This window comes from Drosophila grimshawi, unplaced genomic scaffold, assembly GCF_018153295.1.
Source record: "Drosophila grimshawi isolate 15287-2541.00 unplaced genomic scaffold, ASM1815329v1 contig_311, whole genome shotgun sequence".
Classification (NCBI taxonomy): Eukaryota; Metazoa; Arthropoda; class Insecta; order Diptera; family Drosophilidae; genus Drosophila; species Drosophila grimshawi.
This window is the reverse complement of record NW_025063098.1, coordinates 30,612,270-30,756,448: the sequence shown is the minus strand read 5'-3', so window position 1 is coordinate 30,756,448 and position 144,179 is coordinate 30,612,270. Positions and strand designations below refer to the sequence as shown.

The 144,179-nt window shown below is 34.8% G+C and overlaps 3 protein-coding genes across 3 annotated transcripts; 2 read left to right on the top strand and 1 right to left on the bottom strand.

Moving 5' to 3' along the window:
- The first annotated feature begins 46,329 nt into the window (after positions 1 to 46,329).
- LOC6569699 lies at positions 46,330 to 121,495 on the top strand. The gene is made up of 19 exons (XM_001995814.3): positions 46,330 to 46,943; positions 81,968 to 82,090; positions 92,750 to 92,920; positions 93,016 to 93,163; positions 94,598 to 94,725; positions 96,479 to 97,103; positions 98,236 to 98,342; positions 105,083 to 105,409; positions 107,968 to 108,023; positions 108,944 to 109,128; positions 109,208 to 109,423; positions 112,878 to 113,083; positions 113,183 to 113,409; positions 113,900 to 114,308; positions 117,793 to 117,857; positions 119,307 to 119,529; positions 120,407 to 120,534; positions 120,839 to 120,949; positions 121,049 to 121,495. Exons 1-19 carry the CDS (start codon positions 46,694 to 46,696, stop codon positions 121,313 to 121,315), a joined length of 3,972 nt encoding a protein of 1,323 aa, XP_001995850.3. The 5' UTR covers positions 46,330 to 46,693; the 3' UTR covers positions 121,316 to 121,495.
- LOC6569570 (eukaryotic translation initiation factor 3 subunit G-2) lies at positions 84,943 to 85,918 on the bottom strand. Its single transcript, XM_001995810.2, has 2 exons — positions 85,841 to 85,918; positions 84,943 to 85,781 (listed from the first exon to the last, which is right to left on the bottom strand). Exon 2 carries the CDS (start codon positions 85,772 to 85,774, stop codon positions 84,992 to 84,994), a length of 783 nt encoding a protein of 260 aa, XP_001995846.1. The 5' UTR covers positions 85,775 to 85,781; positions 85,841 to 85,918; the 3' UTR covers positions 84,943 to 84,991.
- Positions 86,846 to 88,423, top strand: LOC6569571 (trimethyllysine dioxygenase, mitochondrial). The gene is made up of 2 exons (XM_001995811.2): positions 86,846 to 87,082; positions 87,144 to 88,423. Exons 1-2 carry the CDS (start codon positions 86,890 to 86,892, stop codon positions 88,055 to 88,057), a joined length of 1,107 nt encoding a protein of 368 aa, XP_001995847.1. The 5' UTR covers positions 86,846 to 86,889; the 3' UTR covers positions 88,058 to 88,423.
- Positions 121,496 to 144,179: the final 22,684 nt, after the last annotated feature.

The following is a 144,179-nucleotide window of genomic DNA, read 5'->3' as shown; positions in this document are numbered from 1 at the left end:
AAAGATCAAACGACATCAGAGGACGATGTCGACGAGAATGAGGATAAGGACGAGGTTGAGGACATTGTCCTGCCCTGCGACAACTTTTGGCCTGCGACTGTGACAAAATGTCAAAAAGGCTGTCATATACATACATATACATATAACCTCTGCTGGGTACGGCCTAACAGAGCGTTGCAAAACGACGGAAAATCAACAAAAATATACGGAAACCAAGAAAAAATGGTTAACTAAGCAACGCCGCAGATTGTATACCCTTGAAGAATGATTGATCATTTTTTGTCCAGATTTTACTAGCAGAATAACACGTATAGTTGATGAGATTGATTAGGATAACTGGTTAAACAAATAGATTTTATTTAAAAAATGTATCTTTCCGATTGCTAAAATGAGAATTATATACATGACAGGTATTTAATATAGTGATCCGATAATTGCTCCAAAAGGATAGATATTTGGCAACTTTCATCAATATAGCTTCAACAATGAGGGACTAGTTTGCATAGTAATATGTGGCTATATAGACTCGACTACATATGCTGATCAGAAATATATTTCATTAAGTTACAAACTTCTCAACACAATTTTAATACCCTTCTGCAAGGGAATAATGATGGGAAATAGAAGTTAAATAAAATGTGGTGTGACAACATTGCGACGCATCAAGATGGATATGACAAGGCCAACAGCGCGAAAATCGCGCGAACACACACACACACATACACACAGGCAAAACACCCACACACATAGGCAGCTGCCCTTATATGCTTTTGATAATAAAGTCAAATTGAGGGCGTCTGTGAATTGTTTTTGCTGCCATTTGCTGTTTTTGCTGTTGTTGCTGCTGCTGCCGTTGCCACTGTTGACGTTTTAATCGAATCAACACAGCAAAGGACCGTGCCAAAAAGCACAAAAAAATACAACAAAAAAGTATATATATGCAGAAACAAGTTGTAAAGTTCCTGACAGTTGTTCAGCAAGGGGCAAGGGGCAAGGGGCGGTTTATCATACGCCCTGTTGTTTATGGGCTGCTATTTGAGTAACCGACACACACACACCCACACGCACTTGTATTTGGCCAGAATATGACATTCTGCTTGGCTCCAGTTTTGTAGGGTAATTTTCGCCACAATGCTCATACAAGTTGCTGGCCTATGTTTATACTTTAATACCCATTTAAATTGGCAGCAACGGTACATACTGTACATTATTTACTTATTGAATATAGGAGACTTTAAATCATTTAATACAATTTTGCATGACATTCTTTTACACCATTATTCATATTTCTTTAAAACACTGCAAAGCGCTCTAAAAAATATCCTAATTATATCTTAGAGATGGAATAAATCTTATAAATATTTATAATTTGCTTAGTTTAAATTTAAAAACAAAATTTCATTTTTCATTTGATTTTATTTATTTTCTACTTTTTGTATTTTTTTGAGTGGACTTAAATAAATAAATAAATAAAAATTTAGATGTTGAATATGAACCAGTTACATTTTGCAACGACTATCAAAAAAATGCAGGAAACTTAAATTATCTTTGAACTTTAGATTTATTTACAGGGTGTACCATTATTTGGCAAGTGCACATTCCTAATTCAGTTTTACTTCGCTTTATCCTTATTTTGATTTTTAATTTTGAGGCATGTGAAAATGGCAGACAATCGATTTGTCTATTTTGGAAACAACAGATAGTTCTACTTTGCATATCAATACTAAGCCCAAATGAGCTTGGCGCATTAAAGAGTTTCGTTTAAATATCAGTTACAAGTTTTAATTAAAACAATTTTTTTTTTGTGGTACATCAAAATTTGTACAGATTTTATAACCAGATATTTAATGAGAACACTTTTCGAATTCATTTGAATAAAAGATCATATATCAAATGTATCTTTGCTCACAATCTAATAAGCTTTGATGCAATTACGCAAACCAAATAAATATAACATGCTCTGAGCATGTGTGAATATACATTTATGTGCGCAACATAGTGCACTTTTAACGGCGTACCTTGCCCATTCGGCAAGGTGAACGAGCTGCAGACTTAATCCAATTAAAGTTGAATTTAAATGCTTGACTTGGTTTGCCAGCTGTGCTCCTCATCACAGTTACACAAAATGTGATAGCACACTGACAGCCCAGACAGCGAGTTGAGCAGACGAGGCACCAATTCATGAATACTCTCAGTTGCACGTAGCACAACAATAACAGCAACAACTATAACTTCAACGACATTCAGAGAAAAGTATCCCTAAATTTTAGTAAATAACCCAAAAATTGAAATACTTTTTTTTACTTTTTAGAAATAATTCCAAATATTATGAAAAAAAATTCGAAAATTTGGAAAGGCTTGCCCTAAATCGACAATCGTAAACATATAGCGATTTTTTCTATTTTCTTTCAAAAATTAATTTCTAAAATGTAGAAACCCTTACATTTAGAACAAATCCTTTCTACAGTTCAAAAACAACAAATTAAATTGAGTGGCTCAGCTTTTATATAAAATTTTAGCTGATGTCTGATCCTGAATAAAAAGGGACCAAAAGTGTGGCGATTTTTTTTCTGAGTGCAATAGCAATAACTATAAATACAACTACAGTAACAACTACAGCAACAACTACAGCTACAACTACAACCACTTCAACTACAGCATCCAACTATCTACCCCAGGGTGGTTTTGTGGGCAAAGAAGTTTTTCTGAGGCAGGGATAGTTTTCTGCTGACGGCTTTTGCATTTTGTGGGCGTGAATACCGCACGTATCGGCTGGGCATCATAGGACGTAATGCGTACGGCGTTCAACTTTAATACTGCCCCGCTGCTACATTCAAAATTGCCATACGGAGGCGTATTTGTGGCTGGCTAGAATGGCATTGGCGACGTGAGTGTTCCTCTGATGGTTGTGATGGACAACTTGGTTTCATACACTCAGAAAAAAATCTACCTGTATTTTAGAAAAAACCTAAACGAAAATAATCTGAAATCTAAATAGTTTTTACTTGTTTTTATAACTAATTCCCAGATATTAGAAAAAAACTTTCTACAAATTAGAAAAGCTTGCACTAAATCAACAGTCCCAAAAATATAGTGATCTTATTTATTTCTTTATTAAATATTTTCTATTATTAAGAAATGCATTTCTAAAAAGTAGAAGGGATCTCATCTTGGATAAAATCCTCTACAAAATGTAGATAATAGCAACATTCAGGTAATAGTAGTCTCGGGTTCACTTTCCAATGTAAATTATTTGATTTATATCCTATTCAATATTCGTTTATAATAATATAAGAATCAAAATAACTGTAATAAGAATTCTTTTTCTTTGAACAGAGATCGAGAATAATTGGAAATTGGACATAATTTTTTCTACATTTTAGACAAATCCACCCAGAAATTTTTTTTAGAAATATTCTTTCTGCATAATAATGTGAGTTACACTTGACGCTAAAACTATGACGAATTTATAAAATTCAGGACGATTTTTTTCTGAGTGTTTGTGGAGAACTTGGCTTGATATTGTCGCTGGCTTTGACCGGTACAATGGCATGGTCCGATTGCAGCTGATGAGCATGTGCCAATGGTTTTCGTATTGGAACCGCAAATTGGACCGAAATAATTAGTTGCCGATGTAGAGAAATACTCACTGTCGAGAATTTCTATGATGCGTTCACCATTTCTATGAATTGAAACAGTCAACTGCTAGCCATAATTCAATTAAAACGTTAGCTAACATGGCTTATGCATTAGTCAGTATTTACAAATAAATGGATTTAGACAGTCACATAAATGCATTTCGGTTGAATTGCATAGGTACATACATACACACACGCGTTCACGTCTACTCACAAAGATTCTACTCACATTGATACTCATGCATTCATGCAAGGACAATTTGAAATCAATTTGCGCTCATTTGAATTCGGCAAAAACCAAAGTGCAAACCGAGCGTTATAATTGAATAAGGTCGAGCGCACAACACACAAAAAGCACACACACTCACAAATGGTGTTGTTTGTGTGTGTAACGGTGTGTAACAAAGTTTACGTGTCTCTCAATGCAGCGTCCATTCGCAGCTTAAATACATTTTATTCCTTTTGTTGCAATTTAGTAGTTAGCTTTAAGCTGTATATTTATCTATTTACAATTTAGTAATTATTATGATAAAGTATTTTCGAAATGGCTTGCTGGAAGGTATTTAATATTTACATATTTACACGTGTAAATGTTGCCTTAGTGTTAGTGGAGTTTTGATTTTATGACCTACGATTGGAATTTATTTATTTATTTAAAGAAGATTAAGGTTAATATAAGTCGACACATCAAAAAGAAGAAGAAGATAAATTAAGCGAAATTAAAAATGAAATTTAATATTTAAATTTAAAAAAAAAACTAAGAAATATTTATATGATATCTAGAAGTATTTAAGTTCACAATGGTCAAAAAATTAATCAGACCAAATAAAAAATAGTTTTGAAGAATTAGTTGAGATGTCAAGATTTCGGCATTTAGTAATTTATCTACCAACATAACACCTAGCATAACACGTCGATTAGTTCAGGAGAAGGTCAAGGGAGGAATATGTATATATATACATACATATATAATAAATACAATATTTATTATTACACCTTGAACTTATTGGAAAGTAATATAATCTCAATAAATTCTTTATCGTCATTAGAAGCAGAGTCGATCTAGCCAAGTCCCTTTGTATAAACTAGCCGATCTCTGATTTATTTATGTTTGTGCTTGTCATTTATTTCTGGGTTTGACTGTCGACTGTCCCATCAGATAGCAGCTGTAGTTTCTGATGCCCTGCGGATCTACGGATTAAGTGCCAATTTATAAGACGCCAGTGTTGGACTTAATAACTTGAAATGTTGGCATAACATATCATCTGCTGGTTTCTTCTCTTTGCCGAGCTGTCCATCAACAATAAGTTGAGTTGAACGGGGGTAAATGTGGGAGTAAAATGGGGGTGAGTTAAGTTCTGTTAAGTTATGTTGAGCTGGTTGTAAATGTGCTAAAGAGGAAGATAAATTGAGTGCTATTATAACCTCAACCTCATTGGGTGTGGACAGAATCACGTCAAGTTGTGCTAACTAATGTACCCAGCAATGTGGAAATTCCCACGAAATTAAAGGCGGTCAGTTTTAAAGAGGAGAGGATTAAAAAAAAACAAATAATTTCTATATTTCAATTTGTAATTTGACCGGTACAATGGCATGGTAATGAAGACATGAATAGAACGACTGTTGATTCTTAGCAAGGATATACTTTGGAATATTACTTCATTAAATGGGTTGAGGAGTATATGAAAAACATTCTACTTTGATGGCTATTTGTGTTGAATCTAAGAAAGAATGTTTTTAAAGGCAATGATTTGCAAATATTCTTTTTGCTTAAAATTGAGAATATTTCTGAAATATATAAACCTAAAGTCAATTTAAGGTATGCGTTTCTAATTCGAATTACTTTTAGGAAGTGTGACGTTTTAAATTTTGATTTTTTACTGTGACTTTTATGTTGGCAGCATTTCGAATTTTTGATCTCTTTTCCGCTTAATGTGTGCATTAATTACCATTAGCGAGGGTAATAGGATTTCAAGAATTTTAATCAATATCTGAGCTCATTAATTTTCCCATTTTATAAATATCTCGTTGTGAATTTATTATGTAAACGGTAATTAACAAGTAAGAATTATGTAGTCACCTATTAAATACTCTGAAATGTATTAAATACATCTTAAATTTTATTTCGTCAAATTTTTCCCTAAAATGTAAAGTGTTCCTGAAGGGTAGAATATAAAATTATCGAAGTTCATGTTTTATATATTTTGGGACACATCTGGGGTGTTTCTTAATTGATATATGAGAAAGTTTTTACAGTATGGTAAGGTATATTAATTGGAAGTCTATTACTTGAAGATTGTAATTTTATTGTTGATTAAAATAATATTGATTACATATATCAAAAATACGGTAACTGCGGTAATTAAAGTGGAAGTTTATAACTTTAAAAGTGTGAATTTTATTGCTATCGGAAATTAATTTATATCCATTGTAATGGATTCAAAACAGAAAAAATAGAGTAGTATAAATGTTATCTTTTTATTTTATTAATGCATAAAGTATTTAAATTAAATTGTTTTCATTATTTTACCATCCTATTTTCAAGTTAGTATCGAAATGCATAGTGTATTTAATTATCAGACGTCATAATTTAAACCCAATCATTAATTATTCATATAGTTATTTACGGGCTGAAGAGCATTTAGCTTGATATGTGTATATATATATATGTATCCTGGCTTAACTGGTTTGCATTTGTCTGCTAAAAATGCGCATAATTTCTGTGCATTTGTCACAAAAGTCAAACATTTGTTTGGCTCTACGACCAAATGGATTGATATTGGCCCAAAAATACAAAAAAGAAACATTCAGTTTATTTTGCATAGTTTTCATTCGATTGCGTAAAATGTAAATTATAAATTGTAATTATTTGCATCTTTTTATTAAGGGTCAGTTCTCAGCTATGGGTTGGGGTGGGGGATGCGAATTGTAATTTTTAAAAAAAGTTAATTTATCTAGAGTATGGGTCTATGTAAATAGATTTTAATTATTGTTAAAGAATATTTAATTAAACTCTTATTATTTTTCTATTTTTAGGTGAAGTCTGCTGTGGAAGATTTCTGAATTGTATTCGTTGAACAACTGATGACAACATGCTGAAACCGTTAGCCCTGATTATTGGAATTTTTTATTTAGGTGAGTCGTTGTCGTGTTTGGTGTATTTTTTCGCCACAATCAAATCGAGAAGCATTATTAATGACACTTCTTTAATTGAAATGCGGCATGCGAAAAATGTCCAAAAAGAGCGACCAATGAATTAATCACATTCGCCATTAAGCAAAGTTTTTTTTTACTAATTGAATAAAACGGAATCTGTGACAAATACATATTTAATTGTATTTGTGTCGATGACTTCTTTTTTTAATTTTTTTTAATTGTCATTTGTAAATTGAGCATGAAATTCAATTAACCCTTCAGATATTAAAGTCACAATAACCGCCGAGCTGAGTGCAAAGTTAGACACCACCCCAGAGCTTTACTCTATGAAGCAACCCTAAAGGGTTTCACTTTTCAGCCACAACCTGTTTTTTATTGTAAGAACTGACCGACGAGAAATTACTTGACGAACCAAAAAAGTGCGGCCAATTCAAATGATTCAAAGCACAATAGCTCTCGAACTGCGGGTCTAGTTAGACAACAACCCCAAAATACTATTCAGATGTTTTAGTCAATGAAACAACCCTTAAGGATTTCACTTTTCAGGCGGCGCAACTGAACGAAAATGTCCCAGTGTGTCATGGCTAGGCACTGATTGAAATACGTTCCACACTTAACAAATTGTAACTTCTTAACGAAAGGAATTAACTCAACGAATTCCGAACTCACCGAAAGCTCTTTGGTTAAAATAGCTAAACATTTAACGATGAGCAATTATTTGACGAAGTTGACCAATTTTCAAATTTCCCATCGTCTTGTGTCCTGGCTACGCAAGAAAGACAATTTGATTCAATCCTAACCAATACGCAAACCCACTTTGATAAATTTCGATAAGCATTCGATACTCATCGATTAAAGCTAACAATCGAAATTTGAATTGAATTTTAATTTTTGTTTCACATTTGCGAAGAATAAAATGGGAGAATAAAATGAAAATAGAAATATCTGATGACATAACTACATATGTATGCATATTAATTTAATTTGTTGTAAGCCCATAACTAATATCTCTTTTTTACTAAGCATAACTTGAGCAATGCCGCCATTAAAAATTAGAATTGGAAAAATAGCAACAAAAAACAACAAGCGGGAAAAGAAAAAAAAAACGGCAAACGGCGAACTATAATTATGTTTATCTTAATTATATTGCGTGACGTAAGTTTCTTATTAGGCAGCTAAGGCAACAGCAACAAAAGCAACAAAGTCAACTGCCACAACAATCAGCCAGCGAGCAGCCCTTACGAAATTATTATTACATGGGAAACAAGAGTGCGGAGAGAGGCAGTCTGAGTCGCGTGAGGAACCCTGAGGCACCACACAGTGGTCAAGTGGCGCTTTCACCCATAGCTTTATTTGCATTTAGAGCGTGTGTCGGCACCAAAAGTGAGTTTGTTTTTGATTTCTTGCTGCCCCAAAAAGTAAGCTACAAGAAATTAAGCACACAAACCATTTGCGTGCAATGCAAGGTGTATACATATACATATATATATATATATATATATATATATATATATATATATAGGTGTGTGTGTATGTGCATAACCCTTGTGACACACGCAAATCAAAGTGCAAGTTATTACCTTGATTCACTGGGAGCAGTTTTCGTAGTTCTCCCTCTGCCTTGTTGCCGTAACATAAATGGAGTAAAGTAAAGAGTCGCGATTTGATTTGACAAATGGATTGTCAACGCTTATCGAATGCAAATAGAATCCAAGTACAGTTGGAGAAGAAGGCAATCTCTCTTGAGGCTTGATCGATCCAATTCATTTGGGCTAATCAAAAGCTGAGCACAAATCAATTTCTCAGCAGCAGCAGGAGGTCAATTTTCTGGCTATGATAAATCAAAACAATTAAGCCGCTTTAAATTGAGACGGAATCATAGAGAAGCCGCTCTCCATAAAGTTGAGTGGCATTAACGAAAGATTCAAGTGGAGGAGGCTAATAAGCTTGAGACAGCGCTAATTTTACCCTCATTAAACAAACTGACATCGCAGACAAGAGTTGAGGCTGACAGCGAGGCAAACCAGGCAAGAGTTGCTTAACTGCCAAAATGGTAACTGGTAACGGGTAACTGGTAATGTTTTAGAGGCCAAATAAACCCAAAGAGTGGCCGAGAGACTCAACTACCCTCAAACACAAAGGCTGCCAGACTGCCAGGCTGGAAAGCAAGCGTTGCCATTGCCATTTTGGCAGTCATTAACGGCAAACTGCTTCATCATTTAATAACCCAAAAGTGAGCTGGTTAAATGCCGACGCTGTTCCTCGCCCCCAAAAACAGGCACTGCCTTTACCCAAACGCACACACACACGCACACACACATACCCAAACAGAGCCACAACAGCTTGGGCAAGACACAAAAAAAAAAAAACAACCAGTAAAAATGTTGGTGTGGCGTGAAATCGACTACGAAATACCCTGCACACGCTAATTGCAAGATTTCCCCTCAAGAGTTTTGTGTGGCGAGTGCTCGGCAAAATAATAACTGAGGAGTAAAAATCTCAGCAGCACATAAAAGGCAAATAGAAAATTCATCATCAAAAAATGTACTTAAGTTAAACTAGTTTGAAATTTAAAAACGAAAATGATCTATTCTTTGGAATGTCAAGAAAGTGTTTTGAGAACCGTTGTTTATGATTTTACAATTCCATTTGAAAAGTTATTGCTCAATACTTAAGGTTCTATTATTTATATTACAGGAAATGCTTGCGCTTGCAGATAGTGTAATGAGATCTATATGAGAATACATTTTCGATCATGACTTTTATAGCCTCTGACATCAACTCGTTTCTTGCTGCTGATCGGGAATATATATGCCATATAGGTTCGTATCTGCTTCCTGCTGCCTGTTACATACATCTGCATATAACTTTTGTAGCCTTTTTCGCCATTTTCAATGGGCTGAGGGTATACAGCAAAAAATGGCGAAGAACATGCCACACTTATTTTTATAGATTTCATTTTAACGCCGAAAAGGCAAACGCATCAGGGCTGTAGTAAGCTCCCCGCTCTGCTCCGCTCTGTTCCCCTTGGCTTCCCACTGTTCCTCCTCAGCTCTCCCTTTACACACCACCTCTCGCTTTATGTTTGCGTTTTTCTTGCTGGGCTACGTTTCCTTGGCAAGCGCATAGCTGGCATGCCTACATCAAATTGGCAAGGCGTCAAGTCAACCAGTCAGCCATCCAGCTATTCAACCAGCCATCCAGTCAACCAGTCAGCCAGCTAGTCAGACCCACAAAAGAGTGGAACAAAAAAAAGAAAAGGGTTCATTATGGCAATTTGCTTAAACTCGTGTGCCCGCCCCCAAAGGGATATGGCAACTTCAAGTTTTGTGTCTCTCTTCTTTTCTTTTCTTTTTTTTTTTTGTTTTTTTTTGTTATTTTATATTGGCATCTTTGGCCTTTAAAGCCTACGCAGTGAAAAGCGCGGCATAATTTGGTGGATCCTTTGGGTTGGCTGTGCTATTTCAAGGACTCGTCCTCCTCCTTCTCATTCTTCTCCTCCTCGTCGTTGCCCATTTGGAACACATTGCGCTGGCAAAGTTCATAAAATGTAATGATAAGCAGCATTTGTTTTGCCTGGCAAAGTTCTTAAAGTGATACGCTTCTTTAAGTTCGGTCTCCCTTCTTGCTGCAGTTCAATGCACCCCCATCAAAACTACCCTTATATGATTTTATTAAAACGTTTCTTATATGGCCACGTTAGGTGGTTGATTTTGCAGTCTGTTTCTATTTCTGTTTACCTATTGATATTTATGACATGATTTCAGCGAGGTGCACTCACATACACACATTTTTAATTGCCCATTTCTTGGGTGCATACTGTACAGTCAAGTACTTTAAAAATGCACTCAAGTGCTTCATGCTTCAGGGCGGCAAGTGCCACACAATTACAGACGGACTTGAATAATACACGAAACACACGCGATTTTCTAAACATCCGCTGCTATATGTCCAAGTCCTCAAAATGCCTTATTACATTTGCTGAAAATTATCAAATTTGTCAAGGTAAAGTATTTAAAGGAAAGAAATGGCTCAACAAAAATTTTCTATGTGTTGCAGATAAGGTGTAAAGTGGGATTAGCTGTGATCAATCTGTTAAATATAAATACCAGCTCAATAAATCAGAAAGCCGATAAATTCAAATCACTTTAATCAGATTATGATCTGCAAATAGGTGGGCATAATTAATTATTTGTGATCAAACTGAAGCTGGCTTAAAGCTTTAATGAGCTTTTCATTTAATGAGCTTTTTCATTTTCAGAGCTTGATATTTTTTATTATCCACAAATCCAATGTATAAGCGCCAAATAACAATACGAGTTAATAACAGAACACTTACTTTAATCTGATAAATATATTTGACCGTAAAGTAGGATTACCAGTAATCAAACTGAAAGTGCTTTAATTACCTTTTTTTTCTTCCTTTTTTTAAACACATTCAAGTAACAATGGCAATCAATAAAACTGAATGCCTAAATACAACCTATAAAAATAATAATCAAATCAGATTTATCGACTCAGAACTTGATCGTTTTTATTATGCATTATTAACCTAATCTATAAGGGTCACTTTCAGCCACTTTCAGGTAATGTCATTCGAGTCAATCAATAAAAGTCGACTCCGCCCAGTTGTCGCCTGCGGTCACCGGAAGTCGGCTGCAAGCACATGGATTGAGATGGCGTGTTGTGCTTTCTGCTTTTCTGATTTTCTATTATTCTTTTTTTTCTGCTGCGTTTTTTTATATTTGTCGTGAGTTTTGGGCAGTGCTTAATTATAATTGCGTGTGCCCGAACAATTCCAGGCTGGCTTGAATATGCATGCGCTTGCGACTTGAAATACGTCTGGAGCTACGCATTTAAAATATTATATTATGACCATCAGGCAGTCAGTCCGTCAGTCCGTCAGTCGTTCAGTCGGGCAGTTTGTCAGACATGGGCATCGCTTTATTTCAATGTCCTTGCGTCATTGTTGACTGTTGTCCTGAACGAGTATTGTCAACGACATGATTTGTCATCCTCAGTCGTGTTTAATGAAGCGGCCGATTTGGTATTCGGCCTCCAGCTCAGTGGCTCTGTGGATTGCGGCTTTGATCGATTGCCCAACACGTTTTCTGACAATGTCAAACAGCTGGAGGTGGAGTGGTGCAAGTGGAGCTGGTGGTGCAGGCAAGTCCAGCTACACTCAGCAAAAAGTTTGCCAATGGTAACTCAACTTATTGTTCAGAAAGTATATTTGTAAAAAAAAAGGATTTTTCTTTTCTTAATTTTTTTTTTCTAAAACTTAAAGGGTATTTTTAAACTCATAAATGAGATTTTTTGTTGCTTATTTTATTTATATAGATTAGTATTTTAAGTATCTTAGTATCTTGGATATTATAGAGGCACACAAAATTAAAATTTAAAGAAACTTCGATCTTTCGGCGATTTGAACTAAATTCTAATATATAAAAAAACGAGCCAGAAAATAGAATTACTTGTTTCTGCATTTTCGAAATTTGGTTTTAAGAATGAGGATTTACATTTTTGAGTTTTCAGAAATGCCTTTCTTAATAACGTAAATTATTTCTTAAAAATAAGAAATGTATACCAAACCTTTCTAATTTTTAGAAACTGATTTGCCTATATTTGGAAAAGATTTCTACAACAACAAGAGTTACTTTCTTATTTTCAGTGCGATTTTGTTCTCTTTTTTCTGGTATCGTTGTTGTTTGGCCATTAATGGGTAATAAGTAAATTGCGTGCTTGTCGCTGGCCGCGTCACATTCGCAGTGATTGCTCACTTTTCGACACTCTCGTCTTTCGACGAGACATTCGACATTTGACGTCTGTCCATTGAGGACACAACCTGGCTGACCTGTCACACTCCCTACTCCCGACTCCCGATGCCCGATTCCCATTTCCAGAAGTGGGTGATCATTAATCAAAGCAGACAGAGAAACAGACGGAGCAGAGCAGCCTGGGCGTGTTTTAGTTTTTCGTGTATTCCGTTTGCATTTTCTATTTTCCATTTTTGTTATAAAGATATTCCGTGTCGATTGCTGCATAGCCGTAGCCAATGTTAAAACACACGGCGTATGCGTAACGCATTGTTTAGTCGACATTTACGTTTTGTGTATGCCAAGTAATTAGTGGCAATGGCAATGAGAATGAGGCATGTGGCAATGGTAGTGGTAGTGGCACGGGTAAGGTTGCAGTCAACGACCAATATGGTAATAATATTTGGTCTGAAATAACTTCCTGCCACACCACAATTCAAGCAGTCCACGAACTACTCAAAAAGTTACGAAACTACACTCAGAAGAAAAAATCTAACTCAATTTTGAGCAAATCAATCTGAAAACTAGAAAGATTTTCTTGTTCTTAGAAATAAATTCAAAATATATGGATTTAAAATTCCAAAAATTAGAAAGCTTACTCTAAATTTTTAAGAAATTATTTATATTATTAAGAAAATTCTTGGATTCTTGGATAAAATACTTTCTGAAATTCATAAAATTGGAATGAAATTTACGAACTCTGCTCTAATATTAGAGTTTAGTTGAGTACCAATCGCTGTAAAATCGTTTTATAAATTATTAAAACTGTACACTGAAATTAAGAAAAGAAAGCACTGATTTTTCCAAATATTCGTTCTGAATAATAAAGTGTGTTTCCCTTGGCGAATTTCTTAAATTCAAGTTGATTCGTTTTCTCAGTGTACGAGTCAACGATTCACTCCCTATTCGCCGATTTAGTTTGGCAGCCGCCTAATCTCTGCGTGTCGAGTATGTTTGGGTATTTATTCAAATTAAGGTCAAAAGCGGCTTAGCCACAGTGAGTGTTGGAATGAGTGTTGGAGTGAGTGTTGAGCCTCGTGCCTCGTCCTTCTGTTAATGTTGTTGTTCTTCAGTGGCAATTTATGTTTTCAGTGGCATTTAATCAGTCGAGAGCCTTGAGAAAATTTGCACATTTATCGCCCCTTTGGCCTCCATTTGGCGAACGCATATCGTATATTGGATATTCCTCGCCATATCCTTTGGCTATATCCAACGCATATCCCTCGAATTGAATCTAAATTGTTTCATGCCTTTTCACCCAGGCATCCCTTGGTAGTCGTTTCTTGTTGTATCTGTCGATTTTGTTGTTGGTGCCGCCAAATATGCTAAACAGATAAAATTCGATTCGATTTCGTTTTTCTTAACATTCACTTTAGAGTTTAGTGCAAGGAGCAGGGTGTTTAATTTATCTACTCCCCATTCCACGGTGAGCATTCTTTAGTTGCAAATATTTTCGTCAATTTTTCACAATTTCTTTCGGCAATAACGCTAAGAACGCTATTTAGTTGCGCTATTATATGCGAGTGAATAAATTTGAACTGAGGTTATCTGAAACTATAGAGGTATTTCTAAGTTATCCACTAATCCTAAGATTTTTGAGAAATTGATAACTTCTCAACTAAAACAACTTTGTAAATCTTTGATTTCAGCCTGAACAAACTTATTGGAATTCAGTTATTTTGTTTTTGAAAAGTATTGTATATGGTCTCCCAATCTGCATAAAATGGAATCTGTACAAAAACAATTTCTGATATTTGCCCCACAGGTTCTTAACTCGAATACTAATATAAAAGCTTACCTTTTTATTAACAAATCTTCCTTCTTTTTCTGTGTTATATTAGAATTAATTAGCAAGTTGGTTCTGCACTTACTTTATTGTTTGGTCTAGAGAACCTCCTAAATGGGAGATTACATTCTTTTTGAATTACAGTCTTTTTGAAAATCTACAGATTTTTTTTTAAAGAATTCCCTAATCAAAAATTATGCAAAATAAAAACAAGTGCCACAATAAATATAAATTGTATGTTAAGTCGATTTGTGCTCTGCAAATAATAAATAATGAATTCTGATTTCTGAACAATTATATATATATAATGTCACAAGCACGCCCTACTCACTCACGCATTGCGCACGCACGCACGCACGCATGACAATCACACATGCGTGTCCTTTAAATACCAGCTACATATCAAATGAGATCAGATTGGAATTCCAAATGGGTTGATTCATGAATATCCGATTTGCTTAACTTAACATTTATGGGTGCTATTAGGGCAGACCAGACAAGTATACAAATATATTTTGTGTTGTTGGAGCCAAAGTGTTAAAACTGTTGTGTTTTCGTGCTCTACCGCATGCCAATGACAGAGTTGCCACCTTTAGTTTGCAGCGCGCCAAGCTGACAACACTAATGAGTCAGTGCCTGCTGCTGTTTGTTGCTGTTGTTCTTGCTGGTTTTGCAACTTTATGGCATTTGTTTTGTGCAGTTTTTACATACACCAAAAAAAATGGACCTGAATTTTCGAAATTTGCCAAGAGTAACTTATCTTATTATTTAGAAAGTAATTTCTAAAACTCACGATTTTTTTCATTTTTGCATTTCTTGTTTTTAGAAATGCATTTCTTAATAATATATAATATTGAAATTTCGGCATTTTTGAAAAATTCAGAACGAGTCTTTTTTTCGGCTTTTCTGAGTGTATCCTTCTGTTTCTACTCATTTTTCGTTTGCCGCAACTTTGACATAATTCTGGACAGGGCTGACAGTTGCTGGCCCAAAGCCAACAAGTAACCAAAAAAATACTATGTATACATAAATATATATATAGCTCTATATATGTATGTATAGAGAGAGAAGGGAAAGTTTTTGGTGTTGCAACTGGTTTTTCATTTTTATTTCATATTTTTGCTTTGCAACGGGATTTTTGTTTTTGCTGTTGTTGCTTTTGCACACAACCAGCAAAAGTTGATAACGAGCAGGTGTTAAAATGTGACCAAGCGTAGGCTGCTGCTGCTCCTGCTGCTGCTTTCCCCTTACCCCATTTCCCTGTCTTACCTATGTCCCTCTCCACCCTGGTGATTACAAGTTGTTGACACTTTACAGTTTGTGGCGTCAAACTCAAAGCAAAAACAAAGTTGCCACCCCGCTAAATGCGGCTGCTGCTGCTGCTGGCCATGGGCAACATTTCTCCCTCTACCTCTACCTCTCCCCCTTGCTCCTCTCTATCCTTGCAGCCTTGGCTCGTCTTAAGCGCATTTGAGCTGCCAGCTTTTTTGTGGCTGTGTCACGCAGCGTTGCCAGAGTGCCGGGCCATATGCAGGCATAGCAATGCATATTTGTTGTCACGTCTATCACTCCCCCTTCCCCCGCTTACCAGCTATATGGCATTACAAGTTTAAGAGTCTCAACGCCATACGTTGACTTTTTAATGAGCTTTCGGTGTGGGCAATTTGCCGAAAGGTGAAATTACACTACACATATACATGCACGTATGTGTGTGTGAGTCTGTATGTACACTCATAAAAATAAATATGGTAAGGTACCATATTAATCGCAAATAAATTTCTAAAATGTTTGGTCGTTGCTTTCTAAAAACCAGGATTTGCTTTTCTAATCTTCATACTATTAAAAATTTTCTATGTTAATATTTTAACATATGCACAAACATTTCAAATCATTTAAGTTAATTAATTTGAAAAGGCTTACGATTATCATAAAATAATCATTACTTGTTTCACAATTGCAGACAAGATTTTTCTATACATTTCGGTTTGCATTTCTTCTGTTTAGAAATGATTTTCTTAATAATAAAAAATATTTCTAAGAAATAAAAAATAAACTGCATATACTTGCGATGTCCATTCCAAATTTTAAAAATAATTTTCATAATATTTAGAAATTATATCTAAGAAATAGAAAGCCTTTCTATATTTATTTTCATTTACTACAATGTTGTGCGACATTTCTTCTGAGTGCATATATATGTATGTGTGTGGCCCAAGCCACAATACGAAGGCATTTTTGATGAGTGCCCAAGTCGAATATCATTTCACATATCGTTAAAATTCGTTTAGGCGCAGCATACAAATTGCCACATTTCCGCTAAAAAAAACTTTATCCCCCCGCAGACCGCAACCACTTTAAAAATATCTTGCGTGTGTGTTTCGATGGCATCATCGTCGTTGACTCTAAATTGAATGAAATTGAAAAATTCAACAGCAACAGCAATTCCATTACACATTTTTTTCTCAAGGCTCATTTACACGGCATTTGCCCCCTTACTCTCCTTCCCCTAGTCCCCTCTAGTCGCCCCCTAGTTCCCGCTGCTTGAGTCGAAATTTATTCATTACATGCAATTTTTTTTTCGCTGCTTTCACTTTCGTTTATCTGGTTTCTCGTATTTCCCGAGATGTTCGCTTTCATTGAGCCCACCCCTCCCGTGTTTCTTCGCCTCCCGGTTACTCCTCGTCATCGTCCTTGTCTGGCGCATTAGGCTGGCAATCAGAAATCATGTGTGAAATGAAAAAAAAAATGAAAATCGCGGTGCGAACAAAAAAAAACAACAACACGGCTATTGCCACGACCTGAAGGCAAAACACTGACATTTATCTTCAAGTACTTGTCTACACTCAGAAAAAAATCTAGCTGAATTTTCGAAAATCTCCGTGAAAACCAGAACATTTTTCTAGTTTCAGAAATAGTTTCTAATGATAAGAAAACATTTTTTAAAAACTGTAAAGCCTTGTCCTAAATCGTCAATTAAAAAATGTTGTAATTTATAAAATATTTTTATATTTATTTATATATAAAGGGAACATGATTCATAGAGAAAGCTCCTAATTAAATTAATAAAATAGTAATGATAGTTTTCTCTTGACTTAATCAGAGCTTTGCTGCTATATATTTTCGTTAATATAACTATACATTTTTTTTAAACTCCATGAAATGTCTTGCTAATTTTAAAACTACACCTTTGAAATTTGACGAATTTCTAAAATTCGAGGAGATTTTTTTTTAAAGTGTATCTGTATTTAAGTGGATGCCTCGTGTCTGTGTGCTTTCAATTACATTGGCAATTGCTGCGGTAACAACACCGGAAAAAATCGTTTAGTCCCTGGACGTGGCTAACAATTCGATGCCGATGTCCATTAGGAGGGGCACAACTAATCAATATGCATAAATAAATAAACGCTCACAAATACCCAACAGAAGAAGAAGTTGTCGGGATGGATATACATATGTGTGTGGTTGTTTGTGTGTGGCTGGTTATATGTGGCAACTGCAGAACATTTTATATTTTCAATCTGCATTTTATAAATATTTTTATGCGCAATCAACAATGGCAGCAGTCGGTTAGCTATCCAACTATCCAGCCCCAGCTTCAGACCCAACTTCAACTTCAATCTTACACTCAGAAAAATAAATCGACTTAAATTTTAATTGGGTTGGTCATCATATTACTGATAAAGTAAATAAAAGCCGTGGCTGTCAATTTCATTACTTGCTTCTGAATTTTAGAAAGGATTTTTTATTTATATTATTTTTTTTTTCTGAGTGTAGCCAGAGCTTAAGGTTGGGCTGGCAGTGGTGCATCCGCTCCAGCTGTGCGACATGTTGAGCATTTGAAATGGATATGCGTTGTTGCTGGTAGAATTTCCTTTTAATGTCTAATATAAATGCCCGCTGTCACGCATTGACTTTGAGTTTGTGGGCTGTCCTTCGCTAGGCGTTCGATATTGTGGCAGTCCTGTCACAGGATCTGGCACTGCCTTTGACATGGCCGGTTGCAATTGCCGACTTATGTTTATCGCATAAGCAAATAGAAATAGAAATTACCAACGTCTGTCATCCAACTGTTGCAACTGCAACTGCAGTAGCAGCAACTGTTGCCATATCCTTTGAGCCGCACTGACCACATCCATTATATGTTTGCTGTCAGCATATACTTTTATTGCCTGTGTTTTACATTTCAAATATTGGAAGAAATAAGAATGGTAAACGGAAAAAATAAAAAAATTTCTAAATCTTGGTAAACACTTTTTTTTTGTTTTGTCTCAGCAAGAGAAATCAATTTGTATGCATTGCAGAGAGGTGAAGTTTGAAAGGCACTTATAGTGATGTCTTCGACCCCATACAGTATCTACAAATTCTAGATCCAACCGTCTGTCTACTAGTGGACGTCATCGGGTCACTATATGCTATACCTCCCGTTTACTCAGGAAAAAATCAGCATAAATATCAAACATTTTTAAAGGTATATCATCACATTCAAAAAGTATATTTCCAAAAATCAGGGTTACATTTTCTACAAATTATATATATGTGAATTTCCATGCTGGACTAGGAACAATTGATCGATGTTTGTCTGCCCCTGCAGGTGAGATTAAACATGTTGAAACGATGTTGTGCACTCGACCATTTAAGTTTCAAATTGCAAGTGGTACTCAAATGGAGCATGCCACAATCTGCCGTACATAATAATATAAATAAGAGATAAAAGTACGCTTATGTGTGTACGCATATATGAATATGCGTATGTATACGTGTGTATGCGATTTTAGTTAGTTGATGTCATCCACACACACAAGCATATTAAATAAGCCTCCAGCTCGTAGTCATCTTCGGGGGGCGAAAACTAAGCCGCATGCATTCCACATTTGCAGTCGACAGCCGCCACTCATTTGTTTTCTTTAGCGCCCAAAGGCGATCCAGAACAAGTACACCAAGAAGACGAAGAAGTATTCGATGTCAGAACATGCTCACAAAAACACCCACACCGACATACATGCACTTAGATAATATTCAGAAAGTAAATTTCTAAAAGCGACGGTTGTCTCTTTGTAAAAACCAGGGTTTTTCTCTTTTAATTTAAAAAATATAAAAAAAAAAATTTTTTAAAAATATATTTGATTATATTTATATTTTATCTTATTAAATATAATTTCATTACTATTTTATTAATTTCAGAATTATTTTAGATTTCTTCTAAGAATTAGCGATTTCGTTTCTGAGAACTCGAACACCATTTTTTTGGGATTGTCTATATAGGGGAAGCCTTTCTAATTTTAAGAAATTGTATTTTATACTTACAAATTATTTCTAAATGCAAGAAAAACTTTATAGTTTTCATGGCGAATTTCTAAATTATAGTCTATTTTTTCCGAGTGTGCCCACACCCACACACCTACACACACACACACTCACACATAGAAAAAGAGATAGATAGACAGAGAGAGCGAGAGAGAGAGAAAGAGAGAGAGAGAGAGCGAGAGAGAAAGAGAGAGAGAGAGAGAGAGAGAGGCAGACACACGCAATTACAAGAGCGCACAGAGCATTGTTGCAATTGCACGGGAAATAGACTTTTTGAATGCGAATGCGTTGCACATGTCGTAAGGAATACGTTTAGAAAAAGTTGTGCCACAAATGAAAGCAAAGAAGAAAAAAAGACTCCTGCAGCAATACGTTTTCTTTTTTCTCGTTTTCTTCTCAGCTTGGTGCTGGCTATTTCTTGTTTTTTGTGTTTTTGCCTTTATTCTTGGCTTTTTTTTTTGTTTTTTCTTTCGCCTCGAAAACACGAATCCAGTGGGGCACAGAAGAGAGGCAACCGAGACAAGAACTGCTTGCTATTCTACATGCAACATGCCGCATCCTCCTTCTTTTGCGGTTGCTTCGCTCTTGTTCTGCTGGTTGCATTTATTGTCACCGTTGTTGTTGTTGTTGTTGCACCGTCTTCATGTTGTCAGAGTTGACGTTGTTGTAATTTCTTGTTGTTATTGTGGTTCTTTGCGGGCGCTGATGCTGTCTCTAAATCCGTGCTACTTAAATTGTCCCTAAAATCCTCGTGGCAATTCTTTTGCCATGAAGCACATGCAGCTTTTGTATACTGTATGAGAATTTAATGACATTCTTAAGTTGTCATCAGTGGTTCACTGCCTTCAGTGCCTTCAGTGCCTGCCAGCCAGCTCAGTCGCCACGAGTCATCGTCTCCAGCCGAGCCGAGTCGAGTCGAGTCTGAAAACTGGAACTCAAAATAGTCTCGTGGCATTGCCTCTTGCCACCGCCACACTTAGCAAAAAAATGTCACCCTAAATTTTTAGAAAATTACCTTAGTTTTGGCGATAAGGATTCAACACCTTATTATTCACAAAATAAATATCTAAAATTGAAAGTTGTGGCTTTCTAAAATTTGTTAATTTCAGCGTGCATATTTCGAAATATGTTAATTGTTTCTAAGGTGGTGTTTTCCACACCCAAAAAAACAAATCACCAACGATTTTGTGACTTTCTGAAAAACAGGGCTGTTATTCAAAATTTAGACAAAATATATCTTATTTTCAGAGTGCTGTTTTTTATGTGTGCAGCATAGAAAGTTTAACTCTAGTATAAAAGACGAGCCAGTAAATATCATAATTTTCTTTCAGAATCAGGCTTAGCATTTCTTCTCTTAGATAGATAGAAAATATTTCAAGTAAAAAGCATTTATTTGGAATTGTCGATTTAGAACAAGCTTTTCTAACTTTTTTCCCGAGTGTATCCAGCGAGCTATCTAGCCTCAGACTCAGCCTGTTTGGCTTCTCGACATTGTTATCCTTGTCGCAGTTGTTGTTGCCTTAGCGTTGGGAATATTAAATTGACTGGTAGCAGCAAAATGAGTAGAATCATTAGCGTACACTGCATGCAGCAGCTGCTCTACAAAAGAAGGCAGCCACACACATTGCGCAATCGCTCTTCCTGCTCCACCCGCTCCACTTGCTGCACCTGCTCCACTTGCTGCACCTGCTTCTTCTATTTGTGCACTTTGCACCGCTGGCATGTCGCCTTTTGAAGATGAAGTCATATCAGCATTAGTGTCTTCTGTCTTCTGTCTTCCGTCTGTTGGTCGCTTTCGGCAATGTTGAGCTGTCGGCTTTCTTGTTCTTTTATACCCTGCAATGAATGGCGGAAAAGGGGTAGAATGGTTTTGTGCACAACTTGTAACAGGCAGAAGGAAGCTTCTCCGAAACCATAAAGTATATATAGCAGTCGAGCCCATATAGCCATATCTGTGCAATCTCAGAGCACGCGCAGATTGAGTTTATTTTATTTTAATTGATCGATAACTGCCTTTGTTTAGTAAATATCGGTACCATTTTAATGGTATTATAACTATACACATATTAGTGATCAACTGGATAAATTTATTCAAGATCGGGTAAGAGACACACATCTCATTGTTATCAGCAGGGAAGGGCATTCTCTGTATATACAAGTAAGAAGTGAGAGCACTTGCACACCTGCTTACATTTGAGTGTGCAAAATTCTTAAATTAGCTAGAACACATTTAACAGTTGACTGCAGAGTATATCATAGTCGTGCTCACTCGACCACAGCATGCTTACTAACTTCTTTTTTTTTTGAGCACATTTTATTCTTAGGCAGAAGCTGGGCGACATTTGCATGCACTTGTATTTTGGGGTCAGATCTGCAGATATGAGGCATGTAAGTAGTTGCATATGATCCGGCTCAGCGTTGCACAGCGGAGCGAATTTAATTTCAATTTAGGAGAAAAACATTTGCGCTGCGCGACTGTCAAGCTCCCTTTTAATATATATATTTTTTTGCCATTTTCCATTTGCATTTATTTTTGCTCTGCATGCGAAAATCTTTCGTTATTTGTACAAAAGACAGCCGCAGACGGGCAGAAAAAAGAAGAGAGAAGAAAAAGCCGCGGCGCATTTGAATATGCAATTTGCAATTTGACTTGACGAGGCCAAAAACCGCGCTTCCGAGCCCGAGTTAATCTGCCAGCTTAAGAAATGCCAGTAGTTGCAAGCGCTACAGTTGCATGCCACAGTGCTACAGTTGCCGCCACAGTGCTACATTTTATCACTGTGCCCCGGCTGACATTTCAGGCGTAAGATTTATGCACTGGGTTTGCCGTTGAAGACAGCTGTCGTTTGCTCTGGCGATGTCTGTCTTTTTTCTCCTTTTTTAGTCATTTTTTTGAGTCCTAATAGCTTTTTATCCGCGTGCATGAAATATGCCACAAAATGTGAAATAGAGCCAAGAGAATATGGAATGTGTCAATCCAAGTTTTTGTCAATTGTCAACGGCAACTAAATTGCAATAGACTTAAAGAGTAAAAACCTCCAGGGAGAGAGAGAAAGAGAGGGCTCGGAGACTGTCAGCAGGCAACTGGAAAGCGAAAGCTGCAAGCTTAAATGTTCAACAAAGTACACTCAGAAAAACTAATGAAGGAACAGCAAATCCAATATTAGCTTTTCTGTTGCCTATTATTATTACTAGGGCCCCTCTCTGAGCTTATAGCTCTTCCATCAGCCCCAACTCCCACACGAATACGAGGATCTTTGTTGGGTTGAGGTCTTCTATGTCTTTGCACTTCAAAACATGCGCCCCTAGGAGGCTGCTTCTGTTGCCTATATTATATATAATATAATTTAATTAGAAAAACTAAACTACAATATAAAGCAAGTAAATTTCAGTATCAGTTTGTATATGTTGAAGGATATTTTTCTAAAAACTACGCTTGGCATTTCTACTTGCTAAAAATATAAATTATTTCTAAGAAATAAAACAACTAGATATTCTTGAGATATTTAACTTTTTTTTAAAGTGTTTTCATATATTTAGAAATTATTTCTGTTCTCTAAAAGATCTAGTAACTCGAGAAAAAAGTTGCTTAACTGAATGTGAATTTGACATAAAATCAACTTCTCCTTTAACTTTTTAATTGTTTAAAATTCAGGGCGATTATTTTTTGCTGAGTGTATAAGTACATTTAAGTTTTTTTGACACGCCGCTGACAAAAACATTGCCAACACACTAACACACTGCATGCACACACACACAATTAAGTCATGATAAATTGGTATTGTGTGTGTTTGCAGTCATAAGCGCAGGCGGCAGCCCAAAATGAAACAATAAGCCAAGTCCGTCAAGTCGACTTGAGGCGACAAGAGTCGAGTCGAGTCGAGTCGAGTCAAGTCGAGAGTCGAGTCAAGTTATGAACGGAAGCAGACATACTCTCACACACACACACACACACACACACTCGCACACACGCAGACAAACACTTCGTCACAGTCACAGACAATGCGACTAGACCGAGTGTGTGTATGTGTGTTAGTGTGTGTGTGTGTGTTAGAGTTGGAGTTAGAGTTGCCCTGTCGTGGGGTCTGGGCATATCGTGGCTGGCCTGAAACTGACGGCTTTCGGTGTTGGCGAATGTTTTGAATTCATGCGTTCTGTCAAGTAATTTACTCACACCCACTCGGATGCGATCCACACAGACTCGACTTAAGTGGCTATGGGTGTGTGTGTGAGAGAGAGTGTGTGAAGTGTTGTAAAGGTACAAATGGCTATTTGTGTACCGTTTCTCCAACCACTCTCCAAACAACCAATGACACTGGCATATTAGGCAAAGCGGTAATATCAAATACCCTGCTAGAGTGCCATTTCAAATTTATTTATTTGTTTTCTGTTTCTGAAATTTTAAATTTGAATTTAATTTTAAATCAATTTAATTATTTTTTAAGCTTTAAGCTGAATATTTCACATTTCTGTAATTGTAGAGTAGAAAAAAGTTATTTGATTTATTGAAATAAGCATATAAATTAACATAATTTAGACACTTCAGCTTACAATCTTGCTTAGAGCAGCGGCTAATTTACAAGTTACAAAAAAATACGATAAAAACTGAAATAATATCTGTACAAGAGAAACAGGACGTCTACGACTATTTCGATGGCACAACATAAAACTTATTTTTCGACTGATTAGCAGCTCTATGATATAGTATACCGACATCCTAAGTGACTGAAGCAAAAATACAGATATCTAAAATTAAGAGAGTTACGCTCACAGAAAAAAATAATTATAAATAAAATTAAATAGAAAACTGGAAATGAATAATAGATTTTTAAAAAGAATTCGTAAGTGGTGCTTTTTTTGTTGATTCGTACTAAAACGTTTTTTTTTTTCAACTTTATATAGTATTGGAGATGACATTATCAATGCTTTACACTTCTCGCGATCAAATTATAATCAATTAAAATTATATATTAGAAGGGTATATGCATAAAAACTTGTAAAAATTAAACTGACACGAGGTAGAGAAAAAGTTTTAAAAAGAGCAATACTTTAAGTTACAAGTTTAGCACATATTTTAGAATAGTTTTCTTCAATTAAGCTTGAAGCACTAAAGAATGTTCTCTGTCAAACTTTCACCAATATAATAAAAGTTTAAGCCGTTTTTATGAAAGTTTGCTAATGAAGTTTTGCTTGAGACGTTTATCTCAGCAAGTGTCATTAGTCAGGACACGTTGGCTAATTGCGAACGTGTGTGTTTACACTTCAATAGAGCGCCAGCTCATTAGGATATCAAAATTATTCAACAGCCCTTTTTTGCCCTCAAAGTGAATTGAACCTTTTTTGGGTAACAGATTTTACTATGAAATTGTATATAAATGAATTTTCTATCCGGTACGGTATGCCAGTGACTTTCATTGTATTAACATTGCATATACACAAGGTAGTCCATGCTCGGTGTTACCTATTAAGTGTGCGCCCTTTTTTTGCGCCCAACTAACTTCCATTCTATTATACGTGTCCTTTGACCGTAACCATTCAAAAGAAATTGTCCAATGTTACCTTTAAGCTCCACCTGACTACGACTACAAGAAACAGCAGCGCTCCTGATGAGTTGCCCTTATTGAAAGGTGCTCATTTGACTACCACTTAGACACTCGGAAAAAAATCATCTTAAGATGAAAATCGAAAGAAGTAGCGAAACAAAACTAATCTTATGCAATAATTATAAAAATCGTTTATTTATTTATAATCTTCATAATTATAAGTTCATATTTTCATATTTGAAATGCGTGTTGTTTTAATATTTTTCGATTATTTTGATCCATTTTTTACTTTGAGTGTACATGGGCCAAATGCACACAATTTGCTTTGAATATGGTTTTGATGGGGCCTCGTGTGTGTTTATAGCTGCAAATTAGCATTTTGAGCATGGGCCACACACAATTTGATGCATTACTCGAACGAAAGAGAAGATTGTGCCCGGCTTTTGGGTTTGGCATTGTGCTTTTGGGCATGGGATTGAGTTTGGGCTTGGATTGGATTGGGGAAAGACACTTGAGCAGAGAGTTGGGTACGCATCAATTAGCTAAGGCCCGGATGGCTTAGCAAACTTTAAGTTTTTGCATCACTTGACAAGGCGACTGAGTGCAATTGTCCTGACTGACGCTGACATGGATACGCATTGTTGTCACTGTTTCCTGGTTCTTTTGCTCACCACAGCTCCAAGTGTTCCCAGTTCGTGTTGTTGTTGCTGCCTCTAATTATGCGCCTTCTGCAGGGCAACAAACAGCTCATATCTATTGCCCACACTCAGGAAAAAATCGCCATAAAATGGAAATGTAAATAACAAATTATTTATTTATTTACTTAATGTCAACTATAATCAGTCATCATAGAAAAATAAAAAGTAAAAAATGAATTAAATGAAGTTCAAAATAAAATGTATAATTTAAATTTATTTAAGAAAACAAACATCTAGAAGAGAGCTGGAAAGGCTTTTTGTATTTTTCAGAAATATATTTTTATTAATCTAAAATATTTTTAAACAGATGAAATGCAAAACCTGATTCATAGTAAAAAAAAGAAATGAAATTTGCTGTCTCAACTGCTACACTTTTGTTTACATTATATGAGTTTTTTAAACCATATTAAATGTTCTACTAATGATAATAATTAAAAAAAAAACATAATTAAGAAAAATAATGTGTTTTTTTAGAAATAAACTTTTTGAATAATAGGGGTATTGCGCTTAGGAAGATACAAATTCAGCGTAATTGTTTTTCTGAGTGCAATGGTGCGGGTGGTTGGGGCAAGTGAGGCAAGTGAAGTGCCTTCAACTGTGACAGTCGCATCGTTGAGATTCCAACTCCAAGCTTGAAGACATGCAGCTGCGCCTAATTGTATATATACAATATATATATATATATATTCAGAAAGTATATATATATATATATATATAATATGTAGATATATATGTATATGAGTCTTGCTTGTCTCTGAAATTTTTTAATGCTTTCGCGAAATAAGCAATTCTCACGTATTTATCTTGCGCCTGGCGTCCTGTGGTTTCTGTTTCGTGTTTTATGCCCAGCCCGGCTTCAAATTCAATTCAATTCCAGCACCTGTTTGCCGCGTGTTGCCATAGGGCCTTGGTGGTGCCACCACCACCAGCACCACATAAAACTTACAAAAACGCTTTGTACTTCAAAGCCAGTAACATTTGCAGTTGCTGTTGTTTGTAGTTGTCTTTGTGTAGCTTGTGCGTGTGTGGTTTGTGAGTGTACACTCAGAAAAAAATGGAATTGAATTTTAAAATTCGCCAACAGTAAGTCGTATTATTATTCAGAAAGTATATATATATATATATATATATATATATGTATATATATATATATATTTGTTTATTTGTCCTTAATTTCATGGTATAAGATTATAAAACGATGAAAAATATGTCTGATTTTCAGCGTGTTATTTTTCAATTATTAAATTAGATTTTTGTTCCTTACATTATTAATAAAGATTAGTATTTTAAGATTTCACATATATAAACTTTTTAAATAGTTTATCAATTCGTATGTTTGAATTTGAAAAAACCTTACGATTTTAAGGGTATTCGAACTAAACTCTAAAATAAAAGCTGAGACAGTACAATTCATGATTTGTTTCTCAATTATAGACAGGATTTGTTCTAAAAATTCTAATAGTTTTTCTTTTTAAATTAATATTTTTATAGAAACAATAAACATTTTTCAGTTTTCAGGCCGATTTTCTAAATCTCAGCAGGACTTTTCTTCCGTGTTTTTTTTCTGTGTGTGATTCACTTCTGTCTCATCCATGTGGATGTGTGTTTCAGTTTCAGTTTCTGTTTTGCAATGTGTCTTTGCATTCATGTTGTTCACTTTGTTTAAAACGAAAATTTATTTTATTTTTGCCACACAATCGATTGAAGTTTTTTCGCCTTTGTTTCATATTCTCCCGCTGCTTTTACTACTGTGTATGGGTTTTTGTGAGTGTGTGATTCTTATTTTGTTAGCGTGCCTTTGATGTTGCCTGCCAAATGGAATAGTAATCCGGCAGCAAGAAGTACACAGAAATCTGCTTGTATACCAAACTATATATGTATGTATATATTTTTGAATCAAAAGATATAAAATCTACATTTAATACTTGCAAATGAATACTTGCTTTCAAAATAATACTTACGTGGTTCGCTTTTGCTTAACGCGATGCGATGCGAGCCAAAGAATTTCCTAAATAATATTACAAATCAAAGTATTGCTTGTTACTTTTAATGATCCATCTAAAATTAGTCTAAGAACCCAATAAAAATAAAGAAACAATTTTTGGAAATGAAAATAAATCAAAGCTCACACTCAAAATTATGAATAAAAGAGTATCTCCTAGTTGAATAAAAAACAAAAGTGTTTATTGTATATTTTGTAATTAAGAATTATTATTCATTGTTTATTTGCAGGTAAGTCTTGAAGGCGAACTCTGAGGCGAGTACGCTGTGATGAGTGGAAGTGAGTACAAATAAATTAGCCAAGTTAGTTGGCTCACAAGCTAATTATATCTTTATTATTATTGTATTAAAATAATTGTGGCTGATATTTGTGTGTGGTCAAAATCGTAAATGGCCAAAGCATTCAACAAAAAAATGTACTCTCGTTAATGTTTAAGTCGTTGCCATTTCATAAGGCCTACGGGGGTTGAGGGGGGGTTTAAGTTGGGTTGGGCAACACTTTGATTTCGTGTGATAATTATAACGTGCAGCTATGCGTCATCCAGTGTGTTGAGGGGGTGGTTTGGGTGGATGACTCCTGTTATTGCTGGTCAGTCGTGCGTCCAACGGTCGAGCTTTGGGGATTTATTGCGTTCGCGACGCGTTGACATGCCGCATGCCCCAATTCAAATCCAACTTGTATGTGCCTCAAGCAAAGCAAGCCTTATGTCTTTGCCGGCGCCAATTTCTGGAGGCCGGTTCGACGCCCCTCGGCAATTTCGTGTTCATTGTTTTATAGCTCGTTGTAGTTGTTGCTGCTGCTCATACTTGACTTGCACTCAGCAAAAAAATTCAGCTACATTTTAGCAAATCGTCCCAAAAATATAGAAAGTTTTTCTAGTTCTTCGAAATAATTTCTAGATGTCAGAAAAATGCTTAAGCTTAGAAAGATTTTTTTAAATCTATTTTTCAGGAATATATTTCTTACATTTAAATTTCTCATAGAATTTGTAAAATGGATTGTGTGTGAAATACACAATTTAACTGATGGATAAAGTAGAAATCGAACACTAATGGTCAACAATTTTACAATTCGCCTTGAGATTATAATTTCTCAAAACCAACTATAAGTAGTAAATAAATAAATATCGTCCTGCATTTTCGAAGTAGATCTGAAAACTAGATTGTTTTTCTAGTTTATAAATAATTTCTAAGTGTAAAAAAATTTGATCAATATATTTTCTGAATAATAGTGTACTAAAACTTATACAATACTTTAATAATCCAAATTTTAGAAATTTATTTTCTTATTTACCAATGATGGCAAGAAATTTTTTTTTGAGTGTGTGCACGGGTTGCAGGGGGTTGGTAATCGGAGGCAGTTACAACTCTTCCCAATTACCATAAGGCTCGAGCGCCACAAACACACACAAACATGGAAAAGTCATCGTTTCGGGCGCCCGCGACGAATGCGTAATTTTTATTGGACATCGTCGTCGTCGTCGTCTTTGTTGGCATCGTTGGAGCTTTACTCGCTTTACTCGTACGCAAAGTCGTGTTAAAGTCCTAGGCCAACATGCAAAGCTTTGCTGTTCTGCTTCCACGCTACGAATGCGATATCAAAACAAAACGAATAATTGCAGTGCCGCACGCGTTCTCTCTTTCTCCCGCGCTCTTTCTCCCACACTCTCTCCCACATACACACACTCGCTCTACACCCGCTCTCTCACTCTCCATGCGTTAAACTCGCAGTTCGCTTGCATAATCTCCACTCTTGGCCACCTGTGCTGGGGCAGGTTGGGCAATCACTTGACACACATTTGCTAGTGCAGCGAACGATAATTGTAATTGATGCATCATCAGAAGCTAAGCAAATTAGCGCATTTTTTGCTGCTGCTCACTTGTATTTCTGATATCGCATTCCAGCTCTTAGAAAAAAGAACGCTTGCAAGTATGCTAGACACAATTAAATTTCTAATCCAAAGTGCGCTTGAAATTATGCTAGACAAAATGGTGAGCGAATTAAAAAAAAAATCGCTCGAAAGAATGCTAAATATAATTTTATTCATATGAACCGAACCCGCAGGAAAGTATGCTGCATCTAATTGTAATATCATAATAAAAATACCGCCTGAGAACATGCTAGTTATATTTATAAGCTTCTATAAAAAGTGCCGCCTGAACTTATGCTAAATCAAATTGATATCACATATTTCAATAACACCTGCAAGTATGCTACACCTAATTGACATCACATTGAAAAACAGTCTCAGAAAGTATGCAGATATAATTGTACGCCATGTTTGCCTTTGTACAGTTTGAGAGTCACTCCTCGCGCCCAACTCTACACACAAAACAATTTTGGCGCCAAACAAGCAACGAGCGAAATTCTCTCGCACGAAGCTGACCGAAGTGCCGGAACACGAGCGACACACTGCCGAAGCTGTCACCGAGCCGAGTGACGACGGACGACGACCGACAACAGAGCCGACCGAGCCGAAGGAGGCATAAGGACCAAACAGTTTGCGACCAAGACTCGTGTGGAACGGTCGCTCGCCCGCGCGTGTAGCCAATCGCAAGAAACGCGTGCGAATCGCGCGAATCGAAATTACAAATTGCGAATGTATTCGTTGTTCGTGTTCGAATCAAAAGTGAGTGTATTCAGAGATCATCGCTTTGACTCCGACTCTGATTGGTGTTGATTGTTGGCCAACAACAAGTCCAAGAAATGGACGATCGCAGTGCTGATGTAAAGTGAAAATCAACACGATTAATAACAAAAAAAAAAAAGAAAAGAGAATCACTCAAGTGTGTTTTTCAAATGATTTAAGCCAGAAAGAAAAAAAACCAAGATTTTTGTGCTTGATGCTGATTTTGCCATTTCTGCTGCTTCTGCATATGCCATATAATTTAATTTGGCAAATGCTTTGGAAAATTGTAGAGCAATGTGAAAAGTCTGACACACAGAAAAACTCAGTCAAGCAAAAGAAAATCAAGAAAACCAAGAAAAGCTTTTCGCCACTCCAATTGTTGCCACCACTTACGTACTTAGCTTAAGCCTAATGGGTTAATGCTGCAAACTAAAAATATACACACATATATTATATATATATATATGGGACATATATAGGAGGTGTGCCATACACTCGTTAATTGTATGCATAAAACTTGCCAACATTCGCTGTTTGCCACACTCAGCAAAAAAATATAGAACTGAATTTTACAAATACTTTTGGTGCCAATTCGGCACGTATATTTCTAAAATTATGCTTGTGCATTTCTAAAAAGAAGGGCTTGCATGTCTAAATTTCAGGCTGGGGTCTTTTAGAAAAAATATGCCTTACTTTATATAAGAAAAATCGTTTATTCGGCATATTGTGCCGAGCCAATACATTTTAGACATGGTTTTTTAAAAACAAGTATTTGCATTTCTACTCTTTCTAAGAAATTTTTTTTTTAAGAACGTTTTTTTTTCATACATTTAGAAAATAATTCTTAAAACAATAAAAATATCTAGTTTTCAATACGATTTTCTAAAATTCAGGCCAATTTTTTTTATGAGATATTATTTATACTTATTTTTGCAAAATTGTTATCTCAAGTTGTATTAGAATTTAGGACATTAGTGCTTATTGTACTTTTTAAATGGAAGTCATAAACAGTTACAGTTTCGCTTTATATTTTTATATCTTATATCTTATCTTTAAATACTCCATTTAAATGTGTATTTCACAGACAATCCAGTGGAAAAATTGCATCATATTTAGAGAAAATTGAAATGAGCATATATTTTTGGAATTGTAGACTTAGGGCAAGAATTTCTAAGCTTTAAAAATATTAATTGTTATATTTAGAAATTATTTCTTAAAAAAAAGGAAAAAGTAAAAAATTAAAATTCGTAAACATAAATTTAGCAAATCGTACGATTGTCAATTTGGGGCAAGTCCAAAAATGTTTGAAAAATTTTGAGTGTTTTTATTTAAGTGTACCTGAATTTGTTTTGTATTTTGCGGCACATGCTATGCAACAACTTTTTGGTGGCTGCTTCAATTACTGCCTGGCAACAATAACAACAATAACAACAACAAAAGCAACTATTTCCGCTCTAAAATTTGAGGCAAGTTTTTGAGCCAGCTGTGCTTCGCTTTTGGCCACCTTTTGGCACCTGGTCCGCCTGCCTGCCTGCCCGCCATTTCAGCCTGCCTGTCTTTCCTGCTAGTTCACTTAGTAAATAAATTGGCAATCGCATTTAATGTGAGTTTATGTGCGTCAGCCAGGCAGCTCGCCTGGCTAGAAACTGAAACTGAAACTAAGACTCAGACTCAGAATACACGTTAGTAGTTTTATTCGCATATATTTTTATTTTTACATGGCACTTTCTTTTTTTTTATGCGGTTCCGTCTAGCGCTCTGTCGTGCTCATGTGCAAATCGTAAATTTTCGTTAATGCCGAAAATTCACGTGATAATGACGTGATTACCCCCTCGCATATAAGTTCAAAATAAATACACTCCAAACAAAACTATACTTGAATTTTAGAAATTCGGGCAATTTACCTATTTATTCAGAAAATGTATTGGGTTTTTCGAAAATTTAGAAAAACATGTTTTATGTTTAGTGTGTCTCCAAACTCTAAAATGAACTATTTTGTTGGTTATCAATAACAAATTTTATATTAAGATCTCAGTAATAAAAACTTTTCATATAAATTAATTCATATATATTAATTTGCATTTTTTTTTACTATTTTGCTTAGCCAACTAATTGAGGAAAACAAAATTCTAATATAAAAGTCGAGGCAGAAAATTGGATTACTTGTTTTTGAATTTTAAAAAGGATTCTTTTAAAAAGGATGGTTCGAATTTCCACTTTTTAAAAATGAATCCCATAATAATAGGAATTATTTCTAAAATTATTTTTATTGATTGTCCATTAGCAATAATCCATTCTAATTTTCTAATTGTTTAAAAAACGAAACAAACTCTTTAGTTTGCGGAGTGATTTTTTTCTGAGTGTATACACGTATATAGGGTCGTAATTGTGCTGATTTGGTGGTCGATACATAGGCTGGCAGCTTTTTCTGGTAAATATTTGTGCCACTAAATATGGCTTGCCACATTGCAAATGCCATAAGCCGCCGCCTGTCTCTGTTGCTGCTTAGCCGTTATTGCCGCGATTTGTTGAAATTTGAACAAAAACTACTCCAATATATAATCTAAACAGGACATCAAACGAAATGTGACACACGAAATGAATTTTAAATATATGAAGCGATTCTCATTTGGCCATTTCCCTTTTTTTTGCTTTCGAAAAATTTGTGTAAATTATTTTTAATTTTTCTACTACCTTTTAAGACTGTCTTATTACTTCTTCACCAGTTTCTCCTGGATACTAATAATTATTCCTTACGTTAATCTTGTTGAGCTGTGAATACAATAGTCCTTATCTGATTGAGTTTTATTCTGGGTTTTCACCAATTTATGCAACAATATTCCAGCATTTTGCATTTAAATGCCTCTGGAAAGTCCTGTAATTATTTGTTATGTTTTATAATTAAAATTGTATAAATAATTTAATTGAATGTATTTCTTTCTTTTTGTATTTTTTTGTGTCGACTGATTTTAGTTGACACTAAATAACTAAATAGTAAATAAGAAATGCATTCAACTTTTGCTGCTGTGCAGATCTAGAGAAATCTGTTAAAAAAGTTTGTTTGTTTGCAATCGGGGAAATGTCGCCTCATTCTGCGAACTTTTTAATTACTTTTGAACGACAATTTGAAACTTGCGCCTGTCGCTCTTTTACACTCTAATTACAAGAACATTTTATTTTTTGTATTTAATTTTATTTTATTTTATTTGAGTTTGCCTTGCTTATCAATGAAAACTATTGCTGAGCAAGTGATAGAAAAAGTCTCAATATAGTTGTTGTTGTTTCATTTTTTTTTTATTTAAACGTTCATTCGGCGTTGCCATTTCCGTTTCCGCCTCGACAGCCGCCAGTTTGTTAGTTTTACCTTGACATTTTTTTCCCGGCATTTCTTTAACTGTTCTTCTATTTCTTCTGGCTGTTGTTTTGCAGTTTTTGCTTAGTTACCTGCGCGTTTTTTTCTGTCTCTTTTGTAACATTTACAACACAAGTCTAACAATATTTGTTTTTCTGCTCGGGCACCCCACATCCGTATCCTTCGCAGCTTTTGTTGTTGAGTGCGGCGCACAAAGGTCCTTTCACTTTGCATTCCATCGTCTGGCATACAAATCATGAATCATTTCTGCTGCACCTAGACCAGCTTAACTTGCCACCTTGGAACACCACCCAGCGCCGGGTTGCAGCTAAGCAGATTTAACAAAGCAATGTGTAGATAAGTCCAGCTGCAATGAATTCCACTTTTAAAGTACTTGGATTCCTCGAGCCGATCGATTGCTGCACTCAGCACAAAATCGCCCTAAACTTAGTAAATCGAAATACTTTTGGCGACATGGGTTGCGGTTAACATATTATTCAGAATGTACATTTCTGTAATAAATTTCGATATTAATTTTGTGGCGATTTACTAAATTATACGTCGATTTTTTATATTTAAAGATTATTTCAAATAACTAGAAAAATTGAATATATTTTATGCTGATTTACTAAAATGAGGGCCGATTATTTTTCTGAGTGCATTTAAAAGCAAATGATGTCATTTCACAGCTGAGTTGCAGCTTAAAGTCGGATTGAGTTGTTCCTTTTTAAGCAGTTTTAAATAATTACGTGCCACTGAATCAACAACAATTACACAAGTGATCAATCGGCAATGCTATCAATCAATCAATCAGTGCATCTGGCTGGAATGTGAATTGTGGATTGAGTCGAATAATGTACGACTGTGAATGTGTGTATGTGTGTGTGTGTAATACTTTTCATGAGTGCAATTCTGTACCTTGTGCCCTGTCACCGCCTCCCACGCCTCAATATAACCACTTTATTAATACGTATACGCAGCGTGGCCCAACTACAAAATGAAAAAAAAAACACACGACATTTGTTCTCAAGTGGCTGAAGTTGCCTCGTAACTCAGTGTGTGTAGTCTACCTTTATATGTCTATATGTATGAGTTTGAGAGCTTCGTAATCGATATTACAATGTATGAATTGTGGGGCCATATTGAAGCTACAACTAAGCGCATTGTGTTGCATACTCGTTGCTGCCTGCTTCTTCTTCTATTTTATCGTCGCTTGCATCACATTCAGGTGGGGCATGAGGCACGAGGCTAGTCGCTGCAAGTCGTTGCCAACTGTGTTTGCACGGCAAAGTTGCTGAAAAGTTGCTGACTTTGCATAATGTTGAACATGCTGCGCTTGTAATTTGTGTGCGCCTTTGTTGCCCCTGAATGCCCTATGAACTCTAGACAATGAGTCTCATGGTTCGATTTCTAAAAGGCAATCCATCTACGGAATACGGACTACTTCATAGACTCGCACACGTATTTGTTACATTTAGTAGAGCAGTTTCAAATCTGTAGAAAATGTGTAAAAAAGTGGAATATTCTAAATAATAATATTAAGTAAGCTGTACAAAATGAGTTATGAACTGCAGACAATAAGATGCATAGTTCGATTTCTAATATGAAATGGATTGAGTAGCGACAATTTTATACACTCATAGTCGTATTTTATTCATTTAGTAAATCTATAAATTATCTGTAAAAAAAGGGATTATCCATGGAGTTAAAATAAAGTAACTGATCGTTTTAAAATAATTATTATACGTATATATACATACATGAAGGTGACTTCCATAGAGTATAGATGGTTCATATTAAGATGTTAAATAATAATATCATATCTTGAATAAGTTCTAAAATGCAAATCGAATTAAAGGATAAGTACAAAATGTCATGGCCACAGATAAACTGACAAAAAAGCGAATGGTTTTCATAAGAGTGAAATAATAGCATATGTATGCATATACAACTCAGATATGAAAGTTAAAATAAAGTCTGAAAAGAAAGAATATATAAGCCTACCTCCTTTTTTTGTTGTCAAACAGTGAATCTATAAGAAAATCGACCTGTTCCATTTTTCAAAATATAAGAACAAATTAGAAATTATTTTCAAAATATCTGTAACTTCAAACCTTAAAATCGTTGATTTTAAAACGAAATAATGCTATACAAGTCTCTAGTAAAATAATCTCAGTATAATTTCAGTGCCTCAGATGTACAACTCATAAATGAGAATTCAAAAAAATTTCAAGACATTTAAGAATAAATATTGATGTGTTCAATCAGTAGAAAGAAGACTAGATAGCTTGACATATTCTTTTAATACTAAAACAATTAATTCTTCGATCCAAAATCAATGCTTTAGCAAGAGTCGTGTTTGCAATTGTGACAGTTTAATAAAATGCCGACAAACACCAAAAACACAAAAGAAAAGTAAATAATTTAGTTTCATGACTAGCGTGGTACCAACTTTTTTTTTTTTTTTTACATATTTTCGTGTGTGATTTGTTTTGTATCTTTTTGTCTGTCTGGCTGTCGCATTTTGGGTTTTTCGTCTCGTGATCGTCAAATAAAAAAAATGAAAAGCATAACGTTACACAAAAAAATGCAAGCAAAACCGAGCTCAGCAAGTCAAATTTTCCATTTGTCTGATTCTCTTGTCAGTTGTCATTTTCTATGAATACATTATTACACACATGTATTGTGAATGTGTGTGGGTGTATGTGTGTTGGTGTGTGTTTCGATTTGAGCTGCAATACTGCTACCAGTTTCATTTGAGAAGCAACAGAAACAGCAGCCCCCATTTCGAATTACACGCTTCAATGTTTTTGTAAAATGTGTAAATGAACTCACAATAAGAAATTGCCAGACGTACACACACACAACACAGACACAGGCACACAGACAGATGAGTGTGCATAAATATATATATATATATATATATATATATGAACAATGACAGGCCATAAAATATGTATGGAGACCGAGATATAATATAATATCTATGCAGCCCCAAGGTGGCTCTCAGTTTGTGATTGTTGATGTTAATGTCATAATAAATAATAAATACAATTTCACATTAGCCGAGGCTGTCAGGCCAGAAAATAGTAGCAATGTGAATGAGTTTTAATATGGCCTTAATATAATTCAATGCCGCATAATGACAGAGAGAGACTATACAAATATATATATATATATATATATATATATATATATATATATATATATATATACTGATATTGGATAATTGGGGCTCAGGCGCCACGTTAATTGATAGTCCAATTAGCCCGTGGATCGTCATTAATTCACTTCATTATTTGCGCACAACATTTTTATCGCATTATAGCTATAAAATTGATTGAATGGCAGGAAGAAAACACAGACACTTGAAAGCACTTTAGCTATTAGTTGATGTCTGTTTGCCACTGGTACATCCATTTAAAAATATGTGTGTATATTCATTCACTCAGTCATTCACATTATTCATTCGGGGCACACACATCAACTGGGAGAGACAGATTCGGACAGATAGTCGCTTAGACAATCTTCGTCCTCATCATCATCCCCCATTGGCCAATGGCATTCAATACTGCACTCATTTATTCATATGTGCGCTTATTGCAATGTTCATTGCTTTATATTCATTACGGCAATGGCACTCGATGCGTTAGGACACGGCCAACATGCACCCAAGCAGAAGCCGTAGAAGGCAATATACACTCAGAAGAAAAACTCGGATTGAAATTTAGAAATTCAACAGAGGGGACTCAGCTTATATTCAACAAAGCATATTTCAAAAAATCAGATATTTTCTTTTCTTAATATCAGGGTGTATATTTCTAAAATTCAAAATAAATAAATAAAAGTTTGCATTTCTAGTTTTTAGAAAGAAATTTTTTAAGAATAGAAAATATTTCTAAAAAATAGAGACAAAAACACAACATATTTTTTTGGTTTACCGGTTTGTAGCGAGTCTTTATATATATAAAACATGTATAAAAAACAAGAAAAACTTTCCAGTTTTCAGTGTCGAATTCATTTTAGGGGGGTTGTCCAAATTTTTGAGTTATTTGATTTTGTTGTTTTTTTTTTGAGTGTATGGGCGTGCGTCCGTTACGTTCGATAATCCAATAAATATTTATGAAGCACTTTATTGGAGCAACACTGAATTACGTTGAATGTGTATGTATGCGTGTGTATGTGTGTGTGGCTATTTGTATGCAACAGCAGCGTGCAGCTTGACCGTGTCAAGATGAAACATGCGCATTAAAAATAAAAAAACAACTCTATGGCATTTTGAGAAGCTCCTCGTCATATCGCTCATACGCACCATCGTATAAAAAGAAGCTCTTTTATGCGGTCCGATTGGTCTGAATATAAGCTTCACCGGATTTTTGCAATTCTTTAATTTCTTTTATATTATTATTTAACTTTCTTATTAATATTTTTAAGAGCTTTGTCTGCCACTCATTGCTTTGGCGTGTGTTTGTGTGTGAGAAAAATATGAGAATTTTAAATTTTGCATTAAACCAAATACCTGAACTGATGTTATTTCCGTATCTACGCTAAAACATCGTTGCGGAATGTGAATATTTGCTGATCTATGGGAACTTATATTCCAAAATTTGATGTCTTCGAAGTCCGTTCGTAAATACAGTTAGTTCGCCTCGGTTGATCATCATGATCAAGAATATATATTTATTTATAATAATTTAAACATTTGTATTAAAAAATTGTTAGCCCATTTTTAATGGGCTCAGTCTATAAGAGAAAACAATGAAAAGTTTAAAGTACGCCGAATAGAAAATACCCACCTACTTACACCTTAATTCTATTATAACCTCCGAAATTTATATTATCATATCTGGTTTTCGATGATAATAATGTGGAAGGCTCTTTCTTTGATATTTTAAAAGAATAATTTAATGAACGTCTTTCTATTACAATTATTTGCTTAGAAGTATATTAATATAAGAAAATTGAGATTGTAATCGAATAACGTATAAAAGTTTAAGCAAATACGGAAATCCTTAGCGGACTATTTCTATTTAACATACCAGAATCGGAAATGGAATTAAAATTTAGGATTGCCAGCCTAGCTCAAATTATAAACAAGTGATTACGTAATCAAAACTGCGTCAGTTTGTTGACCCAATCAGCTGAGCTGACAAATGGCAACAAATGCCTTAAGCACCTGAGTCCTGACCAAATGCAACTGGCCCCATTTGAAGCAACCTAACATATCAGTGCGCAATTTGCATGGTTAATGCGTGGGTTGTGATGATGCAATTGCGGTTGGCTTATATATTAGCAGCCCCCTCAGCTACAACCCAGCTGAAAGCAGCGCCTTATTTACGAATTACGAATTTAGTTCTCTCTGTGTGTGTGAATATGAGTGTGTGTATCTATTAACTAAAATAGCTTCTAGCAGGCAACATATGTAATAACAGCTGAAACAGAACAGAACAGGTCAATCGAAAAGTGGGCAGCAATGGTTGAAACAGTTAAAGTTCCGGAAAAATAATCAGCACCACTCACACTCGATATGTTTTCAAATATGTATCTCTTCTTCACGTTCACGTTTTATTATCTTGCGCTTGACAATGATACCAATTTATGCTTAAGGCAAACATTTGCATTTAAAATCGCTCACACGCAAAATTATCTTATTTATATTAATAACAGCTGCTGTCGATCTGTAATTAATGATATGAATACTTTGCCTACCACAAAAGGAAATTGCGAATTTGTTTCTCAACTTTTCTTACAATATACATGAATTTGTCATGTTCAAAAATATCTTTAACATATTATATATATTTTCTCGCGCTTGACAATGACACAAATTGCCGCTTAAAGTAAACATTTGGTTTTTAAATCGTTTTTATTATATATGCAAGCGATTTAAATGCGCATGCATTTTAATTAGCAATTATTGCAATGTTGGCGCGAATGTAAACAATAAACGCTGTTAACCAAATGTAAACACAAATAATGCATGGCAAAAAAAAAAATGGAATATAAAATCAATGCAGTTGCAGAGACACTAAAAAACACGAACAGCAAAACAAAAAGCAACACGGAGAATAACAAGAATAATAACTGTAAACATGATTGATGGGCAAGGGACGGGGCTCCCTCTCGCCCCCTCTCTCTTCCTTATGGTGCAGTCTTGCAAATTATTTACCAAATTTTCATGCAGATACACCGCAAAAATGAGTGCAAGAGCAGCCAGCTGATGAGTGGGTTTGCGGTGCTGTCTGCGCGGCGGGTGGCAAGGCTGCAAAAGTGGGTCGATTTGACATGCAGTTGTCGCAGCAACGCTTGACAGTCAAGGGAGGAGGGGCGGGTGGCGCGGTGGTGTATGAATGTCAATGCATAAAATTTATTTTGTAATGTTTGCAACTATTTTTCTTGTTGGGGTTGCCAGACAAATAAATTGCAAGGCATGCAATAAGACGAAAACGAAATGTGTGTCTAAGTGCCGTCTATCTCTGTGTGTGTGTGAGGTTGTGTATGTATGTTTTTCACTCGTATGCAAATAAAATTGTACACGAAATTGACTTTTGGAGTGTGTTGGTGTGTGTGTTGCAACCCTAAACCGACTTTTGACTTTGAGTAACGTTGCAGCTGTGGCTGCTGCATATGTAAATGTATGTGTGTGTGTGCACCATGCCACACGTTTGCCAGTAATCATCCATTATCCTAATGCCAGCCATGTCCATGCCCCAAGAGAGCTGACCATGTGTGCGTGTTCCTCGATTCGATTGGATTATAAGCTTGAACCAGCGCAACCTCGCTTCAAGCTAGAAACTACAACTGCGACTACACTCAGAAAAAATCAAAAATGTACCGTTTTTGTAGTGGAAATATGCCTAATATTTAGAAAAGTTTGCCCTAATCCCAAAAAAAAAAAATATTTTCTATTAGTAACATTTTTTAAAAACTCGAAATGCAAGCAGTCGTTTTTAATCCTTTCTGAAATTTAGAAAATACTAACCTTCAAGGCAAAATCTGCGACTACACTCAGAAAAAAATCGCCCTAAAAAGTGTCTCTTTCTTTTATAGGAAAAATATTTCTAATATTAAGAATGGCAAGCCCAAAATCGTCAATCTCACAAATAATGAGAGTCTTGTATTTTTTAAAACTATTATCCATTGTTCAAAAAAGCATTTCTCAATGTATAAATGGAAACCGTGACTTGAAAAATACATTCTTTCTAAAATTCAGAAAAAAGTAATGAAATTTACGGACTCGGCTTCGAGTTTAATTCTAATCCCAGTAGAATCGTAGGTTTTTTTTTCAAATTAAATTATTTGAGCTTATAAGCTGTGTAAAATGTTTGTGTATATGTAAAATATTAAATTCAAATGTTTCATAAGAAATATGAATATGAATAGTACACACGTAGAAAACAACAACCTCAAAATTACACTCATTTTTTCCACATTTGAGAAATTAGAAATGCAAAGTCTTGTTTTTTGAAGCATCAAGCACAAAATTTAGAAATTTACTTTCTGCCAAAGTCGAATTATTGGATATTAAATAGTTTAGCTTTTAATTAAATATTTAAAGAAGGTGCTTCAAAGGAGATATAAAATTAAATGGGAGAAATTAAATGAATAAATTAAAAATTCTAAAAATTAAATAAATAAATTTCAGAAATTTACTTTCTACTTTCCGAGAAATCTTTGGCGATTTACTACAATTTTGGAGGAATTTTCTATAAGTGTAGAACTAGAGCCTGGTCTGAACTAGCTGCCTTACTGTGACATTTATTAATGATACGATCGATAAACCGAAACTCGTCGCAAACACACTAACTTGTAAGGACATCTCGAAAAAAAAATAAAATACGATTTGCGTAATCGCAGCTTAAAATCATATTAATTGGCACGTGCCTCTTGGCATTTACTCCAAATCGATAATGAAAAGTTCAAACTGTAAACCTGTAAAAGGTTTCTAGTGGCAATTAAAATAGTTTATTTCGTTTACAAATCGATCGATTGCTCCAATAAATGGCAGCTGACTCATTTCACACGGATTGAAAGTAGCGACATAGCGTCTAAAAACGATACTCATAAATTATGTCTGTTCAATGACATCGTACTATCGGAGTATTCTATTTATGAAGTCAGATTCCAGTTGCTTAGTTTAATTTTAAAAAACATATTTTTTATTTATCTTTATTATAAAAACTCATACTAAAATTTGATCAACAAAATATATGTGATAAATAATATATGGTATATATGATTAATAAATAAACGTAAACGTCACGTAAGCTGAAAATAAATAAATTACCACCAAATGATAGCAAAGCTACAATTAACATAACACATCAGACTATCAAGCGGCGTTTCTAAAACTAAATCAGAAAACTAAAAAGAATATTCTATTTATGAATTGAGATATCACTTGCTCAATTTAATTTTCATGTTATGTAAGCATTTCTTGCTTTGTTATTCTAATGTGTTCATTTAAATTGTGATGTGTTTTTCCATTGAATCAAGTTAATTAATAAGGGAAACAAGATACTGACTGAAAGTGTCAGGATGATGCCGGCACAGCTTCTGCCTATGTCAAGGGGAGATGGCAACCCTCAAATGATTCATTTGCAGATTTCAGAAACAATAAAACTCGCACTGCATTATGTATGAGACAGAGATTGCGAACTCTTGACAGACAGCAACAAAAATTACCTGCCAGTTACTAATGTTTAGTACTTATCCAGTTCTGGTTTAAGCAGAGTTCTCTGTACTTTAAGCGGTGACTTGAAAGCCATAAACTGACAGCCTTCAACTTCAACTATTTAAGGCGAATTCTCACTTCCGAATTGCCTGGTGCACGTGTTTGTTTTGCAGTGAGTTTAATACAAATTTATTAGATTTGCCAAATGTAATTATAAGCTTTTTGAAAGCATCTATTTTGAATTAAGAAAATACGAAATATAATCTTGAGAAATTTTCTAAAAGCAAGAAAAAATTTCTACTTTTGAGGCCGATTTTCATTTTTTTGGTGAATTTCTAAGATCTGTGCGCCTTTTCTTTAAAGAGCGTATTAAAAATATACTATTTAAGCTTTGGATATCTGCGCTTACCGAATAAATCTTCAATGAAAGTAGGGAATTTCTCGAAGTCGAACTATCATAACTCATGCTTGGGGACTGTGTGTGATAGTCGTGAGTAGGTCGCAGTTAATTAAGTAAAAGTCAGTGCAATGTGAGATGTTCAAGTTTTCTTGTAATTTGTTGGCAGTCAGTCAGACAGTCAGTCAACGCGAAAACAAGTTTTATGAGACGCTGACAGGGGCTTAATTAGATCTTGCAACTGCAATAGCGACAACGACAACTATATTTATGCACCTCAGCAAATGATGTGGCAAATGCAGTCAGTTGCCTGTGGCAAGCAGAGAATGTGGCATTGTTGAATGCCCTTATTTGCTGCTTTTCTTTAGTGTGTTGAACTTTGCTGAAGAGGAATTTCAATTCCAATTTCAAATTCAATTGAAATCGAATTTTGGTCGGCATGTAAATGGCATGTGGTTTGGCATTTTATCTTTGCACCAAAAACTTCGGAGCCAAACTCAATAACAATGTCCAATACAGTTGCTAATTCTCCACCAGACACTGAGCTGCATTACAATTTGTGGTATATTTATTGGCCTTGTTTTTGGTCAGAGAAATTGGGTAGAGTAAGAGAGAGTTATTTGAATTCACAGCTGGAGTTCGCACTCAAAAGCCAAACTCAATTGACACAGCTGCAGAGTTGAGTTGATTTTCTGTTGTACAATTTCACATTTCAATGTGTTTAAAATCATACAAAATTTGTGGCAAATGGAAAGTTGCCTTGGCAACGGTTACTCTGGCAATGACTTTTTAGTTCAGTTGCATTAACTTATGCAACAACTGGCAACTTTAAATAAATACAATTTCAGTCAAAGGTGCACAAGTCTGCACTCGGTTGGGGTTTGGGGCATGTAACAATTTGTGATGCAAACATGGCTTTATTTTAGTTTCAATTTTTACTTCGTTATTTTTTTTCCAAATGGGTTGGGGGCAACGTTGGCAACGATGGACCGTGTTTGTTTTAGAACGCGACGCTTGTTGTCTTTACCAGTGTGCCACACGTACCCCGTCCCTCTCCTCATACTGATGCTCAACGTTCTTTTGCCGCCATTTTACGCTCGTTATGGCAACACTTTTGGCTCAAAAGCAAACGACGCTCTGACAACGTGCGCAACTCAAACGGCCGACATGATGTACAAAAAAATAAAAAAAGCGGAAAAAAACTAAAAAATAAAAAAAAATGTTATTGCGTTGTATGTGCGGCTCGTTATGTTCCATGGAGCAACATAGAGAGGCAGCAGCAGCGAAAAAAATCATTTCAAGCAGAAACAACAAGGGAAATGCACAAAACGCCTTCGCGCCTTGCAGTTTCCTTCCTCTTAACTACGCCCCGTGTTTGTCTGTCTTGTTCTATGTGTGTGTGTGAATCTGTGACTGCGTCTATATACACTCAACAAAAATCGAGCTGATTTTTAATAAATCGCTAAGGGTTACTCAATTTATTATTCAGTAAGCTTATTTCTAAATATTGGTGTTTTTCTTTTCCAAATTTCAGTTAGGAGTTTTGAAAAATTTAGAAAAATGTTGTATAGAAACCAACTTGAAAATTAGCTATTTTGTAGCTTATATTATTAATAAGCATTAGTATTTTAAGATTTCACATATAAACAGATTTTAGAGAGTTTATAAATTCAGATAAATTATTTCGAAAAACATGCGATTTACGGCGATTCGACCTAAATGCAAATATAAAAGTCGAGCCAGAATATTTCATTACTTGTTTCTGAATTTTTGAAAGGAAATTTTTTTTGAAATGAGTGCTACTTCTCTTTTCTTTTTAGCAATTCATTTTAGATTTAGATTTAGGGTAAGTCTATTTTTATTTTTAGAAATTTGATTCTTATGTTTAACAATTCCTTCTAAAACCAAAAAAAACTGTGCAGTTCTCAGGGCAATTTTCTAAAGTGTAGTGCAATTTTGTGTGTGTGTGTGTGTGTGGCACTGTGTTTGACTACGTTTGCTTCGTTGACTGGGAACTTTCGTCGCCTGTGCACTCGCACCCGCTCGTGATTGACTGCAACATGTCTGTATCTGTATGATCAACGTTGTTTGTTGTCGTTGTTGCTTTTGTTGTTGTTTGGCAATAATTTTTAACGCTCTACGAGACGCATGCCGCATGCCGCATTTGCCTGTTCTGTGTCCTCCGTCCTCAGTCCACCCCGTCTGGCGCCTTTCGCTTGTTTGTTTACATGATTGTGCAGAGAAGTGTTTGCTTCCCTCGCCTGCTCTGCTTGAGTTATTCGCCTTCCCTTGAGCCGAATCACAGCAAATTATATTTTTATTGATTCTGTCAACATTTGCGAGCGATTTGCTAGATAAAAAAGCGCAGCAAAGTGAATTAATTTGACTGCGTTGCATATTGCGCATACGCCATGCTGTCACTACTCATTGTGCTACTGTGCTACTCATTGTTGCGACAGCACTCAGACAAAAACTCGACTTTAATTTTAGTAAATCGCCACACTTTGTCAACTAAATTGTTCGATTTGGATTTGGGTGAATTTAGTTTATAATATCAAAAATAATTAAAAGAAAATAAAAGAAGTAAAAGAAAAAGCCTTTCTAAATTTTTCAAATTGTTCTCTAATATTTAGAAATTATTTCTCAAAAGAAGAAAAACTTTCTATTTGTTATGTCAATTTACTAAAATTTTTAGAACATTTTTTTCTAAGTGTGGCTAACAACAACTGCAACAACAATAATATTTAAATCTTGCCACAACACAATAACCGCAGCAAGTCGCGACAACAAAAAAAAAGCAACAACAGAAAAAGCGACAACTTTTCGCATTCACTAAAACTTTTCAACATTTTCTTGTTAGTCGTTGTTGTTGCAGCTGTTGTTGTTGTTGTTGTTGTTGCCTCGTTGGATGCATGTCCATAGACCCAGTGAGCAAATTGTAAATGAAAAAGTTTTTTATGTTATTCAGTGTTTGCTGTTGGCGTCTCTTCCATCATTTCCGCCCATCATTTGCTCTCTCACTCTCTGCCCCACTATCTATCTCTATCTGGCGCAATAGCGCCACGTTTTTGAATTGAAGTATTTGTGTTTGTGTAGTCGTTATTGCTGCATTATGTCTATTGTTGTCTATAGAACTTTTGTCGAAAGTAATTGTAAATGTTGTTCATAGTTGCTTTGCCTGTCTGACTGACTCTCTGTCCGTCTGTCTCTCTGTCTCTCTGTCTGTCTATCTCTTTTCGGCTTGCTGTCAATTTTTGATTGAGCTTCTCAACAATTTAGTCTATTGTTTAAAGTACATATTTTTAATTCAACAGCCAAAGCAAACCTTGAATTCTGCATTTGTTTTTTTATGGCTTGATTCTTCTGATTACACAAGAATATTGTTGTGAAAATGCTGAACAGACTGAGTCGTCAGGTGTAAATACAAAATGTGTACAAATTAAAACAATACAATGCAGCTCAGATTTGGACTAAGTCAACAACAATGCTGATATATCAGTGATACTAAAGCAGTACTAAATACTATAGAGTTGAGAAAGTGTGAATGGATTTGCGAGCAACAACAAAATTAAAAGAACAAAATAAAAAGAAAGTAATATTAAAATCAGCAACCTGTCGGGCAAACCACCACCGTCGTCACCTCCTGCTCCTCCAGCACTGACCAGGATAACAAGAAGAAACGGAAACGAGACATCAACATGACCCGATTTCGCATCAAAAATCTGAAAATTCTCTCGTGTTGCCTCAGTGTTTGGGTCACTTTGCTCGGTTGCGCCCTTCACCTAGCCAGGTGCAGTGAGTTTCCCGAGCGGGAATGCTGCGATTTGACAACCACCTCGACGGTGGGTCCGCTGCCATTGCCACCACCGGCCCAACCCACCGACAAGTCATTATCATCGGCCACCACAGCCCTGGAAACAGATCTCAATCTAACAATCGGACGATCCGGTAAGTGTTGGTCTCTATAATGCTAGAGCTAAATCAGGAATATGACTGGCATTTAAAAAAAAACAAGACTTCAAGAATACATAAACTTCAAGGTTTGGTGCGGAATCGTGAGGCATTCTTTTTAATGTTGACTCAGATTTTGTTGAGAACAGAATACCTAACACAACTTAATTTCATATCAACTATATATTATGAAAGCTGGCAAGTCTATATAGTTTTTGTGATTGGCAAGAAAAACATATAGCTTTAGAATAGTCAACTTAAAACTTAGACTATATTTAAATAAAATCTATGAGAAATAAATAGTTTTTAAATTCAATTACTTTCAATAGAAAAACGATAGAGTTGATGGAGTCGGGAAACATTATTTTCAATATTATTTTTATATACAGAATAGAGAATAAAATACAATTTAACTTCTTAACAAATAAGTAGTATAAAAGCTGACAAATCCACTAACTACTTTAATTTAACTTTAACCAAACTGAACTAAGCTCCTATTAAAGTAATATAATTTCTCATTTTCATTATGGTGACCTCTGCTATTTAGAGTGTTACTAAAAATATAACGCCACTGCACTATGTTATAGTCGATGCAGAATATTGGTAAACAATGCTTAACGCTTCAGTGGTTGCACTAAAAAGCCATTTGCCACACCCACATGTGGCAAATAATACTTATAGGTATCAGGTGGAAAGCAGATAGCGGCAGTTGCCATCATTTATGCTCCAATTAACACCATAACCTTTCAAGCCAGCGATGGGAAGTGGGCACAGACCAAACCCAGTTTGACAAGCACTGGGTACGTGGCAGTGTTGCAAGAAGTTCTCGAGCAGTGGCAGAGTCGTCTACATCTGTCTGTCTATCTGTCTGTCTGTCTATCTGTGTGTCTGTCTAAAGCCACCGAACTATTTGAAATGCAAAGCAAATGTCAGCTGTAAAACAATTTATATTCAGTTTGAATTGAGGTTTTGTTTCCTTCTATTGTGTGGTAGCAGACAAGGAAGAGATGTGTCTCAGTGTGTGTGTGTGTGCGTGTTTGTTTGAATAAGTTTGTTATCCTGCACACTGCAAGTTGGCTTGTTTAAATGTTTGCTGAGCGTTGCTACGTGCCGTAAACAGAACACAGAAAACAGAAAATAGCGAACACAATTTTTTTACAATTGGCCACGGGGACACACAGTAAATAAACATGCCACTCCATCGAGTTGCTGCAACATTTGTGTTGCATTGTGGCATAGCTAACGAGCTCTTGCAACATCAATCGAGACTCTATTTGAAGAGAAGCATTCCAATTAAATATGCAACTCAAAATTCATCGATTATGGCTGGGTTGTATTGCAATGCAATTAAACGCTTTTTTATTTTTATTATCCTCTCTGGCTATACAAATATTTTAAGCCTGCGAAAAGTTGTTGGCCAAACTGCAGGAATCTTTGAGATGCATAAAAAGTTCGGAAAAACAGATACCCTGTAACCACATGCTGATAGAAATGAGATCAATATGAGAATAAATATATAAAAAATAAACTGAAATAAATAATACTTGATTGTTATATAATAAATAGAATAAATATGTATAAATAATTTATAAATAAAATAAATAAAACTTCTTCCTCTGAAGATTTATAATAAATATATAAAAAAAACAATAAATAAATCTTGTTTAATTCTTATTAGGTCTTGATGAATTTTTTGCAGTTGTATGTGTATATCAATTAGAAGTGGCTAACTGTAAAATTGTATCGGAAATCGCTTTGTATAGGTATTTGCGAAACAGGCTGTGCGGCTTTTTATTGCATTTCATTATTACTTGGAATGTCAACCAAAGTTAGTCGATACAACAATAATAAAAGAAAGTAAAAAATATATTAAATTAAATTAAAAATAAAGTGCAAACAAATTTAAATAAATAAACAGGAAATATATATAATATTCTGATTTGCAGTCTATAGTCGGAGAATCTTGCTTCGGCTTGCTACAGACTTTTTTCACAAAACCATTATACTCTTTTTACTTTAATGGGTATGTGAATATATAAAACTGTAATATGAGGAAATTGTGTTCAATGACCCATGATTTAATGGGACTTTCATTGGGTTTTTGTACACATATAAATGTCAAATTAGCAACAAATTAAAAATGCCAGCTAACATTCTGAATGTGGCCGGAGCTCAGGCAACCACTACAAAGGGGATGCGAGAGCAATAACCTGACACACACACAGACAGAGAAGGCAATGGCTGGACATATAATTGAGTTTATTAAATAATCATAAATATCGATTCACTTCCGTTTCGGCTTCGTTTTTGTCGCTGTAAAAATGGAAAATGGACAACGGGGAATGCAAAATGCTTGAAAGTTGTGACAAGCAATAGTAAGTAAGTGTGATTGACTGATTGATTGACTGACTGATTGATTGAATGGGAACAATAGCGGGGCAAAAATACTATACATACATATAAACATAAGCCAATTAAATTGGCCAGCAAAATTAGTCATTAAAAAATGAATTGAAGACGTTGTACTTTGATGGCACTACTATATCGATTGGTTGTTCCGGTAAAAAAAACTGCAAAAGTGCCGTAAAAGTACAAACACATACACACATATATATACAACATACCCAACATACATAACAATTTGCAATGAGGTTGACGTTGAGGGACATAAAAATTTCCGTATGCCTTTTTATCGACGTATGGCAAAAGTCCACAACACAACATCGTCCGTTCAAGTCCTTACACTCAGAGAAATAATCTCAGTGCAGTTTAGAAATTGGCAAAAGGTTTCTATCCTTATTATCATGAAAGTAAATTACAAAAATTAAATGCTGTTTCTTTTTAAAAACCATGCTTACAATTTCTTAATTTCAATGTGAGTTTTTCTAATATTTAGAAAAAATATGCCTAATTTACTTATATTAAATACTAAACATTTCCATTTCAAGATTTCAAATATATTTTACATTGTTTATAAACAAATTTTTTTACCATAATTTGAAAATACGTACGATTTTACGGGATAAAAATGAGAAATATAATTTCTTCTCTTTAGATTTCTTACTAATACGAAATATTTCTAAAAATTCCATCACATTATTTTTGGGATTGTCGATTTAGGTCCAGCGTCTCTAATTCTTAGAAAAATATTTTCATATATTTAGAAATTATACCTTCAAACAAGAAAGACTTTCTAGTTTTTATAAGAATTTTTTTTTGAGTGTAGTCCTGTCAGACGACTTGCCAGACTCGTCTCGACGAGGACGATGTCGGCGACAACGTTGAGTACGTCTTGCAGTTTATAGCATTTAGATTGAGTTTGCACACACAGAAGTAGCTTGAATTCGCATTCACATTTGAATTGGAATTTTTTCTTTTAGTGGCCAAGGAAGAGGAAGTACCTTTGACCCACCCCACCGCATTTCACCAGCTATGCAGCCTCTCACAGTTCCAGTTTGAATCGAACTATGCTCGACATACATTTTTATGCTCGTATGATTTTAATCAGAATAAAATTTTCATTCAGTTCCAGATGTTTACATTTCTTGCCCTTTTTATTTATTTTTTATCTTCGAGTGTTTATTTTGTAATATTTATCTAGCATTATCAATTTTGCTTCATGTGCACTTAACGCAACTTTAAGTGCCTTGGAACCAAATCACATCAATTTTCAACTTAATAGACACTGCACGTTGCACACACACAGACTTGCAACACACACTTGCCACACAATACTCCTATGTTATTCAACCTTAATTATATTGCAACACCCGATACCGACCCAAGCTCGAATGCTGCGTCGCGAGTCCTGGCTATGTGTGTGTGTGTGACGTGTGTATGTGTGTAGGTGTGTGTGTGTGTGTGTGTGTGAACAGGTGCCAGAAGGCAGCGTGTGTGTAACCAGGATGCTTTATGTACCTCGACCGTAGTCCGAGCCGAGTTTATATGTGTATGTTTTTGGGCGTGAATTAGTTATGAAGCCAAAGTCAAACTGGGTCAGCGTTAGTTCTTACCGTCTGCCCCTCTGCATTACTGCAATCTCCCTAACTCTCCGTCTCCCTCTTGCTCTCTCGTAGTGCCACACTATTATTGCACCACTGACTGTTGCCACATATATATATTTCGCGTATATGCCACTTTGGTGTTATTGCGTATACGTGCCGTTGGCCATGCATTCCACACACACACACACACACCACACACATACACGCACACACACACTTACATTTACACACTTTATCATGCTGTGTCAATAGTTGAGCGCGTTGTGCGTTTATAACAATAAAACTGTAATTAAATTCAAGTAATGTAAATTATATTTCACATATTTATGTAGATTTGTTTAGCAGCTATCCTACTGCTGCTAATAAAATATAAAAAAAAGAAAATAAATTAAATTAAATTAAATCAAAAATAAAATAAAATGTAATATTTGAATTCATATTAATAAAAATAAGAAATATTAATTAGTTTTATAAGATTTCTGTGGTATTTAATTGAAAATTAGTGCAGAGTTGTTGCGCAAAACCCAGATACACGAAAAAGTAGTAAGAATTAGTTTAGATGCCCAACCAAAAATGAATGGGAAAATGTTGTTCACGAAACATGGTAGCCAATTTAGACAAATCAGTAAGAAAATCTTAAAATTATACCGCAAATATAATTACAAAAAGATATGCTTTATTTATTGGCTTTTCAAAAATGTATTTGCCAAAATTTGAGGCAGCTGGGCGGTAACCAAAATAACACTGGAGCTAAACAACTTTGAAAAATAAAAATAGTTTTAAATGATTTATAATAAATGAAGATTAATTATAAAATAGCAGCAGCACATAGTTCTGGCTTTGAGTCAACTATGATTCGCCCCTCCATCACTCCTGAGTTTGAGTCTTCTAATAATCTTATGTATTTTGTCTAGGAATTATTTAACTTGTGTTGTTCTTACGATTTATCATTAACTAATAAAATTTTCTCTATCATAAAAATCGTTTTTTTATTACTATTTTTTGGTGGCCATTAATATTTATGCATACATACATATTTTATTATTTTATATTTATCTAGGAATGATTTAAAAACAAATGTTCAATGTAATATTTGTATTATTTATTATTATTTTATTATAATTATTTTATTTTTACTTTTAATAATAGTACTATTTTATTTTGCCGGCACTATATAAAAAAAGATGCAATAGCAATTCCACATCAGTTGAAGCAGCCGCCGCAGCAGCCGACTCAGCGTAATATTTCAATTTGTGGCACACTTGAGCAGGCAGCACGCAGACAGGCAGGCAGATATATCAGTGGCATCCACCAAGTAGAAGCGCTCGGCACTTAACCTTCGACTGAAACACATGGGCATGACCTTCATCAAATGTAGAAATGTAGAAATGGTGAAAACAGACTCTTAACCCAAACTCATAGCTGGTGGTTGTTTCTTCTTCAGCTTCTATTTTCTTGAGATGGAAAATTAAAAATTCAGCACAAGACAAAATGCTACAGCGTTGGCAATGAGTGCCATAGCCATAGTCATAGCCATACCCATAGCCAACGCTATAGTCCTTGCCACAGCCACAGTGGCATTGGAGGCACCACATGAATTGTGAGGCAACCGCTGCTTATGGGTCTCTAGCTGTATCAAATTCACTTCGAATGAGAAAAAATGCGCAAAGCGAAGCGCGTAAAAAGTAAATTAAAATTGCGTGTGTATGTTTATTTGCACAAAATTCCAGCAGCACAAGACCTGCCACACAGAATCGAGAAACAGCGGGTGGTGTTGCCACTGGTAACTAACTGGCTTGCCATACAGTTCCCATTTCCACCCTTTAAAGCCAGCTGCCGCATTTATAGCTGTTTCTTCAATTTGAGGAATAGCTTGCAAGTCAAGGTTGCTAATTAAATGCTAAAAAAATGTTTTCAAAGGTAAATAAATTAGTAAGTTTAGGAAACCAAACGTTTTTGGAAATGGAAGAGGACTCTTTAAAAAGTGAGAAAGAAACAAATCATAATTTTGTTCACCATGTTCAACTCATTTAAATTTAATTAAAGTTAAAAAATCATATTTTATAAAAAACTATATAAATTAATAAGAACAAAATAATAGCACTTATCATTATGTGAATTTTAAGTAGGTAAACGATTTCTAAAAAGTGCTATTATTTTGTTTGCTACTTTTTAAAACTATCCCTTCAAATTAAAAAAAATATATATATATTAAAAATAATTCCAGGAGCAGTACTAGGGGGAATACCAAAAGTAAACATATAAGAAAATTGATAAACTAATGGATTGTTTTTCATTCGTGAAAAGAGGTGCTAATATTTTTTCCCAACTGTATAAATATATATCTATATATAAACATATCTTTTCTCTTTTTTTTTTGGGTAAGTACAAAAATAAAGACATGAAGCCATTTGCCACAGATTTCTGTCTGTCTGTGCGTCACATTAAGCGTGCCCTAAAAGTGCCTTATGCCTACGTGTGTGTCTGCCTCTCCGTCTGTCAGTTTGTCCTCTGTCTCTCCGTCTGTCTGGGTGTCTAACTTGCTTTGTGTGCGTGTGTGTGTGACACTTTAAGACCTCGGCTTAGCATCAACTTTTGAGGGATTTACGGTTTTCATTTGGCCACCAAGTACCAAAGCACGATGTGGTCTTATTCTGTGGCAAATATGCAATCAACAACGTTGATTTTACCCGCTTCCCTTTAACCTCTTTCATTTCATGTAATTAACAAAAAAAAAAAAAGAGTTCAAATTTTTCGTCCTTTAAAATAAAACATATATTTCTTACCGAACATTTCAGCAATGTACTTTAAGGAGTTCTCTTATTACAAAAGAAAACTCGGCCCTGATTGCTCTTCCCTCTTCAGTTTTTAATTTAAATCAACCTCTTGTGGTTTATGATAGTACAAGAAACTAACAATCTCTTTCTTACTTGGATTGGTAAGATTTATTAATATATCTAAATTGCTTTTATTTTCCGTCTTATTTTTAAGATCAGACATTTCATAAATTCAGAAATCTTAACTTAGAGATTGTCTAAATACAACCGTGGAAGACATATTTGATATTGTATTTTATAAATATTTGTTATTTAATAATTAATATATTTTTTTCCAATTTTTTTTTTGTGTTGAGTGATTTTACTCGACATAACATGAACAAATAAATAAATAAGATCCATTGTTAGCGATATTAGACGGGGATTTGAAGAAATAAAACAGTTTGAATTTACAAGTCGATATCACTTAAGAGATTTGTGTATTTAAATATATTCAAATATAAATTTATATATAAATAAAAAGTTTTATTTTTATTTCATTTGATTTATTTTTTACTTCTTGAAATTTTTTTGTGTCGACTTATAAGTTAATAAATTACGAAATAAATCACGATTTTTGCGCAAGTTTAAAGAGCTTAGCAGCAGAGTATATTTATGTACTACTTATACGGGAAACATCTCCGAGTACATCATCTATCAAAATTCACTTTTCATATTGCTGCCTTAAAGCAGTACTCTGTCTATCTGTCCGTCTGTCAGGCTGTCTAGCAGTATAAATTTTAACCCGCACGTAGTCGCAGTTTTAATATAATGGCAGGCTAAGCAGGGGACCCAGCACAACCCTAGGTATCAGGAGGCATATCAACGACCTAGTAAGCATCTTTATATAATTTCATGAGGCTGTCAGCAGCTCTTACACATTTTTTTATATATTTTTTTTTTAAACACACACACACGCATACCCACATAACCAAAAGGAGAGAGAGAGAGAGCGAGAGAGAGAGAGAGAGAGAGACAGAAAGAGAAGGGACACCTGGCGATCGTTCGCCTTGCGCATTTTGCATAAATTTGTTATGAATATAAAATTAAAAGCATATTTTGAGGCGTCGGCATCGGCAAGGAGTTTACTTTAGATTGCTGCTGTTGTTGATATTTGTAATTTGTACTTCTTTTAACTGACAACAGCAGCAGCATCACTTTTAAAAGATACAAATATATACACACACACACCAATGTGTATCTTTGAGATACGCAGCCAGCAAATGGGCAAAGTTTCGTTTCGTGTTCGTATTTGATTTTTGGGTCCTGCTGCTCGCGGCCTTTACGACTGCCAAGAATATCCGTTTCGTAGCTGTTTTTCTGTGCTTGCTGGTAAAAGAAAAAAGTTAACTTCAAATGGCAACCAAAAAAAATATATATGTGAAATATATGCTCAAGACATAAACAGAGGCCAACGGTGTTGATGGCAATTATTATGCGCGTGTGGGTGTGTGTGCAAGGGTCTCTTGGCCTCTCATTGCATGTGTGTTTGTAATATTCAAATAAACCAACAAAAACACACCCAAACACAGTTTAAAAAAAAATCGACATGAATTTTAGAAATTCGCCAAGTGAAACTCACTTTGCTATTCAGAAAGTTTATAAAAAAATACGGTTTTTTGAATTTGAAAAACATGTGACATTACGGCGATTCTAATATAGAAGGCTAGTCAGTAAATTTACTTTCTTTCTGTTTCTGAATCTTAAAAGGATTTTTTTAAGGAGGATTTTCCAGAATTACATATCCTAATAACAGAAAAGATTTCTTAGGAGTGGAAAAAATCGCCATATTTTTGGGATTGTCGTTTTCGGGCAAGCTAATTTATCACTATTTATTTTTAATTCATTATTAACTTTAGAAAAATATTTGCTAATTTTTTTATAAACTATTTTTTAAATTGAAAGAAACGTCTAGTTTTCAGGACGATTTTCTAAAAATGGGCGCAAATTTTTTTGCGGAGTGCATACAGTTATCGCAGTTAGGCAAGTTTTGATGGCAGGTGCTGAGACTGAAATCAAAAAGCGTCCACGCGTTGCGTGTCGTTGCGTGGGCGTGTGTGTTTAATGTGTGTGTGTGTGAGAGGGTGTATGCGGGTTGTGCACCTGTGTGTGTTTTTGTGTGTGTGTGTGTTTGGCAAGAAGCGAAACACACTCGACATTCATTTTACCAGCACTCTACGCCCGCGGCTTAAGTTTGCGTTTTTATTTAATTGCGGAAATTGTGGCATCACACACACACAGACATATGCACGCACACTCATACACACAGACAGATAGGGCGGATTTTTCTTTATAATTTCTCTCAACGCAGCATTGTAACTTATTTTATGGCCTCACATTTTTCAGGTTATATATATATATATATATGTATATATTGCTGTCCTCCTCTCTCGACGCATTCCTAAAATTCAAAAGCAAAAAAAGATATGAGATTTTTATACACTTGTGCGTATGGTATTCGTGTAAATTGAGTCAAGTGTGTCATCTTCGTCTTTGGTCTCTCCGCTTGACAAACCAAACTAATTAGAAAGTCACTTTGGTTTCCAGCCTTAGCCTCAAAGCTTGCAAAATCGTTGGGCATAAAATTAAAAAATTTTTGCGCTGCCAAGTCTCTCTTTCTCTCTGGATTTGCGTCTTTTGATTTTACATTCTTTCTTTTTTTAGGCGCTGAAATTATCACAAAACTAAGTTTGAGTCAGATATTTGAATGCCTTATCCAATTAATTATCTTACTTGGTTTTGTGCTTTGTTTAGCATTTGCAGTAGCAATTCAAACAATAATTCGACTCTCAATTCAACAACTCCCAATTCTCATTATATGTATTTATGTAATTATGTAATTATGCTGAATCATACGTAACATGAGCAGCAATGAGCCCCTTTATTGATTTCAATTAATTGCCAACGATATTTTGAAGTGAATTCGAGGCAATCAGCTTATGAGTGGCTTATGTGAACCACCGATGCCAAATATCGATACAAATACTCCTCTGATTCCTGCAAGAGTTTTAATGTGTTTGCTCGCGACCTTATCAAACCATTACGATCTAAATGACACTTTGACAGGGGCACGGCAAACGGGCTGAGGCAGGGACAGAGGTAGGGGCAGAGTCAGGTGCAGGGTTGGAAAGGCAGCAGGGGGAGTACGTTACCTGTGCTGTGCTCGGAGTTTCGGGGGCGGTTCCCGTTTGCTGCACGCAGTTGATGACGGGCAGCGATAAGCACAAGAAAAATCGAAGTAGCATTCCAAAAAACCCTCACTCACACACATGCACACACTCCTACAGTATACACTCAGAAAAAAATCGCACCGCATTTTAGAAAGTCGCCCTGAAGCTGCAACGTTATTATTACAAAATTAATTTCTAAAACATAAAAATTCAATCACACTCACAATTCAAAGCGACGTAAAGTCCGTAAATTTATTCAAAAATTAAATTTATGTATATTATACAAAATAAATTATTTTATAAACTATTTAAAAATAGATGTACATGTGAAATATTAAAATACTAATGTTTTTGTATAATAATATAAGCAATAAAAAGAGCTAATGCTAGATTTTCTCCTACACATTTATAAAGTCCCCCTGGCAATTTGACATATTTTGACGAGTTTTTTTTCGACTGTATAATACACACTCGCGGTTCGCGCAATACACGCTACTTGACTGTTAATATTTAAAGTTGCAGCTGTGACAGCAGCAGCGGCAGCAAGAGGAAGCAGCAGCAGCAGCTACCTTGCTGTGCCACACACACAACCGGAAGCGGAAAGCTCTTCGCCTGCGGATGTGTTTCGTGCGCGCAACTTTATATAAGTTGTCAATGTTGATGTTGTGCAGTCGATGTGTGCTGCATTCTTGTCGCTAAATATTGCACGGATTTCTTGTAATAGCAAAGCAGCAACCATCCAAGCACGAAATACCTACGAAAAAAGAGATGAAGAAATGAGCAGTCCACAATCAAGAGTTTGTTTTAATGGCTTAAGACGAGCCACTAAAAGCTAGGCGACTAAAGTCAGGTGGTGCAGGGTGGATAAATTTTAATTTAACCCAGATAACGGAAGACGGTAATTCCTTAAAATCCTCGTCTTATATTTAGCTAAGAATGGATCTTATTTATTTATTTAATATTAACTAATACATAATGTCAGCCGACACAGAAAATTACAAAGAACAAAAAAAATATTAACGCAAATTTAAAATACATTTTAGTACTTCAATTTGAATTTAAAAAATATATATAGATATTCAAGATTTCTGAAATATTCAAATATCAAATAACAATCAAGCAAAATCCAATCAGCCAAAAAAAATACTTTGTTTGAATTAGTTAAGATGCCGAGCCACAAATTATTAACGAAACAAGATAGAAATATAAGCCTCTAAATGGATTACATGATAAAAGTCTATTAATCGAATTGATTATATAAATATTATACGTATGTTTTTATTTTTATGTTTAGTTTTGCTTATAATTATTTTTTGCGTATACCATATTTTTCCCTTATGTGGTGATATCAAGCAGTTCCTGCTGAGTTTTGGATAACATATGCACAGGTTTATTATTTATTAAATATAAAAAATACTCTCAAAGTTTTTCAGGTGTTTAAATTACTTGGTAGTTTAAACGTTTCATTTGCAGTATGCAACATTGTCACTGCCAGGTTGTGGCATTACGTATATTCACCGTTTGAGCAGGGTTTTAGAAGCAAATCTGGCGATTTAGTTGAAAGTCGTCGTTTGTTGCATTTATTGCCATTGTTGTTGCTGCTGCTGCCACAATGGTGTACTTGCTGTTGGTGTTCGCTACCCGATTCATTTGCGTGCCACGCAAGTCGATGATTTTTGTTGACATCTTGTTGGACTGCATCCGTCTGGCGCTTGCCACTTACCACTTGCTACTTACCGCCTGCATCAGCACGCTTCCTGTGACACAATCAGCGCAGCTGCTCTGCATATTTTTGCTGGGTGTCGCGTGTCTCGCTGCAGATGGCAAAATATTTTTGCAGCATTTATTTTCCATTTCGTTTTTCTCTTCTTTTTTTTGCCCCATTTTTCGCTTAATATTTTCACATTATGTATGCATCCCTTTGTTGACACATCGAAGTAATCTTTGTGAAGCATGAAGAACAAATAAAGTGTAAGCTTTGGGAATAAATATAAGAACTCTATGCGAATTTAAAAATAGTTTTCGTAGAAAACTCATATGAATAGTTTATTTTTTACATTCACAGTCAAAACAACAATCAAAACGACAATTAAGTATATAATATTTATAATTATTTTTGCTGTTAAATGTACAAATTATATATATTTTTATTTTTTGTTTGTTCAGCTGCTTAAAAAATCAATATTATGTATAGATAATAAACGAATGACAGTTTAGCTGCCAATACATGGAAAATAAATTATTAGAGAGTGCAAACAAAGTGTGTGGCTGACAAAAAAATACTGTGTCAATTAAACAATTGCAAGACCTTTCTGCTGTTTTTGTACTTGCGCGTTAATAACTGACAGCAACAACAAAATAAACTTTTGCATATGCAGAATCCACAAATAAGCTGAAAATGACACACAAATAAGCCCGAGTTCCATTTTAGCTCTTTTTCGCAGTTGGCCGAAAGCCTAATAGTCTAGGCAATATATTCATGCATTTAGTATATGGTCAATTCCAAATTGCATAGACTTGAGAGTAAATTGACTATTGACACACTTGGGTTAGCATTACACAAATCTCTCTAATTAGTAAATGAACTGAAGCGAATTCAAATTTGAAGGCAGCATGTCTGTGCCTATTAGATACCCTGCAGGTAATTAACAACTAGTAGAGAATATTTAAAATAAAATGTTTTGACGATATGAGAAATTGTAATATAGTTGTATTAATTGTGCTTAAGCTAAAATTATTTATTTGTTTCCACTTCTGTATAATGCAGATTAATTACCAATTGACGTAATTATTAAGGTTTATGTTTATGTTATTAACAATTATCAATTAATGTAATTATTATATTAGACACTATTCTTAACAATAGTTACTGTTCATTTCAGCTAAGATATGAAAAGTAATTTACCCAAGTCTGAGTATTTTTTTAGACAACTCAATTAACTGAGGTGTTCGGCTGGTATTTAAAAAATAATTAAATATAAATAATTTAAATATACTCTTCCACACTTGTAATTAATGCGATCAAAATTGTTATATGAAATATAGGCTAGATGTCGTGTAGAATTGCCGGAGTCTTTTTAAAATAACCTATGTGCTTTACATATTAAAAAATAAATCCACCAAAGAACACCTGCCAACTTAAAATAAACATAGGATAAAGATGTTCGTTATGTTTTATTATGTTTTGCGCCTATTTTTGACTTGAAAAATAACTATTATTAATTAATGTTCTTTATATTGCACTTAACGTTGCAAAACAAAGAGTTCCTTTAAACTTGTTTTTATTTCTTTTTTGTATTCATTTTGCTGGTCATGTGCAGGGTATCCATTGAACAGGAAATCATTTTAACGAAATTGAAGTGAACCAGTTGAATGATGACCACTTCTCGCACTTCCACCCAAACTCGCCTATAAATATCGCACATACACATATAATCCCAAACACACATACACATACACATGCATATGGTTGTGTGTGTAGGATTCGTGTGCACTTATAAATAATAACAATTCCGCTAAACCGGAAGCCGAAATAACAACTTCCTTTTGTGTAAATGTTCAACGGTTGGTCACATGCCTGAGTGTGTGTGTGTGTGTGAGTGTGTGTGTGCGTTCATTTATGATTGAGTGCGTTCTGTAGTGGAAGCATATCCTGGAAGTGTGTGTGCGAGTGTGCCTAGTAATGAGTGTGGCACACACAACATACACACATGAAATCAAAATGTCAAAAACAACTACAACAAATTGCGTGTCAGCTTTTTATTTTTTCATATATAATTTCTTTTTCATTTTCATTTTCATTTTCGTTTTTGCTTTTGAATAGGTCTACACATCATCCAAATGTTCTCGTTGCCGGAGTTGCCAACCCTTTTTTTGTTGCTTGTGTTTTTGAACTTCCTGCCAGCCATGAAATATGTAACTTTATTTTGCCCATATCCCTCTGTTTGTGTATGTGTATTTTGTGTGTGTGTGTGCCTTTCAATTGTCGCAAAGTCATGCGGCGTGTGTATGTGCACACAGCGAAAATTTAATTTAAATTTGCACATCAAATTCGCTCATACATTTTTAAACATGCGCATATCAAAGCGCAAAAAAAACAAAACAGAAAAAATATATAAAAATGAAAACACACACTTTACAATTCGTGTGGCCGTATAACACAAATGTTATTTATTAAAGCAGAATGAAGATATACCTGCGGCAGGCAGGAATGATTTAATACCCTTGAGGGTATTGTTCTTCTATATAACGATTTGTTATTAGTCAAATATTATTATTATTATATATCTAGTCATAGAGTGAAGTGTTAAGCAAAATAATGGAATGACTTTCTTACTTTTCAAAATTCATGTTAAGCTCATGTTAGTTACAGTTGTTATCGACCTCTGGTATCGTGTATGTTAAATTGCATTGAATACTTTACCTACTACAAAAATAAACTTTGAAATTGATTTTTAGTTTCTCAACTTGTATCACAATGTTCGTTAATCTGTCTTGATTTTTGCGCTTTCCAATGACATAAATTTAGGATTAAGATATGCATCTGCTTTTAAAATCGTTCATATTCATAATGCATGTTCATGTTAAGCTAATATATCTGTTAGAAATCTGTTATCCATGTTGTACTGCATTGTGTCATTTCTTGAATGCTATAAATAAATTGCTTGTTGTTAAATCTTAAAAAGTTTAATTATTTTTTAAGCCAATAAATTGTAAGCCAGGTTAAAAGAAATACAATAATAATGTTGTGAAAACTTTTCTTACTACATGTCTGATGTGAGCTTTTAAAAATCAACCCAATAAATTTTAAGCCTGGTTAAACTATACATAAAAATGACAGCAAGACTTACTTATATATTTTTAAGGTTATAAAAATTGCATGGTTTAATCATTCATACGGCCATTTATGTGGTGTGACAACCTCGTGATGGCCTTACGAGAATATGACATAATAAACGCACACATTTGACAGGCCACATATGTGAAAATCTCAGCTAACTTTACGACACATGTATTAATTGAGGTTGAGGTTGGACGGAGAGGGGAACCCCAACCCGTAGCCGGATTCGGATACGGACGCGGTTGTTAACTGGTCTGCAAACTGGTTGCTGGACAGATAGGCCGCAAAAAGTTTGTCCTTGGTCCTTGTTGGGTTGCAGTAATTTTGTGCAAAGTTTTTGGTGTCACCGAATTGGTAGCTATGACGGCTTAGGCAAAACTTTCACAAAGTGATTATTATTGTATGAAAAGTTTTCGAACGAAGACTTTATTTATATATATATATATATATATATATATATATATATATATATATATATATATATATATATGTATACTCTAGGTAGGTGTGTGTTTGTAAATTGTGGCTACATGTGTAATAGCTGACAAACAAGAACAAAAAAAACTTGCTGGGCTTGCAAAGTTTTTGGAAATTGCCATGGAAACTGTTGGCCAAAAAAGCAACACACGATGTTGACAAGGACAAGAAACAACACAGGGCTGTGACGAAGTAATGCACTAGCACACAAATTAAAAGTCGTTTAACATGTGTTTGAGAATTAGCAACTATCTACGTGGAGTAGAAAATGGGTTGCAGTGTTTGATAATTTAAAAGTGTTTGGCCAAAATACGCACGAAATGGGTTTGAAATAACCTACAGAGTTGGGTCGAAAGTTTACATCATAATTAAATCGACTAGGGTCAGAAATATAAACACAGTGAATATTAGAAAATCGTTTTAAACATTTTAAAGTTTTTATTTGTTTTTAGAATTAATTTTTAATTTTGAAAACATTTTTTCTTAAATTAGAGCAGCTCAGACAATCCGCAAAATATGTTGCGCTCTTAAATAATTTCAATTATTAAATAATTAATTTTTGAAAAGTAAAAATGTAAGCCCTGCCTATGATTTTTATATATAAGAAACAATTTGCAAAAATTAGAAAGATTTGCTTATTTTATTTTTAGAAATTTTTTCTATTATCAAGAAATTAATTTCTAAAAAGTAGACATGAAAACTCTCACTAACAACAAAAATCACGGTTTTTAGAAATATACTTACTGAAAAATAAGCTGAGTTACCCTCAGCTACCTTAAAATAAAGGTCGGCTTATTTCCTGAGTGTGCTTAAGGATCTTGAGTGCAACAATCATATACCATTTCAAAGAGACACTTCCCACTTCTGCTTTCCAAAAAGGAAGCAACCTTGACCGCTATAAGCAGAGCTGGATCGCAGCCGTTCAAAAATTCCACCCAAGCTTTTGGCTTTGTTACGAAATTTAAATGTCTTTATTGACAGGCAACACCACAGCACAAATTCGTGTCCGTGGCAAAGTGGCCATTACTCTAATTAACCTTATTTCATTCTCAATTACAAGTGTAAGAAAAAAGCCAAACAAACCAGAAACGGGGAATGGGAAATGGGGGGAATAACAACAATCTGGGCGAAGAAAACAAAGCAATACAATTGCCTTGAAACATAATTGTTATTTTGCGCCCATTTCCCTTTTGATTCTTGTTGCCTTTTTCTGCTGTTTTTGTTTTCCGTTGCCTACTTTTGGGCGCAGCCGAAAGGCAAATTAAGTTTTTGCTCTAATTTAGTCTGACGCACGCTGCGTCTTTGGCTTCTTTGCAGCCGCTTTTCTTTAGCTTAATTTACCATTTTTCACTCTTATCGCGCAAAACAAAAAACCAGAGAGTGTGAAAGAGAAAGAGTGAGAAAGAGGGCGGGAATAACGCTCAGTGGGCCATAAAAGTCAAGGCAGCAGCAGGCAAATGAAAAACATTTCGAACTGGCAAATGGCAGCAGCCTTAAAGCTTAAGCTGCAAGCGTAACAATAATTTAATGCGACGCTTAAATTGTTTGTAAAATGTTGAACAACCGCGCAACGTTGCACGCCTGCCGCATACCGCTTGCCATTTGCCACTTTGCTGCACTCAGAAAAAAATTGACCTGAAAACTAAAAAGTTATTTATTTTTCTTACAAATAATTTATAAGTATTAAAAATCTCTTAAAAACAGGAAGGCTTGCACCAAATCCACAGTTCTAAAATGATGGCGACTTTTTTTTTCGTTTTATTGCAGCAGCAAATCGTTTAAAAATTATGAATTTTTGTTGTCTTTGCATATGATTTTTAAATAAAAAATATTAAGATATAAATAATAATAAACATGAAAAAAGTGTTTAAGAATCTATTTTATTACAATTAATTAAAAATAAGAACACTTTCCTTAGCCTTCCTACCACAAATATGTAATTTTTCCATTTCCATAAATATTTTTCTTAAAAATAGAAAATATTTCTAAGAAGTAAAAATGCAAGAAAAAAAATTCTTTCTAAAATTTCAAATCAAATAATAACATTTTCTGGCATGGCTTTTAGCTCGAATTGCCGTAAAGTCGTAAGTTTTTTTCAAATTATATTTTTAACATTTTACACAATATCCACATAGAAAACAACACACTAGAAATTACACATACTTTTTTTTAGAAACATTTTAGAATGCTCCACTTAGCAATTTAGCAATTTGAAAACCCTGGATTTTAGAAAAGAACAAGCATACATTTTAGAATATGTTACTTTCAGAACGTGAGGCACTTCTGAACAAAATCATGGCGATTTACTAAAATTCAGGTCGTTTTTTTTCTGAGTGTGATTGCCACTTTGCCGCTTGATGCTTGCTGGTTGCTGTTTGCTGGTTGGCAACTTTGAGTCGTACGCCAAAGTTAAAAAGTGGAAAAGTTTTCTTTTCTATTTAACGTAATTTGCCTTCATTTGCGTTACGCACCCCCAAACCCTCCCCTGTTCCCATTCTTCAGTCGAGAAGCTTGCTGGCCGGCAAGCTTATATTCTCCACGCATATTTTGCGCTCTTCTCTCTCTGTCCACCGTTGTTCTTGAAAGTGTGTCTGCCTCTGCTTGAGGAGATGCCTGGCATATGTTGCTCTTGTCTCATAATCTGGCATATTTTCCTGCCATGTGCTTTTCCGCCTCTGTTTTTCTTGTCACTCCCCTTGTGTGACAACAGCAAAAGACTTGAGCTACTTTTTCGTTTTTTTTTTCTTCGGTTTTTTCTGTTTTTTCTTTTCTTGTTTTTTTTTTTGTTTTTTGTTTTTTCTGTGTCCCGGCTTTCATTTTTGTGGTTAAGCAAATGTTTAACAAACCAAATCGGAGATTTGCATTTTATGTTTGCCTGCTTTTAGCTGGGGTAAATCAGGCACTACCAGTTTTATAGCTACGTCTGCTTTGCTGGTTGCTATTGCCGTTGTTTATTGTTGGTGGTTTTTCTGCTCGGATAAGCGCTGCTTTACTGCTTTTAATCGGGCTTAGAATCAAAAGATGCTTAACGCTCTCCAAGCCAAATAAAACAAAGGCAAAAACAAAAACAAGCAAAATGGCCCCGCCGACTCCACCTAAGTCGTCATCAATTGTCTGTCGGCGACAGACAGACGGAGAATAGAGAGATTGTGATAGCAATGGAGGAGTTTAGCTTGTAAGCCTCTTAACGCAGGACTAAGGACTAAGGCACTAAGTAACTAAGGATATCACTCACATCAGCTTCAGGTTCAGCGTCTGTCGCAGCTTCTGTAACTGTATCGCAATCCTTTCAACTGTTCTCATTCATTGGATTTGCTGATATTTGCCCATTTCTATATCAACTCGACGGTTATTTACACTAAGCTTGGAATACACTCAGAAAAAAAAATTGCATTGACTTTTAGAAATTTTGGCAACTGTATCTCACCGTATTATTCAGAAAATAAATACCTAAAATTTAATGATGTCGTTTATCTTAAAATCAGCGTTTGTATTTCTTAATTTCAGTGGATTTTTATAAAATGTCGAAAAAATAGAGTACTTTTTGGAAATTTACTTTAATTTTAGGGCAATTTACTAAGTTTCAGTTGGATTCTTTTGCTGAGTGCATTTCTATAACGACGTCGACTGTTATTTACACTGAGCGACAGTCGACAGAGCTGTAGACAAATTATTGACACGCTCAACACCCACACACACATAGGCACAATTGCACAATGTTCATTGTTGTGTTGATGCCCGGAAGGCATGAGTAGGAAAACATTTTCACTTATTTGCTCAGAAATTGGATAACAATCGAACACAGAAATTGGATCTCACTCATTTTTTTGTTGTTTTTGTTTTTGGCTGTATACACTTCAAGTGGCGACCAATGCATTGTTTTGCTTTTAACTGCCTTTTGTTGTTGTTGCCAGCACATAAAGCATTTTCCGGCTATTTGCTGCGCTCCTTCCCCAATTGGTGGCATTTCCCAACTTTCTCCCTCCGTTATTCTCTTATTATCGTAATAGAATTTGCCAAATTGAGGTTGAAATGCTTTCGGCTACCCTGCCTACCCACTCTTGCTTGCCCCATGCCTCAACCATTCTCTTGCCACTTGGCATCCGTTTATCGTTTGATTGTTTGTTTGCCTTCTCAACTCACTTCCCCCCACTCCACACCTCCCGCCATTTCCGCCTTCGAACATTCCTTCATGGTTTCGGTTTTCGGTTTTGGTTTTCGGGATTTTTTTGGCTTTCGTATTTTTTGGCCGTTTGCAGTTTACTTGATTGTTTGCTTATTTGGCGGGCTTGCCGCTTATCAATTGCCGTTTTTATTGCCGTTTTGCCTTCAACATCGTCGTCGTCGTCGTTTATTGAGTACGAAAAAATTCATTGCCTGCTTTTAGGGTGCAGTGGAAAAAAATGCTGGGCAAGCATAAAGCAATGACGTGGTCTCTTCGTTTCGGAGATTTTGGCATTGTGTTCTTCCAATTCGCTTAAGCTACATTTAATTGTTTATCTTGTGTTTATTGTTTGCCCAGCGGTGATTGGATCGCCTTAGTCCGTTATGCCAGAATTATGATTGATTTGGCAACTGATTAGTTGAAATATCTAGTCGGGACCTCAAGTCGACTGAGCTGTATTCAAAATCATAATTTTTAGCTTGTTAAGTTACTGACTGACTTGCGGGTTAAAGGGGAAGCATGTCAGCCTTAAGCTTTTTTATGACATTATAATTTATAGTTTAATAAGATATAAATATTTAAAAAAATATGAAATAATCCGAAATATAAATATAATAATTTACGTATGAGTTAAATATAATCGAAGTTAATTTTAATAAACGCTTGATTTTCTTTGAAATCAAATTTTTTACACAGCAATTGGGCATTCCGAAAATTTTTAAGACACCTTTATTATACATCAAAATTAGTTTCCAATCGGAGAGTTTTATAATTTTTATAATTACACTGTAAGCAAATTAGAATTCCTTATGAATGAGAATCACCCCCAACTGAAGCTTTCTAAGATGCAGACCCAACCAGAAACAGTTGTGTTTGCTTAGGATTTTTTTTTTATTATTTTCAGTCATTAAAAATTCGTTTGATTTTGTTCTTCCTTACCACTTTCTAATTCATTTAAGTATACTGACTTTCAATTATGCATATATATACAATTACATCTGCATATAAAAACAAACAAACTAAGTTGTGTTAAATTGGTTAGAAAATGAAAGTACTAAGTGTAAAAAGAGTGGTATAAAAAGAGAGTGAGTTTAAGTGAAATCGCTCAACTCTGCTTCTAAAAAGTTAACTGATATGTGCAATGTTTTTGAGTGAGTTAGAGTTGTGTTGAAGTTTAACAATATGTTTTGCATAGTACTAAATTCATTGTTTATATGATAATAATTAAATAGAAAATGTTTCTTTGGGAATAGTATATACATTTCATGATGTTTAATTAAACTTATAATTTTTATTATTTATTACTTATTATTATTATTTATAATTAATTATTTTGATTAATTTGTGAAATGTTTGGCGAAAGCTTGTTGTTTATTTTCAAAACAACAGACACGCTATACTTGATTAAAGATTACTTAAGTGGTTTAAGAGGCGGTTCAGTTGGTCAAGCCATCAATGCACGCGTTACGTAAAAAAATATATTCTGCCTGACTCAAAATATTGCAACCAAATAGATTAAGCCAGAGGGAGGGAAAGTCACAGAGGGATAGAAAGAGAGAGAGGAAAAGCTAACATGACCTTTTTCCACCACAGCATTGTTTCACTGTGGCTTTTGGCCCGCAAAGAATTTCACACACTCAACACCAAACACACAGACACTAAGGGCAATGGCAACTGGCTGCTTGTTTGGTTTCTAGGCGATTTCAGCTACTTAATCTTGCACTGAGAGAAAAATCTGCAACCAAAAATGTAATAGCATTAAAATTGAACCACTAATTTTAACAGTCATGAATTTAACTAAAAATGTATTTATTAAACTTTGCTTTAGTTTAAAAATTGGTTTTCTTTTAATACATTTTGTTTTTCGTTATTATTTTAAAAATTGGATAATTGCTAATTCAATCTACTTTAAGAAAAATTTCTAGCTCTATTAATTTTTTAAATAATAAAGATATTTTGTTAAGTGATTTAGTATAGATTATTTTACTATATTCAGATATGGTACTTTTCAATAAATAGTTTCAGTAAAAATATAAATAAAATTGTTAAATTAATTTTAAGAGTCTAACATTAAGGATTGCTATATTTTGTTATATTATGTCTTTTTATATTAAGCAAATTAGGATTTGTTTTGTTTTATTTCAATATTATACTGCTTAAATATATGATAAATATATCTAGCATAGATTATTAATTAATTTCAGTTTTTATGCTGTACAGTATTCGTATTTAAAGTTTTTCTCAAATCAAGTCCCTATTTCTTCGAGTATAACTTTGTTATAGCCGTAGCCATTGCGTTGTCCCTGGTCATAAAACTGTATTGTTGACTTGCTGGCGCATTGTTCTGGTTGTTGTTTTTGTAGTTGCTGTTGTTGCTGTTGGCATTTGTATTCTGTGTTCCACTTGGTTGCATACATTTGTATTCACCTTGTTCGGGTGTCGTGTTGTGTGTCTGTCTGTCTATTGTCTCGGGCACCAAAATACGGAACTATGCAACATACAGACACAACAGTGGCAATTGGCTGCGACCCTCTCCATCTCCCTCTCCCGCTCCATCTGTCAAGCCAAACAAATGAAAGCAAATTCACCTTGAGCCTTGTCATTGCCAGTTTTCTACCCTTAAAACTCTCCGGCACCTCTCCGACATCCGTACAGCTGCCCGACTCTAATTAGAGCGGCAATAAAATGCAAACCGAATGCATTCCATACGAGAAGAATGAGCAATTAAGCAACACTTTGTACGTATTAAATTGTTGACTTGTTTACAAAATCGAATTGACCATAATTTGTGTCAATTTGCAAAAGATTTTCGAATGGAGTTGTATTTCATCAGTAAAGAGTCTCAGTTAGCAGATTGCACGGCTTCAAGGTAAAAATCTGTGGCACTCAGTTGTGACAGTTTCCAAATACAGACGCAAACACAAACATACTTTTCTGGCTGACATTGACATTATGTCTAATGCGCTGCTGAGCTTAAATTGAGTCATAGTTTGCGCACTGACAAGACCAAGACAGACAGACAGAGAGGCAGGCAGACACTCAATGAGTGGGACTCGGTGAAGAGCCGCAACTCAATAAGTACACTTAGATTATTTATAAAATGTATGTAAATTTATTTTCATTTATTAATAATAAAAAATGGTTTTAAAAAATCGAAAAAAAAATTACCTTTTTTTTTTAATATCTAATGCAAGCCTTTCTGATTTGAATAAAAATATTTTCTTATATTTAAAAATTATTTTTAATAACAAGGAAAACTTTCTAGTTGTCTGTCGATTTTCTAAAATTCATTTAGATTTTTTTCGAGTGTAGAGAGAGGGATAGAGAGTGAGAGAGAGTGAGGGAGGAAGAGAGAGGGCGAGGGGAGGGGTAAACAATCGGTATAAATTATTATGTCAGCTCGTGACAGCGCTGGCAACTGCTGCCCCAATGCCAGCTAGCCAAAGACAGGCGAGCCAGAAGGCTTAGCGGGGCAGGATTTAGTTTTGACACGCAGCAGAGGCAGATCAGTGGCAGGGGCAGAGGAGTAGGTGGAGGGGTGGGGATAGACAAAGGCAGACACCTCTGGCTGTGGTGTACCGGACAGCTGTGTGTATCGATCTATAATTAAGATAAGCTGCAGTTGGTGTTTGTGTGTGTGCCACGGCTTCATTATGGCGATTACTCGTATGCCAAATGAATGGGGCAATTAGCTGTGGCAAGGTGCAAAGGGGCAAGTAGCCGCACTTGTGGTCAGAGATAGCAATTGTGTTATTTGTTTATAAAATTGGCCTGCGATTATCGCTGCATGCAGAACAGGGCACCATAAATTACAAGCCAAACTAATTCAAAAGCAGTTCGAAAGCATTTTGTAGCACTTTTGTTTAAAATTGGACAAGCGGCCAGATGGATAGAAGTCCACACACGTGCTGAGACTTTTCTCCATCGACTTTTCGCTAAAGCCCGCAGGAAAAATCCGTTTGTACAATTTTCCTATGCTGAAGTAAAAAAAGGAGGAAAAGTTGTATGTAAAATGTATTAAACTTTCGTATTGGACAATAAACGCTTGCAAAATGCAGTTGCAACGTGGAGAGGTAGCGTGTGCCATGCAAATAGAGTCAGGCATATGCAGAGGATGCCAGGACTTTAGATAAAGCCCGCAGCTCAGCAGCAGCAGAGAGAGAAATCCTGCAAAATAGTTTTCTTTGGCACTTAGTTGCTTCGAAGTTGGCCACAGAAATGGTTGAGGTTGAGTGCATATACACTTTTATGGCAATGCCAGACAAAAGCACACCAAATTCAATGAGCTGCAAAAAAGGCAACTAAACTTGCTGCTGCCAGATTTACGCCAAGAAAAATGTCAGCCAGGCAGACAAACCTGCATTCTGCATTCTGCACTTGCCAAAAAAAAAGTATAAATATATGTATATACAGTTGGGGAACAAATATTAGCACCACTGCAACATTATTTCCTACATATAAAAAATAAATATTTAATTTTGCAATTTTTTCATATGTTATTTAATGTATTAGTGCACATTTGAAAAGTAGTGTTTTTTTTTTTGTTAATTAAACATATTTTTATAAAATTAAATTTTGATTTTTAATTACATTTAAAATTATGTAATTTTTTTTCTTTCTCACCTTTTTTTTAGGAATCTTCCACTTCTAAAAGAGTATTCCTAACTTTATCAAACTTACAAACTTTAAGGACACCTATTATTTTGATTGTAACTGCATATATTTGTATATATTTTAAACTTCATCTTTTGGCGACTTTGGCGCAGCAGACAAATTGCGCTCGTAATGCTTTAAATTGTACACTCTGCTCGCTCTCCAAATTGAAGTTGAGCAAGAAAAACGCGTCGCTTAAAGCTAAAGTTGCGAAAAACTACAAGAAGCGTGCAAAAAATGGCGAAGCGTGTTAAGAAAAATGTTTTCGTAAGCTGCGAACAAATGCGCGACAATATTTTTCAGCCACTTGCCAACCCGCCCTCAAATCACCCAATTGCCTCCGGCGCAAGCATCCAACGCCTGAAAGTAGGCAATGGGAAATGAAACTAACTGATATATGTGTACTTGACGGTGAAATACCCTGGGAAGTGTAACTAGCTAAAATATGAGCTGTTGATGATTATGTACCCTGTGGACAGCGACTTAGAAATGTGCAGCGTAAAAAACATATATATTAATATAAGTGCAAAATAATATACAATAGAATTTATATAGAAATATGTTTCAAAGTTATATATTGCAAAGTCTTTGCAGTTGTAGAACTCTAAACAAGGCAGTAAAATAATAAAGTAGATAAGGAATTATAAATATAGGAATATAATCTATATATATATATATATATATATATATATATTTTTTTTTTTTTTTATATATATATATATATTTTTATATAATTATTACTTTCTGGTAGATTATTACAATTTTAAAATTGGCTAAGGTGATACACAATCTAAATTGGTTGGCATCGATATTGAACAAAAAAATACTCTCTTTCTTAGGGGTACAGAAAAAAAGTCGCCATAAAATATAGAAAATCGATCTAACAATTAGAAAGTCTTTCTTGTTTTTTGAGAAGTAATTTCTTAATATAAGAAAACATTTTTGTTAAAATTAGAAATATTTTCGAGAAATTATTAATAAATGCATCTCTAAAAAAAAGCGAGCCCTGATTCTCTTAGAGTTTATCTGCTATCGTAAAAAGTTTAAGAAAATAAGTAACAAGAAAGCTAATATAAAACACTAAGAAAACAGCTCCCTGAAAGTTAGAAATATTTTTTTCTAAATTTTGGAAAATCTACACTGAAATTTGGAAATGCGAATTCTGGTGCCCTTTTCTGCGTGCAGCGAGTGTAGCAATAATGCCAACAACTAGCGACTCTATGTAGTAGGTTGTGGATGCTCGGTGTCGAATTAAATGCGAACACCTTTTCGCAGTGGTGGCAAAGAAGGCAAGAAGGCCAGCGCCTTTGTTGCAGAGAACAAAAACGGAGAAATGCTGCAAGCAACGGCAACAACGGGTTGTTTTTGTGGCAGCAGCCGCAGCTCTTTGGAGGTTGTCCTGATAACCCAAGCGAAAAGCGATTGCCACTTAAAACCTTATGGCCACACTCTTGAACCATGCACTACTTATGTGTGTGTTTGTGTGTGTATGTGCGTGGGTGGGTGTGTGTTCGTTCGCAGGTGTCAAAATGTTAAGTTAATACAAAGACCTGGCATTGGTGTCGACTTTTAACTTTCAACAGTTCCCATTGCAGTTGTTGGCGAATACTATTTTTTCTTTTTTTTTTTTCGCGCGCACGTGTAGAATTTTTCAATTTGTAACGTAAGTTTTTTTTTGTGTGACTTGCCCTAATGACCTGTTTCATTTAATATTTGTTGTGTAAGTTGTTTAAGACTTTTTGGTGACTTTAATCCGGGGCCAGCTGCAAATTACCTGATAACGAAGCAAACACACACAAATTCAAAATATTCGACGAGGCAAATTGAAATTGCAAGGTGTGCAAAGAGCCTGAAAATAAGCCGAGCAAAGCACTTTAATTAATTAAAAAAGACCCCCTGGAAAAGTTGACAAAACAAACAGTCGACGAATGCAAATGCGAATCCTTTTCCGGCAAATCGAAACGACAAAGTCCTGAATTAGACGCTTCAGTATTATTGTCAAATTTCGCATTTTCACATTTTGTTGTATTTTTTTGATGTATTTTTTTTGCTGGCTTGTGAATGATTTATGCAGACTTGGCAGCCAGGATTGCAGGGGGTTGACTTAGCTTGGGGGTGGTAGGCTGGACAAATGGCTGTGGGAATTGTCGCATACTCCCTTACACTTTAATGCTGCTGTGTTATGAATAATAACTTGGACTGCTTTTTGTTGTTGGCTGCCTGCCTTTCTGCTTCTCTCATTTTTTTTTTTACAGACTTTAGTGCGTTTTTCCCAGCTCTTTTCTCAATTCGCGTCACTGCTCTGAGCTTTGAATATTTTACGCAGGCATAAATAATTTACAACAATGAGCGAAACACACGTTAAAAAAGGATAAAGCAGCAGCGTTAAAAAAAAAAAACGGAACAAAAGTGAGAGCAAGAATGCCAAAGATAAGAATAAAAATTTATATTTTCTAAAAGAAGGCAAACAAAAAAATGAGAAAAAAAGGAGACTCTCTGACAGGGTCGCCTGGTCACAAAATGTTGTCCTCTTTTCTGCTGCTGTTCTTTGCCAACACTTGACATATGTATGTGCCGGCTTTTGACCTCTTTCCTTCCGGTAAGGCGGGAGTGCCTCAAACACTGCCTATGATATGTTTGCCTCGTAAATGAGACGAATTGCGAGAGAGATGGGGGAAATGTAAATGCTCACAGGTTGTCTTTGGATTTTAACACAAGCATTCGCATTCGCTTGTTTTTCTTTTTATTGCACTGAGCGATGGCGGCTCAAAGAAATGTCAACACTCAAAGCCTACACTCAGAAAAAGAAAGTCATAAGTTTTAGGACATTGCCATACTATTGGCATTTCTTACCTAAATATTTTCAAGGCAAATTTCTTAAATTATTGTTGTGGCTTTCTAAAAACTAGTGTTTGCATTTCTAAATGCAACAATTTTCTAAAATTTAGAAGAAATATTTTCAATTTTCAAAAATTATATTCTTATATTAGCTTATTTTCAAATATATTTTGTTATTAAATATTTGAATATTTAGACTGTATAATACATACATTCACTTTAAAAACTTACGATAAAGAAAGTCGATTTAAGACAAGCATGACTAATTTTAAAAATGTCTTCCTATATTAAATAATTATTTCATAATACAGGAAAACTTCCTAGTTTTTAAGGCGATTATCTACATTTCAGACAGATTTTTTTAATAGAAACCATTTCTAAAAAATTGGAATAAAAACAAAGCATATTTTTTCGGATTATCGATTTTAAAAAAGCCTTAATAATGTTTAAAAAAAATTTTTCATATATTTAGAAATTATTTTTAAAAACAAGAAAACATTGTAAGTTTTAGACCAATTATTTTTTCTAAGTGCAGGCACACGCACACACGTATAGGTTAAGAATTTAACTTTGGCTAAACAAATAGAAAATCATTTATTCTGCATGCACAGCCTGACGGCTTTTCAGCCACCCCCTCCCTTCCCGAACAACCCACACCTCCAGTGTTGAAAATTGTTTTCCCGCTGACGCGTTTCGATTTCGAGAGACCCTCTGTAATTTCAGACATCGCCTTAGCCATCGAGCTGTGAGATTTATGCGCGTTTTGCATATTTTTCTTTGTGTGCGGCTTTCAAAGCCGGCAAAAATGGCCCATCAAGTCAAGCCAAGGCTGTAAAGAAAGAAACAAAAAAAAGCTCCCTCGATTTTCAGACATTTATGACTTTGTCGGCTGCTGCTGTCTTTGCCTTTTATGGAATGCAAATTGTTTTATAATAATGTAATCAAATCATTTGTGAACTCTGTGTTTATTGATGTGTTTATTCTGTTTTTGTCATCGATAATTGCGACAAACAACTCCTCGTGACAACTACAATGAGAACCGATTTATTAGATTTATTCGTCCTGATTGCTTTTGGGAAGAAATTTTAAGTTCATGTTCAGCATACGTATTTAGCTCTATCCATATCTGGCACTATAATAAAAAATAATTTTATTTATATTAAAAGAACGAAGACGAAATATTTTTCACCTTAAACAAAGCCAAATTAAATTTTATTACTTGATTCTATTGCTTAGGTTAGATTTTTATTATGCAGTTTCCAACACTTAACGAAGGACGCCAAAATCAAAAGAGAAAAAATAAGAGAAAGGAGAAAGTGTAAAAAAAAAATCAAGTACTGCTCAGAAAATCAAGCTGAGCCTGCCTTCTAAAAGTTGCTTTGACAGCTGTAATGGAAATTAAAGCTTTCACTTTGGCTTGTAAAAAGAAAAACAGGAAATGCTGTGAAAACAATCGGATAAGAGAGAGAGATAAAATATGCCAGCCAAGTGGATTTTGAAGTAGTTTTTTGTTTCACAGTGAACAATCTACAATTCGCAGAATTTGTAGCAACATTTATTGAAGCAGTAAAATTACGAAAAAGAATAATAACAAAAAAAAAACAAGTATAATAATAACAATAAGAATAACAACGGACAACAGTCCTAACGACAATAACAATAATGGTATTTTCACTTAATTGACAATAATACGCAGCAACAGCCAACACTGAACAACCCCCACCCCCCAAAAACACACACACACACAACAATTATACGGCCGTGGGTTGGAAAAAAAAACAGATTTCTGACAACTTTGACACCCAGTTTATGGGAATGCCCATGGCGACAGTTTACTTGCTGATTCTTGTTGTTGTTGTCCAAACAGAAATCGCTGCTCGAGTGTTTAAATTTTAATGTCTGCTGACACAAGATAATCGCCTATAAATTCAATTAAATGAAATAATTTGCTCACGAACTTTACGCCGATCAACTACCTGTAGACCCGTGCAATTTTCAGCAACTCAACTTGAAGCAGAACATGGTGTTTCACTCGTATAAATACCTTAAATCCAGTCAGCTTTACTATGCTAATGAAGTGCATGTGAATGCGGTCAATTGCGAAGTGCTGAGGCTGAGGCTGGACTAGTTAGTAGCCAGTGTAGTTGCATATTTATCCGAACCGGACCGGACCGGATCGGACCTGAATTGTCAACAGCAGCCAAAAAGTCAGCGCGGCAAACAGCGAAAAAGGACGCACACAATCCAGCAAATCCACTTCATGACCGCAAATTAGTTTTAAGCCCACAAAATAATCCCGAATGACATAAGACGAATACACTCATCACACTCAGAAAAAGAATCGCGCTGATTTTTAGAAACTGCCCGTAAAACTAACGATTTTCAGGGGTTGATTTTTTACTTTATAGAAATGCATCAAAATTAAATTCTATACGCAAGAAGGACATTCTAATTGTTAAGAAGATTTTGTAAATTTAAGATCGATTTTTTACAAAAAATATAAGAACAAAATAGAAAAGTCCCCCTATTCTTGGGATTGTCAATTTAGGGCAAACCTTTCCAATTTAAGAAATGTATTTTCTTATATTTAGTAATTATTTAAAACACAAGAAAAGTGCAATTTTTTTGAGTGCACACAGCACCAAAAAAAAAAGCCATGCCGAATACTATAACGTACATTTCACCAGTTACCAGTTACTACTACTGCTGACTCCCGTCTCCCCCTTCTCCTGTTCGCCTTGCTCGTCCATGTCCTTGTCCATGACTACTAGCCCCAGTCGCTTGGCGGAAGTTGTAAAGCTGCCATTTCTTGGTCATGTTTTTGTTGTTGTTGCTGTTGTTGTTTTTGTTGCTGTTGTCCAAACTTGGAGTTGGGTTCCTCTTTTTGGCTTACGGGCAAAATGCGATGCGCTAGTAATTCGCGAGCTCGTAATGCGGTCGTTTTACAACATTGTTGCTGCCTTGTTGTTATTGGCCTTGTTGAGTGTTATTGTTGTTTTTGTTGTGGAGAAGCGCAATTTGTTGTATTAACTTTTTTCAAGTGACGTGAGTGGCACTGGCCACTCCAGGCTGGCAGCAAACCCCCTCGGTACCCATAATTTATTAAAGCCTGCACCAGAGTGCTCTCCATGCACACAATTGAAATTTAAGCAGCAACAGCAGCAGACGCAGCACAGGCCAAAAACTAACTTGCAGAAAATGTGAAACAATTGCTCGGGGTTCAGTTCGGCTCCTCCAGAGTTCGATCGGACCAAGTAAAAATGGTAATCGAAATATGCAGCAGGCCAAGGAAGCGCAGCAAAAAAGAACCTCGAACCAGACCAAGGAATTGTTCTTGCTGTATTCCTTACCAATTTTATTCTTCTTTTTTCTTTAGTTTCTTTCCTTTTTGCTGGCAAAGTTCGTACAACTTTTTGGGCTGGAAAATAATTCATGAAACATGGCGGCGGCAACATGCGAACGCGAAACGCGAATGTGAAACGGGAAACGCAAACGTGAACTCGAAATTTTTGTGCCCAATCCGAATCTGATTGTGACAGAAACGAATTGTTCTGGCTGCCGGTGGCTACACTCAAAAAAATTGCTATACATTTTTGTAAATCGCCGTGGCGATTTCCTCACCTAATTATTAAAAAAAAAGGCTTTCTAATAACAAGGATTTGTATTCCTAAATTTCATGTTGTATTTTTAAAAAATGTTGAAAGTATATGTATAATTTCCAGGATGTTGTTTTTTTATGTGTATACCACATAACTTTTATATTAGCTTTTTTTTTATTAATATTATTAATAAATATTTGTCTTTTAAGACTTAACATATTTTGTATAATTTTATAAATTAGTAGAGACTACGCGGTCAGGCAGATGACAACTTAGCTCCTATATAAAAATCTAGCCGATACATTTAATTATTTGTTTCTGAATATTATAATGGATTTTCTTATCATTAGGCTTTACATTTTTGCTTTTTCGAAATGCATTTCTTAAAAATAAATAATATTTCTAATAATTTAAAAAATCCCCAATTTTTTGGGATTTTTTGAATAGGGAAAGCCTAATTCTAATTTCAGTTTTGGGTCAATTTACTAAAATTTAGATCGTTTTATTTTTCCGAGTGTAGTTGCTAGCAGCTTTGGGGGTCTTTCGTATATTTATGTGCCTAATATTTTTTTTACGTCTGTTGATTTTTTTCTTCTGCTTTCCATGTAGAGCCAGTGTTGTCGTCTCGTTGCGCAGCTCCTCCCCCGCAGTTGGCATGCAAATTTATGGTGTGTCCCGAAACAATTGTTATTGTGTGTTTTTCAACTTTTGCTTGATTTGTGTTTTTAAGTGATTTCGAATGGGTCGCATGGGGCCGGGATAATCGGGCCGCGGACGACTATTTATGTTCTGTGTTCTGTGTGTGTTTTGTGTGTTGGCCAGCTGGCGTTGATAACTTCTAGCTTGTCATCAGCCAAGCTCGGGCTAGATCCATGGCTATATGCAGAACTACTTACTAAGCGGCCAACAAATATGAAACACTCGAGAGTTCCAAGGAGAGACCACCCACAAACAAGTTGCAATTTTCGTTCTGTATTTATTTTATTTGTATTTCCGCGACTGCCACAAAACTTTTGACTGCTGCATTTGCTGCAACTGCAACTGTGCAACTGCCATTGTTGCTGCAGCTACCGCTGGCAGTAGGCCACTTCCTGCAGACGGGGTAACTTCTGCATGCAGCTCGTGAATTTTTGAAAACATTTCTTTTACTTTTGCTTTTGCCTTTCTCCCTTCTGCTTGCAATATGCAAACGGTCATTTCGTTAATGAGCGCAGGGCAGAGCGAGTTGCAACAGCATGAAGCAAAGAGACAGCTACAACTTTTTCGGAGCATCCGCCGGATGAGGCAGTGGCAAGCGAACAGCTTGCAACGCTCGTCGCACATCCTACAGAGATGGACAGCAGCCGAGCAAGCGAAGCGCCAACTCTGCACTCAAAAAAATAATCGCCTTATTATGCAGAAAATAAATGTTGTAAAATTAGAAGTTGAGGCTTTCTGGAAAACAAGATTTTTGTTCTTTAATTTCAGCGAAATTTTCTAAAATTAACAAAAAAGTATGTTTTAATTTTCAGCTCGTTGATTTCTATGTATTGGCATTTATTTGTCACTTTATAATTCTTAGAAATTCTTTTCCTTGTTCTTAGAAATTATTTTTAAAGCACAAAAAGCTTTCTACTTATTAGGCCGATTTGCCTTTTAAGGCAATTTTAATTTCAAGGTGATTTTATTTTCTCAGTGTGGCCAGCAAAAACTCTTCATCTGACTGGTTTGCTAGCTGTATGTATGTCTGTCTGTCTGTCTGTCTGCCTGTCTGCCTGTCTCTCCACCGATCTATATGCTTGGCTGAGTGACTTGGTTTATTTCTACGTAATGAAATGAAATTGAAATGAATGTTTTATAGACCGTTGTCCAGTTAGAATCTGTCTGGATTATTTCTCCTCTTATAACTGTGTCGGCCCTTATATTATTATAATCTTTCTGTGGTTGTAGCAACCGCATGTTGCAAAAAAAATGCAGCAAATGAATTTATCTTAAAGTTAACCAAATCATACAGTTGCGAAAAAAATAATAGCAAAATACGCATTCTTTATACAAATTGTTTATTTATTTCTTATTTTCTTAATTATAAGTGCATATTTGAAAAATGATGCTATTATGTTTTCAATAATTTTCGCATCATAAAAATTATTTTTTTATATATTGTATTATAAAACTTATTTTTTTGGTGCAATCATTTGAATTTACAATTTAAAATGGTCGACACTGAGAATTTTAAACAAAGTAAATTTAGCTGTAATTTGAGATACGCTCATTAAATTTCTTAAATAAAATTAAAATGTGATTAATTATTATTTATTTGTTTTTAGCTAACCATTTACTCTGAATATCTTTTCTAAAAATAGCAACTACAATGTCTTATCCCTTTTTAAAACTCATCTTTAATTTGTTAGCGCAATATTTTTCTTTCTCAAATAACAGCTGCAACTAATGCGAAAAGCGTTTCACATCTTTCAAAAAATGTCTATTCGATTAGATTAGCCTATTCAAGTTAACCAAATCTATGAATACTAAAATACTTAGGATGTTTCCATAGCTCTTATGATTATTCAATTGTCGATTATTTTAATAATTTGAAGTGAGTTCAAATATATATTTTCATTTATTCTGTGCACAATTCACTGTAATTAATCAAAAATTTATAAACATTCTTGTAAAATTTGACATAACATTTGTGCTCAATTGCGCGTGATATTTAGATGGCCTGGTCGAGTATTCAATAGTCAAAGCCTTGGCCAGAAGCAGTCGCTTGCTTTATAGAAGTTTGTGTGTATTTTTCTGAACGTTGTTTGTTTGCTGTAAATTTTAATTAAATTTCGTTTAATATTGTTGGTGCTTTTGCTGTTGCTGCTGCCATTTTGTGGCATGTGCCCATTAAGCATTCTGCGGATTGTCGTCGCGGTTCTCGTAAGCCCAGAATTTATGAAATTCAATTAATATGGATACCACAGTCTCGGCCTGACGGCTGCACATTATTAAGGCATGCAATGAACGTTACCGGTTAAACTGGATACTTTCTTTGTGAAACACAAGAAAAAATAAAATTATAAAATTATGCGTACCAGGTGCTCAGATCTTGAAGTGTTATCTTGCACGGATCCTCGGGCTTAACCATGTCAAATATTTGATTGTTGATGTCTTCATACCTGATGGGCTCCACATTAGACTCCACTACCTGCTCCTGCAACCCCTTAAAGAAATAATGCAGTCTCTGAGTCGTCAAATATCCAGTCTGGTGCCCGTCTAGCATACGAAACAGGAAATGAAGCGATGGCGATGACTGCGTTTCGAAAAGGTGGTGCATGATTAGGAAAGAAGACAAAAAATAAGCAATTTGTAAAGAATTAAAAGAACCCAAGAGCTGCTTTTTCTGTATAAAGCTTTAAAATAGTAAACGCTAACATTGTTAAGACTTTCAGCGACTTTGAAGTTTTTGTTTCAAATACAAAACAAAAGTGCAATGCCATCCAACTACAAAGTTGACGTAACAGATAATATCTTTAAAACCGCTTGAAAGAATTAGCACAGAAAATCACCTTCAAACCAAAATTGCCATGAACATTAGAAAGTTGTTATTTTTCGAAACAAAATCTAAGTGTAAGGAAAAAAAATGTCGGTCAATTAAAAAACTTGAATTCGTGCAGGAGCTGGGGTTGATGGAACATATATTCCAAGACTAATAATAATAATAATAAAAAAAGCGGGCTATTAACCGAAAATCACAAAAATATATATATTTTTTAAATATTTTTAGAAATATTTTGTAATATTATCATTATGATTATTGTAATAATTATATAAAGTATCTAAAATTATTGAATATGTGAAATCTTAATATAAGATATGTTTAATAAATAATATAAATAATAAAATATGTATGAAAAACAACCTGAAAAGTTGACATATAGTTACATTACTAACTAAAAACTAACCAGAATACGTATACGACCCGTGCGTATCCCTGACCAATCTCATCGTTGAAACTGAGTCTGATGCGATATTGAGTTAACAAAACTTTTCGCATTGTGTAATTTAAAATTGAGGCAATCTCCACACTGCCCATATATTCTGATTCACTCAGCAGCTGAGCAAACAGGTTAGCCGTAAGATATTTCCTGCATTTTTGGCCAATTACTGATTGCAATTTGCAATAGTCATCGTTGCTGATTAGTTGCTCTTTTTCGGTTGTGGTTTTACTGGTGTGATCCTTTAGTTTAGTCCACAATTCACTAAGGTCATTGTTGGTCAACAGCTCCTCGGATTTCTGATGCAGCAACAGCAAATTATATGTATATTTATATAATATTTGGTTTTTGCCATAAGTGGCATTGATGTACTTGGGAGAGTTTCTTGTGTTGAAGTTTCAGTCGTATTATTTTTTGGTTTAGTCAATGAACATATGTATATAAGTTTTCAATAATAATAACAATAATAAATAATTAATTTTTTTTTATATTTGTAGGTTCGACCATCAAAGGTGTCGTTGCCATTTTGAATTGCATTTTGGCGCGTCAATTATGCTTCGAGGATCCCTCATGTTCGGCAATATTGGAAATTATTCCCCGTGTGTGTGGACCCATACCAGGTATGCATGTGTACTCAGTGAATTTAGTGGTAAGCGTTGTGTTCCCCTTTCAACTTTGCCAATAATTTGATTGGTCTGCGAGCAAAATAAATAAATGAACGAATGTACATAAGCCACGTATTTTGGTAGTGGAAGCATTTGGCTTGTAAGCCAGACCGCGCTTCAGGCGCAGCTGAGGGGCCATTTGAGAATTTATTTTATTTAGTTGTTGCACTTAGAAAAGAGATCGCTTTGAAACGTAGAAAATTGGTCTAAAAACTAAATGGTTTTGAGAAGTAACTTTTAAAACAGCTTGCCCTAAATCGACAAGTCCAAAAATTGGGCGATTTTTTCTAATTTTCAGTTTTTATAAAAATATTCTTTTGTTAATAAGAGCATATAAAGCCGAAATGCAAGTCTGGATTCTTAGAAAAAAACTCGCGAAAAGTCAGAAATTTTCGGCTCCAAGTACATGTAAAATCGTAAGTTCTGAGATATTAAATAAAATACATTTTATAAACTATAAAAAATGTTTGTATATGTATAAGTAGTATAGGTAGCAAACGAGCTAATATAATATTTCTTCTATTTACACATTTAAAAAACCAGAAAATTAGACGAATTTTTTAATATTAGGAAAATTCACCCAAATTACTGCAAATTAAGAAATGCCAGCTCTACGTTTTAGAAAACTTAGGTCGATTTTTTTCTGAGTGTGGTTGGTGCTTTTCGTGGTTGTTATTTGCCCACTGGCCGTTGAGGACCGTGTGTTGTGCCGACAACTGTGTAATTATTTTAACAATTTTTTTGTGTGCGCCCGCGTGCTATAAAACATTAAATAACGGTCATATGCTTAAAGCGCAGCATAACAAAAACAACAGCAACAAAAAAAAAAAACAACAGGAATGAAACACCATTTGAATATTCAAATGCCCCTGAGAGCTGACCCAGCCGACTCAGGCGACTGGCCAACTGCCATTGTGGTTGCTGATGGTGGTGCCGTGGGTGCGTGCCAGTCGCACCACTATAAGCAAACACATACACAATCCCATATAGTGGGATGTAAGAAAAAGCAAGACCAAGCAAGAATACTGCATTCGAGTGAGCTCGACTACGATATACCCTGTATCCAGATTCATGCGCTGAATGAAAATGGTCAGTTGATCAATAATAAATAAATACATATTATGTATTTATTAGAAGCCTTGGCCTTAAGCATTTTTTGGTTTTTTACTATCGGATAGCGATGTGTATCGATATTTGCGAAACGAATGCAATTTTCGATTCAAATTAAATAAACTTAATTTGCGCGGGGTGTTTATTTTATTTATTTATTGTCCACAAAGTTCATCTAAATTGAATATTAAATTTAAATAAAAAAATTAAATATTCATAAGACTTACGGGAATCTATATTTCAAATTGAATTCTAGCTTTTATATTCTCTTAATTCCGACGAACACGGCTATATCGACTCTGTTGACGGCTGTTGTTTTTGATTAAGTTGTTGAAAACGGTGAAATAAATTATGGTTTCTCTTCTCACTTTTCGTAACTTTTCGCACATTTAAATAGATTTTAAGTTCCAATAGCTTCATTTTTTAATTAATGAAATATTTTTTTGGAAATTAGAAATAAATAAACGACTTATATAAATAGTGCGGAAGTGGTGCTATTATTTTGTTCGCTAGTTTTTGGCACTTCTTCCTGCAAATATTTATGTATTTATACTTTCTTCATTTTCAATGGTTGTAGGGTATAAAAAAATTAATAACAAAGCAAATGGTATGCTGGACTCGTATATCCCCCATTCTCATTGCCAGCATTGTCGTCGCGCACAAAAGCGAGGCAAAGAAAAAGTTAATTTATAAATTATTCAGTAATTTGTTTGAGACTTTGCTTTGTCGAACACCACTCCGCCAGCCCCACACAAGAAGCACAACAAACAAGGCTTGTAGCTGTAGGTATACATTTCATATGTATGTGGGTTTCACTTTGATCCGCCTCCAATCCACCACCCAAACCCCCATCTCCAACCACTCATCCCCAAACCGAGCCGAACTGAGCCATTCAAATGAGTATTTAAGTTCAGTTTGCCATGCACTATTCCATCCCCAACACTATTGAGGTTAAGGGTGGTAGAATGGGGTGGGGATGGTGATCTAGAGAGGTTGGCGTGGCATTGGGGCAGGTTGTTACTTAGTCGTGGGCCTTGTTTGTCCGTGCATAAGACTTTCTGTTCTCTGCTCTACAATTTAATTATTAATGCTCAAGTCAGCCAATGTCTAGCTTTTATTTTCTTCTTCTCGTCTGAATTTTTTTTTTCAAGTGTAGGTGTGTGTGTATGGGAATTTCTTTTGTGCTGTCACGTGTAAAAAATTCGCATTTAAGACGCTGGCATTAACCGATTTAGTTGAAACTTTTTAGTTGGTTTTTCTTTTTTTTTTAGCTGTCTCAACTTTGGATGAGAAGTGTTGTTGTACTCTGTTGCCGAAGGCATAAATGAGTATATTGATTTTGTGCAACGTTCGTAACTCATTTACTAGTCTGTGCCCGCGTCAATGCATCAAAATTAGGGTGCATACCCACTAGAAGACTAGGAAATCGAATATTATCGATAAGACCGCATATCTTCCACAATATTTAAGATAGTCACAAAAGTTGGAAGGTAACCTTCTTCAAATATAGGTATAGTAATTTACAAACCAGACCACGTCCAGGACCCCTAACAAGTTTGCCTCCAATAAATAAAAATGATAAATATAATAATATAAAACTAATAATTTCGGCGCTATACCCAGCCTATTCTGTGGCACCTGTTATCAGCTGATATTACTTATTGGTACAGAGTATTTCTAATATTCTCTCCGGTTTTAATTTGTTTTTTAAATTTTTTTTTTAGCTGCCTTTTTCTATATTTATGTTTAATTCTGTGGCTTGGACCATTCAACGCTGAGTATTAAATGATCGTAACCATGTCCGTTGAGCACCTCAACGGCCTCGGCGGCATCCTTGCGATATTTGAAGTGCACATAAGCGAATCCCTTGCACAGACCCGAGGTCTTTTCCCGTGCCAAATACATTTTGGTAAAGGGACCAATTTTCTTGACCAACTCCTCGAGATCATCCTCGGTCATGGACTCGGATAAATTTGAAATGCGCACAGCACAGGAATCATCACGTTCGCGTCCCTTAGCGCCATCCTTGAGAAATGGTGGTACATATTTGCCAGACTTATTGGTGTCCCCAACGGCAGCAGCTGTGGCAGCTGCAATTGCTTTGCTCTCAATGTCCATGGATGTGCCTTTGTACGGACACTTGACAGACCAATGATCTCCATTGCATATCCGACACTTGGCCATCGGTTTATTGCCATCCAAATGATCGTGGGCATGCTCAAAGTCCTTGGAGCCAATGTAATTCATGAGGATGTCATCGGCCACTTTGGTCGTGTAGGAATTGGGACCGGGCATATCCTGCCGGGAATCTCCAAATTTAGTCCAAGTGCGTCGCTTGGCCACCGCCCGAGAGACGATCTTCCTCTCCACCTTAAAACTGCGCACCACTTTGATCTTTTTCCCCTCATCGTTGAATTTGTATTGGGTGATGTGTTTGTAATCCCCATCGATGATCTCCTTGGATGGCGGCAATCCATCCACATAGTCGGCGTTCACCTCATCGGCCCAGGATGTCGTTGCTGGTTTCATCGTACACCTGTTTTACTTGCTTTTATATTGACGAAGCTTATCAATTGATTTACTTATGCTACTTACCTACAAGCTTTTTTTTTAATTTCGGATTTTCAAACTGTCTACGGGTTCAGCGTAGTTAGTGAACACAATTTTGAAACGTTGAGAATTTATTTCGTCTGCTACTCTGATGATGCTTAAAAATTGTATATTTGCTTCGAAATATCTTAATACATTTGTTTAAAATATCGATATTAGAGATTTCGAATAATTGTTTATTCACTATTTCATTATTTAATGTTAATAAAAATCCGTGAGCCCAATCAGATGAAAAACAAAATAGTTGTAATACTATTTCTCCATTAATCTACTATTCCAAACATCAAAACATTTTGCTCAAGCTTAACTTTAAATATTCATATGTCTCCTGAATATTTTAATCTATATTTAAACATTTAAATTCCATTACCTACCTTATACATGTTAAGATAAATCTCAACTCATAATTCTTCAATCAAAAAAAAAAAAACAATAAAATAATCTAAAAATATTCTTCTAATAATAATATAGCTGAAGGCCAGATGGCCATGCTGTAGACCACCACTTAAGCTAGATTCTTCAGATTATAATAATAAATAATTAATAAAATTAAAACGGCTTGCTATTTATCTAAAATCTCAAATATAAGGAGTTTGTTTATTCATATAAATATTTTCTATCATTAATAAATTCATTTCTAAATAAAGTAGAAATTCAAACCCATATTTTTCGATAAAAACCTATCTAATATTCAGAAACAAGTAATGAAATTTACTGTCCCTTTTATATTCGAGTTTAATTTGAATCGCGAAATTAATTTATATAAATTTATAAGTTATTTCAAATATTTGTATATGTGAAATCTGAAAATAATAATACTAATATTCATATCGAAATGTTTTTCTGAGTGCAGTCTCCTATCAAAGCCGCTCTGAGCACTTGATTATAGAAGTAAATAAAAATGTGTCACAAACTGTTCCCATTATTGCTTATTACTGATAAGAACATGCGATGAGGTATAGAAGCGATAAGCGGTCTCGCTTTCAGTTAAGCTGGTGACTTCGTCAGAGATTAATCTAGAAAACAGAATAGAAATGTTCCACTTGAAGCATGGGAAGACAGGCCAAAGTCTGGAGGTAAATGAGTTCTGGCTAAGGGATCATTGCCGTTGCGTGGAATGCCTCAACACGGAGACCAAACAGCGAAGATATGATCTCCTGGACATACCAGCGGATGTTCATGCAGTAAAAACAAGTTGGGCAACAGATGAGCAGCTTGTTGTTGAATGTAAGTAAAAATGGAGAAAATATTTATTTATAGAAAAGATTTATAAGCCATGCCCAAAAAGGGAGCGATGGACATCATTCAAACTACGACTGGAGTTTTATAAATGCCTCGCAGTTGGATCACTTGGGAAGCAAAGTGCGTGCAAAGTCTACTAAATTGACAGCCTGGAATCGTGAAATTGTGCTGCAACATGAGAAACAGTTGCGTTTTCCTTTCTCTGGCTTAATCTCCCAAGATGAGGAGGTGAAGCGGCTGATTGCATCTCTGGTGCATTATGGCATTGTCTTCATCGATGGAGTGACTCCAACTCCAACCGCAACCGAGTTGGCTTTGCGTCGTTGCTTTCCGCTGATGAAGACCTTCTTTGGCGAGCTGTGGACATTCTCTGATCAGCTAGATCATGCGGATACGGCGTATACCAAGCTCTACCTGGGATCCCACACAGATAACACTTATTTCTGTGATGCAGCCGGTTTGCAGGCGCTGCACTGCATCGAACACTCCGCAGATGGTACCGGCGGCGAGAATTTCTTTGTCGATGGTCTGCATGTGGTAAACGAACTGAGGCGCCTCCATCCTGAGGCTTATGAGCTGCTCTGCCGTGTACAAGTTCCTGCTGAGTATGTTGAGCCGGATGAACATCATCGTCATACGGCGCCAATTATACGCATCGATCCACTTACCGGTGAGCTGGTTCAGCTGCGTCTCAATATCTACGATCGTGCAACATTCAACACGTTGCCCCAATCCGAGATGGCCAACTTCTATGCGAGTCTGCGCCAACTGTTGCAACTGGTGCGTGATAAGCAGCAGCAGTGGCGCCTCAAGCTGAAGCCGGGCAGCATTGTCATCTTTGACAACTGGCGTGTGCTGCATGGGCGCCATGCCTACACGGGGCGACGCACAATGAGCGGTGCGTACGTGCAACGCACAGACTTCCACAGCAAGGCACGTACACTTGGGATCATCGAGTAGCAGCATCTACACTCGGAAAATAATCTATCTCAATTTTAGAAAATATCCTTAAAACCCAGAACTTTTTGTGTTTAGAAATAATTTCTACATGCAAGAAAACATTTTTCGACAAATTTTTGTTTTAATGTTTTAATTTTGAAAATGCAAATCGTTATTTTAGAAAGAATCTAATTTCCGTCAAATCATACAAACAATTTCCAATAAACTATTTAAAATGCTTATATACGCGAAATCTTAAAATATAATTACTTATCTATAATATAAACAAACAAAAAAAGAATACTAATTTTAGAGTTTCTTTGTACACATATGAAAAACACCTTGGAAATTAAAAAATATTTTTTTTAAAAAAGAAGAAAACAAAAATCCTGATTTTTAGAAACATACTTGCTGATTTGTTGATTGACCCTTGGCCAATTTCTAAAATTAAGTGTGATATTTTTGCTGATTATATGTTTGTCTAAATAGCAAATGGTAAATGTCAGAAGGGCAGTTTCCAATAACCAATTGCAATTCAGTTGTGAATACATGATAATAAAACATAACGATTGCAATCGCTGGACGAACACATCTAATTCCTGGCCGAAACAAGAGCAAACAAATATCGCTTGGCAATTGTTTTTATGGCAAATGTTTTTCATACGAGAAATCGCTGTGTGTGTGTATTGCGAGCACACAAAATGGCGGCTGGAGTAACAAAAATAAACGTAAAACGCACTTTCAACTTTTTCATTTAAAAACTGAAATTACTTTTTTGCTTCTTGCTGTCTGGGCGCAGTGGCAAAGGGGAGTGGGAGGGAGGGAGTGAGGCGCATAGCAGTTTAATGGCTGTCGTATTGTCCTTTAAATGTCCTCAAAATATGTACATGTATTGCACACGTGAAAGAAAAGCAGAAGAGTAGAAAGAGAACACACTTTAAGCCAACACGCTCCAAGGCGGCCAGAATATTTATGATAATTGCATTTTATGCAGCATTTTCTGTTCTTATGCTCTTATGGGGCAACATGACCATATCGAATCCTTTAAAAGCACACACTTGCCCCCATCTCTCTCTTTGTGTGTCGTCGATAAATATTTTGAAAGGCAAGCGCTGTGATGCAGGCCCTGCCTGCAACTGCAACTGCAACTACAGCTTGAGTCCTCCTTTGCCACGTGTGACCTGCGCACGCATTCTTGTGTTTTTCTGTTCACTTTGTGCATTTGCCGATGGTTCAATGAAATCAGCAAGCAGCCAACTGCACATAAGGAAAACAACCAAACACACGCCCACACACAGCATACTTTGCGTGCACTCAGGAAAAAAATCACACCTGAATTTTATGAATTCGACATACTTTTGACGCTAAGATTAACTCACCTTATTATTCAGAAAATACATTTCTAAAAACCAGAGTTTTCTATTTCTTAATTTCATGTTACATTTTTCTAAAATGAAGAAATAATGTGTCTAATTTCCAGGATACTGTTTTCTAAGTATTTAGTAGTGTATATAGAAAAATTGTCTTATGCTTTTTTGTTAGTTTAATTATTAGTAAAAATTAATAGATAACGATTTTCCATAAACAATTATGAAAAAAATAATAACACCTTTATAATACTTTTTCTTTCCAATATTATATATATATTTTTTGTTTCTTTTTTCATTTGAAGGGCAAAGTTCCAAAAAGCTGCGGAAAAATACCATCACTTACGCATTCTCTATGGAAATTGTTTATTTATTTTAAATTTTCATAATTATAATTGCACATTTCAAAAGTGAATATATTATTTTTTGGTTAGTTTTCTAACATTTTCAGTAAATGTATTTTTTTTTTTAATTTTAATTAAATTTAAATATGCTAAAATATTGTTTTCTTCTTTTAAGAGTCTTCTTCCACTTTTATCCATAGGTTTCTTAAACTTACAAATTTGAAAAGTCTCCATTCAAACCATTTCTTGTGAGAGTGCTGTTATTATATTTTTCATAATTGTAAGAACACGTTTTAAATCGCTTTTAATTCATTAATTAATTTTGTAATTTAATAATTACTTTATTGGGCTTATCTATTTAGGGAAAACCGTTCTAATTTAAAAAAAAAAACAGTTTTCTTATGTTTAGAAATTATTTCTAAAAGCAAGAAAATCGTTCTAATTCGTAAGGTAATCACCTTTAAAAAAACCATTCAGATTTTTTTTGCTGAGTGTACGCCTTGTACTCAGCACGCCCGTTTAATATGATAAAAGGACATGAGTTGCATCGAGTGGAAATTTCGCGCTCGGCCCTCGACCAGCATTGCAAAATAGTTGATACACAAAGCGCCGACGAAGACAAAAGCTTACTTAATTTAATTAATTGCATGCTTGAGCGGTGCAAATAAAACGTATCATATATATATATATATATAAATGTATATATGCTCTTTTTTAATATATATTTAAACGTGGACGTGAACATAACTCGATTGAGCTTTTCGCTGGATGGCAAACTAAATAAATGCCACATAAATTTCAGCTACTGCTCAAAATTTATGGCAATAACTGGGGCTATCAATAGAATGCCAGAACGAAAACAAATAACAAACTGAAATCAAATAAAAATCGAGCCAAAAGGTCGTCTAGCAAACACACAAATACACCCAACTTTTTTTTTTTTGGCCATGTTAGCAGCAACAAAGAAATCGTTGAACCAATTCAGCGACCAACTCAACAACCGGAAACGCGTTTCGTATAAAAACGAATTGAGGACTTAACGTTAGCACTAAAAAAAAGCAAAAAAAAAAAGAACATCAAAAACAATGCGAGGTTAACAGTTACTGCAAATGGCGTCAGTCGATGATGGCGTCGAAGCATAAAAACCACTCGACTCCTTTTATGACTCCCACCTCCACCCCCCCACCCACCCCTTCTGAACACACACACATCGGTAAAAACCGTGCAACACAAAACAAGAAAAACAAGTGCTTAACAAAAAACTATTGCACTCTGTTGAGAAGGCCAAATCAAAAGTTGTGTTTCACTTTTCAACTGCTGCTGTTGCAAGCTGCTTCTAATTGCGGCAAGCAAGTGTTGCAAATGTCACAGTATGTCATAAATATGATTAATGCCTGCGAAAAGTGTCACTTGTTGCGTAGTTCAAATGACCCGCCCCACAGCTTAATGTTCGAGTAGCAAATAATCATGTCCGGGCTCGTGCGGGGTGGCCAATGCGGGTCGTATGAGTGACATGCTCAATGGGGCATTCAGCTCATATATGCTGACCATATTGGCCCATTGTCCTTTGAACGTTGGACGTTGCTTTGCTTTTTGGCGATTTTACGGCTTATGATGAGCCACAGTTTCGTGTCGCTGGATTTTTGTACACTCAGCAAAAAAGTCGATTAAGCAAGTTAATTTCTACAATTTATGCTTGTGACCTAAAAACCAGCATTTGCATTTCTAAATTTCAAGGTGGATTTTTCTAATTTACAGGTACATTTTCTATGTATCTGGTAAAATAAAGAATTCTTATATTAACTTGTATAATATTATATATAATTATTAATAAAGATTTTTATTTCAAAATTTCACACATACAAACATTCTTTATAGCTTATAAAAATTAATAATAATAATAATCGAAAATATTTCTAAAAAAAAATAAAAATTGCTATATTTTTGAGATTATCGATTTGGGGAATTAATAGTTTTTAGAAATTGTTCTCTAATATTTAGAAATTACTTCTAAAAACGGAATAAATTTGCTATTTTTTTAGAACAATGTGAACGGTTTTTCCAATCCTGAGTGTAGGTGCTTTGTGTGCGTGTGCTTGTGTATGCATGAAGTGTGGCCATAGTCGAGTTTATTAGTAGGGCTTATGTTTTATGGCTAGAAGGACAATGGATGGCCAGCAGATGCTAGCTGGCCTTTTGTTTGTCTCTCGCTCCCACTCCACTCCCTCTCCACTTCCATTCATACTCAACGAAGTGTGTGTGTGTGTGTGTATGCAAGTGTGTGTGTGTGCATGTTTGTGTAGTGGTAGTTGTCATATGCTCGAATAAGCTGTCATATATGAAACATAATTTATTATGTTATAAAATATTATCGGATCTCTCTACCTCTCTCTCACTCTCTCTCTCTCTCTCTTTCGCTCTCTCTCTCTCTCTCTTTCTCTCTCTCTCTCTCTCTCTCGCTGGATACCCCGCTTCATTGGCCGCTTAAATCGACCGTTTTGTTGTAGACTCAATTATTCATATTGTTGCAGCAACTGTTGGTGCTGTTATTATAGTTGTTGTTGTGGGTATTATGACATGTGTTTGGTTTGTAGTTGTCCGTTCGTTGTTTGTTCTTGCCTGGCTGCCTGCCTGCCTGCCATTTATAACAACTGTCAACTGGCTCCAACTCGGGTAATCGATGTGAGCAGCGATTCCAAAATTGGACAGCGAGCACGTCCAGAGAAATGTCAAAGTTTAAGCGCTGCTGCCATTTATAGATCATTAAACATAAATGCCTTTAACTACACTCTGCAAAAAAAACGCCGTAAAAAATATAAAGTTTTTCTATTCTTTAGAAATAATTTTTAGATTTTAGGAAAACTATTACTAATTCGACAATCCCAAAAACTTCAATCATACTGTAACCAACCATCGGCGACAAAAATATGGCGATTTACAACAAATGTTTTTATAAGTGTATTTATTTATTTGTGTTGTTGTCTTTTTTATTGTCCTTGCAGTGTCCTGCAGTACGGTGACGGTAACAAAATGCCAAGCCGCACTCCGCACTTTGCAGGCGTTTCAATTCTTTCGCCCCACCTGCCTGTGCAAGGAGCCCGGCATGGATCCCGATTGCAATCATTTTCGGGATTTTCTGTTCGACCATCCTTGCGGATTTGTGCTCAAGAAAGGTAAGTGGCGAACACGTTTATAAAACTTTAGTTGAATCTTGTGCATCGTACAGGTTTTCTAATTGCTAAAATGAACTCTTGTTTTATTTCTTCAGCTGAAAAGGATCCGTATCCCATTGATGCTCTGCCCACTTGTAATCATGCTCTCTCCGTTTGCCAGCAGGAGCGCAAGTGTTTGAAGCTCTTCGAGGATTTCAAGACGCACTGCAAGGTGCGCGACAATAAATGCAAAATGGAAAACAGGTGAATAAATAAATAAAAATAAAAATAAAATCGATACAAGCAATGCAGAGAAGTATGATATGCATACGATGAAATATGCATTTTCTATTCAAAGCAGGAGATAAAAAAAAGAAGAAAATAAATGTTTTCCATATGAGTAAATGCTGCTATAAATAATAACAGAAAGCTATAAGAAAGTTGTGCAAAATTATATAAAGTATAGAAGGAAGCATCACTGTTAAACAGGAAAGAAAAATAGAGCATGCTAAAGTAATAACATACAGCCACTTATGTAAGGTTTTTTTTTATACATTTGTTGTAGTTCAGAATGCTTTTATGAATTTATACATACTATGAGAAAAAAAGAAAGCATGTTGAATTTTTAATCAATAAGTGATAATAATGTATAGGGGCTAACGAGAGGGCAAGGAGTCGAGCCAGCAAATTGGGAAATTAGCAAACACTAATTGGAAAAACGGAGCAAAAAGTGCAAGAAAGCTGTATAGGAAATCGGTTAAAAAAGTATTCAATTAAACTGTTTGGTTTAATGAGAAAATTGATTTTGTTGCTTGAGTCTGCTTGAGTATATCCTTGTTGCCATAAAAACTTTGAAACGGCAACGGCAAAAGCAACATTTAATTTCGATATTCGATTTTATTGGCAAAACAAGCGCACACACGCAACTTGGCGCCAAACTTGAAGTAACAGCAGCGAAATGAAATTTCCTGCTCGTTGAGCTCGTGCTGCTTCCTGCCTTCCAGCTTTCACATATTTGTGCACTTCGAAAAAAGATCGAACTGAATAATTTTAGAATACTGTTGGAGCCAAGGACACCTCATTATTTAGAAATAATTAAAAATTTAAGTTCGTGGCTTTCTAAAAATAAGAATTTGCGAATTGCAGAAAAAAAATATTTTTATATTTAGAAATTATTTCGATAACAAAAAAAACGAATCTAATCTTTAGAGATATTCTTAAATTGAAGATTGTTTTTTTTTTTTTGAGTGTATGCCACATGCTTTCGGGCCTGTCATGGCCTGTGCTGGCTCAATACTCTCCTCGAATACAAACGTTGTGAATGTTTTAATAACTCGAAATGACTTTCTGCGGTAGCCTGTGTAACGTCTTGGGTCTGGCTTAGAGTTTCACAGGCGCCGTCTAAACTTTCAAAGGGTTGACTGCTGCCACCCCACCACCAAAAACTACGCAGCCACCACCGCACCACCCGGCAACTGGTGCGACGTATGCGATAAAATATTAATTGAACTGCCGTATGTATGCATTTTTGATGCAATTGCCAATTTTAAAGTTTGTTGCGGAAGTCGAGTTCGGGTTCTGGTTCGGGTTGGGGTTAGAGCTTTGGTTTAGTTGGGGGTGCTTAAAATGAATTCAATTAGCTGTGGCTTTTTGGTGTAAACAACTTTTGTACTGAATGAAAAACTTTTCAATTTTTAGGGATGCCTGTCATGATGCCTGGACCAATTTACGCTTGTCGCCCATGTTTGGCTGCATCTGTCCAAATAACCATATGAAAAAGCGCTGTGATCGTATCTTTAATATTGTTAATCACAATCCGTGTGTGGGTAAGTTCTACAGCTATAATAAAGACAACAACTACAACAACAACAACAACTACAACTACAACAGCAACAAGAACAACACAGAAACTTCGTCTGTAATCCAATTCGTGGATTTGGTTTTGATATCTTAATGTATTAAAAACTAATTATTATTGAAAAAATGATAAAAACAATTACTCTAATTAACAGAATTCAGTTTTGTCTACTTTTCATTTCCATTGTACTTCTGTTTTTCTTTTCATTTTTATATTTTATGGTACTTTGTAAACCGCTCAAAACTGAAACTTGCCCAATAATTTAAGTAAACTTAAATCAAAAACCAAAAAACCTGAAACTAAAAATCGCACGCTTTTGCATCAAAACCAAAACAATAATAATAATAAAAAAAAAAAAATTAGTCGAAAATGAAACTCACATTTGCGTGATATGCGATCAGTAAGCAACTTTACTTAGAAATATATGCCTATATCAAGTACATGAATAATATATATATGGATAGACAATACGTATTAGCAATGCTCAGTAATATCGTAAAATATCACGTATACGTACAACATCTTAAATCAATGTATATCCAACAAGCTGCCGTGTTTACTGTCACCGCTCTATCTCTATCTCTCTCTCTCTCTCTCTCTCGCCTATAACTCTAACTCTCTCTCTCTCTCTATCTCACACACACAACATCCAACCTATCAAAAGTACAATCGTATTTTATAATACATAAATAGAAGTAAGCGTTTAACTGAACCATTCACCAAATCCAAACCAAGCCCATTGAATATTGTTGATATGTCACACGCCAACTGGTTATGTTACTGTGCTTTATACGATATCGATATTAATATTTGATTGAATTGCACCCGATAATAAATAAATAAATAAATTATGAACACCCCTAGAACTACTACTATGCTGTCAAAAAATGCTAAACTGTATGTCTTTCTTTAGTTCGCTGTACTTACTAACATACTCTCGTTCTCTCGCTCTTTCTCTCGCTCTCTGTACCCACATATATATTTTTTATTTACTTTTATTTGATTTTTTTTATGACTTAGGGCAGGTTTAGCGGGGCTGCTTGCATAGGTTACACCTGACTACCTCCTCCACTACTACTACTCTATTAGCTAACTAACGTCGTTGCTTTACCACGCTATACGAAAAAAAATAGATTTCCATTATCTCACATTTCACAAACTGAACCGAAAACTAACCTCGAGCTTAACTCAACTTAATGCCTGGGATAATTCCCATACAAATTCTGCACCTCGCACCAGCAACCCCTCGCACCATCGTCCCTTCGCACAATCGATCCCTCGCACCTTCCACACCTCTCACAATTGCCCCTGAAACCATAGTCCCCTTAACGCCTCGCACCCGCAACCCTTCGCACCAGCGACCCCTCAAGCCCCTCGCAGTATAGACACCTGGCCCCCTCAACCATCAACCATCCCACCAAGGCCGCCTCTCATGACCCCTCGCACCCTCAATTCCGCCACCCAACAACCGCTTGCACCCTGAACCCCTCTGACCATAGAACCCTCACCTCGTCGGATTTAATGCACCTCAGGCCACTAATAGCATTAATTAAATAAGCGCACCACTTGCACCACTCACAGATTCACGCACACAGACACTAAACATTACTCTATGAAATGTTGCACCTTTTTTGTGGCACTAAACTTTTTTTATGCACATCACGCATGGCACCCCACCCACTATTTCCCCTTATCCCCCACCCACTCTTGGCTCTTTGCAGATAGAATAATATTTTTTCCCAACGGTTTGCCCAAACTGAAACCAAAGCCAAAAACGAAGCTGAAATCACGGCGCAAACAGAAACAAAAGCACGCAGGACATCACAACGGACAGCATCCTTTCAATGGCACCGAGCTGTTATCCAACAACATTGAGTACCAATACCATGATGAGCCCAACAATGAGCACAGATTGAATCGAGAGGAGGAACAGGAGCAGGAGCAGGAGGAGGCGGAGGAAGACGATGATGATGATGAGGATACGGATGATGATGACTATGACGATCGCATAAGAGCGGAAATTTATTCAAATTATCCGCATTATTTGCATCCACCATCGTGGGGCATTAACAATCCTTTGGTGCTTGCCTCGCACAGTCCGCATACTTCTGAGGATGATGATGATGTGATTGTTGAGGTTCCCACCTCGTTGCACCATGGCCACAAGACACAGCAGCAAGCAGCAGCAAATGTGGCCGATGATGTTGTTGTTGTGGTCGATGCGGGTCCGGCTCAAAATCAGCACACACACACGCATCCACACACGCACACCTACTACTCGCATGGTGTGGAGCCATCGACCACGATGGGACCAACAACGACAACTCGCACCTCTAATTCACCTAAGTATGCAAACGCATTTGACTCGGCCCACGCCGAGTCCAAGTCGAAGCCAGCAACTTTCTGTTACAACTGATACAAGAACTACATTCGGAAAAAAATCGCAATAAATTTCTTAGATTTTACTGTGGATTTGTGTAAAATTTAAAACAAGAAGTTTCTAACTTTCTTGGGTCTTGCATTTTTAAACTAAATTTAAGATACAATTTAAAATTTAATATATTCTAATATAATACATATAGATTTTCTAAAATTCAAAGCGATTTTTTTCTACGTGTATGGTTTGCCTGACCCAAGAGCTAGCGCTACCCACGCAAGTCTGGCATTCAAGCCCTTCAATTAGCTCAACCAAATACGCTTTAACCACAGCAACGGCAACGGCAACATCAACTGCTGCAGCTGCAAACTTTATGCAGCAAAGCTTTTAAAATAATTGACTCACTTGGGTATACCACAATTTCCGGTTAACAGTAGCAGCAGAAACAGCAGCGGCAGCAGCCAACTAATGAATAAGTCCAACAAACAACAACAGAAACAAGCAAATTGAGCTATTGCCCAGATCCCTGGGCATTTGTAGAACATTTAAATACTTAATCGACTCCTAGTTGCATGCCATCTTAATGAATATTCAAATGATGTCCATTGTGGAGCATAAACTGATTTTAGGGACCATGCACTTTATCCCCATATCGACATATATGTATATATGAGTATCCCTTGTGGTTGGCATTTATTTATTTATAATGCCAGCGGCTTGGGCCAATTGTCATTTAGGAGCGGAAGTGAAAAGCCAAACCAATTCTTGATGCTTCATCAACTTTTGATGAAGTCCAAACTCTCTCCTTTCTCTCCCTTTCTACCTGTATCTTCCCTGTAAATTTTGTTAATGCTGTAAGCCGATTTGCGTCAACATAAAGCCATTTTTCCTTTGAGTTAACACAGCAAACATTTCCATTTGCAAAATTACCCACACATTTGCACAAATGCACCAGCACCAATGCACCGTTTGCACTTTTGACTTTTGAGTACATTACTGAGCTAATTAGCTAGCTTGCAGCGCATTCTCTTTCAATATACTAACTCTATGATGCACTTAAGTAATTTTGCAAATTTCCAAAACACTTGCAACTCCATTTAGCACTGGCACCAACTTGCACCAAACAGCATATCTAGGCGATTTAGTCGCCGGTAGCGATATAACCCACCGCACCCACTCCGCACCCACTGGCAACATGGATGAGAGGGGTAAGTAAATAGTAAATAGTTGCCATTATGTTTATTAAAATTCACTTAAGTTAAGTCTCGCATCAAATGCGAATCATTTCATGATGCAAATAGAATATTCGTAATAATACTTGGATAAAGGGATGCACATTTCTTACTTGGGAATATATATAATTATTATGAAGTAATAATGATGATTTCTAATATTATTTTCACTGAAAAACCAAAGTTTTATTTCTATATATGAGAACAGAATTACCAATTCATTTGATTAATTTAAAGAAATATATATATATTTTTTACTTCCTCACTTGTGTTTGTATATACTCATTATGAGGCAATAGTAAAACTTTCTAATATTATTTCCATTAAAAAAAAAAAAAAAACAATTTTATATTTATACATGTAAAATTAATTTCCAATTTATTTGAGAAATTAAAAGTTTTTTATGGCTGAGCCTAAACTAAATTTTAAAATCTTACAATAATAAATCACGACATATAATTTTCAAGTTTTGGATGTATATTTAAGCAATTGCTTATAAATGGCAAAAAGTAATGAGGCAATAATGTTATTTTCTAATATTAATTTCATTACGAAATCAAATTATAAATATTATTTTATATTTATATTTATTTGAAAAAGAATTTTCAATTCATGAAGGAAATTTAAAATTAATATTGTTTGTTTTGCTTTGCCTACTTTTTATAATAAATTCTTTAAAATTAATCTCATCACTGTAGTATAATTTACAAATTGTAAATATCTATTTAAAGGCAGTAATACTTCTAAGTGGATAGAGGTAATAAATAAGAGCACCTGGGCTTTGTGGCACCCTAATTTGTGGAGGGTACGGTGGGCTTAGTGGGTATTCTAAGAGCACACTGCACCAAAGGCACTCTCGTTCACACTAACTCACAGTCTCCTCACTCCAACTATTTATATATCTGGCATCTTTTGTGGCACCAAGTATATATTAGACGAACATGCGGCAGCCAACAACAAATGAATCAGCAAATGGCGGCCAGTGTACAGATACACTGTATCTGTATCTGTATGCGGCATACTCTACTCAGAAATAAATGTGCCTTAAATTTTTGTAATTATTAAAATTTTTGTAATTATTTTAGTTATCAATTCTTACATTTATGGCTTCCTAAAAACAAGGTTTTGCATTTTTAAATTTCTTGTTTTTGAATTTTAGAATTATTCTTTCTAAAGACGATTTTCTAAATATAAGAGCAATTTTGATACGCTGAACTCATTAAAAATGGGGTCTGTCCATCTATCTGTATGAGCCCGCGGATTTCAGAGACTATAAGAGCTAGACCCTTAAAATTTGGAATATACGTACTCGTATACCTGGCGTAGATCAAGCTTGCTTTATTTTAGGTAGTTGTCCTCCGATCGAATATCGAATCATTTAAATTTCCGATAGCAATAAATGCAACAATGTTAAAGGCAGAATCTTCTAATAAATATACAATATACATATGAAAATTATTGATCAACTGCCCAAATTTCATCAAGATCGGGTAAACAAATTCCAAGTTATAGTCGAAAAGATATTAACATATTGATCTTACATCTATCAGCAGTTGTAAGCATTTTCTGTGTGTGAGAAAGAGATGGAAACAAGTCTTTGGGAAAGATATGATTTGTGTATTCCGCAGATCTCGTTTGCCTACGATTGCCTGTACATACATATGTATGTAAGTTTATAGTTTTTTTTTAGTCTTCGGTGCCTGTGCTTGCTAAAAGAAATGAGTACACTTGCTGACCTGCTCACATTTCGGTGCAAAACATTTTATGGGGAAATTTGCCTATAATTTCAAAATATATTTGCTATTTTCGATATAGGGCAAACCCTTACAATTTTGTATTCTATTATTTCGAAAATATTTATATAAATTAGAAACGTTTTCAATTTTTTTTGGGCAACTTACTAAAATTTAGTGTGTGTGTGTGTGTTTTTTTTTTTTTTTTGAGTGTGTGTTTTGTTGTTGGTTTGCCACTAGCTGTCTTGAATTGAGTAGCTTTTTAGCTGTGGCAATCTATCACTGCAATCGGTTGCATACACACACGCACAGGCACAATGCACACTCGTGCCATAAATAAGCATTTTGTTTGCCACAGCGCCAAATACCTTCCCCAAAAATCTAACCAAGTATAATATTGATATGAAGTGCACTCAATTCACTCTGGTCCATTATGTTTTGTTAAGTTCAGTTTGCTGCTGCTTATTTACACCTCTCTCAGTCACACACATACACACTTACTCGTACACAATGCATTCATGCAACTTAATCTGCAGTCTCTCTGTCTTTCTCTCGTTGCATGCCACACTTGCAATCAATCGATTACTCCACGTAGTCTGTGTTTTACACGATTGTTTGGCATTTTGATTGTTACGCATTTTGTGCATTTTCGCTCATATTTATTGCCACAAATTTGACTAGCCATTGTCATTGGTCGTTCATCAACATCATCATCATCATCATCATCAGTATAGTCATCATCATCGTCATCATCATTATCAGTGATCCTTTTGTTTTTGCATGCGTTGCGGCATTTGTTAGGCATCTGCTGACAGAGGTTATAAATTTGAAGCTGGCTTGCATTGTGACTTCATTCGCCAATGCAACTATGGGACACTTACTCACATACACACACACACACATATAAACACGTGCAAATTGAGTAATGCATATATTGTGAATATTGGCAAGTATTAATGCATGTCACATGCAACGACGACTCACAGATATTTATGTGCACTCGATTTATACGCATTTATTCACAGGAGACCCAGCCACAGTCAACAGCTACACTCAGAAAATAAAGATCAAACTGAATTGAAGAAATTCGCCATACTTTTGGCTTACCTTATGATACGAAAATGTTATTCACAAGACAAGGAGTTTAAATTTGTTTCTTATAATAGAATACTCAGAATTACATAATTACATGATAAGGTCAATGATTATCACAACGGATTACTCGAAGAGGATCATGCTAGGAATAATTAGTTAAGGGAAAGCTTTATTTCTGAGTGCATTATAAATTGTAACCACACGCAATTGCAATAGAGCAAAAAGCAAATCACCAAACTGATACTTTTACTTAATGGCAGCAAAAATAATAAGCTATTTCGGGCAAAACGCTTCACTAATTTTTATTAATTGTAAAATTTTACTAGTTTTGAAAGTTACATTTCGTTTTTGAAATTTACATAGAAAAATAATTGTGTAAATCACATAATGCTAAGCACACACTCAGTTGGCAAATTTAATTAAGCACTAGTGTAAACAATTAAAGCGATTTGCGAAAAACAACAACAGCAAATTCAACATTCGCAGCAAAAATATGTGGTCACCTCCTAGTTGGCATTTCATTGTGTTTGTGTTTCTGCATGCAATAAATATTTTCATAATATTGCAGGGCTTGTGAAGGCCCCTAAGGCTTGTGCCACACGAGACACGAAACACAAATTATGGCATGGAAAGCAGCAATTCCGGACGCATACGGTTGCCACGCACTGTGTGTACTGTATACCAACGTTATTTTCAAATTATAGCGCATTCTGAAATTTATCTCAGTTGTTTATGAGTTTTGTACAATAATTACGCGCCATTTTCTGCATGGCCTTTGTTCGCAGCTAAACTTGTCTGCATTTGTGTATTTATGTGCAATTCCCATTGATGTGACAGGCCAACAAACACCAGCATAAATTGACTTCAGTGTGCCTTATCCCAAACAAAATTAAAGCTTTTTCTTTATTTTATGTTACACTTTGAAAAAAGCAGCTCACCGAATTTTAGTAATTAGCCAAGGATAACTCACCTTGTATTTCTAAAACCATGGTTTTTCTTTTCCTTAATTCAGGGCATCTTTTTCTGACAAAAAAAAATGTATAAGAGTCAGGGTACTTTAAAACAGATTTAAGCATTAATTTACTTTGTAATATAAATGTATTAACATTTATATTTTAAGATTTTATATTTACAAAAATTGTAAATAGTTTATAAATTGATATTATTTAATTTGAAAATGTTTAATATTTTTCGACGATTTGAATTAAACTCTAATTTAAATGTCGAGGCAGTAAACTTCATTATTTGTTTCTGACTTTTAGAAAAGATCTTTTTAAAAAATCAGAGCTTTGCATTTCTACTTATTGGAAATTTATTTCTTAAAAATAAGAAATATTTAAAAAAAAATCGATCAAATCTTTCTAACCTTATGAAAATGTTTACTTATATTTTGAAATTGTATCTATAAACAAAAACAAATTTTCTAAAATTCAGGGCGATTTTTATGTCAGTGAAGGCTTTATTATACGGAGTCCAAAGTCATATGATTCCTGTAAGATTCGAAATGACTACATTGCTTATAAGCAAAAATTGTTTGAGAGCACCAGAATAAATTGATTTAAAGGAAATAAAAAGTGTTGTTTTTTAACATTATTAAATTGAATTATAACTGGCCATTTCTGAAAAACTAAAGGTTTTACTTTATTTCCTACTAGGATGCATAAAACGCTGCCCATTCCTATTAGATCTGACTATATTGCGTATACGCAACAATTGTTTGCCAGAGATCCAATCCCGTCGTCGACAAGCGCTAACATGGGCGATAACACTTAACAAACAGTACTAATCTCATTTCCAGCTGATTCGCCCTGCTCAAGGAGGGGGCAGTTAGGATTACGATTGCTCGATTCCCCCTTCAAGTTGCCACACGCAGTGTTTGCTGCGCAAATATTTGCTCGACAAAATAAGTGGCAAACATAAATAGAAAACGCAGACAGGCCAGTTGGCTGGTCTGGCATGGCAAATCCCTGCCACTTAGCACCACGAACTCCCCCTTTCCACACACATTGACCGTCTCGTGGCTCGTGCAGCTTCCTTTGAGTATCCTTTGAGCAGTGTTGTTGCCACAAATGAAGCGCACTTTGGCGTCTGCTCGGCAAGATAAGCAAATGCCGCTTACTGCTGCTGTGGTTGCAAATACGGCTCCATTGAATCGTTTACCATTTGCTCGCTCTAACAGCGCATGACATTTGAAAGATACATAAACTTGCACACACACCTACACTCGCACAGTCAGCACGTCTCTGTTAGCGTTGTGTTTGCCTGTGCCATTGACATTGATAGCAGATAGAACCGTAGCTTTGCTGTGGGAATTGGTGCGTGGCATGCCACACAATAAGCTATTGGCCAAATTGAACTGAAAATTGGTTGAGTTATATGCCGCTTAGACCACACTCAGAAAAGCAAACTCCCTAAATGTTAGAAAATCGCCATAATTTTGACACCAAGTGTAAATTATTATTTAGATAGTAAATTTCTAAATTTATATTTTTTATTTATTTAAGGTCAACTAAGTTCAATTGATGTAAAAATAATTCTAAGTTAATTTCTGAAAATAAATTATTAAAATGTGTTTGCATTTCACTTATACAAAAATTTTAGATAGTTTATAAATTCATATAAATAAATTTTAAATAAATAAATAATAAATTTAAATAAATTTTACTAAGACGCCGTAAAACCAAATTGTAATATAAAAGCTGAGCCAGTAAACGCCATTAATTGTTTTTAAAATTATAGAAATTATTTCAAGAAATAAAAGAAAATCGCCCATTTTTTTATATAGTCTATTTAGGGCAAGCATTTCTAAATTTTAGAATTTGTTTTCCAAATACTTAGAACTAATAGCTACAAACACGAAAAACTTTCTATGTTTTAATGTAATTTTCAGAAATTCAGGGCAATTGTTTAGTCTGAATGGACACACCAATGACCATTGCATAAATTAGCATTCAAGTACTCGATTAATATGTGCAAATGACGCAAGTGGTATGTGGCAGACAGCTAACTGTTACAAAACTAAAATAAGCTGCAGACGAGCCTATATATTTTTTATTCGCACAGCATGTTGATATTATAAACTGAATTTTATTTAAATAAAATATATACTGGACTTTATCGCATAACTCACATTAAGGATTGTATTTACCTTTTGTAACTGAGAGCTCAAATAGGCAAATCTACACAACTTAAAGCTATCACTGCCTCACATTAATAAATTTGTTTTAAAAAAATATATCCACATTAATGGGACGCTTTCAACCTTTCATTTCGCCATAGCAGATAATTTTAAGCTGCAATTGAAAGAGCTCTTAATGAAACTTTCTTGTAATTTAAATTTTAATTAAAAAATGTATATATTTTTCGTATGACTGCTCACTTCTAATTTTGTTCCACTGTCTCACAAAAATGTTCTACGTTTTTAACTGCACCAAATAAAAGCACACAGTTTTCCCTAAACTTTCCATGTAAATTATAAATTATAAATTTTGGTTTTCTATAATATTCAACTCGTTCAGTTCAATTTATCCAATTTGAGTTTGTTGAGAAGGTCTACTAAACAAAAAAAAAAAAAATGTATTAACCCATACAATTTCGATGGGTACACATAAACATGTAAATTTTTGTTTTCATTTGTTAGCCAAGAAATTTGAAAAAAAAACAACAACAAAAATACCAAATCGATTGAAATTATGCAAATTGATTGGATGTGGAAATATTGCTGAGTTCCAATCCTGTGTAGCAATAATGACAACAACAATAAAATAACAATAGCTACTCGTATCTACAAAAAAACAACAACAACATAAGTAAAAAAGCCACTGTACAACAACAACCAACTACAACAAACAATTCTACCCTCTCTCTTCTTGCAACTTAAAATTCCAGTAAGAATATTGGGCATGGACGAGAAATTACATCAGAGAATCTTCGATGATAATTTGTCGCTGATTGATACGCCATTGATAGCGGCGATGGGCGGCGCGGCAAGCGGCAGCTATAATTATCCGGGCTCGGTGTCCAACACACAGCTGCACGGCGTACTCAGCTATCCGTTCAATATAAGCGGCTTTCATCAGCGCCACATGGCGGCAGCAGCCGGCGCCGGAAATGAGTCGCCATTTGATATCGTTGATACGGGCTATGGCTACGCCGGCAATGCCAATGCCAATGGCAATGGCAACGGAAACGGAAATACCGGTGTTTACTATCAAAGTATGTGCACATGTTTAAGCATGAACGTAATCAATAAACAATGAATAACTGACCACAAACTATGCAAACTATAAAAACGAAAACAATTATATGATCAGCAGGAGAACAAAATAAAGAGACAGATTATTTTTACACATTCTAGGTAGGGTTTTTTCTTTTTTTGTAATATTTTGAACGTGTTTTGCGCGTTATGTGTCGTCCCCTGTAACTAATTAACTAACACAATCCGTTGCAGGTAAATTAACAATTACTCAACTTTTACTGTTCAACTTTTTATTTATATAAACAAACAAAAATAAAAACAAAAATATATAAAAACAACTGGTGCGCTCCGAGCCCGCCTTTGCTTTGTGCATATTTTTTGGCATTTGCTCAACTTTTATAAATATCGAAACAGTAACAAAAACAGAAACTGCCTTACATACTCGTATATACATTATTCAATATAAACATATATATATATACATATATGTAAAGAATGATTTTATATATGAATACTTTAATTATTCGTTATAAGTTCAATTATGTAGCTTGCCGTTTGTTTTCAATATGTTTTGGAAATTTTTATCGATTTAAAAACAAAAACATTTGCTTCAACTTCGTTACGAACATTTCTGACAGTGAATTTTCTTTGGCATATTTTTTAAAATTCAATTAAATGCGGAACAGGTGTATAAACTTTTTTTTTATATAATTAAACAAAATTTTAATGTTTTCTTATTTGCCTAAATAAAAATCATGAAAACTTAAAAATGTCGTGACAACAAAATTCATTAAAAATCGAATTAAAAGCTGGAAAATACATTTTTGTTACCTTTAATTCAAGCACAATATTTTTTACAAAATTTTTCAATGCACCTGTTTTTTGGAAAAACAAAAAAGTTACAATCACAAATAATTCAACTACTAAGTACAAAGAAAATACGTTACATACATTTCTTTTTAAAACTCAAAAATTTTGTTCAAATGCAAATTTTTTCCAATATGTTTCATATGTTGCGTGTTCCATTTAAATAACAACAAATACAACATCAATATTTACACCAACAAATAAAAAGACCTACTCATTAAATCAAACCATTCAATTTGATAATGCCAGATAAATTCAAGAAAAAACAAACGTTCATTTAATTTTAAGAAAACTATACATTTTTAAAAGACGCAACTCAACTCAAATAATATTTTGATATTTTGATAGTTCAATTTGACAATTACGGGCTTCAAAAAATTTATCTTATTAATATTATACATTTTGCATCTCAGTCGCTCAAATATAATTTGTGATTTCTGTTTATGTGTTTAAAAAAATATTTTGCGCCCTCATAAAACTTTTAATTTTTCTTACTATCCTTTTGGCTTTGCGTGCATTGTCAGATTTTTTACTTACCACAGAACAATTATTACTAATTATTAGTCAGAATATACTACAGTCAGTTATCATATTAAACACATTAATATCATTGACTAAGTGTTCCCAACTTAAAGCAAAAATACAAAAGAAAAACACATACACTTACATAAAACAGAATTTCATCGTTAGTTAATAATATCGCCACTCCCAGCGAACCCCAAATATTTTTACGAGTAGGTTGTAGTTTTTAAAGGCCGACAAATCTATTTATCTACTATTAAATATCTAATAAATAAAATACATTTAGTATTTAGTTGTGTTTTACATAAGCCCCAGCAGCCCCGCTGCACCTGTAGCCCTGCTCCACCCCCTCCCCTGCAGTTAAAAGTAATGAGAATCGATTAACCCAATTGTAGGCAACGAATTTGGAAAATGTATATATATATATATATATATATATATATATAGATATACATTGCTTTTAATTTCGTTAATTATGCTTTACGTTTTTATTATTCGATTATTTCGATAATTTATGGGATGGGAGCTATGTGTCTGGGTCATGGAAATATTATTATGAATATGAATAGAAATGAAAGCCGACTGCAAGTTGGTTAATTAAAATGTAATCCATAACTGGCACCAGCTGTTGCCCCCAACATGATACGCCTTCCCCTTCTCCACCGGCCCCCTTCGCCCTTCGTCGATAATCATTTCTAATTAGGATTATTTACCGTCAATCCCATGACGCAATTGAGTTATGAACAAATGCTGTTGTGCTAATGTTAATTAATATGTTTTAAATGCAATAAAATAAACATAAACAAATGCTGAATAATATAATAATTAATAGTTGTTCCAAAAATATAAATGTTGCATAAGCAATAATAGTTTTAATTAGCTTAAATATTTTATAATTTTAAGCAACAATTCAATTTGAAATTGGAACACTGTCCAATTTTATTTGTCATGTTGGTCGTTCATGTTGGTGGACCCAGTCTGAATGTGCTAATTGTAATATAACTCGAGTATTTTGTGCTCAAAAAGACGATAACTAATGGATAAATCTTTTCAACGTTTTTCTACAATCATTGCGGTCTCAACAATTATGGCACAAACTGAAACTCTGAACACTCATTTTGTCAAAATGCAATTTGAACTCGAAACCCAAAACGCATTGGTCACTTGGGCACGTCTGATGCTGCAGGTGGTCAGGATGTTGAAGTTGACCTCTCAACGGAAATAATCAAGCAACACTTTCAGGTAAGTTGAGACCAGATGCCAATGCATAATTTTTGCTCTCCACGGACACAGACACAGACATTGCAAAGTACTGAGACTACACCGAAAAAAATCACAATAAATTTTAGTAAATCTCCAAGGGTTCTTCATTTTATAAATCAGAAAGTCATTTTCTAAAATTTATGTAGCTTTCGAAAAACTAAAAAAAAAACGTTCTATATATCGGGATGGATTTGTCTAAAATGTAGAAAAATATATCTAATTTACTAGGTGTTGTTTTCCATGTGAGTACCTTACGAGAATTCTTAAAGGAACTTTTTTGTTACTTATAAATAACATTCTAGATTTTATGGCGATTCGAATTAAACTCTAAAATAAAAGCCGTGGTAGTAAATTTCAATACCTGTCTCTGAATTGTATAAAGGATTTTTTTTAAAAGGCTTTGCATTTCTTCCTTTCAAACATGTTTTTCTCTATAAAAGAACAATTTTCTAATGATATAGAAAAAATCGCATAATTTTTGGCTTGTACATTTATGCTAAGCCTTTCTAGTCATTAAAAATTGTTTTCTAATATTTAGACTTTATTTCTGCAATTTTTTTTTTTTAAATTAGGTTTGCATTTTTTTTTATAAAAATGAGCATTTGCAATTCCACATTTTATAAACTTATTAATAACAATAAAAATTATTTCTAAAGATAATATACCATATTCTTTTTGGCGCTTAATGGAAGCCTTTCAAATTTTTTGAATTTCTTTTCTTATATTTTGCAATTTTTTCCAAGAACTAATTTTAGTAATAAACGTGATTTAATTTTAAGGCGGTTTACTAAAATTTGGGACTATATGTTTTTTTCTAAGTGTACTGAATATATGTTTGTTGCGCAAAACGTTTTTACAATTTTCGTTTACAAAAAAAAAAAAAAACAAATGTGGTGCAGAGTACCTGCCACACAGCACTGGATAGCTGCCGTGAGGATCCCGGCTGCTCAACATCATTGCAGCCGATGCTGATGCATTGTGAGCTGCATCGCTGTAATCGTAATGCGTGCATGACATCATTGCAGTCATTCTACAAAGGACCACACGAGGACCTCAATCTGGACATTGCCTTTTGTCTATGCAAGTAAGTGGCAGCAGCTGTAGCAGCAGCAACAATAGCAATAACTACAACAACAGCACACATTTTTCCACTCTCTTTCCAGAAAATCCACTAGCAGCAACAACAATAATAATAGTCCCAGCCAGCAGAATGGCAATCGGCATGACATGTGCATGATTGCACAGGAAAAACTGCATCCCGTCTGCGCACAGAGGCCACCCGATAGCAATAATCCCGCCAGCTCCAATGGCATTTATTACCATCCGCCGCCAGCTTGCCACGTTGTGGCAGACAGCTGCAAGGAGGATCGCGAGTGCAGGTGAGTCCACTCACATATTCAGATAGTCATAGTTATATGCCCCGTGCCGTCTCCATAATTCAAATGCTCGCTAAGCGGAAGCGGAAATATGCGCATCGCATGTCATATCCGCTCTGCTCGTTTTAATCTCTCTGTGTGTGTGCGTGTTTGTGAGTGTGCGGGTCTGTATGTAAATCATTTTTGGGTCCGCAATTCAATTAAACAAAATTCAATTTCGTGTACTTATTGAATTATATGAACAGAGAGCGGCCGCAACTGCTATGATGACATTTTTGTCAAATTCATTTAGCTGAACACAGCTGAAAATACCAAATTTACAGACAATAACTCAAATTGTACACGCTCAAAAAAATCAAGCAGAAATTTAGAAAATCGCCCTAAAACAAGAAAGATGTCCTTGATTTTGTAAATAATTCTGAATATAGGGAAAAAAAAATGTCAAAATTTTTTACGCTTTACCTAAGTCAACGCCAACAACATTTTTTAGAAAATCGCCCTGAAATTTGACAATCCGCCTTGAATATTAAAAAGTTATTCGTGTTCTTAGAAATAATATCTAAATATAAGAAGTAGGGCTTCATAAAATTAGAAAGGCTTGGCCCAAATCGATAAACCCAAAAAATATAGTGCTGCTCTTTCTCGATATTTTCCCTAATGAAGTATTGTTTTCCATATCGTAGCTATGCTCAAGTTTTTAGTTGCTAAATTGAATGAAGTAAATGATTTAGGTTTATTTCTAGAGAGTCAATTAAAGTTCGATTGTCATATTAAACTCCTTGTCAACAAAGTATTTCAAATTCTTTGTCTTTTTAATATAAATTTGATGACCCTATTGTACGACCAATTTTAGAATTCGAATCCTGTTTGTAGTCTCCTCAATATCCGATTCACAAAATCAAATCAGGGTTTTATTATTTTAATTTAAGTTTAAATATTACATTATATTTGTATTATAACTGAATTTATTTTCTATTTTTTATATTTTTCTGTGTCGACTGATATTAGTCGACATTAAATAAATAAATAAAATTCGGAGTGTTTTTTTGCTGAGTGTAAGCAAAGCCGGAAAGCCCAAAACACAGGCAACAGCTTAAGTTGTGTGCGACTTGCTTGCCAAAATGCGCGTCATCGTCAAACGGGGCGTTAAATTACCACTTTGTGCACAGCTCTTCATTAAACACGCCACGACATGGCACGAGGCAACCACACACCACACACATCACACACACACACACAGGAAGAGGAAGCAGGCAACACTTTGAGCCACTCCAGCAAAGCAGCCAAAACTTGAAGCCAGGCCGCGAATGTGTCAAATACAAAGTAAAGTGATAAATACGATGCATGTCATGACTGTAAGTGTGTGTGTGTGTATGTGTATGTATGTGTGGGGGCGTTTGTGTTTGTTGTCATGTTACAGCTGAACAAGCGCAGCGAACGTGGCGTCGACTGTGGTTGTGAAAATTAATTGCCTTTTAAGTGAATCTCACTTGCTTTAGTAAACAACTAAATCGGACTAATGACGCTCATTTTGTATGCTGCTCTGCTCGCTCTGTGTGCATGTGTGTGTGGATGGTGTTAAAGAAAAGTCAAACTGCAGTTGGCCTTTCGCTATTCGAGTGCTTACACTCAGCAAAAAAAATTAACCTGAATTTTAGTAAGTGTCCTAGTAAAAACCCCATTATTATTCAGAAAGTAAATTCATAAAAATTGTTGTTTGTGACCAACTACAAAACAGGGCTTTGCATTTCTTAATTTTAGTTTGCAATTTTCTAAGAAGTATAATTTCCAGGATGTTGTTTCGTATTTAAAATTTTATTTAAATTTAATTTAGTTTATTTTTACCTTTTGTATTTTTTTTTGTGTCAAATGAGTTTAGCTGACAAAAACGGAATAAATGACAGAATTTGGAAATCATTTACAATTTTAAAAAAGGTTTTTTAAAAATATTAGGGCTACTATTTAAATTCTTTAGAAATGCATTTCTTAATAATAGAAAATAAATATTTGGAATTGTTTTTTTTAACTAAAGCTTACTGTGATTTTTTTTACCAAGTATATGTTGACTTATTACGGATAAGACGCGTTGCATGCATTGTGCAGCATTGTGAGGTACATTTGATTGGCTGCCTGGTCGATGTTGAGAAGTTGGCTTTATTTTACCGCTTAGATGGCTGCCTCAATATGCCACGTGCGGCAAGAGGAACACTTCAATTGCAATGCATACATTTACGTAATCGAATCATCATTTATATAAGCATTCTAATTGGCAAATGCCCAGTGAAAAGAAATCACTCAAAATTATGTAATTATATTGAGTAGTTTATCTGCTTGAAATTATAATTATGCTTAGTCCAGTCCCGTGCTGAAGATAATGCGTATTGTTTGGTCTCATTACTCTGCTGCTTGTCGATAAACTTGCAACAGCTATTCAGATGGCAACATGTATGTTACAGGTTTCACTTGTCTGCACTGCATTGTTTTACGCATATTACGCATACGCCGTGTTGCAACTAAAGCCACAGCATCAAAGATTTTACAAGCAGAAAGAGTGAGCTGAGTCGTAAACCTGATGCCATAAATTGTGTAGCTATTTTGCGGTGGTGTGGCAGAAACATCTGCAGTCCCATGAAATGCAGTAGAATATGCCAAGAGTAATGCCAACATAAATTGCAGCACATCAATCTCAGACTCCGACTGAAGCTAGCTACAAGGAGAGACTGCAGGTAACGGGGCATACTTACTCACAGCCGTATTGGAGGACAGACAAGAACTGCAACTTACACTCAGAAAAAACATTGCCATTCATTTTAAAAATGCACCTTATTACACAGAAATTAAATTTCCAGTATGGAAACAAAATATGTTTTCTTATATTTAGAATTTATTTCTAAAATCAAGAAAAACTTTCTGGTATACTGGCCAATTTTTTAAATTCAAGGTTTTTTTCTGAGTGTACAGAAGGACAGACGTGAAGTGCATACACACCAAGGCAAGCACACATACATGTTAAAACTCTGATTTTTATTTTTCTCTGTTTACTCTAATCGCCACAGAGTCAAATTGGAGTATTATGAACAGGCCAGTGCCGGATTACAAAAAAATAAAATAAAATAAAGTAACAATATAGCACATGTTAACACTCAGATTTTTATTTTTGCTATGTTTACTAATCGCCAGAAACTTAAGTTCAAGTATTAAATAAATAAAAAAATTAAGTTAATTAAAAACCTATTAGCACTTTGATTCTTTTTCTGTTTTCTAATCAAGACAAGAAAAAATAAATTTATGAATTGAAACAAAAGTCTCCACAAATTGAAGTTGGAGTATAAAAAAATAATTAAACACTCGAATTTTTTTTACCACAGACTTTAATTGGAGTATTAAAAAAAAGAAACACATTTTAACATTCTTGTTATTCTATTTACTTCTTTCTCTATTTACTTTATCGCTGCAGACTTAAGTTGGAGTACTACGAGCAGGCCTGTGCCGTGGACAGTGTGACGAAGAAGTGTGCCGGCCGCCCGAGCGGCTGTCGGACTGCAATGATTGGCATATTGGGCACCATGCTGCGGACCACATGCGCCTGCCAGAACACGGATACCCAGCATCTCTACCAGTGCGTCGGGTGGCGACGTCTGCTTTGGATGAATCCCTGTGTGGGTGAGTAGAAGAGAGAGAGAGAGAGAGAGAGAGAGAGAACTCGATTTGGGGAGGGGGAGAGGAAACTAACTGTGGAAATGAATGTTGCATGCTTTGCAGTTGAGGCACAAAAGGATTTTCATATGAAGCGTTTGGCCGAATTGGGTTTCCTAACAACGACGACGACGACAACAACAACAACAACGACGACGACGACAACAACGCGTGCACCACCAGTAACAGCACCACCTGCACCACCACCGAAACCGACGACGACAACAACAACAACAACAAACAGCTTGCAAACGAAGCAGACGCCAAGGAAACCAGCAACGCATATCTTCAAGGTAAGTGCCACAGAGTAAAGCTAATTATGTGTGGAGAGAACTGTGACAACAGCATGTCAGGCTATCCGATTAACAAGATTTAACAAGAGTTACCACCACCAGCTTGTTCGTCCTTTCGGCATTCGTTATCCTTCAATCCATGCCAAGCGCACAATGTTGTTGTTATATATATTGTGGCACACAGCATCGAGTATCGAGTCTGAATGCAAACCGACAAAGCAATCAATTTCTGACCTGCTATAGGGGGAGGGGCAGCAGCTGCTGCTGCTGCAAAAAGATTAAGTGCCGTGCATAAAAATATAAAAAAAAAAATAATTCTCGAGTCCGCATTGGAAACTTTAAAACACATTTTTCTGTCTTCTTTTCATATATCAACTATACGCATAATAACAATCGCAAAACCACAAAAAAATGAAAATAAATAAATATTAAAAAACGCATAACTGTGAAACAAAATTGATAAACCACCAAAAACCACCACCGAGAGCAGGCAAAGGAGAAATCGGAGCCAGCATCTGTGGAACACAATTATCTCGATCCGCCCGATTCGGTGCCGTTGCACAGCGGAAACGATGCCAGCGGAAATGGCGGAAATGACGATTATCATGGCGGCAATGAACACGACAATAATCACGGCAAGACCCATCCACATGGACACGGAAACGGAAATGGCAATGGGAATGGGGGGAATGGGAATGGGAATGGAAATCGACGGCAGAACAGCAACAACAACAACAATAAAAATGGTGGCCTTGGCAGGCAGGGCGTAGATTTCGATGATCCGGTAATTTTTGTTGACCAAATGGAAACAACAGAATTTGTGCACAGCATCAGCCACACAGAACCGACAACCACAACGACCACAACAATGCTGACCACAACAACAACCCAGCCGCCAAGTAAGTAAATGCACCGCAGCCCAAACCCCATTTTGTGCGAATCCGAGTCCAGTGCGTTTGGCTTTTCACATACACATAGATAGAGCCGCAGGCTGTCGACAGCCGTTAACTGCACTCAGAAAAATTTCGCACAGTATGTCGCCCTGAAAGCCAGCAAGATTTTCTTTTTTTCAAAAACAATTTAGAAATATGTGAAATACAATGTTAAAAACATTCGAAAGGCTTTTTCCAATTTTTATTGTGATACATATTTCTTATAGAAATTATTTCGAAAAGTAGAACATCGCCGTGAAGACTAGAGAAATTTTTTAGAAATCATATTTACATATAAAAAACAACGTTTTTACAAATTAGAAATGTATTTCCTATATTTTTCTTAAATATATTTCTTAATAGGAAAAAAAGCAACAAATTCTAAAATTTATAAAGGCTTATATAATATTGTAGACTCTATTTCTGAAAAGCGAAAGCAAATACTGATTCCCTTTTTAAATTAATTAGATACTTATTACATTTCTATCTCGATTACCATATTAGAGTTTAGCTGATGTCGTCCTTTTTTAAATTATATATTAAAAGGTTTGTGTATGTCAAATCTTAAGATACTAATTTTTCAAATTATTAATAACAATAAATAATACAAAACAATTGATAATAATAGTATATGAAAACGCTTTACGTTAGACATATCCACTTATAAGTAAAATAAGGATGGAAGGGAATTATATCAATATTCGCGCTTAATTTAAAATATAGAAATCCATATAAAAAAAATTATATTAATAAAATATTAGTGGAAAGGAATTTTATCGATATTTGAGTTTCAATTGAGTTATTATCCTCAAACTAAGAAAAGATAAACGGGGTTTTTTTTTAGAGATATACTTTCTGAAAATAATAAGGTCAATTTGAAAGATTTATTTTTTGAGTGCTTCCCTCTCATGGGAAGCTATATTCCATTTTCCGTACCAAAAAATAAAGTAAATATTCTGCTATATTTTTACAGAGCGCCCGAGTGATTTGCTTTATGTATTGTCATTTAAACTTTTGCCGACTTTATCACAATTAGCGTGTACCGTGGGACGACACAGTCATGATAAGCATCACCACCACCCAGTTCTTAAACCAAACCGCCTCTTCCCTCAACCCCCTTTATAATGGCTACGCATTTAAGTTTTTAAAATTGCATAATTCATGTGGTCGATGTGGTTCTGTGGCTAATTAAAGCAACAACTCAACGCGGCGTGAATGCCACATTTATGTTGCAATATAACTGTATATTAAAGTGCAGCATTAAACGCATGACTGTGTATGCGTGTTTGGTGTGTGTGTGTGTGCAACCATTAACCGGAAATGAGTTTGTTTTTGGGTCTTATGACAATTTCTCGCATATTGCGCAGCTCCCAAAGATGGCCATTGTCGACGAGCGTGTATTTTAAATTAAATTTAGCCATAATAGAAGGATGAATAACTGTACAAACGAGCACTTGAGCGATTCTTTGCGATATTTATACATTAATATCGAATAAAAAATCCAAACTCAGAAATAAAATTGCCTTAAATTTTAGAAATTTGCTAGTCTTTTGGCATCAAGGGTAAGAAATTTGCTAGTCTTCTGACATCAAGGGTAAATCAGCTTATTAATCAGAACGTATATTTTTAGAAACCAGAGATTTTCTTTTCTTAAATTCAGGGTACATTTTTGTAGTGTTTAAGAAAAAATATGTTTAATTTCCAGAGTGTGTTTGACATGTGAAAAAAAATTATTAATAAATATTAGTATTTTACGATTTCATTTAGACAAACAAATTGTACTCTAATATTTTTGTGCAATTATTGTTTAATGTATGATTTTCATATAAGCCATCCTTTCGGATTTTATGAATTCCCCAGTTAAATAATTTTCTGACATTTGAAGTAAAACTAACTTAATTTAAAGTTAAACTAATTTTTGGGAAATAGTCATCTCAAGTGTTATTCTAATATTTTTAAGTAATTAGTGTTTATTGTGCTTTTCAAATTGAATTCACAAAGAGTTATCGCTTATCTCCCCTCATTTAATAAGTACTTCTTCAAATTGTGCATTTTACAGACAAACCCGTTTACAAATTCCATTGCAAATGTAAATGAGTTTGTTTGTTTGCCGCACTTCTATCAACGGAATTACATACACGCACATGCATTATATACATAAATATTTATGTATTTTTATGTATAAATGGCCTTTAGACGTTATTTATACTGTTGGGACAGTTGCGTGCATATTTTGTTTAAATTGTTTGTTGTTTAGTCGTCGAGTTGTGCAGTTTGCATGTCTCATCTATAATTGATTTCGGGCCAACAACAGAATTTAAAAGTTTGCTTTAAAGTGTAATGCGAACTAAATAGTTGTGAATTATTTACTTAACGCAACTAAATGACCCACTCAAGCAAAACACATTTATGACTAACTAAAAATGTAAACAAGATCTGAGCTGCTTTGTTGTTGATTTATTGACAAAGTTTTGAGCTACACTTGTGGGCCAAGTAAATGCCCAGAGCGCTACTAAAAATAGCTTGGGCAAGGTTCGTTAGCTTTTATTGTTCAGGCAACACTTTGCATACCTTTGGCCTGCAGACCACCAATTAACACACTCTCCCATCGAAGGGGGCACCCCTCTCAACGGCCGACGCACATGCACAATACTGTGGCAAACACATCACTAACTTGCCCCCAACCCCATCGCTCAAAATTATGGCTTCTCTTAATGAATGACGCACAGCAGTCCGATAGTTTTCGAATAAAGGTAAAATAGAAAATCTTTATTTATTTCATGTCAACTAAAGTTAGGTGACATAAAAATTTCAAAATTAAAAAAAAAATTTAATTAAAATTTTAAATATTATATTTTAGTTAAAAATTTAAAATTAGATATATTTACAAGATATATAGGGTTATTTAAATACAAAATAATCCAACATTTATTGCCTGAATTGGAGAAAACAGAAAAATTCCAATCAGACCAACAATTTAAAATAGGTAGTGAGTTAATTTAGTAAGTTAAGATGACAAAGTAAAAATTGTATTCACGAGGCAATAAAGGTGACTAGGAGAGCTCTAGAAAGTAATGTTTAAAGAAAACCGAGTTCTTAGTTCTGTTATTCAGATACTCAGAAATCCACGTTAGAATTTTAGTAGGAAATCCCAATAAGTTTACTTTCATAGACCGTACTGTACTCGTAGTTGGGCAACTAATCAAATTCACAACTACAAGAATTTTTTCACTTTCACTGGACATTCACCAATCCACATAACAAATGTTGGACCATTTCACATTTAAATACCCCAGGAATCATAAAAGTTTCTTGTTTTTTTTTTTGTAATTTAAATTTAATTTAAAATTTGTATATTTAATATATAAGGTAAATTTAAGCTGATGCATTTCTTATTTATTTTACAATATTTTATTTACACTTTTGGCAATTTTCTTTTATTTTTTTCTAGGAAACTGCGTGGTGCAGCGACCTCATCAGAGTGATCAATTAATACGCGAAGGCAGCAGCAAAAGGGTGTGTAATAATAATAATATATGATACTATGATTAACATTATTCATATAAATTAATATACATATATGTATATATGGCTACAATTGTGTATGGCTACAATTGTTGCATAAGCGTAACTGCCACAAATCGCCGACAATTTACAGCAATTAAAAGGTTTTCATTTGAATAAAACGTGTGGCAAGCTTTTTTCCATCAACAGAGGAGCGCATTTTATTTAACCTTGCTTGTTTTCGAGCAAAGTTCAGAAAGTGTTATTAAAATGCATTTGCATAACTGAAAAGTTTCGCAAACAAAACAAACGAAACAACTTTCAGTTGCAGCCCAACAAGTTGAAGGTGTGTGTGCGAGTGTATTTGTGTGTGTGTGTGCCTCGCTTACGTGTCGGCACGTGCCCCAACGAAAAGATATTACCACATTTAACAACGTCATAAAAAAGAGGCTATGGAAACGCATACACAACACAACAATATGTGCAAAAAAAAAAACACGTGAGAATGTTGCAGTTGCAGGGCGTAACCGACAGTGAAATACCCTGATACTAATAAGTAAATGGAATAACCGGTATTATGAATAAGCCTCTTTTAAGAAAAGTGAGAAAGAAAAAACCATAAAGTTATTTACAGGTTTCAATTTATTCAAATTTAATTAAAATTAAAAGAAAAAAATTAAGTTTAAAGTAAGGAAAGTAAAGAAAATGAACAAACGATATAATGGCACCACTTTTCAAATGTGCATTTATAATTATGAAAACTAGAAATAAATAAACGATTTTAATAAAGAATGTGTAAGTGGTGCAATTATTTGTTCCCTGCTTTACACTTATACCTTCAAGTAAAAAATATGTATATTGAAAAGAATTCGAGGAAGAATTCGTACTAACTTTAGCTTTTAGGGGAATACTAAATAATTTAAATTAAAAAACAGCATTTGAAAAATTGTAAAATTTATGGTTTATTTTATTTTCAATCGTAAGAAAATATGTCTTAGTGGTGCTATAATTTTTTTGGTCCTGTATGTAGCTTAATCGATCTGAGGCTATCGAATATTTATCGTTTTCCCAACATTCTAGTAGACGTAGCACACCAAATAACATTTTGTCCGACCCAGGCACAGACAAGTATATGTTGCAAGTTTCAGGGCTTTAACTTCAGACGGGCAAACAACATGATAGATATTGCACAAAGCCAATATACTCATTTGTGCCTTCGGTAACAGTGTACAATAAACATAAATAAGAGAAGTGCACTTTGGCCACTTTTCTTTTCACTAGCCAACAACAGCAGTTTTGTGGCAAGTGCAATGCAATTAGTGCCAAATTGCCGTCTACCTCCTGCAACATCGAGGCATATGCGTAATGTAATGCCTGCCACATGCGACGAACCGTCTTGGCCCGATAAATTTTGCCGAGTACCCCGACTAAAACTTCTTACATATTTACTTTATTTTGCAGATCTACTCATTGGACGATGCCGAATGCAGCGAACTGTGCAGCTGTGGCGACTCCCTCACCCTCACCTGCCACGCCCTCTGCGTCCCCTTCGCTCCCTGCCGCACAGCGCTGGCATTCTACAGTCACGCTTCGCCGGCTTATCAGGCGTTTCGTGGCCGTTGCCTCTGCTACTCGGGACGTTTCATCTGCATGAAGCCGCCGCTCGGGGACTACATTCTGCCAGGTGAGTTGCAACCAAATAGTCACCTACACTCAAAAAAAAAAAAAATAATAAATCAGCCCTGAATCTAACTCACCCTATCATTCAGAAGGTATATTTCTAAAAATCAGGATTTTTCTCTTTTATTTTATTAGTAAACTAGTATATTATTATATTATATTTGAAATGGTTTATAAATTCAAATAATTTAATTTGAAAAAAAACTTACTTACGTTTTTCTAGAATTCACTATATTATCTAAGATAGCCTTTATAATTTTTAGACATTTCTACTTACATTTCGAAATTAATCCTCAGGAAAAACTCGCTAGGTATCAGGCGATTTTTTCAAATTCGGTTCGATTTATTTCTGAGTGCACCCAGCCAGTCAGTCATCCAGTTATCCAACTACAGTAGTTACCGTTCGTTTGATGCGTCGTCACTTCCATTATATGCTGAAGCATAAATTTCATTGCTGTGTGTGTGTTTATGTGTGTGTGTTTTGCCTTTCTGAAAGTAGTCTGTTAGCCATTTGCCGTTGAGCACTTTACGATTATCGCCGGCGACAGGCCAAATGACGGAAGAGGAGCGTAGCTGACACAAGTCTGCTCCATTTTGCCAGACAGTTCCCTCCGGGATTAACGCTAACAATATTTTAAAAGAACAGCCCTTGGCTGATGCTATATTCTTATGGCAGACCAGACCAAGCCAGGCCAGCCAGCTGCACTTTGTCGTTACTTTATGTCCGATTCAAAAAAAAAAACGAGATTGTCCAAGGTTGAGTATTGGTCTAGTCTTCATGCCGAACACATCTGTTTCTTGGAGTCGTCGTGTAAATCATGCATTTCACATTTGCTGAGATTTATGGCAAACTCTCCCTCTCTCTATCTCTCTCATTGCAGGTGGAATCTTTCTGCTGTTGGGTTACAGTGCCGCAGACGAGGCCCTATTGCGACCCCATACCAATCTGGGGGTCCAAGATGCTGTGCGTGCTTTGCAACAATACGTGACAACCTACATCAATAATCAGGTGAGTCAGCGGCAGTAGAGTTAAGCTCCCCTTCCGATTTGGGGCTATTTTATGTATTAATTGTAATTTTTCTGGATACTCTGATGCCGAAGGTATAAAAGATTATATTGGGTTTGAAGCTGTAGCTCTGAATCAAATATTTATGTTGTTTTCTTTCTCACTTTTTAAGTGGTCGGTCAATTCTTAAAAGTTCCCTAAATTTAGAAATTAAAAAAAAAACCTTAGCACTTTATCTTAATAAAAATAAATCCAAAAACAAGAAAGTTCTAAAAAATTTGTTTATTTATTTTTTTGCGAATTGCAGACCCAGTGCACACTGACGCTGTTCAATATGACCGAGGAGAACATAATAATTGCCGCTCGGCTGCCACACGATGGCAAATTGAAGGACATTGAACTGCTTCGCAGGGAAAAGGTTTGTATTTGATATTATTATTATTATTATTAATATTATTATTACTATTATTATTATCAATAATAATACTATTATTATTATTATTATTATTATTTGCAGGATGAATGCACCGCGATACTGAAGACGATCAGTCACCATATCAACACCGAGCACAATGAGCTCCAATCCCACCGACTGTTGAGCATTTTCAAAATGTCCGAGGTGGATGTTGTCTGGCCGGAAAGTACGAGTGCCGCTCGAAGTGGCCAGACAGCAGCAGGCAATCGCCTGTTATCGCTGCTCCTGCTCCTGGCCCTGACAGTCACCGTCCATTGTGCGTCCGCGCTGCGTATGAGTAATGTTTTTGCGATGACGTCGACAACATGACAAAGCAGTTGAAACTGCAACGGAAATTGTATGTAGCTTAACTTGTAAGGTGATTGCTGGGTTTGGGATTCTGGGGTACACAAAATGTGGCATTTTGGAGCTGTGAGCGGTGCTCACTAAATACGATGATAAACTAACGTAAAAATACTTATATACATAGCGCACATAGGAAAAGCAAAAAAAGAAGAAAAAAATAAATAATAATATATAGTTGTATGTAGCTACCAGAAGAAAACAAAAACAAAAAAACCTATCGAATATTCAGCAGCATTAAATGTTAGTTAAGCTGGGCTTACACATAATGGCGAAGAGTACTGCTAGATACGCGTGAACATCTGACAGATTGCAACGCTTTCGCCAGAGATTATCGCTCGTATCTAAACACATAATCTGAGATATATGGCTGCAAGCTGCAAGAGACACACCAGAAGATTTTCACACTTGCAATTTTAAATGGAACAACAGAAAAATAAATATGATCTCCTGTCAGATCTCTTTGGCGCCAAAGGCTCCTCACTATTTTATTCGGAAAGAATGTGGCTTTCTAAAACCGGTGTTTACATTTCTACATTTCTGAGTAGATTTTTCTTAAATTTAAAAAAAAATATGTCTAATTTCCAGGGTCTTGTTTTCAATTACGGTTTGCAATGTTATTCTTAATCACACAAATGATTTCTAATAAAATAGCAATAAAGTCGCCATATTTTTTTCCAATATTTTGAAATTATTTCAACTTTTTATTGCGATTTTCATTCTAGGGCAATTTTCTAAAACTAAATACGTCGTCGTCTGAGTGTATGCATAAAAACCAATATACTCTCTCTGGGCGAACGATTTTCTAACCCATTGTCCGTTATTTTATATTCATTTTTTCTTGGCTCCTAAATGCACTAAAAATGTGGCCATAGTTAAAATGTAAAAATTAAGCAGCCTAGCCAAATATAATTTAATACATTTTGAGTTACCAGATAGTGTAAATACCCTTACCAGTGTGTGTGAACATTGGTCTCTATCTGCAGAGTTGTCACTGCAACATTTAATATGCAATTTCTAGCCGAAACATATAATATATTGCAGCACTGACAGCATGTGTAAGCCCGTATTTTGACTCAAATATCCAGCAGCATTAAATGTGAGTTAGAGAGTAGAGTTCGGCATCTACATATACGTATAAACATATAAAATAAAAAATTAGCAAAATGTGTTGTATACTTTTAGGATGATATTGGCAGATATTTGGGGCGCTTTATTGTTAACTTGCAGATACGATCTTACTTTTTGATACGTACTAAAAGTAATAAGATACACCAATCGAATAACGATAACGAGAACGATTAACTTTAAATATACTCAGAAGTGAATGAAATGAAACTGCTGTCTAAATAATAATTATATTAAAACTATTGGAATATATATATCTACTTACTTATAATGATATTAGAGCAAAAAATATATTCATAATGAAGATAATTGAAAAATTGAGTAAAATAAAGGGTGTGTAAATAGACTTGGTAAGCACTGTAAAGTTGACATTTCATGCATACATCAAAATATGTATGTAAAGTTGACATTTAATGCATACATCAAAATATGCATAAAAGTAGCTAGTGTTTTATACAATAAAAGGTATTCAATGTATTCATCAACTTACTCACATTCCAACACTCATTATCATCGCCAAGTCCACAGCTCCGAGTTAATTTATTATTTATTTTTATTTTTGACACAGTTAACTGCCAAGTATTAATTGATTGACTTTTTAATTAATGTTTTCAATTTATTGGCCATATCTTTGATAAGTACTTCTCTGCAAGTATTATTTATAATATTTTTTACTTTTCCAAGATCGCGACTTAAAATTTAATTTTATATACACATTTAAATGCCAAAAATTATTTTTTTGTATTCCATTTTTTAACTTTTAAAGTATTTGTTAATATTTTTGATAAGTAATTCCTTGAAATTATTCAAACGCATAAGCAGAGTTATCGCTTTCGAATTTCATTTTTACAATCTTCTATATTACTTAATTCTTCGCTTAAAATTTAAAACATCAGTTCAAACACAATTAAATGCTTAATATAAATTGATTGAATTTTCAATTAATTCCACTATTTGTAACGGTGATAGAAATTTTTTTGATTAGTTCTTCCTTGCAAGTAATCAAACGAATAGACAGATTTATCATTTTTAAATTTCGTTGCTATAAAATTTAATTTTTTTAAATTTGTTACAACATTATCTGCATTACTGACTTTAAGTAATAACTTTACACTTAATTTTTTAATTTTATTTCATTTGCGAACATCTTCCGTGCACATACTGTTTTCACTTCGCATAATTACATATGCACATGCAAAAAATAATTGTTGATTTATTTGAAAAGTTTTTCATACGTTTTTCCTCTACAAATGGCGAGGCGCGAAAAGAATTACGGTTTCATTATCAATTATATTTTGCATGGGCGCACACTCTTAAATTATTGCGGTTTTATTACAAAATTTACACTTGAGATAAAAAAGGAATTCATTGCATTTGCTTATTTGTTTTTGCATTTTTTTTTTTTGTCTGTTTCCGCATTTACCTGTATTCATTTTTAAAGAGGTTTCACATTATGCAGCCCTTTGACTTTCTCTTAAACCTTAAATGCTGTAAATAATAATAATTGAGAATAAATTTCGTTTTATAAAATTCAAAATAACAGTACATATCAAAATGAACACCTAAGAAGATATACACAGAGAATGAGTACGAGTATGAACTAATCCCATTTGTATATACCTCTATATACATATAATATATACATAAGTATTAACTGCAAGCAAAACATATTAAATACAAAAAATATATATATGAAATATCCTTACAGCAAAAATCAATAGCGAACTTCAGTTGCGCCTTCAAAGTTTTGTAAATACGAATAGTAAAACTAAATTCAAAAATTCTATGAATATATATTGTGAGTTTTCGAGTCACTCCCACAAACACAGACTCACACTCACTTTAAGCCTAAGCTTGACCATTAAGCAAACACACATTTCACGCACACACACAATAAGATGTGTAAAGTGTAAAGAGTGCGCTGAAGAAATGGTCACAATCATGAAAAAATGTCTTCCTTAATGCATATACATGACGATATGTGTTACATATACATACATATTTATATAAATATACTCGTATACCTAAATACATATATACTACCTATATACGTTATAACGCTATTGGTGCACCCTAGCCTACGCTTCAGTTAGTGAATAATAGACAAACAAAAATTATTAAAAAAATATGATTACAATTATCGAATAACTTGTTGACACTATTAAAGCAAATAGTAAAAAATTAAAAAAAAATAAATATCTTACACCAGCAAAAATACATATGCATATAAGAGGTTTAAACCCCAAACAATATATATATATATATATATATATATATATACAACCTATAAAAAGATATACTTATGTACCAAAATAAAAAATACTCAACCTATGTTCGAGCATTGCACTTGAATAGTTCCCTAAGCGACCTTTAATCGATGAGAGAACTTGCTTATTAAAAAGCTTGTAGCCCACTTATAATTAGACGAATTTAAATAAAATAAAAGCAGTTGTCAGTAGTAGCTGCAATCTAAATGATGAAATTACTTTCAATTTTAAAAAGGTTACACAGAACACTAGCACAACTAATCTTCTGATATCTGCATATATATCTACATATATACAGTTGGAAAAAAATAATAGCATACTCAAATATTTTCAAATATTTTTTTTAATTTATATGTTTAAGGAACTTATGAATACGTTTTTAGAAGTGGAAGACGACTCTAAACCAACAATCTGTTAGTCAAAACTTAATTTTTCCCCGCTTTCAACCTATTTAAATTTAAATAAAATTCAAATGAAGAACAAAAAAAATGTTATGTAAGCGTAAGAAAATTGAGTAATTAATTAGTATACCCCAATAAGAAAATTAAGGAAAAAAATAAATAGCACCACTTTTCAAATGTGCACATTCCATGAGCAGTAGAGGAAATACTAAATAATATATGTTGAAAATCATAATTTGAAAAAAAATTAAAACTAATTGTTTTGTTTTCTCATTCGTAAGAAAATGTCAGAGTGGTGCAATTATTTTTTTTTAGAACTGTATATATATATATATATATATATATATATACATAGGTATGTATATCAATCCGCTTTAGCCAATCGATTATTGTTTGTGTATCTCTTACTTTGTGCTCTTTGGGGCAACACAGCACAAGGCGTAGCTACAATGTAAAGTACCGTTGAAAAGAAATAAAAATTATAATAAATAAATAATTCTCTACTATTAAGGATGAGGTACAACACATAGAAAATGTAGTCAGAGAATCAATGTTAGAAAATGGGGGTAAAAAAAACACATAATATATGCATGAGGAATATTCCGTAATACTCCGTGAGTTTTCAAATAAGTTGAGGAAGTCAAGTTCCCGTCGACAGCAAACTAAACACGGAACACCATATAAATATGTATGTATATATATATATATATATATATATATATATATACATATATATATATATTTGTATTTATATTTATATATATATTTATTAATATAAATATGGAATGTACTTAAGTAAGAGATAAACACATACAGATGTGTGTATGTATTACTATGTCAAGGGCTTTTTGTATTGTACAACATGTGAACCAAAGTCCCAGGATGCAAAGCCCAACCATAAGTGAGCCGTGGCATATTTATAATGAAAACTATAAAAAAAAGAAAGATAAAAACAAAAGCGTTGTAAAAGGAACAAAAGCAAAAAATAATAATAATAATAAAAGTATGAGAAAAAATTGATTGCTTATATCTAGAATTGTGGACAAGTAAGTATTAACAAAAATATAAATAAAAAATATATTTTTGTATGTCCCTGAGCAGCTAATTACAATTAATTAATTGATTTATTTAATTACAATTTTTGGGCTATCTGCAAGTTGAGAAAAATTTCCACTTGTTTTTGCAACAACGAGAGCAAAAAAAATCAAGTTGGAAAAATAAATGCGCTGGTTGTTTATTTCGAGACTTGTGCACATGTAAGTATTAGCGAAAATAAAAAATATAGTTAATTTTTGCTGGCTTGCATTGTATGTAAATTATACCCTGTAAGTCAATGAGTAACTTATTTATATATTTCAAAGATAGTATTCAGCATTTTTAGGGAATTTGCAAGTTAAAAAAATTTCCAGTTGTTGTCAACGCAACAAATTTTTAATTTATTTATTTATTAAATACAATTTATTTATTAAACGGTATTTAGCATTTTTAAAGTACCCTTAAGTTTTTTCAATATATTTTCCTCAGGTATCTCTCTCCACGCCATGCACTTCATTATTGACCACCAAAAAATGCCATACAAAGTTGTAGAAGCTGTGACACAATTGAGCCAAGACGAAGCCATGACGAACAATGGCTAAAAAAAATACAATAAAAAACAATTGAAGCGGCATTTTGTTTGGCATAACAGCTTGAAAAGATACACAGCAAAAATTGCCACAAACAACAGAAAAACAGAAAGAAAAAATGAACACAATGCCTGAGCTAAGATGGAACAAAAGATGAGATCGAGACAAAGGCCGTTGCTATGCTTTAGGCAAGACCTTAAGCTCAAGAGCCAGCCACACACATACCACACACCACACCACACACATACACACACTGAACCAGAGGAAGGTCAATCATTGGAATGCTGCCAGTTAATTCACATACACAAAAAGGAGCAATAAGAAAAACTGGCAGGAAAAAAAAAACAAGTTGCCAATTCGACCCTGAATGGCCTGACATGCCCCGTTTTGTGCCCCCATTTCGGCCCTTTTTGGAGGTGGCTGAGCTTGGCATTTATATTTCCACTTAATTAGGTAATAAATGATTGAAGAAATTATGTCTAGACGTGAGTACAATTTCGATGGCAAGCCACGGAAAACCAGCTAAGAAAACTTGACAAGCAGCCAATTCATTTGGCACGTGAGAGGCTAAAGTGTTACACAAATGAACAGCAGTCTTACACATACACTAACAAACACGCTCACACTAACACACTCACGTAGTTTATTGTATGTGCTTTGTTCGTTTATTAAAATGTAAGTCTCATCTTTCAACAGTTGGAAAATTATTCGATTGCCAACAAAAGCGCTGAAAATTTGTAAACAATTTTTTGCTGGCCGCGCCTCCTCTTTTTGAGTATGTGTTGGGGGGTGTGAATGTATACCTCTGTGGTACGCAAATTTCAAATTAATGAATGGCTAAGAATGCGGCAAGCATTCATATATTGAAATAATGCAAAATAAATTACACATTCAGAAAAACATCACACTACAATTGGAAGTTTCCTGTTCTTAGAAGTAATTTATAAATAAAAGAACAATTTTTTTTTTACACTTATAAAGGCCTGCCCCAAATCAACAATCGCCAAAAAATCGTGTTTTCTCATTTTTTAGTAATATTTTCTTTTATTAAGAAATACTTTTCTAAAAAGTAGGAATGCAAAACATGATTTTCAGAAAATTTATTTTCTGAAATTCTGAAACAAATAAAATCTTTTTTTTTTCAAATTAATTGATATAAATTTGTATAGGCTATGTAAAATGTTTTTATTAAAAAAATATATATAACAAAAAAAGCTAACATAAGATTTCTCTTAAGGTATACACATAGAAAACAAACACACTGAAAATATGTCATATTTTTTTCTAGATTTTAGAAAAATCCACCCAGGTTTTTAGAAAGTTACCACCTTACATTTTAGAAATTTGACTTCTTAATAATAGGTTGAGGAATCCTTGGCGATTTACTAAAATTTAAGCAGATGTTTTTTTTATTGTTTAATTGAAATATGATATTAAATTTTGTTTTAATTGAATATTATCGAATTTTTTTTTGTGTCGGCTGACGTTTGTTGACATTAAATAAATAACTAAAAAGCAAATAATGCTTGTAGGCTGCGGCTTTGTGTGTGTTTTTTAGTTTGCTATATCTGCAGTTAGGTATGAGGACAAAAACAGGACGAAGGCGAGGCACGCACATTTATCTATCTGACTGCCATGATTACTTGTTGTTTGCCATTTCATCACTAAAACTGTTGCATGCCCCTTCCCAGTGCCGCTCTCCCATGGCAACGGTAATCGCAACTTTTGTCTGTCTCTGTGCATGTCTGTTTATTTGTCTGTGTGTTATGCTTTGTTTGGTTTCTGTTGCTGCTGCTCCTGCTCAGTGCTTTGTTCTGCTTGGAATTGCCTTTTATTTTCTGTTAATTGAAGTTGCTGCCATCACATTTTTCTTCTTTTCCGCTCCCCTCTCTCTCTCTCTCTCTCTCTCTCTCTCTCTCTTTCTGACTTTGGTTTTTGTTGTTGTGTTTTGCCACACACTCCCACACACACGGCTTGTGTGTTGATTTTCCTTTTATTGCCGCATCTACGTTTTGCCTGTTTTTGCAATTTTAATTAAAAACGTGTTTATAACAGCGCAAAGTGCTGATGAGTGAGCAGAATAATTTATTTCAAATATACAAAAGCCAATTGCCAGACTAATACAAATGACTAAATATGTGTGTGCGAGGTTTTTGTTGTTCAGCCAATTATTGGAAATTTGCGAGGCAAGTATTTAAATCCGTTTATTGACTTGACTTTTTTATGATTGCAAAATTGCAAGAGTGAATCTTTGTTCAGCAGACTGCTCTAAAAGAGGAAAGCATCGCAAGCATCCAATTGTCATACTAATACAAATAACTATACAAATTTTCATATACATATGTGTGTCTGTATTGTCGTTAACATAATAAATCGTAATATTTGTGGCAAGTATTTAAATCCTTTTATTGACTTAACTTGTTAATGATTTCCAACTGAAAGTATGCAACACTTTTTGCTAATGAAAATAAAATAAGTCGCCTTGCAGCATTTTATTAATTGCAAGCTTTAACTTGACAGCCTGAAAGTATGCAATATTTTTAAGCAGGCAGCTCTAAGAAGTGAATCAGCATCAGAAACTTTCTTCTTGTGAGGCACATTTATCCATTAGGAATTCCTTTGCATAACACAGCGGGAATGTATATTGCCATGCAACCACATTGGCACTGCAAAATATGCGCTGCAGCAGCACAAAGAATTCAATTCAATTGATATTCAAATGCGCATTGCAAAAATGCCAAAGCATTGGCAATGGAAAACGGCATCCATTATTTGTCGATTTTCTACATGGGAAAAAAAGAAGAAAAATATAAAAGAAAGAGATGTGCATAAAAAGCAGTGGGTGGTCGAAAAAAAAGAAGGATATGTTCAGGTTGAGAGCAGAGAGCAGAGCCTACTTTTCATTAGACGCAACTGTTGGCCAATGAACAATGGGCCATGGCTGCTAACTTGGCTGCAAGTGTGAACAGTGAACAGTGCGCAATATTCAATTGCAGCGAATATTACAACGCCATTTGCCAAACTCAGCACCTTTGCCAGAAATACGAGACACTGACACACAGACTGGCTCTGACACAGGCGAAGGCGAATGCAACAAACAAAGCAACCAGCTGGATGCCACACTTGGAAAAAAAAAACCGCACTGATGTTTAGAAAATAGTCAAACAGAATGCTAATTTATAAAATGTATTATGCTTGTGACTTTCTAATAACTAGGTTCAATTTTTTTAAGGGTAGATTTTTGCTTTTGCCTTTTGTGTATGTTGAAAAATCCTTACATTAGCATAATTATTCAGCACTTAAAATATAAAAAAAATAAAATTTCATTATACAAAAATTTTAGATTGTTTATAAATTTCGTAGCGATTTTATGGGTATTCGAATTAAACTCTAATATTATAGCCGTCATATTCATTACTTTTTTCTCAAAAATATGTTGTCCTTTTTTCTAAACACAACATATTTTTTCAGATTTCTTAATTTAAAATTATTTTGAACAGCAATAAAATCTTCCGAATTTTTTGAAATTTTCTAAAATTTCAGGTTGATTTTTTTTTTGAGTGCATTTGCCAAGGGACAGCCGTGCATCATTTGCATAGCCCTATGGGGTTAGCTGGTTGAAGCTTGGCATGGCTTTGGACACAGAGACAGGAGCAACAACGGCAACATTCGATCCAACGTTCGACAAAAAAAACGAAAATAAAAACAGTAAGGCAAGTGGTGGGGAAGAGCAAGGGGATTTCGTAAGCGGTAACAGCAACGAAAAAAATGCTAAGGAGCCAAATACTTGAACATTTGCAAACGCGGTAAAGTAGTGAAAATTGCAAATTGATTGCATTCCAGTGCCAGAAAAAAGTCGATGCAAAAGCAGCAACACAAGCAGCATTCAACACACCAGCGAGATATGAAATCTTCGAATGTAATTTTTTGCACATTCTTTGCCGGCAACTTTGAGAATTTTTGCAAAATATTACATTGAACATAACAAATGACAAAGGCCTGCTTTCAAAAAAGCAAAAGTGCAAGAATATATTAAATTTATATATATATGCATGTCTGGACTTGTCTCACAATCAAATTATGCAAATCTCGAGTCCAATTAAGTGATCGGACAAAATACAACTTTAAGTGAATTTGCCAAATGATTTGAGCATGTTTTGTGTTTTGTTCTTCTGCATCATTTGAGAGCTCATAAAAAATGCAAGAGTGCCATCGACTGAGTACCCCAAAAAATGAAACGAAAAAAAGTGGAATATGAGAACAATGAGAGAAATACGAAGCAATGCTGACCAACAACAAGATGACACCTTGTGCAGAAACAGGGAACACACATGCCTAATAAATAATTCAGGGCGCAACAAGCGGACAACAAGCCCACTTGTGGTCGGTACACTCCCCTGCCCCACCCAACCCGCTACCCTCCCTCGACCCATTGCTATTCCCACTTCCATCTATTCCATTTGACCAGCTTTGACAGCCCTGTCAGCCATGTGTCCTGCGCCCTCAGCCTACACTCAGCAAAAAAAAAAAAAAAAAAAAAAATCGAACTTAAATGTAAGAAATTGCCGTAAATATATAAAGTTTTCTGATTTTTGAAACAATTTTTAAATAGTAGAAAGCATTTTCATTTCATATTTAAAAAATTTGTCATGCTTTATAATTAAAATCTAAATATTAGAAAACATTTTTTTTAAAATTAGAAAAAAAAATGGGCCTGGCGATTTGTTAAAATTGAGGGCGATTGTTTTTCGAGTGTTGTCGCTCGTCAATATTAAGAGTAGATTCAAATCATTTGCAGATGTGTCGACACAAGTGTTTCCATGATGTCCAACAGGAGCTCGGCATATGCGACTCATTTATAACTTTTACGAAAAGGTTTTCAGATTCGGAGTTGCTTTAGAACAAAACGAAATAAATTTAACGCAAAACAATACAATCAAATGACACGAAAATCTATAAGAGCGACATGAAAATGCTTTTAGCTAGATAAATTTTGATGAATGAGCCGAAACCTAAAAGTTTGCTGAGCACTCTCTTCAAAAATTCGTTAACTTATTAATGTGCTCCAGCAAATAAAAAAATATTTATATGTATATAAGCAACTAGAAAATTATTTTGTTGTCAAGAAAAATGAGAAATGAGGCGCAAAAAAATCATTTAGCATAATGATTAAAATAAATCATATTATAAAATATTCTTCCACTAAAAATAAGTATGAAGGGAAGGGAAGACATTTCGTATACGCCACGTAGCCAGTCACGTTGAGCACAAACAAAATGCAAACCAGACAGACAAAAAAAAACAAAAACAAAAAAAATGATTTATAAATTGGCACAACGTGCATAAAATGCTGAACAGAAGCAGCAGCAAAAAAAAAAACATTTCCACTGCTTACGAAATGAGGCTGGAGACACCCAACACATAAACCCTAGCAAAGACACAAACCCAGATCGGGCTGGACTTACGTCGAATCATGTGAGTGTGGCAGCAGTGGCATTTAAATTCGCGCATTTATTCACTTATAAATGCTACAAATAAAAATATGCTAAGGGAATATGCTAAAGAGCAGACAAAAAAGAAACACCAAGCCAGACCAAACCAAACCAGACCAGAACAGGCCAGAACCCCCGAAAAATAAGGCCAAGTGTGGCCCACAAAGTGCACCAAAAACTTTTCTACAAATATAGCTATCTTGTAAGTGTACGTGTATGTGTGTATGTATGTGTGCATGAGTGTGTGTGCCTGCATGTACTTTAAATCTCATTTGGCCTGCAGCGGCTTAGGAATTTTTAAACAGCCCGTAAAAGAGGCAGGCAAAGTGAGAGAGAGGGAGAAAGAGTATAATAAAAGGCTATTTGAAGTCTTGCGGCTGTTACGGCAACCATCATCTAGACACTATCACTATGCAACGCAAGCCACTTTACACCACACACACTCAGTGCACTCAGGAAAAAAAAACACGCTGAAATAAATAAAAAATATAAAAAAAAATAAATAAAATAACCCAGAAAACAAGCAAATTTTTCTTGCTTTTAGAAATAATTTTTAATTATAATAAAGCAAATTCTAAAAATTTTAAATGATTTCGAGAATCACAAAAGTATGATATTTTTTATTTGTTTGAAATGTTTGCTATTATTAAAAAAAGGTAGGTAAAAGTAGAAATGCAATCACTTATTTAAAAAAAGAAATCCTTTATAAAATTCAGAAACAAGTAAGGTAAAATACCGGATCAGATTTATTTTTTTTAACCTTGGACTATATGAACAGTCAGAATTTAAAAAGACCAGTTTTAAATTTAAAAAATCACCGCATAAATTGGAAATCTTTTCTTGTTTTTTTTTTTTTTTAATAATTTATAAATATCAGAAAACATTTTCCTTAAAATTAAAAGAATTTATCTAAATCGTTTTGAATTTATAAACTATGTAAAATGTTTGTATTTTTTTAGTATTAAAGTACTAACGCTAATTAATAATAAAAAAGCATTCTGATATGTAAAATTACATATTGTGTCTATATTTTAGAAATGAAATTTGAAATTAAGAAAATAAATCTCTGATTTTGATAATTTTACCCTTTCATTAATCGCTGGAACCATTTAGAGCCTGCTGAATTTTACTTTATCTTTACTTTCTGATTAATAAGGTGAGTAAACCTTGCTGATTTTCTAAAATTGAGCGCTAATATTTTTCTGAGTGTACGCACGCACATATGCCATGAATTTCATTTAGTTAGTACGTGTGTGCGTTAGTTAATATTCTACACGTATCTATGCTGAAGTGTGTGTGTGTGTGTACGGTGTGTGTATGCGTGTTTGTTGCCTTTAAATTACTAAAACCATAAAGAAAACTTATGTGCGCAATATGCTGTTTATGACACTTTAAATGTGTTGCGTAATTTGCTTTAATTAGGCTCAAGCTAAGCTTTAAATATTCAAATTGCACCTCGCAGAGAGAGGCAACATTTCTTGCCAAGTAGCTGTCCCATTTTCCCAACCCCTTCGCTGCTGCTGTTGCTGTTTTTGCTGCTTTAATAGCCACGATGTTTCCTAGTAAAAAAAAAGGTAGAAAATCTGTGGAAAGCGATGACAAAGACGACGTAGAAGATGAAATTGGCGGAGTTAGGTGCCGTGAAATTTGTGTTGCACGGTCGGGAGCCAATGATGATAATGCGGCACACGTGCACCAAAATGCAAGCACTTAAAATATTTATAAGCTGCAGCAGGCTGCAGGTTGCCGGTTGCAAGTTACTGGCAAGTGCAACATTTTGGCAGCGAAAAATAAATCACAGACGAAGCAAGTCAGGCCAGCAAGCTGCGATTTTGCCTCGTTTAAATGAAGAAAAATGGAACTTGCCACGCTGCAACTCAATAGTGGCTATATGGGGAGGGGAAAGAAGGGGACTGGAAATCTCTGCAACTGTTGCCTGTCCATTAATAATAGCTACACTCAGAACAAATGTAAGCCTAAGGTTTTGAAAATCCACTTAAAATGATAATCAGCCTGAAATTAAGAAAGTTTTTAGAAATATTTTCAGAATATAAAAAATCACTTTTCTTGAAAAAATCCTTTATAAAATTCAGAAACAAATAATGAAATTTCCAACAAAATATTAAATAATTTTCAAATTAAGTAACTTTTTTTTTTTTTTGGTTATTTATTTAATGTCAACTAAAGTCAGTCGACACAAAAGTAAGTTAATTAAAATAAAACAAACAGTAAAATTTATAGGATTCATAAGATTTCTGCGGGAATATGAATTTATGTATGATATTTGTATATGTGAAATCTTAAAGTACAAATGCTTATTAATAATGTGAGTCACAAAAAAGCTAATATAACAATTCTCTACATAAAAACATCACCCTGTAATTTATAAATAATTTATAAAATTATATACCCTAGGTTTTATAAATCTAAAATCATTAATTTTAGAAATTTACTTTCTGAATTATATGGTAAACCTTGGCGACTTACTAAAGTTATTCGACCTTTTTCCGAGTGTAGAAGACAAGTACTCTGACCTTGTCATACAAGAACTGACAACAGACAAGAGCCGAAAACAAGAACAAGTGCAAAAAGCGAAATTGGAGATGCGCTAGTTTTGCTGATGATGAAATTGCGCCAAAGGGGGACACGGGGCATGCCACGAGATTGATGTGCCCCAAAAATATCGCATAGAGGTCAAAAATGTATACTGGGCAGAAGTGTCAAAGGCGGTCTGGCGGCGAAAGTGTTGACAAAGTGCATGATAAAGCGTTTAAATATTTTATGATCCTGCCCCAAAATACTCATTTCGCGCGACTAAAAGATTTGAGTGCGAAAACGTGTTGGGCTTGATAAGAGAAACTGAAGCACATCATTACGATTGTCCGGACAACGCACAATTAGTTAGAAGCGAAACAACTGTAACTATTCCTTACTCCAATGATGACTTGCAGGACTTTCTCCTGGGCTGCTCCCATCAAATTCCGGTTGCCTAAGCAGTTGCCAAGAGAGCTGAGCCCTGTGTTATTATGCCACACTTGCTTCTTCGTCTTCTTCTTCTTATTTACATGTCAATTGTAAATTGTTTCTCATGTTTTCGCACACTTATCACTTTAGTGCTGTGTTATTTTTATCTCTCGATTTTGCGACATTTCCTGTGTTTCCGCAGAAATCGAAATCATGTCAAGCGATGCTGTGATATTGATGCACAGGCTCGCGATTATACACTCGGAGAAATGAACGGCCTCATTTATTTTACAAAGTAAATTTCTAAGTGCTAGTGATCTTTCTTTCCTTAATTTTAGGCTAATATCCTACTTGAATTAAACTCAAATATCGACTAAAAGATCTTTTCCATTTTTATTTTATTATTAAAACGTTTTTTTTTATCATAGCTAACACTTCTAGTTACATCAGATTATAAAGTCAACCTGATAAAACCTGATACATTTTTTCCATTCCTAATAAATTAGGATCAGTTATTATATTAGTACTTTCAATTGCAATTGTATTATTCTTAACATATTTTCTAAAAGCTCAAAAAGATATGCCTAATTTGCAGGGTGTTTTTTTTTAAATATTATTAGCTCCTTTTTGTTGTTTATGTTATTATGAAAACATTAGTTTGTATGTTTCAGGAATTTATATAATTTACATAAAGAGAACAGCAAATAAATAAATATATTCTAAAACTATTGACAAATTTCCCTATAATAAGTTTTGCACCCAATGGGAGCAGGTCTGCAAGCGCACTCATTTCTTATCTGGAAAGTAAAAAATCGAGCAGAACATGTTTTTATTCACAAGCCCCAACTGATCCTAGCTGACTGGCAACAAACACGTGCATATACATAAATACATCCATATATACGTACACGAAATCGTAACGGGGTAACGGGGCTCGATTATCATGTAGTCTCTTTCTCACACATGCGCTCGCATATTTATGCATACAGAAAATGCTTGTGGCTGCTGATAGAAATGATATCAATATGAGAATATACTTCCGACTATAACTTGGGTCTTTCTTATCCGATCTTGATTAAATTTGGGCAGTTGACCAATAATATGCATATGCGGACGGACGGACATGTCTATATCGACTCGGCTGTTGACCCTGTTCAAGAATATACATAACTTATGGGGTCGGAGATCCTTCCTTCTGCCTGCTACATACATTTGCACAAAACCATTATACCCTTTTTCCCATTTTTAATGGGTTCAGGGTACAAAAAATTCTATGGCGACTTTCACTTATGTTTCTAAATTATAGAATTTGTTTCTCACATTTAGAAATCATTTAAAAAAAGAAAATGTTTCTACTTTCAGGTCGATTTTTTTCTAAGTGTAAGCGTGTCAAGTGTGCAAAGCAAATCCCTGAGGTGCTCCTGCTGTGACAGACTGCCGCAGATTTGAAGTGGCAGCTGACAAGCCGTTGAGGGCGCTACCAGCTCCGCTGAGTGAGGTATGGGGCAAATCACTTGCCTGCCATATATATGTATATACATCGTATATAACGTATATATATCAGATGTCAATCTAATTTCATTTTTACGCCCGAACAAACAGAAGCAATCGAGGTCTACAGTGGGGCAGGCCAAAAGATGCCAGTTGCCAACAATTTTTTTTTTAACAATTTGACAAATTGTGTATAGACACATTCGATCGACGCCTCTCAAAGTGGCACGTGACTATGTGTAGCATGTGTGTGGCAAGTTGGCATGGGGAGTGGGCGGAATTGTTCTGCCATTCCTATCCAATTGAGGCCAAGGCTTCCAAAAATCAGCGGGGCACAAAGCTAAAGGCAACAACAAGGGCAACTGTAAAATTCAATGAATTGGAAAATGTTTTGTTAGCTGTTGTCATTATTCAGTGGCAGATTCATGCAGGTGTGGCACAAAATGTCGTTGCCTACTTTCCATTGGGGCAGCTGCTACACACACACACACCCACACACACACACGCCCACTCACACACACACACGCACAAAACACAAGTCGTCAGCTAAATCTGGCCTGACATGTTCAGAAAAAAACGAAAATGAAACAAAAGCATTCGCCAAATGCTCGCAAATTGAATAATTATGTGCAAACACTCTCCTATGCAAATAACAATGTGGAAAAAGAAACGAATATATAAATATATACACATATATAAATCTGTAGTATAGCTGCGGGCGTCTGTAAATTGAAATTTTATTAAATGCGTGCTGGGCTAGCCTTAGAATAAAAGAGACGCGAGTGCTTGCTGCAAAAATACCCAGGAAAAATGTAAACTAATTGAAAATCAAACTACAGGTTTTAATCGGAAAAGAAGCGCTCAAAACTATCGTGCATCCTCGGTAACCGTTGTCCCGATGCTGTTAAGAACAAGTAATTGATTGTACCGTGTAATGATATCAGTTAAGTATAGATAACTGCAGAAAGACGTGATAAATACTGAAATATCTTAAAGCACAAACACATCAATTTATACCGCTGGGCCAACCTCTATAATAATACAATTAACTGAATTGAATAATATTCATTCAATAATAATAATATTTGTATATTTAATATTTATTCATTTAATAAAGTCAGTCGACAAAAAAAAAGTACAAAAAGTTAGAAATAGAATCAATTAATTCAAATTCAATTAATAAACTTAGAAATATCTTTTAGATCTATCTACATACATTTAGCGACATTTAATTTAGCTTCATGTGTATACATTTAATAAATGTAAATGCGCAATATTACACACCTATTATCGATCGCAAAACTTCCACACTCGTATATCGATCCTTAGACCGAAACGCTCCCATATCGATCGTCAAACTGCCACACTCCTCTATCGATATATTTCAAAATGCTACATTCCTCTATCGATATATGTAACAACTCAACATGTCTGCTTTCATTTTGCATGCTCTTCACTCCTTTTCTGTACAGCGTATAAAAGGCACCAATAAAAAAGGTGGCAGGCAAAGAAAGAAAGACAGAAGGGATAGGGGAAGGGGGCTAAGAGAATTATGGTCGGCACACGCTTTATAAAATCATTTCAAACGCCTTTTACTGAATGCGAGTCGTCGTCGCGACGACGAAGTCACTTTGTTTATTACTTATTTGCCCTCACACACACACGCACACCAATACACACACGCACAGGCACAAATTTATGCACACAAATAAAATGAAAGTAAATTGATTTATCTGCCGCACAACACACATACACAGAGAACGTTCCAGAGTCGTTTTTTGGTGCTGCGGGCATTCATTGGGGACACATTAGCCAGAAGACAGACGCCGATGCTGTGGCCAACACACACACACAGACATACACACACATAAGCACAAATGCAAATACGCTAATACACAAAACACACTCACACATCCACATATGCAAATATATGTGTGTGTATTATACAGGCATGCTAATATGCTCGTAAAAAGGCAATTTCCACAAATTCGACGCACCTTCAGTTCAGAACGAACACCTCTGAATACTGAATACTGAATACTTAAACATATTTTGAGTGTTTTTGTTGTTGCCGACTAACTCAATTTTCTATTGGTAAATCTTGCACCCCTCGAAGTGATGAGATTCCCCTTATACCACAAATATGTATATATGTACATGTATATATGCATAAATGTACTTAAGTCGCCATAGATTTTAGTAAATTGCACTAAAAAATAATAATATTTTCTTGCTTTTAAGAATATTGTTTAAATATTAGGAAAAACATATCTATCAATTTTTGTTGAAAATAATTTAATAGCTATCCCATCCATCAATTTTTGCTTATCTTTATTATTAATTGCTTGTTTTTAAACAGTTTATTTTAACTATTTGTTTTAATATTATCCAAAACATATTGGTGCACTGTTATTTTGAGAGAATATTTTCAAAACAAATTTTTCATAATTCACGAACTATTTTGTAACCATTTTTTTAAACATTTTCACTACAATTTTCTTTAATTTATTTGCACAATTAATATTTATTTTATATAATTGCCCGTTAAGATAAGTCTTATCTGCAAGCTAAGTTCTCTTGTTAATAATTTCAAATTAAACTTAAGTTAAGCCATCTTTCAATGCGTACCTGCTTATGTCTAAGGAAAATTTGCATAATTTTCGATCTATATTTTAACTATTTTTTTTTAACATTTGTTCAGGCCTGCATATTTTGCATATGCGATTAAAGATTGCTCAAAGTTTTAAGAAACTTTAAATAAACACGACACCCACTCAGCATTATATATATATATATATATATATATATATATATGAATAATCCGAAGAGCAACTGCTTGCCGCAATAATGGGCAGAGATCAACGCAAGTTAGGCCAAGTAAAAATCCAATAATCGAGTCCTTTTGGCAGCAAGGCAAACAAGGACAACATACTAACAAAAGTCAAAGCTATTGTAATAAATGACAGCAGACATCTGCAAATTTTTGGGCAAAGGGGGAAGCAAAGTGGGGTCAAAGAGCAGCCCAGTTGGCAAGTGCCAGCAGTGCAAAATCTGCTCAACTCCCAAGTACCACCAAGCACCACCAAGTGATATCCACTCGAAATGGCAAAAATTTTCTCTCTCTAGCATTTTAGCATCATTAGCATTGATTTATGATTAAGTTCAACCTCAATTTTCAGTTAAATCGTTTTCCATGCTCAAGCTCCTCGAAGCCAACTCTCTGAGAATCTGGGCAAGCCTTGTGTGCCTTTAGATTTGGATTAGAGTTGAGAGTGGAAGGAGGAGAAGGATGGGGATGGGGAGTGGGTGGATTTGAAGGGGGCGCAAAAAACGTCGAAAACAAGAAATCAGAAAATCAGAGTAACTGCGATTCTCACAATCGGACGCACTGATGTGTATAATGATCTTTAGCTGGGATTTAAAAACGGATAATAAATAATAAAAATACATGGAGCAGGCAGCCAGGCAGCCAGGCTGGCAACAAAAGAGCGCCAAGTGGCCCAAGTGGATGTCTATGCCGATGTCTATGGAATTGGGACTGCGACTCTGACTCTGACTGGGCTTACCGACTCTAAGTCAGCCAAGAGCTTCATAAAAAATGAATTGTTGGCAGAGGCCACAGCACGACGAAATATTCCTACTTAAAGGAATATAAATGTGCGCTGCCACAACAAATCAAAAATTCAGGCATAAAGCATTTAGTTGTAGTTCGCTGCTACACTTAGAGAAAAACTGTCCCGCATTATTATTCGGTGTCTAAATTTCTAAAATTTATGAATGTGGCTTTTTAAAAGTAAGATCTTGAATTTCTTAATTTTGGGGTGAATTTTTCTAAAATTTATTAAAAAAAATATGTCTAAAATTAGAACAATTATTAAATTACATTTTTTATTACTTTGATTAATTATTCAAAACTTGTACTTTGAGATTAATCATATACAACCATATTTTACTTAGTTTATAAAACACATATAAAGTATAAGAAGAAACGAGCAGCTAAAGTCAAATCAAAATTTACCACTTTTTAGAATCTTAACTAATACATTTAACAATGCATTTTTTTGGTATGATGTTGTTTTACTTGGTTTTCCTCAATTCTGACAACAAATTTTCAATGGACCATTTTGCATTTAAATACCCCTGGAAGTCTTATAAATCTTATAAATATTTTTTATATTTTTAATTTAAATGTAATATTAAATATTTCTAAAGAAATTAATTAAGAAATCATAGAAATCATCATAGTTACATAGTTAATTTTAGGGCGATTTTTTTTTTCTTAGTGCACTGCAGGCCTAAAATGGATGACAACGATAAGGCCAGCTAATATATGAGCCGAGAACAGAGGTAACTGAGTGATTGTCAAGTGAAATAAATAGAATCTTTAATGGACAGTAAAATGGTGGACAATGCCAAATGCCAGCTTAATATAATGAATGAGTTTTGAGTTTGAGTTTGTATTTTGTGTGTGGGGGAGGGGGATGGATAACTTTAAGAGTAGACAAATACTTAACAAATTTGAATGCACAACAAATCAAATGCACAATACAACTTAATAATATATCCGTTTTGTCAGATTTGGGGGCCTTAGGGACTGGGGACTGCTCCATTTGAATAATGCTGTTCAATAAATGGAATTGGCTTCATTCGGTTGGCTTCCCGTCGTCGTCATCTTCGACCTTTTTGTGGGCGATACGCGATGCGCGATGGCAGCTCACATCCGGATATATCCACATTCACATTCACATCCACATCCATATATCCACATCCTTGGTTCATAACAAATGCCAGCCGCAGTTGCAACCACAACAGCAAAACCATTGAAATATGGTACAAGTTAAAAGGATTTATTAACTCTTAAAAGCTTCGCACAACAAAGCAAAAAGCCAACACAAACCAACAACAAAATGTTGCAACACAAAACGAAGAAAGTATGAATATAAATAAAAAATAAATAATCAAAGGAAAAGAAGAGGGAAATATTATATCATACAACTTTACTCAAATATATATATTTAAACACAACACTCATCGCCTCTGTCCCCTGTCTTGAAATTCAGACGTGAGTAGCTTGTGTTGAACCAAAATATAGTTGATTTCAGTAATACGCTTATAAAAACTGAAATATTTAAAAGGTATTGAGTTGAAGAGTAAATATTTTTGATGTAAAAGTAAATTTTAACCTCCATATGCTCACAATTATTAATGACGAATTGGGAGTACTCCCCAAATAAATTAAATGACACGGAAAATTAAATGGTTTTTCTTATGTTACAAATACAAGAAATATTTTTGTTAAAATTAGAATGGTTTGCCCTAACTCGACAATCCCAAAAATATGACAATTTTTTTAATTTTATATTATTAAGACAGGCATTTTTATAAAGCAGAAATGCAACAATCCGTTCTGAATTTCAGACAATAGTAACGAAATTCACTCTCGACTGCTATTTATATAATATGAAATCTTCAAATAATGTTTTATAATGTAATAAAAGTTAAATTAACTTATAAAATGTAAGAATTCTATCAAAAAATAAAATTTAGGTATATTTTATTTCGAAATTGTAGTAAAATATACTAAATTTCACACTATTAATTTAATAATTTAGTTCGTTACTTTATATTTTTTGTTGACATTTTTGTTTATGAAATTCTTTGTTTTTAATCCATCTTAAATATATAAGCAACTGAATAGTGTATAAGTTAACCATAAACTAACAGCTTCCGCCTTGGCTGTATTTCGTTTATGCAGCACACTCACGAATGGCGTACCCAGCGGTCAGCGGCACTTGGCCTATATTCCCAAATACGCTGATGCGACTCCTGTCAAGTGTAACAAACCCAGCGATCAACGACAATTTATTGCACAATATCCCCTTGCTAATATGCCTGCGTAAATACTTATGCAAGTGCAACAACCCAATGATCAGCGATACTTTATTGCACAATATTCTTTTGGTAATTTTAGCGCCCGCATGAAGTGCTTATGCTGTACTTTCCCCGGTAAGCCGCGATAGCGGTGGCGCCAGCGGAGCGATTCCCCTAGGTTGCAAGAGTCTTAATATTCATTTTTGTAAATCAGTTCTAATCATGCCAATGAACGGGCGAGGTGCTCTTCGAGTAAAAAAGCATTTGTAACTCATTTTGTGTTCTATGCATTGAAGCAATCTTAAACAAATAAAGTCCTAATAAAGCTGAACATAGCAAGGCATTAACTCGTGTTCGATGCATTCGAAGTAATCCTAAATAAATAAATTATAATAAAGCCAATCTCAACTAAGCTCATCACTAAGTAAATAATTAATTTATATTTAATTGTGTCACTTCTTCTACTTTCCTTCTGTATAAATATGTGCTTTAGCTGAAATGTTAAATTTCCAATGCACAGATTTACAATTAATACTTGAGCTGTTCTAGTAGCTCAAACACAAAGCTTAATACGTTATTACTTGTAAGCTTCCACTGAGAAGTTTGTGCGGACAAAAAGCATATATCATGCATAAATTTGCGCATAAATTGTGCTGCCAACAGAGAATATTGCGCTCCTATACAAAATGCAAGGAAATCACATAAATTGGCTTTATGCATATCGCCCAGGCAACAACAGTCGATTCGCTGCTTTGACAAAAAATCACAAAAAAAAAAAATATACAAGGAAAATAAATAAACGATGTTGCACAAACTTTGGCTACGACTCCGCCATGTGGCAGCATTACAGCTACTAACATGGTCATGACCCAGGCCAGTAATTTTCCTTTTTCTTTTGATCCAAAAATTTGAATTAAACACTGTTGAACACTATCAACAACGTTGCAAGGGATTTTGCCGCTCAACTCAATTCTTTACAAATTAAAATTAATACACTTTGCGCACTCTATTGAAGCTGCTTCTGTTTCCGTGTATACACTCAGAAAATAAATTCTAACTTAATTTTTTTAAGTCAACTTACTCACAAATTAAATTTCTGTAATTAAAGTTTGTGGCTTTCTAAAAATCAGCGGTTACTTTTCTAAATTTCGGGGTGGATTTTCGAAAACAAATTTGAAAAATATGGCTAATTTCCAGAGTATTGTTTTCAGTGCATGCATATATTGAATATCTATGATATTAGCTTTTGTTACTTATATTATTGATAAACATTTGCATATTCTAACTTCATTTGCCCCCGGAAATCTTATAAATCTTTCTTACGCTTTTAATTTTATTATAATATTTGGGATTGTGGATTTAAGGCAAATTTTACAAATGTTTAGGGTGTTTAGGGTAATTTTTTTTAGTGTATCTTGCCGGTATTGGCAGTTTTTAGCCTGGTTTTTTCTTCCCATCCCTCGGAAAAGTTGGGAAGCTGGTAATAATGTGGACAGGCGAACGACACGAAGTATTTCATTAGACGAACTAACCGTGGCAGCTCTTGGACGTGAGCTCGTCATTCGCCATTTGCCAGTCGCCAATCGCTATTC

What these genes read in the sequence shown, in the direction of transcription:
- LOC6569699 (XM_001995814.3), top strand. Translation starts at nt 46,694, where the DNA reads ATGACCCGATTTCGCATCAAAAATCTGAAAATTCTCTCGTGTTGCCTC. An exon ending in CGCACCTCTAATTCACCTAA is followed by an intron (nt 97,104 to 98,235) that starts GTATGCAAACGC and finishes AACTCCATTTAG; the next exon opens with CACTGGCACCAACTTGCACC. An exon ending in TGGCAACATGGATGAGAGGG is followed by an intron (nt 98,343 to 105,082) that starts GTAAGTAAATAG and finishes TTAAAATTCCAG; the next exon opens with TAAGAATATTGGGCATGGAC.
- LOC6569570 (XM_001995810.2), bottom strand. Translation starts at nt 85,774, where the DNA reads ATGAAACCAGCAACGACATCCTGGGCCGATGAGGTGAACGCCGACTAT.
- LOC6569571 (XM_001995811.2), top strand. Translation starts at nt 86,890, where the DNA reads ATGTTCCACTTGAAGCATGGGAAGACAGGCCAAAGTCTGGAGGTAAAT. An exon ending in TGAGCAGCTTGTTGTTGAAT is followed by an intron (nt 87,083 to 87,143) that starts GTAAGTAAAAAT and finishes ATGCCCAAAAAG; the next exon opens with GGAGCGATGGACATCATTCA.